Here is a 144179-nt window from a genome sequence, read left to right on the forward strand (position 1 = left end):
ACTTTGCCCTCCCTCAAGGAACAGTTACAATTCAGTCAGACAATACGTCCGTAGTCTGGTACATCAACAAGAAAGGGGGAACGAAATCCTGCCCCCTATGTTGAGAAGCCTTCCGAATGTGGTAATGGGCCATTGCCTGCAACCATTTTCTTATAGCAATGCACATCCCGGGGAGTTCAAACGTGATAGCGGACACACTACGCAGATGAATTCTAATGCCTCACGTGTGATCTCTCAATCCCAAGGCAGCAAAGAATATCTTTCATCGCTGGAGCCAGCCTTACTGTAACCTTTTTGCTTCACCCCAAAACAAGTGCAGAAGCTATTTTTCCCTAACCCCTCCTCAGATGGAGTCCCTGAGAGACGCTGTTCTCCTCATTTGGTCCCCAGGTCTCCTGTATTCCTTTCCCCCTTTCTCTCTGATCCCTCTTTTCCTCAAGAAAGCAGCCAGGTTGAGAAGCAAAGTAATCCTCATTGCACCCTTCTGGCCTTGACAAATTTAGTTACCCTTCCTATGGCCTCTTGTAGTTCACCGTCCATGGATTCTGGACCCAGTTCTAGACCTTCCCTCTCACCCTCAGGGGACTTGTGCATCCCAGTTAAAGTCTCAAGCTAACTGCTTGGTTCCTCCAATTCCATTAGTCGCCAGGCATAATGATATTCCATCCTCAGTACGAAAAATGTTGCTGGCATCCCATAAACCATCCACCAGGAATCTCTCTACCTCAGTAAATGGAAGAGATTTTCAGTCTGGGCTTGCGATAATGGCTTTGATCCCTTTTCAGCCCCATCGGAAAAAGTTTTAGAATTTTTAGCCATTCTTTTTGTTAGGGATCTTCTGCTTCTACTTTTAAGGTCATTCTAGCAGCCATCTGTAACTTTCATAATGGCTTTGGAGATCTACCCTTAATTTCTCACAGACTTTGTAAGGTCTTCCTCAAGGGAACTATCCATTTAAAGCCTCCATTTAAAGATCCTTTACCACCATAGGACCTGACTATTGTTTTGCAGTCATTAGTAGTTTCCCCTTTAAACCAGTAGCTGCATGTGACTTAAAGTTCCTCTCCAGGAAAATGCTTTTACTTACAGCTATCACCTCTGCAAGACGAGTTTCCGAATTGCAAGCTTTATCTTCAAAACCCCCTTATGTAATTTTTCTTAAGCATAGAGTTACACTCAGGACAAATCCATCCTTTCTTCCAAAGGTGGTCTCAGAGTCCATCATTAATCAGGCTATAGACTTGCCTGTCTTCTTTCCAAATTTTTCTAATAAAGGTGAACATTGCTTACACCTTTTAGATGTTCACAGACAATTATGTCTCTGTGTGAACAACACTAAAATATTTAGGAGATCAGAACAATCAGAACAATTTTCCCTCCTTCTCTGGCACACTCTTAGGGAAATCTGACTCTAAGGTTACCTTGTCAAAGTGGTTAAGAGATTGTACTTTAATTTATAACAAAAATAATTTAAAGCTTTCCACCAGATCTATGGCTACCTCAGCTGTCTTCCATTCTAAAGCTTCCATGAGTGAAATATGCACAGCAGTAACAGGGGCTACTCCGCATACCTTTATTACTCATAACAAATTGGATTTGGTCTCCAGGGGAAGAGCTGCCTTTGGTTCTGTGGTTCTCAGGAATATCCTTCCATAGGGCTACCCAGGATCTAAAGTAGCTGGGGACTCTGTCCCATCAGTCAAGAATAGATGAGAAGTGACAACATCAGATAAATATGTTATGTCTTATCATAATGTTTCAGCTCTGTTGTTAGTCTTCATTTATTCTTAGCGTCCCACCCTCCTTACCCCCTCCTGTGGATTTCTGATGGAGCGATCTGTTTGTCCTTGGTTTTCTGTTAGGACACTCCTTGGACATGGCTTCCTCATTTGGAATTAGTTTCCTTCTGTTCTGCAAGTCTGCAAACTCAATCTGAGGTAATGTAGAAAAGGGTATTATGGGTAGACTATTAGCTCAAAAGTTATTTTGACTGGCACGAGCTATATAATGGCCAGATAGGTTCCGAGGATTGGAACCATAACCCATCACTCAGGAATAGACGAAGATCGACAACACAGATGGAATGTATTGGTAAGACTTAACTTCTTTTTTCATCTTCATAATGATTAACTTTTAATAAAATGAATAGTTTAACCTTTTAAACTCTAAATGAAAGTAAGTGGCTCTAATTTCATGTATAGTTAAAAGAATCAAACTCTAACATTTTAGAACGGGAACTAGTAACCCTTGTGAAGTAAGGAAAGAAAGAAAAAAATGATTTACCTTGTAAAAAGTAATATTCAGCACCTGTTCATAAGTATTTCAAGCACTTTAAGTTAATTAGAATTCATAACCATGAAATGCACCGATTTTCATTTGTCGTTCGTTTTTTTTACTGTTTGTCTTTTATTAACCAACCATCTCTTGCTGCTTTTCTTTTCAAAGAAGTTGATAGATTCCACCCCATGTTTCTCTAAGATTTTATTTTTCTGTATAAAGTCCATTGCATTTTCCAAGGTGTTAAAAAAATATTCTTTCATTCTGGAGAGTGAATCATTATTTTTGACAGAAGTAAGATTTGTGCTTTAATATTGTTTTTCTTTAAGCTTTTAACAAATGTTTTTCTCTTTGACATCACTAATGTTGAATAGTTATTGCCAAATCTTAAATTATTTTCTTTAATTTTAACTGGGTAATTAGTCCATGCAGCTTTTAAGACAAAATCCTTGTGTTGACTAGAGAAAAATCTTATGATCACTGACTTTGGTGAAGGTGTATTTTTTTTTTAAATTTGAGTTAGAAAGTGATTATGGGCCCTTTTGATGCCAAAGGAAAAAGCTTCAGGCAGATTCCAAGTTTCAGGCAGCCAGGTATTAAGGAATAGAATCATGCTGTCTCCCTCTTCTTTTTAAGGAATATCGTAAATCCTGATGTTATTCCTTCTAAATCTGTTCTGTAAGCCTTCTATTTTTTGTGGAATAAGTTGTTTTGTTTCAGAAGAAATTCATTGTTGTTCTCACTTTCAAGTAATCTTCCATCAAAATCAGACATTGGCCCTTCTATAATCGAGGTTGTGATTGTTGTTTTAAGAGATTAGCTCAGCGCTTCAGCTTGTTTTTTTTACATTCCTCTTTAAAATTGTCCATTTTACTTTCTAATTTATATATCTTTACAGATGACTCACTGATGTTACTTCGTGTAGCCTATATGTATTTTTTTCATAGTACTGTCCTGTACACTGGGCTTAGAGTGGCTCATTCTGCGACAATTAGTTCTTTCTACATTTCTTGACAGGAAAAAGCAGGTCAAAGAATTTCAAACTTATTTTTTGTAGTAAATCTGTCAGTAGATGTTCAACTATAAATCCCTCAAGTTTTGAAACGTTCTGTTTGAGTTTTGCTAAAAAAAAAAAAAAAAAAAAAAAAAAGTCCTGTTAGAGATGTTAAAATGAGGCAGAGATAAAAAAAACAGTGCTGTTATAACTGCTCCTTTGTTGCATTTTCTGAATGGTAAGTTTTGTAAGTTATTATGTGACACCCACAAGTGTACAGTGGAAGTACACCTAAACTGATTGAGGACAGTACTTGTGTTTCTTGTTTTTACACATGTGTAAAATATCAAAATACATTTCTTGCCACTTGCCAGATACAGTGTAGAGTGAGAGATCAAGTACCTAGTGTTTGAGATTACCTTGTACACCACTGCCAGATACATTGGGAAAATTTACTTTACTTTTTGGTCTGACTGACCTTTCTGATTGATCTTAGTTTCAAATCCAAACCACCTGCCTGAAAAAAAGACAGCTGACAGTGCAAGACATACAGTCACATTGTTTTAATGATTGGTTTGATTTTGGATTTCTCTTGTGGCTGCAGTGATTCAACTGATATTTAAGTCTCCCTTGGCAGATCTGCAGCCATTGACCATCCCACGTCATGGTCAGTAATGCTACATGAGTAGGTTGTGGTGGCTCTCCTTGGAGTTGACAGGTTGTATAAAACTTTTGCTTATATAAAAATGTACAGAGATGGACAGTAAGGCCAGTAGCTACACAAACAGTATTAATTAATATTTATTTTATTATTCTTAATATCTTCTCCACATTTCTTGAAAGCTTATTCACACAGTATCACCTGATGCTGTTCATTCTGTTGCTTTACAGTGTGGTGATGATACATACAAAAAAAAAGGCAGACAGAGCAAGGCTGAAAATGGGAATGTATCAGCAAACATTGTATAAATGAGAGGTATTCCTTAAGAGCGTGCACTAAGACAGTACCATGGATGAAATTTAGTACTTTCCAGGAGAGAATCATGATCCCTGATTTAAAAGAATAGATTGCTTGTAGTGAAGTGGGGGGTAGGGTGGATGCAGTAATGCCATGTAGTGGAGCTTCAAGAATGTTTGCACATTCTTTGCCCCCAGTGCCTGCCAATCAGCAGACCTGCTGAGGGTCTATCAGAGAATCTGTTGCCTTCACCATATGAGAGACAATTGGGAGGAGTCATCATAAAGGCAGCAATTAGGGTGGTTAAGAGTTGTTTGGTTTTCTCTTGAACCAAACCATTCATTCCCTCAGAGAGGCACTATGAAGGGGAGCTTAAGTATCTTGAGGTCTGGGTGAAAAAGTGTGGGCAGATGAGATAGAGAGGCTGACCAGCAAGTTGGCTTAGCAGTGGTAGTAGTATAGGCATTGGACCAGACTGTGATGGTAAACTGAAAGGTGAGCCATAGGGCTGTGTTCATGAGCTGTAGATAGTAAAAAGGATACGACAGAAAGGATACGATAACGGATACAAGCAGTAGAAATTGGCTTTGTTTGCAGTGTAAATGGGATCAGTGTTCTGAGGAGTTAGCCATTCAAGACAATCTGAATACAAGCACTGAACTACTCCAGGTAGTTTTGGTCTTTTAGTGGGTATTTCCTTAAGCATGGCCCACTAGAACAAGGACTGGATGCAGACCCAGGACACGCTGGTGAGATTCCATCTCTATTTGCCTGGGAACACCTGCAGACTAGCAGGATGAGCAGATGATTGCTGCTGAGGATAGTGATGCCTGGTCTGCTTTACTCTTTGATCATCTGTCAGAGCTGTTAGTTTAAAAAGATGGATGGATGGTAAGATGGAAATCAGATAGTGAAACCCATTCCATATAGCTGCTTTCCAGAACAATGTAGACAGCACCCTGAATGGAGGGCCATATGTCTGAGAGTAAGTTAAGCTATTGTTTCTTAAGTCTTAAGATTGTGCATTGTTGTCCATTAGTCTTCTGAGTCCCCTAAGGTAATTTCTTCTGTTTTGTTTTGTATCGGAATTCACGTATTACTACTGTCCTAGAAGGCCACTTAAGCGATAGACTCTTTACGCAGGGTTTAGGTATGTGTTTTGTGAATCAACCTGATGTGAATTTGCACACTTGTGTATTGGCCGGGGAGGGCTACATTTAATCTGGGAGAGCACGAGTGGACTCTGCTTCAAAATCTTCTGTTTGTTGTTAGTTAACTAGATCTGAATCCTCAGCTACAAGTCAAAGTACACCCCTGATAGATCCATTTTGTAAATTAAAGTCTGAACTAAATGCTCATTTTGCATCAGCAGTATTCAAAGCTTCACTCGAGCAGGTGAATCAGATGATCCTAGGTAAATGTTTGCAACATAGTAGAATACTGTAATGCACACCAGCTGTGAGTCTCAGACAAAAGTCAGTAACAGTGATAGTTACCAGCCTGTCAGTTTTAATCAAGAAATCTGTTTATACTTCCTGCAGCCAGGAAAGTAACAATAGACCAGTAATTTGAATGTATTATTATGGTACTATAAGAAATTAAATTTCTTCTGAGAGTTACGGGATGTGTAGTGGAGAATTTTATTTGTATCAGTGTTTTGTATTATTTCAAGAAGATGCTTGTTTGTTTTTGTGAAATGTTAATTTTAGTGATCATTTTATGTATGTTTGTAAACAGCAGTAGGGTGAGGTATACATGTTTGATCCAGATGAGAGATTATATTGTGATGTTTATCACTGACTCTACAACAATACATCTGTCTTAATGTTTGATACTTGCCCTTAGACTAGTTTTATGTAAACCTTAATTAATCTATTATTTTTACATTGCCAGTACTTTTGAGATTACATAAGACATGTTTTATTGTTTTTATCAGTTATTAAACTTGTACCTTTTCATTTCAGTTGTGAAGAACAGATGATGATACCTATTTCCTCCTTCCTCATGCAGCCTGTGGTAACTTCAGGTTCCATCAGCGGTTGTCCAGCTGTGAACAAGTCTGTCAACATCAGCAGCTTGGTTCTGAAAACAGCAGGACTCAGGATTTCAGGAGATAAGGAAGACTTTGTGAAATCTGCCCCAAATGGCAAGATTCTGCTGAACAGCAGCTGAAAGTTATCTGTCATGCATTTGTAGGAGCAACACCAGGAAAGCAATTATACTTGCTTTTTTATATTAAGATTTTTTTTAATAAATGGGGGCATCTATTTGCTGTGGACTTTTTGATACGTTAAGCCCTCTTAAATTAGCTTTCTGGAGAACAGACTTTGCGTTGTTAAGATAATGTGTTCATTTTCCACTGGTGCTTGGAATATGAATGTCCATTTTACTTAAGCTTAAATCAGCCTTTTTATTAGTCCATAGCAATCAAGTGCAGTAACTTAGCCATTCTTGTCTACAATGGCTTATTTAGAGAATAGAACAACTCAGTTATTAACTAGCAGGATCCTGCAGAAGTGCATCTAGTGAAAGTTAAATAGGACTTTTATCTCCCACCCTCTTTTTTTATATGTTTGTTTTTGTGAGTATGCCGTGTGTAGCATCTCAGAATTTTTGATGCAGTAATGGTTTGGAATGCTTTTCAAGCTGTTGAAAAATTACTAGCATGGTACTTCATGTGAAAAGTTTTACCCCACTTGTTGAGGGGTAAGAGATATCTATACCATATTTTTACAGGAGTTTCACCCAGAAGTTTACATTTCATTATTTTGTTTTTTTCCATTAAATCCATTGGCAAATGTGCTTGACATATTTGCAGTTGTAAAGTAAATGAAAGATCCATAAACACATGCCATCTGTCAAAATCATTATTATTTTAATGCAGTAGTCCTTGGAAATTATAAATCTGATTGGCTGACTCAAATCTGTAGAGCTGTAATAACTGAAAACCCTGATACAGAACAGATTTTAAATCTTGGATGTATTATTAAACAGTAGCCTAAGGAATTCCAGCATTGTTTCTATCCTTAATCGACAAGTTTGAGGGTAGTCACTTTGTGTCCAACTGTGTCATATTACCTCAAGGTACTGTATCCTGTGGTAGTGCCTTAACAGTTTAAAAAAAGGCTACACTGCAATGTAAATGTAACTTTACTTTGAATGATAATATGGAAGAGTATTGCCCAGGAATTAAACTTGCACTGTGAAACTCCTGTGCATTTATCATTTGCACTAATAAGCTAATTATGTCCTTGCTTTCTACTTAATAAAATTAAGTCAGGGTTTTCTGTTGTACTGTCTTGGCTGAACATTTCCAGCAATTGCTGTTTTTGGTGGTGGTTGCTGATCAGCATCTTGCAGTTTGTAACATGGCTCAGAACTGGCAGCTAGTATTAATAGTAGCATGGCAGAGTTGTAGTTCAGCTGTTAACTTTGCTGTTGATTTTGTTTGTTTACTGAGGTTATAAGCAGTATCCATGTGTAATCCCGATAGAGAAAAAGCCTGCATGGTTCCTTTCAACTGTTTCAAGGTCATAGTGATTCAAAGGTTTTTAATCATTTGCCCCGTTGAATCACACTTGTCTTGTTCAGGGTGATACAGTACATAAAATGCTCTATTACTTTTCCAGCTGCAAGCCCAGTGTTGTCTGTATTCATGCAGTTTTCAGTTAACTTTGCTGTAGGAAATGTTGCCTTCTGATGTTTCCTCTTTCTGCACAAATGTTTTTGTTCTTTTTGTCCTTCATTTGGTGTCTAGTGGGTGAGTAGCTCAGGGAAGGGTGAGAAGTCCAACAGCAGCATTTCTTTGCCATGGTCAGCCCTTCCTCCCGTCCATGAAATCAAACAGTGACAGTTGTGCCAGAAAAAGTGCCCTGTCCTGTAGCATTAATTTCTGTTACATTTAGTGTCTCATCCGTTAGAATACAATTTTGATTTTTTTTTTTTTTTTTGGCTTTTTCAGTCAAAGTCAGTGTTTTTTTTAGTAATTTGTTGCATTGACTGTACTTGTGGTTATGGATAAAGTATAATAATCACAAACATGTTTTCATTTATTTAAAAAAAAAGATATATATATTTTTTCTTCATTCCTTTTTACTGTTGTTTTTACTCCTTTAAACAGTAATATTGGATTTTTGGACAGTAATTCATTAAACCAGCTCTGCTGGTAAAATAATGTAGTTACATACTACATTAGTAAGAGATTGATGTGAATATTTGAAAACATGCAACACCATAATGTGAATTACAAAATCTTTTACACATGCCATGATGTTCATGCATGTTAAGTACAGCATCTTTATTCCAAAATGCTTGCCTGTACATTGTTATATGATCATTTGTTTACCCCCATACTTATTGATCTAAAAATGTAAAAATAAATAAATAAGAAGTAAAATAATAAAAGTAAAGATGTGGAGGAAGAGGTGACCAGTAAGATGAACCCTAAGGATACCAAATGTGTGGGTGCAATTTACAGCTTCTAATTCTGTGTTGGTTGCTTTGCTCTGTTTAGCCAAGAACAGTACATGTACTTTTTTTCTTGAATGTCATTTATTAAGCTTTCATCCTTTGCTTCTTAATCATATGTGTGTGTCATGTTTAATTTTGTATTAACTTCTGTGAAGTTGATTATTCTGAAGATTGTACTGGGATGTTTTAAGCCAAGCTCACATTTCACCAGGTGTCTGCAAGGGAAATTCCTGCTAGTAAAACACTTAAAACAGGATCATGTTATTGGTCGTCTGAGTTGTTACATTGTTTTACAAAACCAGAACAATATGTTGAAATGATTTTGATAAAAGTTTTGTGCACTTCATTGAGGGCTTGGTGCTTCCCTGAGGGCATGCCAATAAAGAAAAGCACATCAGTTAGTGTCATCTGATAAATTCAGGTGGTAAAACAGACGAGATCTGTTTTTAACACTTGCATTATTAATTGTAATGGAAGTTTTCTACAAACAAGCTCTGAATTATCTGGAAGATCATGTATTAAGAATTATTTTCTCAATCACTTCTCTGTTTTAAAATATATCTGCATTTTTTGTAATATTAACTAGTATTCCACAGACATTTTTAAGAAGCGTTCTGCTTCTCAGTAAAGTGACTTGTGTTCAACTAAGGCTTTTATCTGCCTTCACCTAGTGTCACAAATGCCTATCTGAGTAGTGTTGTGTTGTGTTTTTAGTGTTGGTAATCCTCATCAGCACATCTGCCACCTTTTCAACCCCCTGTAAGTGATGTTTGTTACATATATATGTATTTTTCGCCATTGGTATAGTTGCATCAACAATTATTGTTTACAAATTGCGTTTTTCTTGTTGCACAGATAATGCATTATTGTGCTGTATGGGGTAGTAACATTTATTTTAAAAATACATTCAGATGCAAGAGGTCTTCCAGATCCATTACATACACTGCAATGGTTTCCTTTTGAAATTTGAACTGTGCTCTTTCTTTGTGAAAGAGTTTTGTGAAAAATAATTAAATAAGTGAACCCCAGACAAAAAAAAGGAATAGTGGGCCCTTAGGGAAGGGACCACCCTTTGTGCAACAGAACTACTGAGAACATCTTCAGCTCCTTCTGAGGGTGAATATATATTACATAAATTAATCTTGTGTATGTACCTTAATTTTTATGTTTAAAATTGTATTTAAAAAAAAAAAAACTTGGTTGTGCTCTGCTGGAGGTTATTGGGATCATCTGCTAGTCCAGTATACGCCTTGTTGTTCAGTGGCATGGGAGGGGAGATGATCATTACTGACATGTACCTGCCATTCTTACTGGTGTATCATTGAAGAGTGAAATACGTGCAGGTTCTTCATTCAACAGAATCTTTCAGAATAACATTTTAGCCAAAACATGACCAGGACTAGACATTTGTAGTTGACCTTTTTTCCTCATCTCTGTGACATGCTACTGTCACCAGCTAAACTATTGCACACTTCTCCCAAATCTGTTATGGCACAGTGCTATGTTGGCCAGAGCTCCTCAAGGAGCATTTTCCTTAAAAGGTGTTTCAAAATATTGTACATTTATGAAATGAAGGAAGACCATACAGTGATGTCCTGCACTTATTTTCCTTCAGGTGTTCTGAGCTTCAGGTTTGAGGGGTTAACGCCTGGCTTCTCCTAAAGGTTACTTTAATGACTAAACACTCCCTTGAGCCTTTTCTTTCAAAGGAACGCTGCTAGACACCCCTCCAGTTTCTAACCTCCTCAGGTACACACATCCACATCCATCCTATGCCTCAGGTCAGTCAGTGGTTTCTCAAGTCATTTCCAATACCCAGCTCTCCAACATCACAAACTTGAATCCATTTTCTGTACCTGTTGAACTCCCTTTAACAGCAAGTGGTTTTAATTATGAACTACAGCATCAGGTTGTTCAGGTCCGATCATTAAAATTCAGCACAAGGATCCCAGTATATTTTGATATACTGGTATGTGTTTAAGATAGGCTCATGGCACATAACTTGATTTTTTTCCTTTTAATGAATCATTATTGTGTCAGATATCTGCATGTAATGTTTCTGTTCAACAGGTTATAGAATTGGTCTCAGAAAAAATGCATTATTATTCTTGAGACCAACAGTAATTCAGTATCCTGAAATTCAGTAGTATATGAGTAGCATACAGTTTCACTGCTGCTAACATTAACTTTTAGTATTTCCCTTTTAGTTGTAAAATACAGACGTTGGAACTGTTGTGTGGTATATTGGAGTAAAATGTTTTACTTCAGTATCACATTATTTTTTTTTCAGTCCATGTGTCAAATATGTAATCGTCTTTCCCACCTTTCCAGAAAGTTCACTCATTAGCAACCTAGGATAATACCTTGCCAGCTGCCCATGTTACAGTTTGTAGAAACTATGTAGTTGTCATATGGGAGTCAATAATGAAGCTTGCCTGATGTGAAGAGCAGAATACTTCCAACGCTGTATACCTTGACCTTTTATAACTTGAAGTATTGGATAGAGTGCTTTTGATTTTAATGCCTTAACTTACAAATATAACATTTCTTTTTGGGACAGTAAGCAAGTAGCTAAAGAGTTTACCTTAGGAAATTTTTAGTTTTCATTTATTCTGCTTCCATACTACCAAAGTTTAAAATGTCTCTAGGTTTTGTATTACCAAACTTTTCTCCCCAAGTATGGTCATAAAGAGAAAAAAACATACAAAAATATGACTGCGATATGCAGGCTTTTGATGTGAAAGATCTCTGTCCACCTCCTCTGTACTTCACCCTAGCAGTCCATTTCAGTGACTGCCTTTTTGCATTGTAAACTGGTTTTAACAAAAAGAAACATTTCCGGGCTCTTCTGAGTTGTTTGACATGTAGATCTTCCAATAAAGTATCTTCGCTGTTAGTCCATACTGATTAGTATGATGTACTGTGCCAGTGATACATGTAGAATGTAGAACTTGTTTTCTTAAAACTGACATCAAAATGAACTTTATACTTGCACAGCACTGCAGTGGTGGCTCACAACACTAAGTTGCTTCACTTTCCTTTTTCATACTCCAGACAGTTACCGTATTGTTCCATTGTTATGCTGTTTTCTTCATTCTCCATTGCTTTGGAAACCCTATACCAAAATAAGATGTTTAGTCAACCTGACAAAAATTTTGTCGGTTGTACTATCAAAAATATTCTGAGAAGTCATTTCAGAAAACTTCATTGTGAATATCAGAGAGCAACTTCCTCAGCCTTTTTTGGTTGTATTATTTTGACTTTTAAGCAGTTATGTATATTTTGTATGTGATTAAGTATCTCGGGCAGTTGTCAGTGTTATTTTGAGAATAGGGGATTATTTCCTCTGCTGTCAATATAGCACTCTCTAGCGCCACACAGTTGTAGTGGTGTTCTTTGCTTTTTCTGTCTTTTGCATAGCTGACCTTCAATGCCAGCCATGAATTATGGCTCTGTATTCAGTAATTTCCTGTCTTGGAGTTCAGTTTAGGAGCAGTAACTGTGCTGGATTTCAGAATATGTGGCACTTGTCTCCTATTTAAGATCTGAAGTCAGCTCTATATCTTGCAGTCTTTTCTCCTCACCAGAGCCTAGCTTAGTGTAAAGATTTTATCAAGCATTTAGAAGTTTCTTTTGCTTCAAGAATGCATCAACGCCAGAACTCAGATTTCGGTATGGATAGTGTTATATTTGCCCACACCTTGGTGTAGTGATCCTGTGGGGTAGATATCACTACTAGAGTGGATAACTGCAATGTTGCTTATACCCCCCAGCATAGTTTACTGCTGTTGTAAAATGCATGTATTTAAAATAAACTGTTTTTATGGTGTTTTTAAAGTGTATTGTTGTTAAGAATTCGTTTTAACTTCCATATTTTGATATAGACACAGGAAGAGTAACTCATTTGAGCATGCTTAAATTACTCTTTGTAGGGACATTGGTACATTCTGAAATGAAATGTTTCCACCAGTTTGTGATTTTAAAGATGTTTGATTTTTTTTTTTTATTCTCTCACATTTGAGTATAGTAGGATAGTCAAATATTTCTGGAAGTCAGTCAGAGTTTATTAGTATTTTTATATGCTGGTTTGCTTGTTGTGTGCAAAATTTTATTTGTAGAAGTCAAATTGAGCTTACTGTGGAAAAAGTGGGGTATAATTTAAGATATTTTAATGTAAGTTTTCAGTTTTTATTTAGTTACTTTATGCTTGTTCTGGCACTATCAGTGTAAAGTGCTCCACAGCCAATCAGATTCCGTCATGTGAGTGATGGCACTTGTTTTTCTTGTTTCTTATTGGATTGTCTTAAATATGTTGTTCTGTGGTCTTTTGTGGCATTTGTTTCATAATCAATAGATATGCAGTACATGACACTAGTATGAGGCTCATCAATTGTATCTCACTACTTGCAGAATAATCTTCCTCTCTCTGTCTTGCTTTCACTCAGCATGTTTATGTTGTAGGATAAAACTTGAATATGTTTTTATATGCATAATATTCTTGTTAGGTACTGAGACAGGCCCCCGTTTTCTTTCCGTCTGCAGTGTGCTTATAGTGTACAAATGTGCAATCAGCAAAGTAGTTTCTTCGTTACAGTATGCAGTACTGTACATTTCAAGATTATAGGTTTTAGATTCCTTGAAATCATCCTCACAAAGTCATGCTGCACCTGGTGGTTACAGCCATGACTGCTACAACCGCATGTAGTCTTGAGTCTGTGGATGTAATGTCAGTATGGATGTAATGTCAGTATTCTTTTCCTTTGTTAAAGATCATATCTAAGGTGGCAAAACTTTTATTTTTACATTAAAAAGTGTTTGCCTGTATCCTTTTGAATGGGAACACTCTCTTGTAAAAGTTAGTGCCAAGCCATGCTTTGGGGAAAAAATATTTTAAAAAAGCTTCTGAACATGGAAGTGTAAGGAACTCCTGTCATATTTATGGCTTGAATATTCGTCTGCTGGCAGGAGGCATGTACGTTATTTTGGGGGCCAGGTCTAAGTACATTTTATTGGCATACTACAGACTTGTGAAACAATTATTTAATTGCCAGCTACATTGCATTAGCGTACAACTGACTTCTGAAACAAATATTTGTGAATCTTTTAAATTAACAGTTTGGCAAGTTTGTTTTTTTTTCAAATATTTTTAATGTAAAAATAAAAATTGTTTTGCTACTTTAAACATGATCTTTATCTCAGTATTCAGATTTTTTTTAATAGTGGCTGGATACATACTGAGAGCAAAAAACTGCATTTTTGTTTATTCATAATCTTTCCTTATAGTTTTCCAGGACTGAGGATTACTCCCATAATTTTCATCAGTTTATACTGGCCATATAGTTACTGTAAGTTTGCCTGACCCAAGTCACTGTTTGTGAACTCTTTCCAGTGTAACCCTTTGAGTCAAAAAAGGAATCTTCCCTCTCCATTAAGGAAGATTGCCTTATGGTGTTTGAAGAATCATGACAGATGTATTTTACTGTTAGTTCTTCTTGAATAACTGCTTTTTTTTTTTTCATTGTCCGTATCCTTAGGGCTTGAGTAAACATGGCATCCATGTGACTTGTCATGTTCCTCATAAATTCTTTTGCCATCAATAATAACTTCTACTAACACTTTATGGATCACCTTTTCCTGTGTCATCACCAGAAGCTGGGCTCTTAACTCAGCCTAAGTTTTCCCTGCAAGTAAGGAGAGCAGTCATTGTAATGCTTAGTCGTCGTCTTCCTTTGCCAGAATTCTAGTGATCATGTTCTTTATATTACATGTTATTCATTCTCTGTCTTTGCTTCAGTGTTCCTAGAGCCATCCTGTCTTCTGTTCCTGTAGCTTAGCTTCACTACTATGCTTGGCTATCTCTCTTTGGACATACTCAATTTACCTGGTAATCCAGATTAGCAGAACCATGCAGCCACAGTTATAGTGGCCTTTAATAAGGCACTGCACCTCTCCTCCTGTGTGCTCTTTTTTTTTTTTTTTTTTTTTTTTTTTTTATTATTATTATTATAGAGAAACTGTCTTTCTCTCTCCCCTTGGTTTGCTTTTTGGCTGTAAATAGCATGCATGCTTTCTTGCATTTTGCTACTCTGTGTTCCTTAAAAGTATAGATTTTTGTACACCGCATTTTTTTTTTTAATCTGAAAGGTATGAGACTGTGTGCCACTGCTAGAATTGCCCTTTTATTAAATGTATAACCCAAAATCTTTGCACCTTTGCTACAGGTGCATTTAGAGCTAAGCAATAGGCATGTTCCTTCTGAGAAGCAGTACATTTGCAACAGAGTTGGTCTCTCTTCCATCCTACTATTTGCTAGGCACCAGCATTACAATTACTGTTGCTGTGCTTCCATGAATATATTGCACTGATTGTATAACAGCATAAAATATTTCTGCACATGCAGGCATGTCAGTAATGCATATGGATTACTTCTTTGCCACTGAAGAGCAGAAACTGGTTAGTGTGAATTAGTAACGAAGATATGCCTGGAAGATCAATGGTTACATTCATCATCCTCATGTAGTGTATGGTGGGCCCATATTTATTAAATAATTCTGGCCCCAAGTAGAATTTTAACATCCATTTTATTCTTTGAAAAAGTTTGCTCATCAGAGATATTATCAAAGAAGCAGCTGAAACTCGTAGTTTAAGCAACTTGTTCTGAAATAGTTTTTATTAAGTATCTGACTTGCTTCACCATACAGTAAGCAGTAGTGGCTGTAGCAACTCATGCAAACAGAATTATGGTCTTTCCTTGAGTTTCTCATAGTGGTCTTTTAAGTTTTGTTGTCAAGGCCAGCATGAGTTTGTACCCCTTCTGTAGGAGAATAACCTGGTTTATCACAGTTGCTTGACTGTTAGTATTTCTTGCTTGCTTCCAACTTTGCCCATCATTCAGAGACACATTCTTCCTAAATACAGTTTTTATGCTGATGTAACAGTGGAGACTTGTGCATATCTGTAAGTGGTTTTGCCTAGATTTGTAAGAACCAAAGATATTCAGCTTGCATGCTTTTAGATTGTGAGTTCATTTTCTTACTCATTATGGTTTCCTGTTCACATAAAATGTGTGAGACTAATTTAGAAAATGAAGAATGTCAACCGTGTTCTTCAGTAGTGGACTTCACCCCCCCCCCCCAAAAAAAAAAAAAATCTCTTTAAAGAAAGACTGCTCCTGGTGGCCTGCTTAATTTTGAAAACTGGCTTTACAGTTATTTTATATCAGAGACAATTCTTAGGCTATTGGTCTCCATTTTTGAGTCAATGTACTGGAGAATTGCATCCCATAGTGTGTCTAGTTGCAGCCCAAAAAGAGTGGTCTGTAATAATAATAGATTGTTAGATGAGATAGTTAAACAGAATGTTTTAGATGGCCACTACCCTACCCTTTCCACCTTATTTTTGTTTTTCAGCACACTGGCACATGCAGCACTTTAATGAAGTAAAACCTCATGAACAGGGAAAAAGTTGTGTTTCACTTGGTCTGGTTCAGTTCATTACTGTCTTGTAAGCATAATCTCTCTGAAAGAAAGTCATAAAGGGGTTAAAAGTTAAAATAAAAGCAGAGTAGAAATGTAGGAAAGACATTAAAGCTCCACTTCTCAAAACTGCCTTTTTTATCCCGTGAAAAAAAAAATTCTGGAAAAAAAATGTGTTCAGACTATCCATTTTGCCATTTGGCTTCCTAGAAATACCTAAGCAAGGGCAGGTACAAAAGCAGTAAATTAAAAGTAAATTAAGCAGCTGCAGTGCCATGCCACAGTGAGTACTGCTCTAAGCCAAGGTCGCTTGCATATATCCCATCAACCCATCCAGAGAAGGCCTCAGTTAATTCAAGGCATGGACATGCATGCAGTTCCTTAGCTGGGCAAACAAGTACCTTATACTGTAGTTGTGATACAACACATGTGGCTTCGGTTTGTACTGCACATGCCCACTGTACAGCCACTTGGAGTATTGTGGTTAGCTTTCGGCATATGCTGTCTGCATTTATACCGTTCATTGCAGATTCTTTTCCCTTGAGAGTTAGTAGAAATGTTTTCTGTATGCAGTGATTACAGTTTACAGACTTGCTTAGCAGAACATTTTGGGGAAAAGAGGCGTGTTTTGTCAGTTGTATAACCGATTGTGGAGCTCTAGTGTGAATATTTTACGTCTGTATTAGACATTTTCTTTGCAAATCTATTGTTCGATTGAAATGTAAATGAAATATAAGATGGTACACATCCGTCATGTATAAAGCAGCCACCATCGATAAGATGGATTTAATGCTCATTTATATGACATATCCTCAGCTTATATTTAAAATTATAATTTAAAAGCATTTCTGTACAAATAAATGGGGAACTGTAAATGGGAATAAATTCTATTCCGCTTGTTTATTTCAATTTGAATTTCCAAATTGTAATGTTTCCCTTTTGTTATAGGAATAGGATTATATTGGAAAGCTAGGCCATTAGGTCTGTATTGGTTTGTTTTGTAATGATATTAAATAGCAAAGATTGAATTTTCTGTATTTAAATGTTTGCTGTAGCACTGAAGTAAGGAGCTAATAGCTTCTGATTGTTCACTGAATATGAAGCATCATGATTTTCGGTGGTTTGAAAGTGGATCGCTGGAAAAGGTTGGAGTATTAAAATGTATTTGCATGCTTAAAATAAAACTATTTGTCCATTAGTTAAGCGTTTGTTTTTGTTCTATGCATTGAAAACATTTTAATTGTATAAAATCAGTTATGAAATCTGGTGCTTTCTTATTCGGTCAAACTGGTGAGAATATGTGTATAAAATACATAAGGGTGTAACACATACTCAGCTTGCAATATTTATAGAAGTAAGATAGAAATAGAAAAAGTAATTAAATCAGTGAAGGTGATATACTTAAGTTATAAAAAACAAACCAGCATTGCCAAAGTTGTAAAATCAAACCAGCATTGCCAGTAGTTGATGGTGAGAAAGCATATCATTACTGCAAGGGGATGAGCTATTGAAATTGGTGTGGTCTTCAAGGATGGTGTTATGGTAGAATGGCTGGCAACCTCACTAGCTTAAATTAAGTTTTTTGTGAATACTGGTTATCAGTAGAGTTCTTTTTTTTTTCCTTTGGCTCCACTGCTGACACCTAATCAGCCCATTTCTGTTGGGGTAATGGTTGTTGAGCATTCCTAGGCCCATTTGCTCCCACCTAGGAATAGTAGGCTAATTGCCCTGAAGGGGCATTTGAAGCCTAGCTAATAGCCTGAGGACAGAATCAAACCCTGTATTTTCTGTTTTAGGTGAAGACCTTAACCATTATGCCAAACACATCTACTGGTCCTGGAGGGGGGGTACTGTGTACCCTCGAGAGCACCCCCAGCTCCTCCAAGCTCCATCACTACCTCCCAAGAGGAAGCATGCATTCACACTCAGAATTCCCATGTGCCATGAAAGTGCAGGATTGGCAGCCTCGCTATTCATTATATTAGTACCTAGTGATTCTGCTAGGTATCACTCTTGTGAGAAGCCACAGCCAGCTCCTACAGGAAGTAGTTGCTTTTGGAAGGCAAATCACATGAGCTATAGTTAATGCTTTTTTCCTTGTACACCATGAGTTGACTTTTTTGAGTTTATTGCCTCAATTTCACATTTGTCTTTTTGGGTAATACAGCCCACAATGTTCACTTTCTACTGGCTCATTTTATTTTCTAGTACTGTTCAGAGGCTGTGATTATGTCTAAAAATAATATCTGATGTCTTTTCCTTCCAAGTTCAACCTGTGGGTTATTGGATCCAAGAGCAGACAAATGCAAGAGGCTTCAGGTCTCTGAGCTATACCTTCTCTGCCAGTAATGCCTACCCCTAACCAACAACTCTCAGATTTTGTTTTCCACCTTTCAGGACTGCAGCTTGGTCTCGAGCTCCATTGGGGGGGGTTGTATCTTTTGACTTACTGAATTGTTTGTACTTGTACCTGTCCTCCTCTGCTCTTTTCCTTTTCTGTTTCCTGACTAGTTAGTGTGTCTTTTGGTGTGATGTTCCTTGTTTCTGTTAGTATTATTAGGCAATGGTTAGGTAGGATGGTAGAGTTAGTGAGCTTTTCCTGCCTTAGTGTTCCTTTTTCTGTAGTTGGTTAGTCATGTTTAAGGTATGTTGACCTGTGGCCCTTTCCTTTCCCCCTTTTTCTTTTCCTCTGTAGCAGGGAGTATGTGTTTTTCATGTTGTTGGCTTGGATAAAGTGTTTAAGAAGTGTGTCATACTTGGCCATAAGCTGCCCTCGCAAGATGCCCATGATTTGTGCATGCACTGCCTGCATTCTGCTCACCTTGATAGTGTGCCATCTGTGATGGTTTTGGCTCTCTAGCCATAAATGAGAGAAGAGTGAAGTTCATTTTGAAAGGGCACCTGCCAGCCAGTGAGGCTTCTTCTGGTCCACCTACCAGTAAACAGGACAAGAGTGATAGGGGGTCAGAAGGAGAGAAGGTTCCTTCACCAGCATTAAGTATACCTAGCCCTTTTTTGTCAAGAGGGGTTCCCTCATGCAGCGTTCAGTATCCTCCTCCCCCTCAACTTCTCAAGAGTTTTCTCTGGAGTTCTCTCCATATTCACCCTGGATCTGAGCTTCTCCCGTTCGGGTTTGTTCATTGGAGCCTTCTACAAGCTGATGGCCATCCAGACCTTCCTCAGTAGCTTCTTTGACCTGGTCAGTCAAATCAGAATGGAGTTTGCAACCTGCTGAATTGGAGCAGCTGATGTGGTCCTTCCTGCAAACGCAGATGCTGTTAGGCTTAATTCCTTCAGCCTCAGGTCCACGAACCAAGGTCTCAGCTTCATCCAGTGTATTTCCTCCCTTGGGCAAAAATGGCACCGGGGTTTTTGGAAACTGTGTCCTTGCCATCACCGAGGTCAGAGCTGATGCCTTGGGCTGTTTCAGCTTCCACCCCTGCCTTGGCATTCTTGACTCCAGCTGTCTCAGGCGAGCGGACCTCAATGCCGACCCTTAGGGGCCAGAGCTCCCAGGTCTGGTTCAATACTTCGGCTCACCAAATTGTCTCTTCCTCTTGGCTCATCAGCTCTGCTCCAGTCTCTGCTTCAGGACAGGCGGGAACAGCTTATGGATCTAGCATGTCCTTGGAGTCTTCAGATATTGGCAGTGCTGGCTCCAGGCAGCCAACTTCTGTCTTCAACATCAAAAATAGTATGCTCTCCCATATGGAGCTGGATGCCTAAAGGCATCCTTACCCTCTGTCATCTGTGTCTGTGTGCCTGCATCAGTCTGCTCCAGGACATCTTGCTCTGACTAGTCTTCTGGCTACTTTGCATCCATGGCCAGCAGCGTCTTCCCCTCTGGTCTGCCCTGGACAGGAGAGATTTTGCAAGATGACAAGCAAGAGGAAGCACCTGAATTCCCAAGAGGAATCACTCACTTGCAGACACCAACCTTGAAAAAGGAAAGGACTCTTCAAAATCCTCCCACAAGGACACCACATTTGGCAACCTTGTGGAGCTGATCTCAGTGCTAGGTTGGACAGACAAAGGCCTCTCTCCTGAGGAGTTATATGGAGGCTCTCAGTGTGGGACCATCCATGTCTTGGGTGGTCCCCCCCCTCCAGACAGACACACGTACTGATATGGTGTCTTGGAGGGCCTGAAGAGAGCCCAATGTGATGGAACCATCCCAAAGAAACCTGGCAAAATTTTGGTCCCCTCCGAAGGACCATCAACACTGGAGTAAGGTCCTGATATTGATGCTATTATGGTGGTGGCAGCCACCAAAAAGGACATCTCAGAAGAGTACATCGGTCCACCCCCTTAATAGGGCATCTGGGGCATTGGACTAGTTGGGGAAGTGCTCCTACACATCAGCCACTTTTGTGCTGAGGGCGTTAAATTACCTTGCCTATTTGACAAGACTTCATTAGGGCATTGTGTCCAAGGTTTCGAGTGGTTAAGACACAACAGTCAGTCTCAGAAGACTGTGGAGTCTCAGTTGTCCACCTTACTGTCATTTTCTATCATGTCAATGCATCTGCTCTGTAATGCAGCTGATGGCACAGCCTGGGCTGAGGGCACTGGCAGCATGCTTAGATGGGACTGTGTAACTTTGTAGACTGTTTCAAGATGTCCTTTGTTAATGCCGCGTACAATGGCTCCTCACTTTTCAGGTTGAAAGTTTGACACCTGGACTAAGAGTGAATAGGATGGAAAGACACTGCCATCGGAGTGCGTTTGGTTACCGCCCAGTGGACCATCTCCAGGAATTAGAAAGGGGGTAAATGCCTCTTTTTCCATAAAGCAGAGTATCCTTTACAAGATGCTGTTGCTGAGATTCCCACCAATGGGGGTGTGTAACCAGAATAGGGACTACTCATGGAGCAGAGGTGGTCTACAGAATCAGGACTTCCATGAAGCTTTCTCTAGGAAGCCCTTCCAGCTCGCCTGAAGGGTTGCCAGGCTCTCCTACTCTGGAAGCTGTCAGGGAGTCATTTGGCTCTGCACCCAGAAGCTTGGGAGGCCATCATCTCAGATGCTTGGGTGATGTTCTTTGTGTTTCACTGTTGCAGTCATTACATTTGGGTAATCTGCTGGCAGGTTGCCCTCAGTCAGCCTGATTAACAAAGTCTTGGGTCCTGCGTCTGTTGCTGTCCCTTCTTCCATGACTTCAGGTCATCAGGGGTATAAAGCATGCAGCCGACGCCATTACATCAGTCTTTCTTGCCGCACTGTGCCCGAAGCAGAAGCAGTTAGCAAGTGCTGGTTGGCCGACTCCTGACATTTTCGATGTTATGTAGTCCTATCCTGCCTACATTCTTATCCATGGGTTCGGAACTGAATAATGGCTCAGACTCTGCCAAACTTTTCTAGCTCGAAGTCTTCTATTGGCTGGGCTAAGCAGGTATCCCATGGTGCACTGCTCCATATCCCCAGATCTCATTTGCCGCTCGTGTAGCTTGGATGTGGTCTTGCTCTCAGCTGTGGCTAAGTACCTTTTTTCCTGTCTTGAGAAAAAAATTTTGTTCATAAACAAAAAGCTATTTTCATAGCTGTTGTTTAGGGTTTTGGTAGTGTGCTTGTTTTGTGGTATCCCGCTAGCTGTTCCCTCGGGCTAGGCCCATTTCAGTTAGAGAACGTAGTCCTTTTGTCCTGTCTGTTCACTAAACTGTTTAAGTTAGAGGTTTGGTTCTGTTCCTTTACCTTGTGGTCATTAACCGTTTTAGTTAGAGGTTTTTGACATAGTCTTTTCTCAGTGTGCATCTCTAGTGTGTGTGTACTGTCACAGTTTATAACTGGTTCCCGCATTTTTTGTGGTGTTGAACGTCTGTGAATTTCTTGTCAGACCGTTTCTTAGATTGCGTTGTTTGTGTTTGTTGTGAAAGATGTTCAAAGATTCCAAGGAGCACAAACCTTCGGGTTTCAAAATGTGCTCAAAATGTGGGTACAAAATGTCCATTCTATTTGTGTCTATTGCCTGGAAGCTATTCATCTGCAGGAGTCCTGCAGTTTTTGCCATGCGTTCAGTCCCAGAGTGCTCCAAGAGAGAAAAGAATAAGCTGGTCTTAAAGGGACTCTTGAAACCCTCTTTCGAAGAGGCCTTGGATTCTTCTCCCAGTGCCAAGTCTAAATCATCCAAGTCAAAAAAGAGATCTCCGGCTCCGTCAGCTTCATCGGAGCCTCCGGAGAAAGTCGCAAAAATTGCATCGACCTCCTCAGCTCCACTGTCCTCGGGGCCACAGGAGGTGTCGGTGTTCATGGAACCGGCATCGGCTCCAATTATATTGGAACCTCTTCAGAGCCGATCGCCCAGTCTCAGACCAGTTTCTCCTGAGAGATCTCAATCTCCCTCCCTGTCCTCCAAATCCTCCAGGACCCTTTCGGATGTGGATGTTGATAGGGTGGTCCAGAGGCTCCTCCAGTCACCGGTTTTGGCAAAATTGTTTTTGGCTCTGGCCCAGTCGGCTCCGGAGCCCGTCTCGACCCCTTCTTTGATCATTCCTCCTCCGAGCGCATCTCTGTCTTCGGAGCCAGAGTGTTCCGCGCTTTGTGATGTTCTTAGGCCGGTTCCGATGCCCCTCCCGGCCCCATCGGTACCATCGGCTCCGTCCTCAGGGTTCGGGATTCTTTGGTTGGGCCCGAGGGGAACATCTCGGGACATATTTCAGTTCCAAGTCTCCCTCTCAGTGCCTCGGCTTGGGGAACTCCGACTCCTGTCATGGTCTCGGAGGCTGGTCGGTACTCGGACTCGGTGGGGGGGGGCTGCCTTCAAGGCCATGCGGACTGCGCTGGCCAGATAGTCAGCTACATCAGGTGGGTCGGTCACTCTGTCCCCGCCACTCCGGTCAGAGCCTGTGATCACCAGCTATCCATGGACAGCAGAGCACCAAGGCCTAGGGATACCCCCACGAGTGGTCCCCAACTTTCTGAGGGCCCTTCAGAGTTCGTGCCTGAGGAGCCCCCTAGAAAGAAAACGTGCAAGAGGAAGCACATAGACTCCCAGGATGAGTCCCTCACCTCTGATACTGACCTCGAGGAATCAGAGGGGTCCCCCAAGTCATCCTCTGATGATGTTTACTTCTCCGACATCCTGGAGATACTGAAACAAAGAGGTGACTGGCCGTCCAAAGCCCCTTCCGAGGAGGAGTCGGTATTCCTTAAGGCCTTTGGTGCTCAGCCCTCTGCCTCCTTGGAGTCCCCACCCTTCGACGAGTTCCTTGATTTGATCTGTCGAAGGGTGTGGGAAAACCCTGATTCTGTGGAGCCCTGTACCCAGGCATCCCAACTAGTTTCTTTCTGCTCGCCAGGGCAAGGAGTTTCTGTCCAAAGGAGTCCCTGTAGATACCATGGTGGTGGCGGTGGCCACTCAGAAGGAAGTAGCAGAGACTTCTTCCTCCGTCCATCCTCCTAACAAGGAGTCTAGGACCATGGACCGGTACTGGAAGCGTACCCTCTCGTCAGCAACCTTTACCTTATGGCCGCTGAACTATCTGTCTCATTTCACTCTGCTCCAGAGAGATCTCCTCAAGGAGTTAGGAGATACTCTTGTGGGTAACGTCCCTGAGGTTGTGGCCCAGACGGTTATCGCCCAGGTGTCTACCCTCAATTCCATTGTCAACTCCTCCATGCGGCTCATTTCGTATGCAGCCGAGGGAGCGAGTAGGGCAGCAAGCTAAGGAGTCGCCCTTAGAAGGCAAGCCTGGCTGCGCCTGTGTCACTTCGTGGAGGCCTTCAAGTCTTCCTTCACGGACCCCCCCTTTGATGGTTCTTCTTTGTTCAGAACCAGAGTGAAAGACACCCTCACCAGGTGCAAGCAAGAGGGGAAAGACCCTGTCTGCCGTAGGGGTCCGTTTTTCCCTTCCTTCTAGGTCTTACCCCAAGGCCCAGTGGGGGGGGATGTGGTTAAAGAAATCACAGAGGTTTTTTCCTGCCACACAAGGTGAGTCCCCCTCCAGAGGCAGAGGAGGGGGAGGTTATTCAGGGAGACACCACCCTAGAGGCAGAGGGGGCCCCCGCAATTCGGGAGACCGCAATTCCTTTTGCGGCTCTCCCTACTCTTGTTCCTGAGGGAGTGCCTGGCTGTGCTTATCCAGAGCCAGTTAGGGGTCGAATTTTGTTATATCCAGAAGCCTGGAGAAGCATCACCCAGGACCGATGGGTATTACGGAGAATTTCCGGAGGTTATCTCATTCCATTTACATCAGACCCCCCTTCAATCAGAAAAATCCCAGACGTTCCACCCAGTCAAAAGGATCAAGCAGCCTCAGAGGTTTCAAAGCTGCTAGGAAAAGGAGCCATCCAGCGTGTCCCCTCAGACCAAATCGGATTAGGGACTTACTCAAGATTCTTTTTGGTGCCGAAAAGAACAGGGGACCTGAGACTCATATTAGATCTCAGCCAACTGAACAACTATGTACAGAAGTCTAAGTTCCATATGGTCACACTACAATCGATTCTTCCATTGTTGGGAGAGGAGGTATGGATGTGCTCCATCGACCTCAAGAATGCTTACTACCATGTGAAAATGGACAGGGCATCCAGGAGTCACCTACGCTTCCGGCTGGGAGCCCGTCATTTCCAGTTTCAAGCCCTGCCCTTTGGTCTCACCACAGCCCCCAGGGTGTTCATCAAGTGTATGGCAGTGGTGACTGCTCACTTGAGACGTCAGGGATTCCAAGTGTTTCCGTATCTGGACGACTGGCTCCTTACCACCCCCACCAGGCATCAACTAGTCCAAACCAGGGATGCAACCATCACTCTGTCAACAGTTGGGTATAACACTAAATTGGGAAAAATCTGCTTTGTTGCCCTCGCAGCGTGTCACCTTTATAGGCGCAGAATTAGACACCATTCGAATGCGAGCATTTTTACCGCAGGAGAGGATCAGAGTCTTACAACAACAGATACACATCCTGATGCCCTTGAGGAAAGTGAAGGCAAGATGGGTTCTCCTACTCTTGGGGACCATGGCAGCAACAATTATGTTGGTCCCTTTAGCAAGATTGCACATGAGACTTCTCCAATGGCTCCTCTTTGTTCAATGGTCTCTCCAAAAACTTCCACTTTCTCACCCCATTTTGCTCACGTACAGATGCAAACAGGACCTCAGTTGGTGGCTTTGCACCAACAATTTGGACTGGGGAAGGCACTTCGTTCCACCCATCTCGGTTGCCACAGTGACTACGGATGCCTCCCAGATGGGGTGGGGGTCATTATCTTGGCAGGACAGTCCAAGGCACATGGCAAGAGCACGAGCTACATCTGCATATCAATGTCCTAGGGATGAGAACAGTGCTACTTGCATTGCAGGCACTTCAGAGCATTCTACCTCTAGGGACGATTGCAGTACACTCGGACATGTCAGCAGTGTGGTATCTAAACAAGCAAGGGGGAACCAGGTCTTACCCCCTGTGCAGAGAGGCCATGCGAGTGTGGCAGTGGGCAATAACTTCCCAACAGTTTCTGGTGGCAACGCACATTCCGGGGAAGTCCAACGTGATTGTGGACAGGCTAAGCAGAGCTGTTCTGATGCCTTACAAGTGGTCCCTGAATCACCTAGTTGCAGAGCGAATCTTCAGAAGATGGGGTCAGCCTTGCTGCGACCTTTTTGCCAGCCCCCTCAATGCAAAATGCAGCAGCTACTTCATGCTGATCCCCCCACAGGGGGAGTCACCCAGGGACACTCTGGTTCACGATTGGCCCTTCGGTCTGCTTTATGCTTCCCTCCGTTTTCCTTGCTGTCAAAGGTGATTCAGAAAGCACAATCCTTGGGAAGCAGAATGATTCTGATTGCTCCACACTGGCCTCGTAAGGTCTGGTTCCCCTTTCTTCAGCCATACATTGTGGACACTCCTTGGATTCTGGATCCACAACCAGATTTACTGATGCACATGTCGGGACAGTTCCACCCCTCCCTGATGACCCTCCAGTTGACAGCCTGGCTACTCCACTTCCATCGTTAGTTAGGCTTCATAAATTCTCACCGGAAGTGGTTCACATATTATCTTCCTCTCATAAGCTACTAGGAAGATTTATTCTAGCAAATGGAAGAGGTTTTCTATTTGGGCGCATACCCAACGAATTGATCCTTACACAGCTCCAATTGCTTCAGTCTTGGAGTTTTAGTCTATGCTTTTCCATCAAGGTTCCGCATCAGTTACCATCAAAGTTCAATTGGCAGCGATTTCTAATTTTCATGTTGATAATGAGCTTAGTCTCATGGCTCATAGACTCTGCAAGGCTTTCCTGAAGGATACTCTATTACTCCGTCCCCCGGTCTCCGAACCGATCATGCCCTGGGATCTCAATTTTGTTGTACAAGCCCTTACTTCACCACCTTTCGAGCCTGCAGCTACCTGTGAATTGAAATTCTTGACCTGGAAAACAGCCTTCTTAACAGCAATCACTTCAGCAAGGCGAGTTTCAGAGATTCAAGCCCTCTCCATCAAACCTCCATACTTAATCTTCCATAAGGACAGGGTGTCTCTTAGATCAAACCCTTTGTTCCTTCCTAAAGTGGCTTCCGTGTCTAATCTTACTCAATCCATTGAGTTGCCTGTATTCTTTCCTCATTTTTCAAACAAGGCAGAATTTAAATTTCATCAGTTGGATGTACACAGACAATTATGTTTCTATCTTCACCGAACAAAAGATATCCGGAAGTCTGATCAACTATTTGTCTCCTTTTCGGAAAACAAAATGGGGTCTCCAGTCTCCAAGATCACCCTATCCAGATGGATATCTAGTTGCATCTCTTTTGCCTACCACGCAGGAGGAAAAGATCTGCCATTTCCGGTCAAGGCTCACTCTACTCGGGATGTTTCTACATCTACAGCCTATCAAGCCAGATTGTCAGTGGATGATATATGTGCTACAGCCACTTGGGCTTCTCCTCACACATTTGTTTCTCATTACAAATTGGACATGGTTTCTAAGGGCAGGTCGTCCTTTGGCTCCACAGTTCTCAGGAGTATCTTCCTATGAGCCACCCAGGATGTAGGTGCTATGGACGCTGTCCCACGGGTAAGAATGTAGGCGAGATAGGACTACATAACATCAAGAAGTTATGTACTCACCATAACGTTCGATGTATGTAGTCCATCTCGCCTCACATTCTTACTATACCCTCCAACCTTCCCCCCTTCCTGGAGGATCTGGAGGTTAGGTTTCTATCTATAGAGTTCCCCTTACTTTAGCTTATTCTTTATCTGGATGTTGTGTATGTATGGGGTACGAATGAGTATTGCAGCAAACTAGATCTGGGGATATGGAGCAGTGCACCATGGGATACCTGCTTAGCCAAGCCAATAGAAGACTTCGAGCTAGAAAAGTTTGGCCGAGTCGGAGACGATATTCAGCTCCGAACCCACGGGTAAGAATGTGAGGCGAGATGGACTACATACATCGAACGTTATGGTGAGTACATAACTTCTTGTTTTCGAGTGTCAGAACCGAAGTCTTCAACTAAAAGCTAAGTACCCCGTTGGGGAAACTTTTTCATGTTCCTTACCGATGTCAGTAAAAGTTAATAATTGCATTACTTGTGGGAAGCAAATACCTCATAAAGATTTTCATTTGTACTGTATTCCTTGCCTAGGCCCTGACCACAATGTGCCTTGCTGTCGGTTTTGTGCTAAATTTAATCAACGTACGATTAAACGTCAGTATATTTTTGCTTCTAAATATTTTGGCTCAAGATTTAACTATCCAGAAATGTTGGTTAGCAATCTGACTACCGGAATACCTAAAAAACACAAAGAAAAGACAGAGACAGACCATCGAGGTCCAAAACCGACAACGACGCTTCTCTTAAGCCAGTCGCCGGTTTGCCAGTACTCAGTGAGGCGCTTTTGCAGCCCCTGATACTCGCTACTTCTGATTCGCAGGCCTCTACTGAGACCCATTCAGAGTCCGGTATGCCGCGAGATGCTTCAATTATGGAACCCGTGGATGTCTCTACCTTAGATAGGTCCGGAGCCGCTCTGCAGGCACTGGCTTCTGAGGGTGTTTTCAGGCCTACAGAGTTGTATATTAGACTGACGCCATCTTCAAAACTAAGGCCAAAATCTAAATCTATGTCTAAAAAAAACGACGCCTGGGCAACAAGTGCAGGCCCCTATGCCTAAAAAACAAATGATCAAAATGGCTGAAGATTTAATTACTATGATCAGGCGTAGCCAAACCCCTCCTTCTAAGAGGCCTAGGCAAGACATTGATTATGAATCTTCTGAGCAGGATTCCATTTCTTCTGACTCTTCTATTGAACAGGAATTGTCTATTCCTACTTATGAGGGCTCTGATGCAGAGGATTCCATCCCTTCTGCCTCTCCCCCTGAGGATTTTTCTTTTGGGGAATTTTACTTGCCTTAAGGGAACATTTCCACTGGGAAAGTCAGGATTTCTCGGAATCTAAAAAGAAACTTGGGGATTTTCTTCTACTTCCTCAGCATAGGCCTTTGGCTAATACCTCCTGTTCTAGACATTGTTGATGATGTATTTTCAGAATCTAGTATGACTCCAGATTCTCTGCCTCCGGCTCCTTCTAAACCAGACAGATACTACAAAGTTCCTGACTCCCACAAATTCCTTTTCAAAAACCCTGTTGCTGATCCTGAAACCATTTCTCAGGGTCCCAAGGGCATTAAGGCCTCTACTGCCAAAAATCCTACCCCTTCTGTGACTCCAGGGTGCTGGATAGATGGGGTAAGAAGGTTTACACGTCTGCAACCTTGGCAATTGGGGCTTTAAACTGTCAATTTCATATGCTTAAATATCAGCAGGATATCATGGGACTACTTAAATAGAAAATGATGTTAATCTCTGTGTGGAAAATAAAGAATTGCAGGATTTATTGCATTCAGCTGAACAAGTTGGAAAACATACTTTGCAATGTGGTTTTGATTCCTTGGAGGCCTCTTGCAGGGCTGCTGTAACTGGATCTGTGCTAAGGAGGCATGCTTGGCTCAAAGAGCAAACTCTGCCTGACCATGTTAAAGCAAAATTGTTGGATGCACCTTTACAACAGGACCGTCTCTTTGGTAATAAAGCTGAAGAAGTGTTAAAAAAGATGGAAGATAAAGCTAAATCTATGCAAACTGTGAAAGATTTCTTACAAGTGCAACCTCCAAGATTTAGTAGGCACTGGCCTACTAAGAACTGGTCCTTTCCAGTCCCCTTGAGAACCACTCAAGTTAAATCAAGACATTCCAAAGACTCCAGGTTTCAGTCATAATGAACTTTTAGAACAAAACAATGGGGTGCCTCCACCTCCAAATCTGGATGCAACAAGGCACCTCCCTGTGGTAAACAGTCTGAATGACTTCCCTCTACAATCACCAAGCACTTACCTCTTAGCCGCCCCTTTGGGGGGAAAACTAGCACTACATACACGAAACTGGCAACTTATCACCCATGACAAATGGGTTTTAAATATAGTATCCCAGGGATACAGATTTCACTTCCACACATTGCCAGTCCCAAATGGATGGCCAGATCTGCCCCCAAATCAGTGGGCAGAGGCCCAGAAACAAGTTCTGTCCCTCATGAACATGGCGGCTATTCAACCAGTACCAGAAGAGGAAAAGGGACAAAGTTTCTATTCCAGACTTTTCCTGGTACCCAGAAAAGACAAATCATGGTGTCCAATTCTGGATTTATCCACACTAAACACATTTCTGGACATTCCAAAATTCAAGATGCTGACTCTTCAACAGTTACTACCTATGCTAGGCAAAGATGCTTGGTTGGTAACTCTAGACTTAAAAGAGGCTTACCTGCATATCCCAATCAGGGAATCTTGCAGAAGATACCTCCGCTTCAAAGCAGGCTACTTGCATTACCAGTTCTCTGCACTGCCCTTTGGCTTATCTACTGTGCCCAGGGTCTTCACAAAGGGCCTGGCACCAGTAATTGCATTTTGCAGGCAAAGAAATATTCAAATATATCCATACCTGGAAGATTGTCTAATTCAGGCAGAAAACAAGGACATTCTTCTAAAGCATCTGGCATTTGTAAAAAGGGTTCTAACTTGTCTAGGGTACACCATAAACAAAAAGAAATCACAACTGGTACCCTCTCAAAAATTTACATTCCTGGGTGCAAGCTTGAATACAACTGGCCAGATGACTTACCTTACGCCAGAAAAGCAAATTCAATTGATGACTTCCTTCAAACAGGTGGCCACAAAAACCCAGCTATCTGCAAGACAAATTCTGCAGGCCTTGGAGTTCATGGCTTTCTGCATTCTTCTAATTCCATATGCAAGACTGCATATGAGGAAACTTCAGTGCTACTTAAAACGTTTATGGTTTCAACATTCACAGCCTGAAAACAATGATTCCTATTATACCTTGCCTGCAACTAGAGTTCCTATGATGGGCAGAGGCCTGCCACCAAAACAAGGGATTGCCATTCACTCCACCCCCTGCCACCCAAACCCTAACAACAGACGCATTAGATTATGCTTGGGCTCATCTGGCAGGGAAGTGCATTCAGGGCAAATGGAACCCAAATCAAATGCACCTACATATCAATCAGAAAGAGATGCTAGCTGTACAGAATGCTCTGACAGCCTTCAAGGACTACCTTCATCCAGGACAACTAATAATAAAGACAGACAACACCACAGTTATGTGGTTCATAAACAAGCAGGGGGGTACACATTTCAACCCCCTTTGCAGACTAGTCATGGCATTGTGGAACACGGCATTGACCTACCAGATACAATTGCAAGCTCAACTCCTGCCAGGAAAGCTAAATACTCTGGCAGACAAACTAAGCAGAAATCTTATGGACCCACACGAGTGGAAATTGGAACCACAAGTTTTCAACATGTTGACACGCAAATGGTGAAACCCAGACATAAATCTTTTTGCCTCACCCCAGAATTATCAGTTGGACAAATTCTGCACAAGAATTCATCACAAAAAAGCTTGGAAAGTGGGTGCTCTATCATTCAGCTGGAAAAACCTATCAGTCTGTGCCTTTCCCCCTCTGCCTCTGCTCTCCAAAGTGCTACTAAAAGTCAAACAGGACAAACCAAAAATGATTCTGATTGCTCCAGACTGGCCTCGCCAACACTGGTACCCACTCCTGCGCAATGTGTCACACTTTCTTCCGTGGCATCTGCCTCAGACACCTTACCTACTGTCTCAGCAGAACTACCAAATTCTGCACACTCAGCTCCAAACTTTGAATCTTGCAGCGTGGCTAATCAACTAATTTCACCCTTGGCATACCTCAGCAAACCAGTGATGGATGTCATTTTGGAGGCTAGAAGGCCTAGTATTAGAAAATCTTATGCTGACAAATGGAAAAGATTCTGTGCCTGGAACTAATCACAAGGAATAAGCACAGCAATGCCCAATATTCCTCAGATTCTACAATATTTAACCGAGATGCTTCACAAGGGCCTATCTTTTTCTTCCATAAAAATCCATGCCTCTGCCATTTCAACACAGAACCTCCCCTCTTCTCTAATCCCCTGCTAAAGCAGTATCTCAGAGGGGCCAAAGACCTCCCAGGAGGGTACCAACTCCTGCATGGGACCTCAATTTTGTTTTGGAAAAACTCACTCTCCCTCCTTTTGAGCCAGCTGCTACTGCAGGCCTAAAATTTCTCTCATGGAAAACAGCTTTCCTTTTAGCAGTCACTTCAGCTAGAAGGATTTCAGAATTACAGACTCTTATAGCAGTGGAGCTTTTCATTATTTTTTATCCAGACAGGGTGGCTCCTTGACCAATCCCTCCTTCATGCCTAAGGTGGTATCCAGTGTGGCTCTTAATCAGACCATTCATCTGCCAACTTCCCCAATCCACAGAACAAGGGTGAGCGGATTTGCATTTATTGGATGTACACAGTCAACTTAGATTCTACTTAAACAGGACGAAATCTCTAAGAAAATCTGAGCAACTATTGGTGACATTTGCTGCAGGGTCAGAGGGAAAAGCTATTTCAAAGCAGACTATTTCCAAATGGATAAGCCATTGCATTCGTTTCTGCTACATGCACCATGGTAAACCTATCCCCAAGGGGATCAGGTCTCATTCCACCAGGGCTGCTTCTACTTCTACAGACTTTCTCAGAGGGGTTCCTACCAGAGACATTCTAGAAGCTGCCACCTGGAGCTCAGTTCATACATTCACCAAACATTACCATTTACCTCTCTTCTCTAAATCCAGAGCTGGCTTTGCCACTGCTGTCCTGCAGGGCCTTATAGCTGGTCCTAATGCTGTATAAATCCATCCTCCCAACCATAGCTTTGGGATTCTACCCAAATGTAATGACTGCAACAGTGAAACACGAAGAACATAGTACAGTTGTGTACACTTACCATAAATGTAGATGTTTGAGTGTATTCACTGTTGCAGTCCTGGTTACCCACCCTCCAGCCCCCTGTTTTTCTCTTACTATACCTCTCCTTTCTTTTACTATGCTTAAACACCTTTTTGGGTGTATTTGCTTTTGTTTGGAGGTATTTTTTTGTGTTTTAATTTATATACATATGTATATATATATATATATATATATATATATATATATATATATATATATATATATATATATATATATATATATATTTTTTTTTTGCTCCCCATTTGGGGGGCACCTGACATCTGGGGCAAGAAAAACTGATGTAATGGTCTCGGCTGCATTTTTTATACCCCTGATGACCTGATGTCATGGAAGAAGGGACAGCAACCGACGCAGGACCCAAGACTTTGTTAGTCAGGCTGACTGAGAGCAACCTGCCAGCAGATTACATAAATGTAATGACTGCAACAGTGAATACACTCTAACATCTACATTTATGGTAAGTGCACTCAACTGTACTTTGTGAGTTGTATCCAGAGGTTACACGATTACATTTTTATTCCCCCAAAAGAGAATGCAAAATACCTTCCAGATGTGCCACCCCTTCAGAAGAGGTCCCACAGCTGTTGAAATCAAAATAGCAATTACAATGTTAAGTCATCCAGGAGGCCTAACCAGGCTAGCATGGATCTGAGGTCTGTTCTGCATTCTTTTTAGTTCCCAAGAAAAATAAGGACCTCAGGCTAATCTTGGATAATCGCTTTGTGGAACAGACCAAGTTCCAAACAGTCATGGTGCAGAATATCTTCTTTTGAGGATGGGTAACTGGATGCTCTTAAATCGACTGCAAAGATAGGATGGGAGTCCTGGAGATTTCTGCATTTCCATCTGAGAGTCGGTTATTATCAATTCCTGGCACTGCTCTTTGGCCTCACCACTGCCCCCTGGGTGTTCGCCAAGTGCATGGCAGTCCCAGGCTGAAAGAGTTCCATGTCTTCCCATACCTGGATAATTGGCTTATCACCACCTCTACAAGAGCATCTCTAGTCAGGGCCAAGTATTTTTACTCGAGTTATGCCTGTCCTTGGGAATCACCATAAACCATTAGAAGTCCAGTCCGCTTCCAGTCCAGGGCTTTGAATTCACAGGTTGTCATTTGAATACTGTCTCAGATTGACAAACTTCCAGCACTCAGGGTATCCACCCTTTGTCTTCAGGCCACCACTTTGCTGTCTTACAGAAAACTTCCAGTTTCCATGTTCTCAAACTTTTAAGCCACATGGCCATGATAATTTGTCTAGTCCTTCTGGCGAGTACCACATGATACTGCAGTGGACACTAGCAACATAATAGTCCTAACTGATTCACCCACTGGATTTTCCAGTAATATTGGCTCTGATTTGTCAATAGTTAAATCCAGTGGTGTTTGAGGTCTCCAGTGTTTTTGGCCAAGATACCATTTGTTCTTCCTCCCCCTCGAGCTACAGTTATGAAGGATACCTCCCATCTTGGGCAGGGGGGCATTTTAAAGGGAAGATGGTCCGGAGAACTAGTCTAAGACAGAGGCCAATCTTCACATCAATATCTTGGAGATGAAGGCAGTCCTCCTTGCACTGTGGACCTATCAGGACCTCCTCCCCAAGGTTGTGATCTCAGTACAGTACAGACAATATGTGTTTGTTGTCTGGTACTATGAACAAACTAGGAGGAACCCGTTCTTACTTTGTCAGGAAGCCGTGAGGGTTTGGCAATGGGTGATTATTTCCTAATGGTTTCCGGTGGCAATGCACACCCTAGGGAAGTTCAACATTTTGGCAGATAGCCTGAACAGGAACATTCTACTTCCTCCACGAGTGGTCCCTAAATCTGCGGGTTGCTACTCGGATTTTTCAGTGCTAGGGCACCCTATGTTGCAGTCTGTTTTCCCTTCATCCAACACCAAGTGCAGCAGCTATTATGCCTTAGTTCCTCCACAGCAATAGTCACCCCGGTATGCTTTTCTGTTTGCTTGGCCCCCGGGTCTTTTGTGCGGTTATCCTCCTAACCAATTAATAATAAAGTTTCTCCAGAAAGCTGCTCAGTGCAGAATGACAGTAATCCTCACTGCTCCATTTTGGTCCCAACAAGTGTGGTTCCCCTTCCTTTGGCCTCTTCTGAAGTACTTTCCATGGGTTCTGAATCTCATCCCAGATCTGATTCCTCATCCAGCAGGTTTAGACCTGCTAGATCTTTGGATGCTCAAGTTAAATTCTTGGTTCTGCCAGTTCTCTTGATGGCAAGAGACCCCAAGCTTTCTGACAGAGCGGCTCACATTTTGTCCTCTTCTTAGAAACTTTTGATTTGCTGTCAAGTGGAGACGTTTCAGTCTTTGGGCTCAGTGAAAAGACTGAGATCCCTTTTCAATGCCAATAGAGGCTATCCTTGATTATCTGGCTGGTTTATTTAATTCAGCATCTAGGTTTCTACTGTTAAGGTACAGTTGGCTGCCATTTCTAATTTTTATATGAGAAGAGACAATACACCTTGGCTTACTAAATCTACCCGAACCCTCATGAAGGACCGGGACAGGATATGGAAAATGTGGATTAAAACTAGGACCCCTTCTCTCCTTCTGAAATTTAAAGAACTCGGAAATAAAATAAAAAAAAAATCATCCATGATGACAAAACAAACTTCTATGCCAATCCTCTCTCTACTCTTAAAATAGACTCAAAACAATTCTGGAGCTCTATAAATCAGACTCTACATCTAGGAATCCCTTCCCCTCTAAACCCATGTCCCAGTGCAACCCCTAAAGACATAGCCACTAAATTTAACAATTATTTTATAAACTGTATAACTTCCATAATAAATTCTGCCCCCCCCAGCAACAATGCTAGCACCCTCACAAACTCAATACCTCTTTCCAACCCTTCTAATTCATTTTCTCTTAAAGCAGTATCAACTAACTATATAAAATCTTTACTGTCTAAACTTAAACCCTGCTCCCCTTCAGTTGACAACCTACTCTCCTATTTCCTGCAGATTGCCACTGAACCTCTTGCCTATCCTGTATCTATCTTGATCAGCCAATCAGTTTCTGAATCCTATGTCCCCACTATATGGAAACATTTCTTTACTTTACCCATTCACAAAGGCGGTAACTCCTCACACATATCTAACTTCAGACCAATTGCCATACTCTGTCCTCTCTCCAAAATCCTAGAGAAATGCATTCACAAGCAGGTAATGCATTACATTCACCAGGAAAACCTTATCACACTCAGCATGGTTTCCGTCCCAAGCATAGTACAACTACTGCACTAATATCCTTCATCAACACAGTCTCCCTTGCTTGTGATAATAAACTTGCCTCATGCCTATTCCTTGACCTTTCTAAAGCCTTTGATGCTGTTTCTCATCCTCTCCTCCTTGACAAACTCACTAACTTAAACTTCTCTCCCTCTACTATCTCCTGGTTCTCCAGCTGTCTCTCTACCCGCCAGCAATCAGTTAAATGGCTCTCTGCGCTATCCCCCCCCCACTGTATAAATGGGTGTCCCCCAGGGGTCAGTTGTTGGGCCACTACTCAATATTTTCACCAACTTACTTTACTCATGCCCTCCGTCATCTCTTGTGCAATATGCTGACGACTCTACAGGTATAATTTATTGCTGACAACCCAAATGACCTCCACTCAACTACCCAGGCATCTTTCCACACCATTGAGACATGGCTTAGTGATAAACTAATACTTGATCCAAAAAAAACTAAGCTCCTACTCTTCCTCCCCAAAAAAACCTCACCACACTCAAAAGTACATTTACCATTTTATCCAGTAACACCACCACCTTCTCAGCTGAACCTAGTGCTAAATTGCTAGGTGTCACAATAGATGATCAGTTTAAGTTTGATCTACACATTAAATTAAAAAAAAAACTCATCAGAAACTTGGACACCTCTTCCGCAACAAGAAATACTTAACCAACACGGCCCGAAAAACTCTCTCTCATACTTTACTACTACCAACACTCCTCTACAGCTGTCACATATTCACAAACCTAAACTCTACATTTATTTCCAAACTTGAAACTACCTATAACAAGGTCAGCAGATTTGCAGCAAATCACACCTACAAGTCACACCACTGCTTAGCACTTCAGCAACTAGACTGGCTAGAATTCCCTCACCTGCTCCAACTTTATCAACTACAGATCATTCACGCCATCCTCTATCTACCCTCCTTCTGCCCCAGCCTCTCCTTTATCATATATTCCCCCACTAGGACTGTACTCCGCTCAGACCAAGAACTATTACACATCTACAAACCCAAAACCAAAATAGGATGTCTTGTCTATAACTATAACCCAGCTCCCCTTGGAAATAAAGTCCCTTCACCATAGCAAGAGTTTCAAATTAGCCATAAGAAAATATCTCAAAAAAATGGTCTTGCCACTGTAGCCATCCACACTGAAACCACCATCCTTCCACCTATTTCACCATCTCACTCTAAATGTATCTCTAACCATATACTCCTACCTCTTCCACTTTCCTCCCACCCTCCCTCTCTAACCAATCTTGATTATTTCAGCTCCAAAATAACCTACTTTATCTAGTCTGTCTAAAAGGTGACCTTTACTCTATTTCCCGTATGTCTTCGACTAGCTATTTGAATATTCCTTTTTTTCTAAACTCCAAAACAACTAGATACTTTCCATTTAAAGGGATATGTAACTGGTTTCAAAATCCTCTCCTGACTATTAATTTATTTTGTACAAAGTAGTTTAAGATATTGTAACAAGTCTCATATTCTTCTGCTGATTGTTAATACTTTGTAACAAGTCGCATATTCTTCTGCTGTTTATTAATACTTTGTTTTTAAAATTGTATTCCCTGAGGAGCTTTTCTCCCCGGGTGTCTGCTGAAAATGAACCAAAAGCTCAGTCAGACTAACCCGGTCAACAGATGTAAAATAAATAAATAAATACACCATTAGCGGCTTTAAAGATTTCCAAGGCCTTACTTAAGGGGAACCTTTTTATTGTGAACTTCTGTCTGGGACCCAGTTCCTCCATGGGAACTGCCATTTATGCTTCAATTGCTTTCTGGACTTCCCTTTGAACCATTGGGCATGCTTTCTTTGAAGTTGTCTTGAAAGATTATCCAAGTGGGTGTCAAAAATGCAGGTGTTATCCTGTTTACCCCAATACCTGATTTTTCACAAGGACAGGGTGTTTGTCAGATCATATCCTCCTTTTTTGCCTAAAGTGGCCACAGACAGCAATTTCAATCAGGCCATCCACCAACCAGTGTTCTTCCCTGAGTTTTCAAGAGAATATTTGCTCCATTTTCTTGATGTTCATAGACAGTTGAGATTCTGCTTGGATAGGACCAAGTCCTTCGGAAAGTCCAACCAGCTGTTTGTTTCTTTTTCTAAAGACCATTTTGGAAAAACAGTATCCAGGTCTCTAAGTGGTTATCGGATTGCATTTCTTTTGTTTACACTATGAAAGGAAAGAAGTTGATCTTCAAACCAAAGGGTCATTCTACTACAGCCATAGCTATCACCATGGCCTTTCTGTTGAGGCAGCTGTGGGTGACATTTGTGGCTCTGCTACTTGGGTGGGTCCTCATACCTTTGTGTCCCTCTACAAATTGTATATGAGGTCTAGGGCCTCTTTTGGTTCCACCATTTTGCAGAATGTACTCTCCTAGGGCCTCCCTTGGGTGTAACATGGGTGGTCGAACCTGGATGAAAAGACAACATCGGATAATTCTCTTTCCATCTGCTTCAAACATCCCACCCACCTTCCCCCTCCTATATGTTCTGTAGATCCTTGGGTTGGGGAATTATTTCCCTTCTGTTTAAGGTTCCGTGGTGTTAGGGGGTTTATGGTGTTAGTGCAACTGTTGGTTAGGTTTGGGAAAATTTTATCTGAAGATTGTCTGTTAGAACTAGGTATGGCGCTCTGGGAGCTGAAGTCTCTTGGATTTGGACAATCTCTAATCTGAGTTGGATTCAATAACCTATAGGTTGAACCAAATGGAAAGAGACAATACTGATCTATCATTATGTTAAGCACATAACTTTCATATATGCAAGAGTTTATTCCAGCCTCTCTAGGCTTAGAGTGCCAAAAGCTTCACTCATTTTTAGAGTTCAACAGTAGTTCTTCAGGTTTGGTCATTATATGCAGTAAATAATAAGTGTCAGTGCCTTAACAGTCGGCACACACACCCTTGGTGCCAGAAGAGCAGATTATGTAGGTTCTATTCCCATACCAGGTGCCTGGATTAATTTTCCAATACTAACACTGCAGTTCAGCATAAGGGAATTGCTGCACTCCTGAATATACTGTCCTTTGGATGAGACATTAATTAATTAATCCCAGCTGCCTCAGTCAGTGGTAGCAAGGTCACATGGCACTTACTGAAAAAAAGAGAAGGGCAAGTTCCCCTAGTGTCTTGGCCATTTGCCATGTTCTGTTTTGTGTTCTAGCCATCGGAATGTCAGGGTCTGCCAGTTTTACTGCAAAGAAATTTGTGTAATGTTTTGCAGTGATAGGTATTTGTAGTCATTGTTCTTAGATCACTGTTGCATTATACCAATAATACTGGGTTATCTCTCTTGGGAAACCTGACATCTAGTCCGTCTACCAAAGCCAAAAATCTTCCATAAGCTCGTAAGTCTAGAGTGTGACTTAAGCTCATGGGTGTAGGAGAACATAAGTGGGTAGAGGAGAATTAAAACCTCAGACTGTCTTGCTGCCTGTCTGCATGCACAATCTTTGTTCCCATCGGTCTGCTTTCTGCATTGTTAGCTGCTACCATTGCCTGCAGTTATTGAGAAGTGCCCTGTTTGGAACCTTCTTTTTCTTATATTTTTCATTGAAGTATGTTAACGTCTTTTCAGGCTTGCTAGTTGTTGCTGAAGCACCTACCAAGGGGAGAAAACGCTGAGAGAAGAAAAGGAGCCACTTTTGTGATTTTAAGTATTTTCTTCTGATTTTTTGTTAAGTTTTACTGCTTTGCCGCCTACTTTTTGGCATTCTCCGGCTTTCTAAAGTTTATATCTGTAACAGTAATAGTACTTGGAAAACATCTAGAGCCTGTTTACTGCATTTCCTGTGTTGCACTTAATTTAAAATTGTTTTTCCTCTAAAAACTGAATTTTACCTGATTTTGGCCTAGCACTCGTGTGGGGTCCTTTATTGCACTGTTGTGATTATTTTGCTGCTTGTGTATCTCTGCTACCTTTAAACTAAAACAAAAAGAAAAAAAAAACAAAAAAAAATCTTGCTTTTTCCCCACTTTCTGAAAGTTAAGAAAGTTCAGTTACAGATTTGCTGTTCTGAACTGTTTGGAAGTTTCTAGAAGGCCAGTGCTTGCTTGGGCTAAAGGGAAGTCTCTGTATTCACCTGTGGGAGTGGTTAACACTGAACAGCCTGCCTGTCCCTGGAGGAGTAGTTACTACCTAGAAGCTGTAGTTTTATTGGCCATTTTAGGTCAGTTCTAAACTCCTTGATCTCTCTCTCTTAAAACCCTACAACTCTTTTTGCACGGTTTTGCGCATTGAGCAGCATCGGGCAGCGCCACCTAAACAGGTTTAAACTATTCCAGGCTCCACAAAGTCTGCTCTTCACTTTTTCCCTTAGAACTGTTCAAACTTCCAAAGTAATCACTCTATTCTCTTTCTAAAGCCCTGCACTTGCTCAGCTCTTATAAGGAAACACTAACTAAAGCACTACACCCTCCTTGACTTCCCATAAGTATTAGACTCCCAGTTGGTCCGTCCTGATCAAGTGAAAAATCAGTTCCCTTCCCTAATCTGATCAGTAAAAAAACAGTTCCCTATACTAATCTGGTATGTCCAAGGGTCAGTTTCAAGGTTACTCTCCAGTCCAGCTGGTGAATCTGGGAATTTTGAGGCAATGTTACAATTGCCTTATGTACACAGACAACCCTCTCCTCCTTCCAACAAACTGTAATACATGTGAGCGATGCAGTTACACAGCCAAATTGGAGGCAGAGCTCTCTCAACCCAAGACTGGCACAGTCAGTCAGGAGGAAAAGGTAACCACATACACCACAAATCCAGTCACACAGACCTATTGCATCTGCATACCCAACACATAAACACACAAAAACATACTCGGAGGCTCTAAATAAAAATCTGCCTAAACAGCAAAGACCTCCTAAGCAGATATCCAAGCAACAGCCACCCCTCAACAATACCCACAAATCACATATCTCACAAAATCAGTGTGCCTCACAGTCACAGCCCTCAAGGCCAAACAACACACCAAATGCACTTGTTATAGGGGACTCTATTGTCCGGCACATTGATGTCCCGCTCACCAGACTGAACAAGGAGAAGGTCACTGTAAGCTGCCTGTCGGGTGCCAGGATCCGCCACATAACGCAAGCACTCAGGTCACTCCAAAGCAAGTACAAGTATGACTCCATCATTGTCCATGCTGGTGTGAATGACCTGAGACGTACCTCCCTGGACTATGTGAAAAGAGACATAGAGGAGCTCTCTGACCATGTAGCCCAGGCTGGTATGACCCTGACCTTGAGTAGCATCTTGCCCTCACCAAGAATGATGCCACAGTATAAAGACAAAATGATCAGTTTCAACAATTGGCTAAAGTATTGGTGTCATTTAAAGGGGGTCCAGTGTCTGTCAGCCTGGGATGGCATGCTCGACAAGCCACGTTGCTTTGCTAGGGACGGCTTGCACCTGTCACCCTTAGGCTTTCGTATACTGGCCAAGGCTCTTGCCACCCCCATAGTGCCTTTTTTAGGCAAGGCTCAAAGGACAAACCCACCTCCATAGACAACCCAAAGATAAAAAAACTAAAGGTAATGCTACTCAATGCCAGAAGTCTAAACCTCAAGATGCACGCACTCGAGACTCTCCTCAGTATGGAGAAAATCGATGTCTGTGCAGTAACAGAAACCTGGTTCAAGGCTCCTGAGAGCACCCCAGCACTACCAGGTTATAACTCATACCATACGTTTCGGCCCCAAAACTTGGACTGAAGCACAAAAGGAGGGGGAGTATCTATATTCATCAAAGATACCTACACCTCCAGGTTAGTGGCACTGCACGAAGCATTGGAAACCATCCATGTGCAACTAACAGCGGGCAAAACTGCCTTTCAGTTTGTAGCCTGCTACAGAACACCCTCCCTATTACAGGAACCCCACTTGGCATTCCTGAGAACACTGGAGAATATGAAGGTTTCTCCAAACACTATGTTAATGGGTGACTTCAACTACCCAAACATTGACTGGGAAAACTACTCAAGCCCAAACACCCTCGCCCAATGGTTCCTTGAATTTATAAACTCTAACACAATGGAACAACTGGTCACCACTCCCACAAAAGGGAACAACATATTGGACCTGGTCATCACCAACATGAGGACTCTATGTTCCACACCAGAGGTAAACTCCTCATTGGTAAAATAAGACCATAAACAAATTTCCCTGGACATCCATATCCCGTCCCCACCCCCAGCCAAGGAAATCACTGTAAAGAATTTCTCAAAAGCCAACTTTGCACTTCTCAAGACTGAGGTGGAATTCTTCAAAGCCCCTGGGCCAGAGGATAATACAGCCCAATCCGCAGAATCCTTTACAAATGCATTCTATGAGCACCTGCAGGAATGCATGGATCGTGCTATCCCAAATAAAACCAAGACTCACTCCTCCAAAAACAGGAGACCCATCTGGTGGATCCCGGCCATAAATAAGCTATACAACAGAAGGAGGAAACTACTACATGACAGAGCAAAATCCCAAAAAGGGAAGGCATCTCTGATCAGTATTAGCAAGAAACTTTGATCCCTCATAAAATCATCAAAGGCCAGTTTCGAAAGACAAATTGCCCTAGACACTAAAGATAATCACAAGGCCTTCTTTAGTTATGTCAGGAACATGGGCGAAAACTCCCAGATATGCTCTGAATTATTGCATAATGGTATAAAATATACCAAACCTACAGACATAGCCAACATCCTGTCAGATGGATTCAGCGCAAACTCCCCCCCCCCCAAAGGAGCAAACTCCTATCCCAACAGAATGTAACCTCCCTGACATCACAGATGCACAGGTGAAAGCTGCCCTCTCCAAAGCAAAAAAACACAGCATCTATGGGACCTGACGGTGTCCCAGGCTGTGTCTTACACGAGCTCCAAGAAGAACTGAGCCCTCACATTAAGTCACTGTTCAAACTTAGCCTTACTACAGGATATGTACCCAAAGAATGGCGTACAGCTGCAGTGGTCCCACTCCACAAAGGTGATGTCACAACGGACCCCAGAAACTATCGCCTCATAAGCCTGACTAGACTGGTCTGTAAAGTTATGGAGCGTATTATCATGGAACTCATAAACAAAGACATTGGGAGCCTCCAGACACTGGACCCTACCCAATTTGGCTTTGTTAAGGGCAGATCTTGCCTCTTAAACCTAGTTGATTTCTTTGAAACAGTTACCAAAGCCATAAATGAGGGCAAGGTAGTCCACACAGCCTACCTGGACCTCGCAAAAGCCTTCGACACAATACCCCACTCCGGCATCATAAATAAGCTTACCAGCTTAAATATCAACCCCTATATCACAAGATGGGTTGCAAACTGGCTCAGAGATAGAACCCACATGGTCAGAATCGCAGGTGCCATGTCCGAATCCAAACCATTTACAAGTGGCGTCCCACAGGGCTCAGTTCTGGGACCTCTCTTGTTCGGTATATACTTCTCTGAGGTTCAGGCTAACACGGGGGGATTATGGCTGACAAAGTTTGCAGATGACTGCAAACTGGGGGCCATAAACAAATCTCCAGCTGACACAAGCATCCTCCAAAAGGGTCTCAGAGACGGATGCCTGGTGCCAGAGCCACGGCCTCAAGCTAAATGCTAAAAAGTGCATAGTCATCCCCTTTGGGAAAAACAAGGTGCCCACAAATTACCACATAGGTGATAATCCATTAAGTACGGAAGAAGTAATTAGAGATTTGGGGACCAACGTAGATAGTAGTCTCTCCTTTGATAATCACGTTGCCAAAGTGGTTAGAAAGACCTTCTATACAGCCCACCTTATCACGAAAGGGTTCGCATCTAGATCGAGAGGTCATTGTGCCCCTCTACTCATCACTCATCAGGCCCATAATTGAATACAATGCCCCTTTTGGGATGTACCTTACCTGACACCTGCAGCAACTGGAGAGACCCAAAAGTACCTCACCAAGAGGATCATGGGCTACAAACAGATGTCCTATGCAGCTCGACTAAAGAAACTCCAGCTCTACTCAGTTGCTTACCGCCTACTCAGAGGCGATCTATGCCTGACGTACAAAGCCATGTCAGACCCAGAATTAATGGACATGCTCCACCTTAGAAAATCCAAGTCCCTTATGGCTACATGCTCCAGGGACCTAAACCTCAGCACAAAAATAAATAGGACATGCTGGAGGGACAGATTCATTTCCCAGAGGCTCCCCTCACTCTGGAATAGAATCCCAATTCATGTTAGACATATCCCCTCGCTGACCCTCTTCAAGCAAAATTTGGATGCATGGATGGGAAATCGCTAATTCACCTCTGGGATCTCTCCTGTGTCCCTGCTAGACAGAGGCACAGTAAACTAATCTTAAAAGGGTACCTTCTGTGACCTACTTTACAGAGGCACAGTAGGCTAATCTAATAGGGAGGTGGAAGCCAAATACACTCTGGCTAGGCTTATAAATGCCCTAGGGCAGATAGCCTAGTATCTACCTATGAACCTATGTCAGCTAAGAGAGGAAAGTGTGACTGGTAGACACATACTGTTATAAGGGCTTCATTCTCAGTGCTTATTTTGTCTAAGGGCAGAATATGATTGCAGCAACTGTTAGATTTGTCTTGTCTTTTATTCCTAAGACTCTCTGTATTTAACTTCCTTCATTAAACACTTAGAAATCTGTTTGAAGAGCCTCACACAATTCAAGGTGGTGAAATCCTGGGCTTTGGACATCCTGCTCACACCAAAAAAGGCTAGGCCTGAACCTTCTACTGACAATCTAATTTGGATGCTCTCAAGATGCTGCAGAAATCCATAGTATGTCCAACTCCTTTTCAAGCACCTGATACCACAGGATGGTATGGTGTCAGATTCTTTCACATCTGACAAGACTGCTCATACCAATGTGGTTGAGAAGGGAGAACCAAAGATGTCCATTTGAAACTGGAGGATGGGAGGAGGTGCCCAGTGCTTTGAGGTCTGCCAGAGTTCTGAACTGCTGTGCTTACAAGCGGTAGATGTCAACCCTAAGAAAAAGAAACAGAAAACAAAATGTTTCTGAAGTTCGGACATCTCAGGAACAGGAATGGGTGGAGTTCTCACAGGGTCTCTATATAAGGCTATCTTGTATCTAACAGCTCTTCATTCCTTTCATCACCTTCTCTTCCCCCTCAAAAGGACAGCATGAATCTTTATCTGAGGAGGAGTCTGATTTTGATGAAGAAATTAGTGCTCTGATTTGGGCCCTTCAGACATACTAAATATTTGTATAAATTTCTTCAGAAAGCTACACTCTCTTGTTATATTTTTTCTTCTAGGTTCCCCTGAAATATCCTCACAATTACAAATCCAGTTCCCACCTGTTAGTAATATTCCCTACTGAAAGCTGATTATAGCTCCAAAAATTTTCATATGCTCCATATAAACAGTTTTTGGTGGAGAATAAATACATGCCAGCTTAATCCTCCTCCCTTGTGAAATAGCACCTTACTACCACACATCCACCATTATTGCCTTTTTGCCTTCATCTGTCAGTATTGGAGACCCTCTAGCAATAAGTATTATTACTCCCTTTTCCTTTGTCCATGATATTCTGCTGAATATCCATCATGAAATCCTTTCTTTGTCAAATCATTGCATTTCCTGCAACATTACTTTCTGCAGTCTGCATTTCTTAATATAATTTAGTACTCTTTCCTTTTTTACTATACCTGTAAGGCCATTTATGTTCCAAGGTAATATGGATAGTGTAGCCATGATAAAAAACTACTTGTTCCTACCTAAAATATGAATGTGTAGTTCCAGCTTTTGTCTTACATGTACACACTGACCTTTGGCAGACTGATCATCTATAGTTGTTTCTTCTCATCTCATTTTAAACCAGTCACATTTTTCAAGCCTTTTACTTTTTAATGAAAACCCTCAAGCAAAAAATATACTTTTTCTGAACACTTGCATCTCCTGTTAACTTAGAAAAATCACACAAAACTCTGTACATTTTCACAAAGCAAAGTTGAAACCCCTGATAGGAAAAATTTCCAGAAACTGAGAGCTGCACCCGCAGGCATTATCTAATCTAAAATTAAGTTTACCCATGCTAAAACACCATGATCTGATGTCCTTTTCATTCTTTGTCATGAAATGGTCAAGGGTCTGATCCTTGGATCCGACTCGGACGTGTATATAAGACTTCGGATGTGAGTCTCGAGGTCTTCCCCTACCCATAATGCTCTATCCCTTCCCCAACTCCTCAGATCTCATTTGCAGCCATTGTGACAAGATACAATCGAATCTCCAGCAGTGAGAATTGTTGCTTTTTTGTCTACTTCTCATTAAACTTTAAATAATTTTTTACAATTTAAATGCCATAGTAACCGTTTCCTTCTCTCCTCCTCCCTCTAATTGTATTTAGGTGATCGCTGGCATTAGGGTTTGTTTTTTTCTATTTCCCTACCATTCTGCCTGCCTTTCATGCTTTCTTGGCACTGCTTATATTTCTATCCACTTAGTGATACCTTTATTTAAAAAAAAAAATTAGGGTGTCTAGAGTGCAGTATAGTGTTAATCATACCACCTAATGATGTCCTTTTCATTCTTCCTCACTAATGGGTCTAGGATCTGATCCTCGGATCTGACTTGAATGCATACACAAGACTTTGTATCCAAAGCTTGAGCTCCTCCCTCTACCCATAATGCTCTACTGTAACCCCCAACTCCTCAGATCTCATTTGCCGCCATAGCCACAAGATGGAAGATCCCATTGCTTGAGTGTAAGAGTGTATTTTTGGTGAATTATTTCTCTCCAGTCCACCTCTGTTGCAGATCCCCATCCATTGGATCCAACGAGCAGAGTATGTACGCTGGAATTTGTGCTAAAACCTGTCTCTCCAGCTTTGCCTTCCAAGTTATTTCAAACACCAGCCAAGCACAGCACTGTAGGATGGCATTTACAACTTCATCTAGGTCTTCAAGGAGCTTGTCTGAGGCCAACATAGCCAGGATGATGTGGAGATTCCTTACAGCTCAGATCCAGATGAGGTCCTGCCAGCTCCATCCCCCCCCCCCCCCCGGATCCATGTGCACACCTGCCCAACCAGTATTGTCTCCTCCTCTGATCAGATCTGCAGTTTTGGAGTTGCAGAATGCTATATATCCTAGAGGGTTGGTGTCTGATCCAAGGAAACTCCCTTCCTCAATTCAGATGGTCACCCTGACCAGTCCTGCTTTGATGCTTTTTGATTAGGGTGGGTCTCGAATCCAAGAGGTTGGTGCCGGGGTTGGGTTCGGGTCCTACTTTGTTGGATCCTTCACTTCCCCTCAGTTCCTAGGTCCTGGACAGCTCATGTCCGATTCTGTCTGGCGGGCTCGGATCCGGTGTTTGCCCCAACCTTCCTTCTACTGCTGCATCAGCTGACAGGAGAGGTTTCCCTGAGTCCATCAGCCTTTCAGGTTGTAGAAAGGGATTTTTTACTGCATAGAGAGCCATCCTCTTTAGTCTTAGATTCTATCCCTCACCTCGTATCAGGTCTGAGCTCTGAGCCCATCATTACTGCTCCTGAGTGTCAGCCAGCTTAGGGAAGCCTCCACACATTTCCCAGAGGGAATCCCCCTTTCTTCAGATACCTCTCCTGAACACCCTTCGAATGAGGTACCTCGGAAGAAAATGTGCAAGAGGAGGCATGTAGACTCCCCTGTGGAGTGCCTCACTGAGGACACTGATTTTGATGAGAGGGAAGGATCCCCTCAATTGCCACCTGACATCTCCTTTGGGAACATCCTAGAAATATTCAAGCAGAAAGGAATTGGTGTTATTGGAGGCTTTAGGACTCATTCATCTATGTCTTGGCTGACTTCTATGGTGGATGAACTTATTAACCTTGTTTCCCACTGGGCTTGGAAGGAACCGAACAGTCAAGCCCATCCCCAAACAACCATAAAAATTCTTGGTTCCCCGTCAGACCTCACAGGAGTAAGGGAATCACAGTTGATGCCATAGTTGTGGCAGCAACCACTAAGAAGGATCTAGCTGAACAAAGCTCCTCTGTCCATCCACTAAACAGGGAGTCCAGAGCGATGGACAGATTTGGAAAGTGCATGCAGACCTCTGCTACATTCCTGCTGAGGTCCTTGAAAAACCTGACACAGAGAGATTTGACCAAGGAGCTTTCAAACTCTGATTCCATGTCTGCGGAGGATCTCAAGAATATTTCTCAACTGGCCACTCTTTGGTCCGTTGCCAGTGCATCGATGAGGCTGATCTGCTATACAGTGGAGAGTGCCTCACGAGCAGCTGGTTCAGCCATGGCCATTAGCAGACATGCCTGGATGAGGCTATGCAACTTAGCAGAATGTTTCAAGGCATCATTTTATTAATGCCCCCTTTGATGGCTCCTCCTTGTTCGAGTCATCAGTGAAAGATATGTTCACTCACACCGAGAAGGAGGGAAAGACCTTTTCTGCCATTGGAATCAAATTTTCTACCCCTCAACATACATTCTCTAGGAACTAGCAAATTAGTAAAAAAATGTTCTGGAAAGCTCAGGGACCTTTACAGGACTCGAGTGGGGATACTTCCTCCAGAGGCAAAGGAGGTTTCAATGGCAGTCATCGTCCCAGAGGTAGATTGGATCCACAAAACCAGGGCTTCAGAGGCTCCTTTTCTGATGGGCCCTATCAGCGCTTTTGAAGTGTTACCTAACTGTCCTCCTCTGGAGGTAGTCGGGGATCATTTTTCCTTACACCTGGGCAGATATTACAAAAAATGTATGGGTGGTAAGAATCATATCCAGAGGTTACTGCATACCTTTTTCCCTTCCACATCTTGTCCAAAGAAAGAAACTCCCAGATGTTCCACCCAGTCAGAGGGAATATGCAGCTCGAAATTCAAAAGCTGCTACAAAAAGTCATCCAAGAAGTCCCATCCGAACAGATAGGATTCGGAACTTCCATTTCAGTTTAGTGCCAAAATAAATGGGACCAAAGACCAGTTTTGGTCTAAGCAATTTGAACCAGAATGTAAATAAGTCTGAGTTCTGAATGGTTACTGTTGAGTCCACCCTGCCCCTTCTGAGCAAGGACAATTGGATGTGCTCCATAGATCTCCAGGATGTGTACTATCAGATCAACATAGACAGTTGCTCCAGGAGTCACCTGCACTTTCTGCTGGGAGCCAATCACTACCAAGTCAGACCACTGTCCTTTGGTCTCACCACAGCCCCCAGGGTGTTCAGCAAATGCATGGCATTAGTGGTAGCTCACTTGAGGCTCAAAGGATACCAGATGTTTCCCTATTTCAACAATTAGCTCCACACCATCCCAACCAGGTGTCACCTTCTACAAGCCAGGAATTATTTGCTTCAGATCTCCAGCTCCTTAGGCATTTCAATAAACCATGCCAAATTGAACCTAACTCCAGTACAGTCTTTGGAATTTATAGGAACTCCACTGAATACTATGACTCAAGTGGCATCATTACCTCCGTAACATATCCCATCATTGAGAAATCAGGTGTGGGGCCGTACTGTCACATCCATCCTCTCTAGCAAAACTAGTGCTTCAAGCTGTTGGGTCCATGTCAGCTGTCATCCTTCTAGTTCTTCCAGAAAGATTCTTTGTGACTCCACCAATGGACATTGGTGGTACAGTGATCTGTTCTTTACTGGCTGCTATAATTTCCCATAAAACTCACTCTAGTCTGCAAGTGTCATGTTCTCTGGTGGATCCAGTCAGATGACCTGTTTCTTGACAGGCTGTTCTCCCTTCCTGCCCCAGTCAACAGAGTGACCATGGAAGCTTCCCAGCTGGGGGGGGGGGGGGCATTCCATGGGAAAGATGGTCCAAAGCACGTGGCCCTCCTTGGAAACCAAGTTGCATTTCAATGTACTAAAGATGAGAGCAGTCCTAATGTTGCATGCCTTTCATAGGATCATAGTAAGTTACTAGGCTAATGGCCTAAGGCTTTTACAAGCCTAGCCAAGTTCTATCCTTATTTCCACAATTGGCACCTATTGCCCCTGTCCAAGAGGACACAGGTGGAATCCCCAGGGTGAGTTTAGTTACCTATCCAATCATCCAGATTACGTCTGAAGAGGACCAATGAGGTGCTCTGTTTGACATGAAGTGGGAGTCCGTTCCAAAGATGTGGTAATCTCTGGGAGACGAGTCCAAAAATTCTGGTGTAAGTTCCAATATAGTCCAAAAACTCAAACACACTGTTGTACGCTAAAAAACAGAATATGATTTAATACAGTAAAGCTTTCGGGTTAACACCCTTCATCAGTACATAACTTCAAATGCATTGAAAAGTCTATAAATAGGGTAACAATCAAATCACATGATCAGCCAGCCTAATAAAATTATCCATCAATTAAATCTTTAAAGGAAAATCTCTAAAATAAGGTGTTTTTAGAAAAACATATCTTGTTACAATATACGTATAGATTGTGATATAATCAGATCTAAAAGAATACATACCCAAATGTATGTGTACTTATAAAGTAATGCATAAAATAAAATGAAATAAAATAAAATAGAATAAAACTTGAGCTCATTAAATGCACTCCCTCTGTTTTTTAACCAACACCGGCTTTAAACTAGCAACTACATTCAACCCTGGTTGTGCCTCTGCATCTAGTCTAATAATCCATTCAAGTTCCTTGAGCTCTAGCAAGTTATTAACATCTCCTCCCCTCATGCCTATCTTAACATCACTTATTACTCTAAATTTAAAACTATGACCCTCATTCTCCATAATATGTTTACTTAATGCATTAGTTGATGACTGCCTTCTAATTTCAGATTTATGTTCTATGATACGTTGTTTTAATTTTCTAGTTGTTTTCCCTACGTAGAATGCTATACATTTGACACAAGTGGCCAAATATACTATACATGATGTGTTGCAATTCGCTAAACATTTAAGTTCAAACTTTTGCTTGGTTATAGGATGCTGAAAGACATTTGTTGAATCAAGTATATCAGCACAGCATGTACAGTTGAAGCACTTCTGCGTAAGTGTTTTATTTAAATATTTTACTTTATTTTCCTTAACGTCTTTATAACATAATTTTTGTTTTAAATTATCTGAATTTCTAAAAGAAAAACTTGGTTTTGTATCTAATATACTTCTAACCTCTGGCATAGCTGACAAAATTCCTTTGTATAATACTACAAACGTCTTTGGTATAGACGTTAAAGGTAGTTACATACCTAATAGCATCCTTTTTCCTCTCTAATGCATTTTTTAACTGATTCTTATGGCAACCAAAACAAGGACGATATTCATTGTATCTTTTTACCTTTATTTCTTCATATATCCTATGTGTATATTGGGGAGGGTAATCCAATCTATTAAATTCCTGCATCTTCTCATTTGCTTGAGTTATAAAGTTCACATCCTCTGTGTTTAACTTACTAACTCTAATTAAATGTGATTTCAGTACACCTTTGAAAGTGTGTTGAGCATGCATACTATCCTTCCTAATGTATCTATTAACACTCACGTCTTTCTTATAAACCGTTGTCTGTATGCTATTATCTTTTTTATATAATTTAATATCTAAAAATTTATGTCTTCCATAGAACAGCTCATTTTAAACTTTAAAAAGTTTGTTGTTTGGTTCAGATAATCAGTATAATTATTTAATTCCTCGTGTGCCACTCCAAATGAAAAAACAATCATCAACAAACCTTTTGTAAAATTTTACCTTGCCATTAAGTATATTATAATCACTCAATAAAAATTGTTTCTCCCAACAGTACAGTACCAAGTTTGCATAAGTATTCACTACTGGGGTGCCCATTGCTTCCCCAGTAAGTTGAAGGTAAAACTTTCCATCAAACAAGAATACATTTTTTGTCAATGACATACAAATATTCTCTACTTCCCTTGCTTGCATATGTACTTCTGAAGTTAGAAAACTTCTAATAACATCTAAGCCATAATCATTTGGAAAGACTGTGAATAATGAAACAATGTCTAACGTAACAAAAATAAATGTTTCTTCAATATTGTGTTCATACCAATTATATAACTCATTCAGAAAATGTTCAGTGTCTTTAAGAATACTTGGGCACTTAGATAGGTGTTTACTTAATTGTATTTGCAGATACTTAAAAATTGGCTCCATTACCCAACCATAACCTGATAGTATTGGTCTGAGTGGTGGTTCCATTAAATCTTTGTGAATTTTGGGAATACCATAAACTTGCGGTATCCTAGGACAGGGTGTTGAAAAGTAATTAAAAAGATCTATAGTTTTGTCACCAGCTAATTGTAAATCATAAATTATTAAATTAACCTGCGTGATGCAGTTTTTAACATCATTAGCAGTAACTTCTTTAAACGTTGCTTGATCTGACAAAAAAGTTTTAAACTTTCCACAATATTTGTCCCTGTCCATTATAACCACGGCTCACCCTTTGTCTGCCTGCTTTATTGCAATTTTATCATTCTGCTCAAGTTCTCTCAAGGCCTTGAATTCTGAATATGTTAAATTATAACATTTTTTCATTTCCTTGCTTAGATATAAACGTCTTAGTTCCCTTTCAACAACATTCATAAATGCGAGCACAACCGGGTAAGGTTGAGGTATAAAAGTGCTCAGTTTTTTACATGCTGGAAGCACATTAGGACTTTGTTTAAATATTAATTTTAAAGTCAAACTTCTCACAAACATTCTAACGTCTATAACAGCTTGTACGATGGTATCCTGAGCATAAGGTATAAACTTCATACCTTTAGCGAGCAGTTCTAACTGATCGTTACTTAGGTTAAACTCAGAAATATTCACAGTACCTTTATACATTTCTTTGGGTCCAGTTAATGGCATGCTGTCTTGTTGTACTTGGTGGGACTGTTCTTTCATTTTATGGATGGCGTTGTCTGTTGGGGCATTCTCTGTCGCAAATTGTTCCTCTGTTGAGAACAGCCCCTTTGTGCTGCAGATTGAATAGCCACCTTCTCCGGCTGCTTCAATCGAAAAGGTAAAAAAGAAGAAATTTCTATCTCTTTATTCTTGTCCCCTATAGTATGCATTGGGAGTCCATCATCTCGTCTGAGTGTAGTTGCTGCTGCAAAAGAATTTCCCTCTGTGTTCCATTGTTGAGAGTCACTAGCTTCCGCTCTTACTTTAGGGGCGGTTTGGTGATTTGCTGGCTCTTTTGAAGAATTTTGCATACAGTCCTCCTGATTCGTCGATGTTAATTCTTGAATCTGTTCAAAATTGTCTAGCTGATCTAGACCGCTGGATACCATATTTCTTTCATTGCTAGTATTCTTCTGTGTAATTGAAGTCTGACCAAATTTAAACTCATTCCTCGGCCAGGAAAAGATGTGCCTATTGCTGTAATCTTTTAGATCACACTGAATTTTACTTTTTTTCTTTAATTCAAGCTTAGTATCCAAGGTTCGTATTCGGTCTAGGAAAGCTTGATATTGTGTAGTACAGTTCGTAAAGCAAGGCAATGCTATTATATCAGTCTCTGGGAGACAAATCTGTCCCTCCAGCAAGTTCTATTAATGTCACATACCAGGTTAAGGTCTTTAAAGTGAGTAACCCATATGCTGTTTGACTTGTGGATATGCATCATTTCCAATAATGCAGGATCAGAGATTACCTTGTATGCAAGGCAGAGATTGACTCTACGTAGTCTGTATGAAACCAAATAAAGTGACAATGATTTCAGGTGATCCACATAGGACAGATGCTGAAGACCTTGAATTTTCTTTGTGAAGAACCTTTGTGATCTCTAATTGCTGCAGGTGCTTGGAAAGATACATACTAAAAGGGGCATTGTACTCCATTATTGACCTGATGAGAGAAGAGTACAGGGAGGTTATAACTTTTTTTTTTCCGGAGGCAATGCCCTTACTTATGAGATGAGCAATATAGAATGCCCTTCTTACCACTGTGGAGACATGGTGATCCAAAGGTAAGGTTGCTGTCAACCTGTGTCCAGGTCCCTCATCACTGAGTGCCTACTTAGGGTGTTGCTATTGATGTGGTAGTTAGCAGGAACATTGCTGTTACCAAAAGGGATGATGATGCATTTTTTTTGCATTGTGTTTAAGGCCATGACTTTGGCACCAATCATGTGTTTGTGTAAGACCTTCTTGTAGGATGTTCATAGGTTCATAGGTTAGTACTAAGCTAACTGCCCTTGCGAGACATTTTAAGCCTAGCCAATTATCCCTTGTGAGACTCAAACCTTGCACCTTGTGTTTGTAAGGCAAACACCTTAACCATTAGGCCACTCTCCCAATGTTGATATCATTTGGAGATTCTATGACTGCTCCCAGTTTACAGTCATCAGCAAACTTCGTCAGCCACAGACCTTTAAATTTTTTTATTGTACTTCGGCAAAATAGATTCCAAACAATTGAGGTCCCAGAACTGATCCCTGTGGAATACCACTGGTTACAGTTCTACTGTTGGAGGTGGATTCCCCTATTTTGACTATATGTGTTCCATCAGTGAGCCAGTTAGTAACCCATCTAAAGATATAAGGGTTGATACCTAGCTGTGTGAGTTTGTCAATGATGTCTGAATGTGGGGTATAGTGTCTAAAGCCTTGGCTAAGTAGGCTGTATGCACAGATTTCCCCTCATCCAGGGCCTTGGTGACTGTCTTGGTCCATCAGGTTTAACACTCATGATCTCCCCTTGACAAATCTAAACTGAGCAGGGTTAAGTGTTTGGAGATTACCCACATCTTTGTTGATAAGTTCCATGATGATTTGCTCCATGTCCTTGCAGATAAGGCTAGTCAGGTTAATAGGTCTGTAGTTCCCAGGGTCACCTTTGTGCAAGGAAATAACGGTGGCTATTTTCCATCTAGCTGGGATGAAGCTGGTGCTTAGACTATGACTGAAAAGTGTACCCAGTGGTGTTACTAATTATTGTTGGAGCCCATGTAGGACACAGCCTGGGATGTTATCAAGTCCTATAGATACTGTGTGTTTGGCCTTAGAGATGGCATTTATGACCTGCTCTTTAGAGATAAAAGGTAGGGATGTCATGGTGTACATGTGGCGGGATCAGGAGAGTGAAGTTTTCACATAACTTGTTGGCCAAACAGTATGTATGGGATATCATTAACTACCAGTATGGCACACATCAGGGCTTTTCTGTTTAGGTTACAGATGTAACTAAAGAATGCCTTATGGTTGTCCTTAGTTGAGGAAGCTGATTTGGATTCATAGTTTTCTTTGGAGGACTTCACAAGAAGTCTTATTTGCTTGTTTAAGCTAAGGAGGAAGTGTTTCAAGTTTAGGGCTTGCTCCCTCTTACTCCTAGACAGCAATTTCTTCCTCTTATTGTAAAGCCTGTTAATACCAGTTGTCCACCAGGCAGGTTTGCTCTTCCTTGAGGAGTTTGTTTTGTTCCTATCAGGTACGGCCGAGTCAATGCAGTTATACAGGTGTTTGGATAAAGCATTGGTGTAGAACTCTGCATAGTTGCCAGTTCCATCTGAGGGCGGGGAGGTGGAGTGAAGCTGTTTATATCGTCCATAAGAGGTTATAATCTACTTCAGAGAATTTCTTTTTTAGTTTAGTTGCTGCTGGAGGATCAGGTGTTATAGTTTGAATAAGACTGATTTGTGGCCAGATCTCACCAGAGAAAACCTCACAGTGGGGGTGCTACTGTGGTCCCCCATATTGGTAAACACTAGATCCAGGATTTTTGCATTCCTTGTATGGGCGTCAACCAGCTGGTCCAGGTAATTGGAGTTTACAAAGTTGATGAACCTTTGGGCAAGTGAGTTTGAGCATGAGTAATTTACCCAGTCAATGGATGGGTAGTTAGTCACCCAAAACCATGGTGTTCAGATGTATCTTGATAGACTCAAGTAGATCCAAATAGGCAGAGTGGGTGTCCTGATTCATGGAGGGAGCCATGTAGCTGGCAATAACTGAAATAAGTGTCCTACCAACAGTTAATTGCACCTGATGTATCTCCAGGGAATCGTACTGTTTAACCAATCTGGAGGTGTATTTATCTTTAATGACTATTGATACACTGCCTCCTTTAGTGTTCACGCCTTCATTTTGTGGTCTGAACATGTGGAAGGAGGTGTAACCCAGTATGGCTGGGACTGCAAAAATGTCTGTCTTCCAAGTTGAGGACTGCTTCCAGTGAGTGCAGTTTCATGTTAAGACTCCTAGAATTTAGCAGCATAACCTTGAGGTTGTTTTCAAATGGAGTTTTTATGTTGGGGAATTTTGTCTTTGAGACACTCCTTAAAAAAGGCACTATGGGGGTGGCAAGAGGCTTAGCCAGTAGCCAAAATCCCAGGGATGACAGAAGACCACCATCCCTGGCAAAGCATCAAGTCTGTTGATCATGTCATCCCAGGCGGTCATATATTAGATCCCCTTAGAATGACACCAGACACTAAGCCAGTTATTGAAGTCAATCATTTTCTGTTTGTATTGAGGCATCATCCTAGTTGAAGGTAAAAATGCTGCATAAGGCAAGGGACATACCTGCCTGAGAGAGACAGTCTGAGAGCTCAGCCATGTTTCTCTTCATATAGTTCAGAGAGGTATATCTCAAGTCATTCACGCAACATGGGCTCTGATGGAGTCAAAACAGTACTTGTTGTTGAGAGACTTGAGTGTGTGCGTGATATGGCAGATCCTGGCACCTGACAGACAGCTGACGTGACCTTTTCCTTATCCAGCCTGGTGAGAGTGACATCTGTGTGAATCACAATGGAATCACCTATGACTTATACGTTTGGTTTTGTGTTTTGCTTTAAAGGCAAGTGAGACACTGGTGAGTGAGCTATTGTGCATTGTGTTCTGCAGAGGAAGTATGTGTAGCATGCTTGTGTTTGGGAGGTCTCTGGTGTTTAGGTATGTTTCTGGTGAGGACCTCCACATATGTATGTATGTATGATGTGGGCTTGGGTGGAGTAGGAGGTGTGGTGTGCATGCTGACGAACCTGCTCATTGTCATATGTACTGACTGATGTGTGAGAAGGCATGGATTCAAGGTTCTTAATTTAGTTGCAGCTCTCATATGTTGAGATTCTGTGGTCTAGGAGTAGAGGGTTGTCGGTGAACATGAGGCAGATATTCTTCGTGTTTCACTGTTGCAGTCATTACATTTGAGTAATCTGCTGGCAGGTTTCCCTCAGTCGGCCTGAATAATAAAGTCTTGGGTCCTGCGTCAGTTGCTGTCTCCTCTTCCATGACATCAGGTTGTCAGGGGTATAAAACATGCAGCCGACGCCATTTTATTCCGTCTTTCTTGCCGCGCAGTGCCCGAAGCAGCTCGCAAGTGCCGGTCGGCTGACTCCTGAAATTTTTGCATTCGAGTTTCAGAACCGAAATCTTCAAACTAAAGCTAAGTACCCCGTTGGGGAAACTTTTTCTTGCTCCTTACCGATGTCAGTAAAAGTTAATAATTGCGTTACTTGTGGGAAGCAAATACCTCATAAGGATTTTCATTTGTACTGTATTCCTTGCCTAGGCCCAGATCATAATGTGCCTTGCTGTCAGTTTTGTGCTAGATTTAACCAACGCACTATTAAGTGTCGGTATATTTTTGCTTCTAAATATTTTGGATCAAGATTTAATTATCCTGAAATGTCGTCGGTTAGCAATCCGACTACCGGAGTTCACAAAAAACGCAAAGAAAAAGACAGAGACAGACCGTCGAGGTCCAGAACCAATGACTAAGCTTCTCCTAAGCCAGTCGCCGGTTCACTGGTACTCAGTGAGGCGCTTTTGCAGCCCCTGATACCCGCTACTTTTGAGTCGCAGGCCTCTACCGAGACCCATTCGGAGTCCAGTATCCTGCGAGATTCTCAGAGTATTGAACCCGTGGATGTCTCTCCCCCTGCTAAGAGCCCTAGGCAAGGCACTGATGATGAATCTTCAGATCAGTTTTCCATTTCTTCTGATTCCTCTTCTGATCAGGAATTTTCTATTCCACCCTATGAGGATTCTGATGCAGAGGAATCCATCCCATCTGCATCTCCTCCTGAGGATTTCTCTTTTGGAGAGACTGCATACTTTAAGGGAACATTTTCATTGGGCGTGTCAGGACTTCTCCAAATCAAAAAAGAGGCTTCGGGATTTCCTTCCCCTTCCTCAGCATAGGCCTTTGGCAATACCTCCTGTATTAGACATTGTTGATGTGTTTTCGGAATCAAGCATGGTTCCTGATTCCCTACCTCTGGCTCCTAGTAAGCCAGACAGATATTATAGGGTTCCTGACTCCCACAAATTTCTATTCAAAAATCCTGCTGCTGATCCTGCGACTATTTCACAGGGTCCCAAGGGTGTAAAGGTCTCTACAGCCAAAAATCCTACCCCCTCTGATAGAGATTCCAGGGCGGTGGATAGATGGGGAAAGAAGGTTTATACGTCTGCAACCTTGGCAATCTGGGCCTTAAACTGCCAGTTTCATATGCTTAAATATCAACAGCATGTTATGGCCTTACTGAAACAGAAAATTATGTTGATTTCTGATTGTGTGGAAAATAAAGAGTTACAGGAGTTATTGCATTCAGCAGAACAAGTTGGAAAGCATACTTTGCAATGTGGTTTTGATTCCTTGGAGGCCTCTTGCAGGGCCACAGTTACTGGATCTGTGATTAGAAGGCATGCCTGGCTCAAGGAGCAAAATCTGCTTGATCATATTAAAGCTAAATTGTTGGATGCCACCTTGCAGCATGATACTCTGTTTGGTAATGAGGCAGAAGAGGTTTTAAAGAAAATTGAAGACAAAGCAAAATCAATGCAAACTGTAAAAGATTTCTTGCAAGTGCAGCCACCCAGGTTCAGTAGGCACTGGCCTACTAAAAATTGGTCTTTTCCTGTACCCAGCAGAGCCACTCAAGGCAAATCCAGATGCTCAAAAGGCTCCAGATACCAATCACAGGGTTCTTACAGGTCAAAGCAATGGAGTGCCTCCACCTCCAGATCTGGAGGAAACAAAACACAACCCTACAAAAAGCAGTCTCAATGACTTTCCTCTACCTTCACCAAGCACTTACCTTTTGGCAGCCCCTTGGGGGGAAAACTAGCACTTCCTGCACAAAATTGGCAGTTAATTACCCAGGACAAGTGGGTATTAAACATAGTATGCCAGGGGTACAGATTTAATTTCCATACTTTGCCAATTCCAAACGGATGGCCAGATCTGCCACAAAATCAGTGGGCAGAGGCACAGAAACAAGTTATGTCCCTCATGGATATGGTGGCTATTCAGCCAGTAACAGAAAAGGAAAAAGGACATGGCTTTTATTCAAGACTTTACCTGGTACCCAGAAAAGACAATGCCTGGCGTCCAATACTGGACTTATAGATTTTGAACATGTTCCTGGACATTCCAAAATTCAAAATGCTGACTTTACAATAGCTACTGCCTATGCTGGGCAGGAACGCTTGGTTAGTGACTCTAGACTTGAGGCATACCTGCATATCCCAATAAGGGAATCATGCAGAAGATACTCCGCTTCAAGGCAGGTATTTTGCATTACCAATTCTCTGCAGTGCCCTTTGGCTTGTCTACTGCACCCAGGGTCTTTACAAAGTGCCTGGCACCAGTAATTGCATTCTGCAGACAAAGAAGCATACAAATTTATCCTTATCTGGACAACTGTCTCATTCAAGCAGAGGACAAGGAACAGTCTTCTTCAACAGCTGGCATTTGTAAAAAGGCTTCTAACATGCCTAGGATACACAGTAAACAAAAATAAATCCCAACTGGTATCCTCTCAAATAATTACATTCCTGGGTGCAAGCTTGAATACAACTGCCCAGATGGCTTACCTTACGCCAGATAAACAAAGGCAACTGACAACATACTTCAAACAAATGGCAACAAAAACCCAGTTATCTGCAAGACAAATTCTGCAGGCTTTGGGATTCATGGCATCCTGCATTCTACTAATTCCGTATGCGAGACTGCATATGAGGAATCTTTAATGGTACCTAAAAAATTTATGGAGTCAACATTGTCACAGTCTCGAAATGATGATTCCTCTCATTCCCTGCCTACAACAGGAGTTTCTTTGGTGGGCAGAGACATGTCACCAAAACAAGGGACTGTCATTCACTCTACCCCCTTTAACTCAATCCCTAACTACAGACGCAACAGATTATGCTTGGGGGGCCCACCTGGTGGGGAGATGCATTCAGGGCAAATGGAGCCCAAAACAAATGCATCTACATATCAACCAGAAAGAAATGTTAGCTGTTCAGAATGCTCTGACCGCCTTCAAGGTCTTACTTCGTCCAGGACAACTACTGATAAAGACGGACAACACCACGGTTATGTGGTACATAAACAAGCGGGGGGGGTACACATTCCTACCCCCTTTGCAGACTAGCCATAGCATTGTGGAACACAGCTTTGACTTACCAAATACATCTTCAAGCTCAGTTCCTGCCAGGAAAGCAAAATACTCTGGCAGACGACCTAAGCAGAAATCTTATGGACCCGCACAAATGGAAACTGGATCCACAAATCTTCAGCATGTTAACACAGAAATGGGGGAGCCCAGACATAGATCTATTTGCCTCTCCCCAAAATTATCAGCTGGACAAATTCTGCACAAGAACTTATCACAGAAAAGCATGGAAAGTGGATGCCCTGTCCTTCAGTTGGAAAAACCTATCAGTCTATGCTTTTCCCCCTCTGCCTCTTCTCTCCAAGGTCTTACTAAAAGTCAGACAGGAAAAAACAAAAATGATCCTAGTTGCTCCGGACTGGCCTCGCCAGCACTGGTACCCAATTCTAAGGAATATGTCTCAACTTCCTCCTTGGTACTTACCTCAAATACTTCATCTACTGTCTCAGCAGAACAGTCAAATTCTGCACACTCAGCTCCAAACTCTGAATCTTGCAGCATGGCTGATCATTTAATTATTCAAACAACACCTCTCAGTAAATCTGTGATGGATGTCATTTTGGAAGCCAGAAGGCCTAGCACTAAAAAATCTTATGCTGATAAATGGAAGAGATTCTGTGCTTGGAACCAAGCACAAGGAACAGACACAGCAAAGCCAAATATTCCTCAGATTTTACAGTACTTGACTGAGATGCTTGACAAGGGCCTATCTTTTTCTTCAATAAAAATCCATGCCTCTGCCATCTCGGCTCATTACAACACAGAACTCCCCCCCCTCTTTTATCATCCTCTGCTTAAACAGTATCTTAGGGGGGCTAAAAATTTAAGGCCTCCCAGAAGATCACCAGCTCATGCATGGGACCTCAATTTTGTGCTGGAAAAACTCACCCTGCCTCCTTCTGAACCAGCAGCTACTGCGGATATAAAATTTCTGTCTTGGAAAACAGCTTTTCTCTTGGCAGTCACTTCAGCAAGAAGGGTTTCGGAACTACAGGCTCTCATGGCTGTGGAGCCTTTTATTACATTTTACCCAGACAGGGTGTCCCTCAGGACCAATCCTTCTTTTATGCCTAAGATGGTATCCGGTGTGGCTCTTAACCAGACAATTCACCTGCCAACATTTTACCCAAATCCGCAGAACAAGGGGGAGCAGATTCTGCATTCATTGGACGTACACAGACAACTAGGATTCTACTTAAACAGGACAAAATCTCTAAGAAAGTCTGAGCAACTACTGGTAGCATTTGCTGCATGGTCAGAGGGGAAGGCTATTTCATAGCAGACTATTTCTAAGTGTATAAGCCACTGCATTCGTTTCTGCTACTTGCACCGTGGTAAACCTGTGCCCAAGGGGATCAGGTCACATTCTACCATGGCTGCCTCTACCTCAGCAGCATTTCTCAGAGGGGTTCCAACCAAAGACATTCTAGAGGCTGCTACTTGGAGGTCTGTTCATACCTTCACAAAACATTATCATTTGCCTCTGTTCTCCAAATCCAGGGCAGGCTTTGCCACTGCAGATGTTCATCGTGTTACCCTGCTGCAGTCATCACACTTGGGTTATCCTGCCATCAGGCGGTCCCGCAGTCGGCCCGAATTCCAAAGTCTTGGTCCGGCGTCGGTCGCCAGGGGTATATAAGAGGCATCCAACACCATTTTCTCCAGTCTTTCTTGCCGCGCGGTGCCCGAAGCAGAAGCAGTTCGCAAGTGCCGGTCGGCCGACACCTGAGATTTTTTATTTGAATTTAAGTCCGAAGTCTTCAATAAAGCTAAGTACCCCATTGGGGAACATTTTCTTGCCTCAGTCTGATGTCAGAAAAAGTTAACAATTGCATTTCTTGTGGGAAGCAAATACCTCATAAGGACTTCCATTCCTATTGTATTCCTTGCTTAGGCTCAGACCACGACGTCACAGGTTGTCGGTTTTGTGCTAGGTTTAATAAACGAACTATCAAACGCCATTTTGACTTCGTAAGACATTACTTTGGTAGGAAATTTAATTATATCATGCCGTCAGAGCAGTCGACGACCGGCATACATAAATGCAAGGATAAGGACAGGCAGCCTAGGAACAATCCAGACTCCGAGGCCTCTGCTGGGCCTGTCACCGGTTCTCCGGTTTTCAGTGTGGCACCTACGCAGCCCCGGACGACCGCAGAACTGGAACCCCAGACCACTGCGGATTCTCAAGCAGAGTCTACTAGGCCAACGCAGCCATCTTCCGACACCGGGGCAGAAATAGACCCTGGTGCAGTGGAAACACCTTCAGTTGCAGAAGGTGTCTTCAGACCGACTACACTCACCATTAAATCTTATGCTATGCTTAAAACTCCTTTAAAACCTAAGAAGACTGTACATCAGTCTACAGTTCAAGGCCTCATGCCTAAGAAACAGATGCTTAAGATGGCTGAAGATTTGATTACCTTAATCAGGGGTTCCCATCCCCCTCCTGATTACAGACCAAGACAATTGGAGGATTACACTTCCTCTGACCAGGTTTCAATTTCTTCAGAGTCTTCTGAGGAACAGGATTACACTTTTCCACCTTATGAAGACTCTGATGCTGAAGACTCTATTCCCTCAGCATCTCCCCCTGAAGACTACTCCTTTGGGGAAACTTTGCATACCATGAGGGAACATTTCCACTGGGAAGGCCAGGACTACTCTGATTCTAAGAAAAGGCTCTGAGAGTTCCTTTTACTACCCCAGCACAGGCCTCTTGCTATCCCTCCAGTTTCAGATATTGTGGATGATGTTTACTTGGAGTCTAGTTTAAATCCAGACTCTCTTCCTCCTGCTCCAGCCAAACCAGACAGATACTACAGAGTACCTGACTCGCACAAATTCCTTTATAAAAGCCCTGTGGCTGACCCAGAAACAATTTCCAGGGTCCTAAGGGAGCTAAAGCTTCTATGGCTAAAAATCCTGTGCCCTCTGAAAGGGACTCCAGAGCCCTAGATAGATGGGGAAAGAAAATATACATCTCAGCAACTCTGGCTATGAGAGCATTAAATTGTCAGTTTCACATGCTGAAATATCAGCAATTCCTAATGTCTCAATTAAAACAAAAAATGAACACACTGAACAGTCTGAATTCAAGGAAATGCAGGATCTGTTGCATGCAGCTGAACACGTGGGCAAACATATTTACAATACAGATTTGATTCGTTGGAAGCTTCCTGTAGAGCAGCTGTTACTGACTCTGTCATACGTAGATATGCTTGGTTGAAAGAACAAACCATTCCTGATCATGTTAAAGCAAAATTATTGGATGCACCTTTACAGCAGGATGTATTATTTGGTGTCAAAGCAGAAGAGGTTTTAAAGAAAATGGAGGATAAGGCAAAGTCTATGCAGACGGTCAAGGATTATTTGCAGACAACTGGCACATCATCACAAAAGACAAATGGGTCCTAAACATTGTCTCTCAAGGATACAGACTCCACTTTCATACCTTACCAAGGATAAAAGGAATGCCAAACCTGCCACCAAATCAATGGGCAGAGGCACAAAAATAAATTACAGCTCTCATGGACATGAGAGCCATTCAACAGGTACCTACACAGGAGCAAGGACAAGGATTTTACTCAAGACTCTTTCTAGTCCCAAGAAAGGACAAAGCATGGAGACCCATTTTGGATCCTTCAATTCTGAACACCTATCTGCAAGTACCAAAATTCAAGATGCTAACACTACAGCAGCTTCTTCCCATGCTGGGCAAGAATGCTTGGCTAGTAACACTGGACCTCAAGGAGGCATACCTGCATGTCCCTATCAGACAAAATTGCAGAAGATACCTCCGCTTCATTGCAGGTTCAACGCATTATCAATTCTCTGCACTGCCCTTTGGCTTATCTACTGCGCCCAGGGTCTTCACAAATTGCCTGGCACCAGTAATTGCATACTGCAGACAAAGAGGAATTCAAATATACCCATACCTGGACGACTGCCTTATTCAAGCAAAAAGCAAGGACATTCTTTTAAAGCATCTGACATTTGTCAAACACCTTCTAAGTTGCCTAGGGTACACAGTAAATGAAAAGAAATGAAAACTAGTGCCCTCACAAAACATAATATTCCTGGGTGCCAGCTTGAATACAACGGCCCAGATGGCTTATCTCATGCCAGACAAGCAACAACAGCTGACTCAATATTTCAAAATAATGGCAACAAAGACCCAACTCCCTGCAAGAAAAATTCTGCAGGCCTTGGGATTCATGGCATCTTGCATACTACTAATACCATCTGCAAAACTGCATATGAGGAAATTACAATGGTACCTGAAAAGCGTATGGACTCAGCACAGCCACAGTTTGGAAACAATGATACCACTCATTCCCTGCCTTCAACAGGAGTTTCTATGGTGGGCACAGGCATGTCACCTCAACAAGGGTCAGCCTTTCACCTTACCCACAGCCAGGCAAACCTTGACAACAGATGCATTGGACTATGCCTGGGGAGCACACATGGCAGGACAGTGCATTCAAGGCAAATGGACTACAGATCAGAGGCATCTGCATATCAATCAAAAAGAAATGCTAGCAGTACAGAATGCCCTAACAGCTTTCAAGGACCTCTTACACCCAGGACAATTAATAATAAAGACGGACAACACCACAGTAATGTGGTACATAAACAAGCAAGGGGACACACATTCCTACCCTCTATGCAGGCAAGTAATGACCTTGTGGAACACTGCACTGCCTTACCAGGTTCAATTACAAGGACAATTCCTGCCAGGAAAGAAAAACACATTGGCAGACTACCTAGGCAGAAACATCATGGATCCACACGAGTGGAAACTAGATCCACAAGTATTTGCAATGATGGCTCAAAAATGGGGACGCCCAGACATAGATCTGTTTGCAAGCTCCCACAACTACCAACTTCAAAAATTTTGCACAAGGACATTCCATCCACAAGCTTGGAAAGTGGACGCCCTCTCATTCAGTTGGAAAACATTAACAGTGTATGCCTTTCCTCCACTGCCTCTTCTAGCAAAGGTACTGCTGAAGTCAGATTAGAGAGGCCACAAATGATACTCGTTGTACCAGAGTGCCCACGCCAGCATTGGCATGCAATTCTAAGGAACATGGCCCATGGCCCACCATGGATTTTACCACAAATTCCTCACCTGCTCACCCAGCGAGACAATCAGATACTACACAGCCAGCTCAAGACTTTAAACCTGGCTGCATGGCAAATTACCTAAACAACCAGCCAACACCTCTATCCAAAGCTGTTAAGGATATCATTCTGGAGGCCAGGAGGCCCAGCATCAGGAAAACCTATTCAGACAAATGGAAAAGATTTTGCGCCTGGAACCAGGCTAAAGGCCAAAATCCCCTTGATCCAAACATTCCTCAGAGTCTACAATATTTAACTGAGATGTTGCAGAAAGGACTTTCCTTTTCATCTATTAAGATCCATGCCTCAGCAATTTCAGCTCATTACATCATAGATCCTCCTTTATTCTCACATCCACTCCTAAGACAGTACCTCAGAGGGGCTAAGAACATAAGACCGCCAAGGAGAGCACCAACACCTACTTGGGATCTCACCTTTGTTCTGGAAAAGCTTACACTGCCGCCCTTTGAACCAGTTTTTTCAGCTGATTTAAAATTTCTTTCATGGAAAACTGCCCTGCTACTAGCAATAACCTCAGCTAGAAGAGTCTCAGAGCTACAGGCACTAATGGCAGTGGAGCCTTTCCTCATTTTTCATCAAGACAGAGTCTCTCTACAAACTAACCCTTCCTTTATGCCAAAGGTGGTATCCAGTGTGGCCCAAAACCAAACCATTCATTTGCCCACCTTTTTCCCAAATCCCCAGAACAAAGGAGAAAAACTCCTGCACTCTTTGGACATTCACAGGCAATTATGTTACTACTTGGATAAAACTAAGGCTTTCAGAAAAACTGACCAGCTCTTTGTAGCCTATGCTACAGGATCACAAGGAAGAGCTATCTCAAAACAGGCCATTTCTAAATGGATAGGGCATTGCATACGTCTCTGCTACACGCATCATGGGAAACTGGTACCTGCTAACATTAGGTCCCACTCCACCAGGGCTACAGCTACATCAGCAGCCTTTCTCAGGGAAGTGCCAACCAAGGATATTCTGGAAGTTGAAACTTGGAGTTCAGTGCACACCTTCACTAAACACTATCACTTACCTCTATAATCTAAGACTAGAGCTGGTTTTGCCACTGCAGTTTTGCAGGGCCTACTAGCTTCTTCTAACCCTGTTTAACTCCACCTCCCATCCTTAGCTTTGGGATTCAACCCAAGTGTGATGACTGCAGCAGGGTAACACGATGAACATAGTACAGTTTTGCACCTACCATAAATGTAGATGTTCGAGTGTTCACCCTCCTGCAGTCCAGGTTAGCCTCCCTCCATCCCCTCTGAACTAGCTGAACTTAGCTATACCACTCTATCCTATACTACCTCTGTGGTGTATTTGCTTGTGCCTAAAGGTATTGTTTTATTTTTATTTAGCTATATATATATATTTTGCCTACCTATTGGGGGCACCTGACATCTGGGGCAAGAAAAACTGAAGAAAATGGCGTTGGATGCCTCTTATATACCCCTGGCGCTCTGACATCAGGGAGGAAGCGATGGTGACGCCGGACCAAGACTTTGGAATTCGTGCCGACTGCGGGACCGCCTGATGGCAGGATAACCCAAGTGTGATGACTGCAGCAGAGTGAACACTCGAACATCTACATTTATGGTAGGTACAAAACTGTACTTTCTGCAGGGCCTTATAGCCACACCTAATGCTATTTAGTTCCATCCTCCCATCCATAGCTTTGGGATTCTACCCAAATGTAATGACTGCAGCAGTGAAACACGAAGAACATAGTACAGCTGTGTACACTTACCATAAATGTAGATGTTCGAGTGTACTCACTGTTGCAGTCCGGGTTACCCACCCGCCATCCCCCTTTTCTATAACTTTTCTTTCCTTCACTATATACTAAAGCCTTTGTGGCGTATTTGCTTTTAGATGAAGGTAAAGTTTATGCTGCTAAAAGTGCATTTACATATATTTCTGTTTATATATATATATATATATATATATATATATATATATATATATATATATATATATAATAATTTGCTCCCCATTTGGGGGGCACCTGACATCTGGGGCAAGAAAAACTGAATAAAATGGCATCAGCTGCATGTTTTATACCCCTGACGACCTGACATCATGGAAGAGGAGACAGCAACCGATGCAGGACCCAAGACTTTGTTATTCAGGCTGACTGAGGGCAACCAGCCAGCAGATTACCCAAATGTAATGACTGCAACAGTGAATACATTCAAACATCTACATTTATGGTAAGTGTACACAACTGTACTTTGCTACACTGCCTCAGAATGTCCATGTTAACCAAGATAGCTGGATAAACTGTAGGAAGTTGTCCATCCATCGTGTTAGGTAAATTTATCTTGTCAGGAAAAGAGGTTGCACTCAGGAATAGCTAGTGGGTGATAGGTGTCTTGGTACCTCTAAGGCTAGGCTTAGTGTTCCACCTGACAGTAGAGCAGGGCCATGAAAAACCTCTTGAGGACCATAAGCAAACTGCTAAGGTAAAATTTAACAAGAAGAACATTTGCGTCTATAACCACCAATGGTAACTACCGCTATGCGGTACTGCACTTGGTGTGCTACATGCAAAGAAGCACAAACATGGGGCTTAAATAAAACAAGAAATACCCCTTTTAATTCAAACTAGCCAATAAGGATGCTCTCTCTGAGCTCTAGTCCAATCATCCTCGATTAGATGGGACCCAGACAGCACTCTCCTTCCACAAGGGTGCAGAAGGTTCACCAAAAAGATGGCTTGAATTTGATGCTCAGAAGTTAAAAGCAGACCCAGAAACAGCAAACCTGGAATTGGGCTGTGCTACAACTGAACTAGTACAGTATGCAGTAAAATGAGGCAAAAAACAGTTAAGACAATTCAAACAGACAGTAGAATGCAAATACAAATTAAAAGTACAATATAAGAGCAAAAACTGGCACATCTGATGTTGTTAATCTTCATTCATTCCTTACTGATGTGTTCCAGAACCAATCCTCGGTTCTGACTCAGCTGCTGAGCCAAGCTCACGTCAGCCAAAAAACTCTCATGCTAAGATTACCCATAGTGCCCATCTCCCCATTACCTCAAATCTCGTTTGCGATAGTGGTCAGGACTTATCAAGCCTTTCACTCTCAGGTAAGTAGTTTCTTGCTTGTTGATAAAACTTTTTCTTATTGAATCTTTATTGTTTGTTGATAAATACCTTTCACTATCCCTTAGCTGGTAAAGTGCCTCGTTCTTCCTCCCCTTCACCGTTTTTTCTGATATTCCTCCATGCCATCGTTGGTACCTCCCACCTTTACCCTCTTTGATATTCTCGAGATACCATTGTTGGTACCCTTTTTCTTCCCTTCTCTCTCTCTCTTTGTGTGTGTGTGTGTGTGTGTGTGTGTGTGTGTGTGTGTGTGTGTGTGTGTGTGTGTGTGTGTATATATACATATATATATATATATATATATATATATATATATATATATATAAATGTGGTTGCTATATTGTTATATTGTTGTAAGTTTGTTGTTGATATTGCTGCATTTGCAGGCGAGCGCCTTGACTTTTGTGGTTATGGTAGACAAGAAAGGGACCACTGGGTTTAAAGCTTGCAACCAGTGTGCCTGTAAAATGCCGAATTCAGATGCACATTCCTCTTGTGTATATTGCTTAAATGTGCCTCATCTGACTGGTTCAACCACCATGTAATATTTGTGCAGGCTTTAGTACCTGTACACTGACACAATAAGCTTATTCTTAAAGGACTACTCAAATCTCCTTTCTCGGAGGCTCTTTCTCCATCGGAGGGTTCTCCCCTCCCAGAAAAGATCACAAGAAGAGGAGCCATTCAGTTTCTTCTTCTCCTAAAGATCTGGAATCTAAGTCTTTAGAGCCTAGACCTAAATTGCCAAAATTGTCTTCAGTTACCTCCGCTCCAGGGCTCAAAACCTTTTCCTCGGTGCTGTTGGCGGAACCAACTCTATTTATGACTACTAAATTGCCTTCAACTCCATCAGCTCTGGGACTTGAGTCCTCTATTTTGATGCCGACTACTGAACCGAAGTCTGATAAGACTATATCGATTCTGATTACCTCGGCTCCGATTACCATGGTACCAACCATGACTGCATCTGTCCAGATTCTCCCTTCGACCCAAACAATAAAGTCTGCAATTCCGGCCACTCCCCCCCACTGCATTTTCTACAGGTCCATCACCCTCGGTGTCAAAGGGAGAGCCCATACCTCGGACCAGGTACTCCCAGTCGATGGATCCTTTCTCAGGACAGGCGTATAGTCCACTCTTGGAAAGCCAGACTTCTGTCGGGGCTATCCACCAGATCCTCCAGGAGCCTGTCAGAACTAGACACGGTCAGATTTGTGGATCAACTCTTGATGGCTAGGGAGTTGTCTTTTCTTAGTAAACCCTCTATCCCATTTGGAACAGAGGCGTTCTCCCCACAGACTCCATCTTATACTCCTCCTCCATCCTCTCTGGGTCTGAAACCCTCGGTCCCAATGCCTTTCCCAGTTCCAGCTGTCAAGGTTTCAATGGCATCCTCGCCTGTGGCACCGATGATCACCCTATGGACGTCGACTCCTTTGGAGCCAAACTATCCTCAGGGTCGTGACTGGTCTGTCGGCACTGAAGGTCCTAGCCCGGCACCAATTTTTTCTACTGCACCATGTGCTATAGCCTGGATGAATGCAGTGGCACCGAGTTCCCTTGAGGTTCCTCTCCTCGTGGCTGGTCTGTCAGAGCAGGATGTGACCCTGGTTCTGAGGTTGTCCCTCTTGGTTCCTGGCTTCCATCCCTCTTCAGGTGGGCCTGTTTTCCAGGCGATGGAAAGGGCACTGGCCTCTGCCAGTACTAAGCTGGCCCCACAGGCATCAGAACACTATATGTACATTACTCCTAGACCTCAGTTGACAGAGCCTGCCACTCCAGGACACGAGGTATGGGAGCTGCAAGATGCCCTTGAACAGGGCATCCTCTCTCCTGAGTCTTCTTCAGAAGCCCCCGTCGAGGCAGGGTTCCAAGGAAGAGGACATGCAAGAGGAAGCACGTAGACTGCCCTGAAGAGTCTCTCATGGAAAACATGGACTATGATGAAGGGGAAGGGTCCCCAAAATCTCCTCCTGAAGGTGTCTCCTTCAGAGACATCCTTGAAATTTTGAAACAGTGAGGAGAATGAAAGTCCACAAACCCATCCGCTGAGAAGTCTGCGTTCTTGCAGGCCTTCCGTACCCATCCCTCTATCGCCTGGGTGACCCCACCTGCCAACGAGCTTGTCTGGCTCATCATGTAGCATGCCTGGAATAAGCCCGACTCCATTGAGCCTATCCCCCAGAGATCAGATAAATTCTTATGTCCCCCTGAAGATAGTCCTCATTGGTCTAAAGGATTGCCTGTAGATGCTATGGTGGTGGTGGTGGTAGCAGCAACAAAGAAAGAGCTTGCTGAGGAGAACCACACTGTTCATCCCCTGAACAAGGAGTCCCGGGGATTGGACAGACTAGGGAAGGGGATGTTTGCCTCTTTGATCTTTACCATTCGGTCATTGAATTACCTGGCACATTTCACTAGGCTCCAGAGAAATCTCATCATGGAGCTCTCTGGAACACTAGCAGAAGCTGTATCTGATGAGGTCCAGGATAAGGTGACCTTACAGCTTGCAACCCTAGAGTCCATCTCTAACTCGTCCATGAGGTTGGTCTTCCATGCAACTGAAGGAGTGGCTAGATCGGCAGGTGCAGGCGTTGTCAGGAGATCTCACACCTTGATGTGCTTCTGCAACTTCACGGACCCTTTCAAGGCTTCATTCCTCGATGCTCCATTTGAACCTTCCTCCCTTTTCGGATCCAAAGTGAAAGACATCCTACCCAGGTGTGAGCAGGACAGTAAGACCCTGTCTGCCATAGGTGTCCATTTTTCCAATCCCCAACAATACCTCTCTAGGACTCAGAAGGTGGGAAAATGCGGCACAAGAAGTCCCAGGGTCCTTTCCATGACGCATGTGGTGAGTATACCCCACAGGGCACAGGGGGTAACTCTTCCGGAAGGTACCCCTTTCAAGGCAGTGGGGGGTCTGTGCAATCAGGGATCCAGAGATTCTTTCTATGGCCAGCCCTACCAGCGCTCCTGAAGAGCAGCCCAATTGCTTTCATCTGGAAGTAGTCAGGGAAGTTTTTCACTGCACCAACACGCCTGGCAAAACATCACCTCAAACTCCTGGGTGCAGCAGATTATTGCCAGAGGTTATCACATCCCTTTCAATCTTCACCCCAAATCTCCAAAACATATTTCCGACATTCTACCAGGTCAAAGGGAATCCGCAGCTCAAGAGGTTCTAAAGCTACTTCAAAAAAGAGTCATCCAAATAGTCCCACCAGACCAAATAGGATCTGGGTTCTACTCACGGTTATTTTTAGTGCCAAAAAAGACAGGGACTGGAGACCCATTTTGGACCTCAGTATCATAAACAAGTTTGTTAAGCAGATAAAGTTCCAGATGGTCACTGTTCGGTCTATCCTTCCTTTCCTGGAAAAAAGATGATTAGATGTGCTTTATAGATCTTCGGGATGTGTATTACCACATAAAGATGGACAAGTGATCCAGAAAATTCCTCCGCTTCCGACTGGGAGCCAATCACTACAAGTTCCGCGCACTGCCCTTTGGCCTCTCTACAGATCCCAGAGTGTTTACCAAGTGCATGGCAGTGGTAGCAGCTCACCTGAGAATGCAGGGATTCTGGGTGTTTCCATACTCGGACGATTGGCTCCTCACCACTCCCACCAAGCATCTACTGATAAGGACACGACAGTACACTCTACTACAGGCACAGCATTTAGGGATTTCTATAAATGTGGAGGAGTCAGATGACCCCGGCCCAGTCCTTAGAATTCATAGGTGGCAATGCTGAACACACTGTCTTGCAGAGTCTCCCTCCGTGCATACATTTGCCAAGCATTATAATTTGCCTCTATATTCCAGATCCCGAGCAGGGTTTGCCACTGCTGTACTGCAAGGGATCCTAAACACACCATAATCTACTTTTATCCTCCTCCCCTAGTTGGCTATGGTATTCTACCCAGTTGTTATGACTGCAGATGCATCCATGAAGGACATAGTACAGTTTTGTACCTACCATACATGTAGATGTCCGAACTGGATAGCATCTGCAGTCAGGATTACCCTCCCTCCTTCCCCTCTGTGGTACTCCTAGGGTGTTTACCCTCCTAATAGCTAGCTGTTGGGGGGAGTCTTTAATGGTGTATTTGTTTGTATATATGTACATACATGCTTATTGTTGTGTTTACCTCTATCTATTTGGAAACATTGGCATCTATCCAAATTTTAGCCTGCAAGAGGGCTTCTGGCATCTGGGGCAAGAAACACTGAGGAAAATGGCGTCGGCTGATGCTTTTATACCCGAAGACCAACAGAGATGACGTCGGGTGGAGTGCGACATCAGCCGAAGCCGGACCCGGACTTTGGAATCCGGCCGACTGAAGGGCTGCCTGACGACAGGACAACCCAGTTGTTATGACTGCAGATGCTATCCAGTTCGGACATCTACATTTATGGTAGGTACAAAACTGTACTTTTTGCACCTACCATAAATGTAGATGTTCGAGTGTTCACCCTCCTGCAGTCCAGGTTAGCCTCCCTCCATCCCCTCTGAACTAGCTGAACTTAGCTATACCACTCTATCCTATACTACCTCTGTGGTGTATTTGCTTGTGCCTAAAGGTATTGTTTTATTTTTATTTAGCTATATATATATATTTTGCCTACCTATTGGGGGCACCTGACATCTGGGGCAAGAAAAACTGAAGAAAATGGCGTTGGATGCCTCTTATATACCCCTGGCGCTCTGACATCAGGGAGGAAGCGATGGTGACCGACGCCGGACCAAGACTTTGGAATTCGTGCCGACTGCGGGACCGCCTGATGGCAGGATAACCCAAGTGTGATGACTGCAGCAGAGTGAACACTCGAACATCTACATTTATGGTAGGTACAAAACTGTACTTTCTGCAGGGCCTTATAGCCACACCTAATGCTATTTAGTTCCATCCTCCCATCCATAGCTTTGGGATTCTACCCAAATGTAATGACTGCAACAGTGAAACAAGAAGAACATAGTACAGCTGTGTACACTTACCATAAATGTAGATGTTCGAGTGTATTCACTGTTGCAGTCCGGGTTACCCACCCGCCATCCCCCTTTTCTATAACTTTTCTTTCCTTCACTATATACTAAAGCCTTTGTGGCGTATTTGCTTTTAGATGAAGGTAAAGTTTATACTGCTAAAAGTGCATTTACATATATTTCTGTTTACATTTGGGGGGCACCTGACATCTGGGGCAAGAAAAACTGAATAAAATGGCATCAGCTGCATGTTTTATACCCCTGACGACCTGACATCATGGAAGAGGAGACAGCAACCGATGCAGGACCCAAGACTTTGTTATTCAGGCTGACTGAGGGCAACCAGCCAGCAGATTACCCAAATGTAATGACTGCAACAGTGAATACATTCAAACATCTACATTTATGGTAAGTGTACACAACTGTACTTTGCTACACTGCCTCAGAATGTCCATGTTAACCAAGATAGCTGGATAAACTGTAGGAAGTTGTCCATCCATCGTGTTAGGTAAATTTATCTTGTCAGGAAAAGAGGTTGCACTCAGGAATAGCTAGTGGGTGATAGGTGTCTTGGTACCTCTAAGGCTAGGCTTAGTGTTCCACCTGACAGTAGAGCAGGGCCATGAAAAACCTCTTGAGGACCATAAGCAAACTGCTAAGGTAAAATTTAACAAGAAGAACATTTGCGTCTATAACCACCAATGGTAACTAACCGCTATGCGGTACTGCACGTGGTGTGCTACATGCAAAGAAGCACAAACATGGGGCTTAAATAAAACAAGAAATACCCCTTTTAATTCAAACTAGCCAATAAGGATGCTCTCTCTGAGCTCTAGTCCAATCATCCTCGATTAGATGGGACCCAGACAGCACTCTCCTTCCACAAGGGTGCAGAAGGGCGTTCACCAAAAAAGATGGCTTGAATTTGATGCTCAGAAGTTAAAAAGCAGACCCAGAAACAGCAAACCTGGAATTGGGCTGTGCTACAACTGAACTAGTACAGTATGCAGTAAAATGAGGCAAAAAACAGTTAAGACAATTCAAACAGACAGTAGAATGCAAATACAAATTAAAAGTACAATATAAGAGCAAAAACTGGCACATCTGATGTTGTTAATCTTCATTCATTCCTTACTGATGTGTTCCAGAACCAATCCTCGGTTCTGACTCAGCTGCTGAGCCAAGCTCACGTCAGCCAAAAAACTCTCATGCTAAGATTACCCATAGTGCCCATCTCCCCATTACCTCAAATCTCGTTTGCCGCATAGTGGTCAGGACTTATCAAGCCTTTCACTCTCAGGTAAGTAGTTTCTTGCTTGTTGATAAAACTTTTTCTTATTGAATCTTTATTGTTTGTTGATAAATACCTTTCACTATCCCTTAGCTGGTAAAGTGCCTCGTTCTTCCTCCCCTTCACCGTTTTTTCTGATATTCCTCCATGCCATCGTTGGTACCTCCCACCTTTACCCTCTTTGATATTCTCGAGATACCATTGTTGGTACCCTTTTTCTTCCCTTCTCTCTCTCTCTCTCTGTGTGTGTGTGTGTGTATATATACACACACACATATATATATATATATATATATATATATAAATGTGGTTGCTATATTGTTATATTGTTGTAAGTTTGTTGTTGATATTGCTGCATTTGCAGACGTAGCGGCCTTGACTTTTTGTGGTTATGGTAGACAAGAAAGGGACCACTGGGTTTAAAGCTTGCAACCAGTGTGCCTGTAAAATGCCGAATTCAGATGCACATTCCTCTTGTGTATATTGCTTAAATGTGCCTCATCTGACTGGTTCAACCACCATGTAATATTTGTGCAGGCTTTAGTACCTGTACACTGACACAATAAGCTTATTCTTAAAGGACTACTCAAATCTCCTTTCTCGGAGGCTCTTTCTCCATCGGAGGGTTCTCCCCTCCCAGAAAAGATCACAAGAAGAGGAGCCATTCAGTTCCTTCTTCTCCTAAAGATCTGGAATCTAAGTCTTTAGAGCCTAGACCTAAATTGCCAAAATTGTCTTCAGTTACCTCCGCTCCAGGGCTCAAAACCTTTTCCTCGGTGCTGTTGGTGGAACCAACTCTATTTATGACTACTAAATTGCCTTCAACTCCATCAGCTCTGGGACTTGAGTCCTCTATTTTGATGCCGACTACTGAACCGAAGTCTGATAAGACTATATCGATTCTGATTACCTCGGCTCCGATTACCATGGTACCAACCATGACTGCATCTGTCCAGATTCTCCCTTCGACCCAAACAATAAAGTCTGCAATTCCGGCCACTCCCCCCCACTGCATTTTCTACAGGTCCATCACCCTCGGTGTCAAAGGGAGAGCCCATACCTCGGACCAGGTACTCCCAGTCGATGGATCCTTTCTCAGGACAGGCGTATAGTCCACTCTTGGAAAGCCAGACTTCTGTCGGGGCTATCCACCAGATCCTCCAGGAGCCTGTCAGAACTAGACATGGTCAGATTTGTGGATCAACTCTTGATGGCTAGGGAGTTGTCTTTTCTTAGTAAACCCTCTATCCCATTTGGAACAGAGGCGTTCTCCCCACAGACTCCATCTTATACTCCTCCTCCATCCTCTCTGGGTCTGAAACCCTCGGTCCCAATGCCTTTCCCAGTTCCAGCTGTCAAGGTTTCAATGGCATCCTCGCCTGTGGCACCGATGATCACCCTATGGACGTCGACTCCTTTGGAGCCAAACTATCCTCAGGGTCGTGACTGGTCTGTCGGCACTGAAGGTCCTAGCCCGGCACCAATTTTTTCTACTGCACCATGTGCTATAGCCTGGATGAATGCAGTGGCACCGAGTTCCCTTGAGGTTCCTCTCCTCGTGGCTGGTCTGTCAGAGCAGGATGTGACCCTGGTTCTGAGGTTGTCCCTCTTGGTTCCTGGCTTCCATCCCTCTTCAGGTGGGCCTGTTTTCCAGGCGATGGAAAGGGCACTGGCCTCTGCCAGTACTAAGCTGGCCCCACAGGCATCAGAACACTATATGTACATTACTCCTAGACCTCAGTTGACAGAGCCTGCCACTCCAGGACACGAGGTATGGGAGCTGCAAGATGCCCTTGAACAGGGCATCCTCTCTCCTGAGTCCTCTTCAGAAGCCCCCGTCGAGGCAGGGTTCCAAGGAAGAGGACATGCAAGAGGAAGCACGTAGACTGCCCTGAAGAGTCTCTCATGGAAAACATGGACTATGATGAAGGGGAAGGGTCCCCAAAATCTCCTCCTGAAGGTGTCTCCTTCAGAGACATCCTTGAAATTTTGAAACAGTGAGGAGAATGAAAGTCCACAAACCCATCCGCTGAGAAGTCTGCGTTCTTGCAGGCCTTCCATGCCCAGCCCTCTACCGCCTGGGTGACCCCCACCTGCCAATGAGGTTGTCCAGCTCCTCGTGCAGCATGCCTGGAAAAAGCCCGACTCCATTGAGCATATCCCCCAGAGATCAGATAAATTCTTATGTCCCCCTGAAGATAGTCCTCATTGGTCTAAAGGATTGCCTGTAGATGCTATGGTTGTGGTGGTGGTGGCAGCAACAAAGAAAGAGCTTGCTGAGGAGAACCACACTGTTCATCCCCTGAACAAGGAGTCCCGGGGATTGGACAGACTAGGGAAGGGGATGTTTGCCTCTTTGATCTTTACCATTCGGTCATTGAATTACCTGGCACATTTCACTAGGCTCCAGAGAAATCTCATCATGGAGCTCTCTGGAACACTAGCAGAAGCTGTATCTGATGAGGTCCAGGATAAGGTGACCTTACAGCTTGCAACCCTAGAGTCCATCTCTAACTCGTCCATGAGGTTGGTCTTCCATGCAACTGAAGGAGTGGCTAGATCGGCAGGTGCAGGCGTTGTCAGGAGATCTCACACCTTGATGTGCTTCTGCAACTTCACGGACCCTTTCAAGGCTTCATTCCTCGATGCTCCATTTGAACCTTCCTCCCTTTTCGGATCCAAAGTGAAAGACATCCTACCCAGGTGTGAGCAGGACAGTAAGACCCTGTCTGCCATAGGTGTCCATTTTTCCAATCCCCAACAATACCTCTCTAGGACTCAGAAGGTGGGAAAATGCGGCACAAGAAGTCCCAGGGTCCTTTCCATGACGCATGTGGTGAGTATACCCCACAGGGCACAGGGGGTAACTCTTCCGGAAGGTACCCCTTTCAAGGCAGTGGGGGGTCTGTGCAATCAGGGATCCAGAGATTCTTTCTATGGCCAGCCCTACCAGCGCTCCTGAAGAGCAGCCCAATTGCTTTCATCTGGAAGTAGTCGGGGAAGTTTTTCACTGCACCAACACGCCTGGCAAAACATCACCTCAAACTCCTGGGTGCAGCAGATTATTGCCAGAGGTTATCACATCCCTTTCAATCTTCACCCCAAATCTCCAAAACATATTTCCGACATTCTACCAGGTCAAAGGGAATCCGCAGCTCAAGAGGTTCTAAAGCTACTTCAAAAAAGAGTCATCCAAATAGTCCCACCAGACCAAATAGGATCTGGGTTCTACTCACGGTTATTTTTAGTGCCAAAAAAGACAGGGACTGGAGACCCATTTTTGACCTCAGTATCATAAACAAGTTTGTTAAGCAGATAAAGTTCCAGATGGTCACTGTTCAGTCTATCCTTCCTTTCCTGGAAAAAAAGATGATTAGATGTGCTTTATAGATCTTCGGGATGTGTATTACCACATAAAGATGGACAAGTGATCCAGAAAATTCCTCCGCTTCCGACTGGGAGCCAATCACTACAAGTTTCACGCACTGCCCTTTGGCCTCTCTACAGATCCCAGAGTGTTTACCAAGTGCATGGCAGTGGTAGCAGCTCACCTGAGAATGCAGGGATTCTGGGTGTTTCCATACTCGGACGATTGGCTCCTCACCACTCCCACCAAGCATCTACTGATAAGGACACGACAGTACACTCTACTACAGGCACAGCATTTAGGGATTTCTATAAATGTGGAGGAGTCAGATGACCCCGGCCCAGTCCTTAGAATTCATAGGTGGCAATGCTGAACACACTGTCTTGCACAGTCTCCCTACCTCATCATAGATTGGAAAGACTTGTTTCTCTGATCCAAGCGATACTCCCCCAAGCAAAATTACATATGAGAACACTTCAGTGGCTTCTATTAACAGTGGTCATTGTTAATTCACTTGTTATCTTTTCAAATTCATTTAACAAATCTATGCAAAAAGGACTTACTTTTGTGGTTGCAGACAGACATATCTCCATGGAGTCGACCATTTTTGCTCCCTCAGCCCAAGGCCACAGTGACCATGGACGCTTCCCTGATCAGGTGGGGGGGCATTTTCATGGAGAGAAGGTCCAAGGCACTTGGTCATCAGCAGAGGCCAATTGGCATATCAATGTCCTGGAACTAAGGGCAGTGTTTCTAGCATTGCAAGCATTCCACCACACTCTTCCATCAGGGACTGTTGCTATTCAGACAGACAACATGTCAGTGGTCTGGTACATTAACAAACAAGGGGGAACCAAATCCTATCCTCTGTGCTGGAAGCCATGAGAATTTGGCAATGGGTGATAGCCTCCAAACTGCTTTATAATAGCAATGCACATTCCCAGGGATTCCAATGTGATTGCAGACAAATTGAGCAGGTGTATTCTTCTACCTCACAAGTGGTCCCCTTAATCCTTCAGTGGCATTGATGATATTTGATTGCTGGGGCCAGCCTTGCTACAACTTGTTTACCTCACCCATAAATTACAAGTGCAGAAGCTACTTTGGCCTAATCCCCCCTCAGGGGGAACCCCCAAGGAATGACTCGCACATGATTGGCCCATGGGACTGCTCTATGCCTTTCCCCTGATACCACTGATTCTGGATTTCTTGAAGAAAGCAATTCACATGAGAAGCAAAGTAATTTTCATTGCTTCTTATTGGCCCCGACAAGTTTGGTTTCCCTTCCTATGGCCTCATCTAGTATGCAAACGATGGATTCTGGATCCAACTCTGGAATTACTGTTACACCCTCAAGGGCTACTCCACCCGACCCTTTCCAGCCTTAAGCTGACAGCTTGGTTTCTCCACTTCCAATAATTGCCAGGCAGAAGAATCTTTCCTCTCCTGTCTGTGACATTCTTCTGGCTTCTTATAAGCCTTCCACCTGAAAATTGTATTGTAACAAGTGGAAGAGATTTGGGTTATGGGCTCGTGATCACATAGATCCTAGTACAGTCTCAGTCCCTGATGTATTCCATTATCTCTCCAGCCTATTACAATCTGGAGTAGCAGCTTCTACGATTCGGGTTCACCTGGCTGCTATTTCCAATTTTCACGATGGCTTCAGGAATACCTCGATTTCTCATTGCCTCTGCAAAGCCTTTCTGAAAGGGGTTTCTCACATCAGGTCCCCCATTAGAGAACCTATTGAACCTTGGGACCTCACTCTCATGTTGCAGACACTGACTAAAGCCCCCTTTGAACATGCAGCCAATTGTGACATAAAATTCAAAGTCTCTTTTTCTGGTGGATATTACTTCAGCACGAAGGATATCTGAACTTTAGGCCTTGTGTCAAATGCCCCTACATAATTTTTCACAAAGACAGAGTATCGCTTCGGACTAACCCTTCCTTTCTGCCCAAAGTGATTTCAGAGTTATCCATGAACCAGACATTGACTTACCAGTGTTCTTCCCAAATTTTTCACGTAAAGGGGAGCACTGTCTCCATTTACTGGATGTACACAGACAATTATGGTTCTACCTGGATAGAACAAAATCCTTTAGGAAATCCGATCAACTCTTTATCTCTTATTCTGGGCCTAAATTAGAGAGTCAGTTTCCAAGATTACCTTGTCAAAATGGTTGAGAGATTCTATATGTTTTGTCTGCCACCATAGTAAATTGCCCCCTGCCAAACAAAATGAGAGTGTGTTCAACCAGATCTATGGCAACCTCTGTGGCCTTTCACTCTAGTGCTACCATGGATGATATTTGTGCAGCAGCAACATGGGCCTCTCCACATACCTTTATTAATCATTACAAATTGGATTTGGTCTCCAGGGGGAGTGCTGCCTTTGTCTCAATGGTAGGTTCATAGGTTGGTACTAGGCTATTGGCCCTAGGGCCTATACAAGCCTAGCCATAACAATTCCCTGGCTATTTCTTCCCACACTATTTACTTCTCGGGAATATTCTTCCATAGGGCCTCCCAAGAAACTAGGTAGCTAGGGACTCTGTCCCATCAGTAAGGAATGAGTGAAGATTAACATCAGATAAAGAAGATATGTCTTACCATAACATTCCATCTGTGTTGTTCATCTTTATTCATTCATTACTTCCCTCCAGTAAGCTCCTGGAGGTTTTTGGTTATGGTCCTTTATCTGGCTTAGGGTATTCTGAGCAGAAAAGGCCTGTCTGCTTTTATGTCCTTAAGCAAAGTCGATCTGAGGTAATGGGAGAAAGACACTATGGGTAATAACCAAACAAGGAGTTTGGAAAAAGCAATCGCCAACCACAAAATAGTAATCCACAAAGCTTTATTAACGCTGACAACACACAATGCGTTTTCATCCTCAGACTTCATCAGATAACACAATCCACAAAAATACACATGCTTATATAACTCCTCACATTAAATAATTAACCAATAAAACCTTTGCATCAATTAATTGAATAAATATATAAGGACAAATACAACTTAAAAACAAAATATAAAAAACACATTTAAAAAAACTGTTTAACAATAAATGTCAAATTAATAAATATGTATATGTATGATATATGATAAATGTATGTAAAAATATATATATATAAATGTATTGTAAAAAATTCACCTTTTAACACAGTTAAAAGAATAAATATGTAAAAACTTGTGCAATGCTACCCTTTAGTGGCTAATAACAGGAAAAAATTTTATAATTTGGCTGCTCTTAATTTTAATAATGGTGCAAGTGAAATACTTTCATTCAGACCAGGGTGCCTTCCTGCATCTAAACATACTTGCCAATATAGCTCCCTATATTCAAGATGGGTTTCCCACAAACCCCAATGCCTTTGGGAACAACCTCCAGTACAAAAAACAAAAATGTTTCTTTGGCACGTTCCTGTGTATGTTTATACAGGGCATTCTTATCATTATTTTTACTTATATCATAAAAATGTTCATAAATCCACCTTTTCAGGTGTCTTTCAGTCTTCCCTATATAAAAGGCACAACATGCCTCACAGGATACCAGATATACCAACCCACTGGAGTTACAATTACTGTGACGTACTATGAACATATTTATTCCTACTTTTGATACACACCTTGTCAGTATTTATTATGTGTATACACTGTGCACATGCCCCACATTTGTAGGTACCCGGCCTCCTGGCCTTTTGAACAGGCTTCCTTTTTTCCATTAATTCCTTTAAATTAGTTCCTTTTTAAAAAAACAATATTTAAAGGCTTATGTTGCATGTCCTTTACATCAGTGAGAGAGGTAAACCTGTCCCATTCCTTTTTAACCAACTCTATTAACTGATGGGAATCACTATTATATTCCAAGGTAAATACCCTAAGAAACTTATCATCCTTAATATTAACAATGTTAGAGTTTGGCTCAATACTTTTACCCAACAAGGGCCTAAATCTTGATGCCCTTTGACTTTTAATGTATAAAATGGTGTCATTCAATAATTCATCTGGGTAACCCCTTTCTAGAAAAAGTTTTCTGAGAAAAAGACATTCTTCATCAAAGTCATTATCCAGAGAGGTGAGCCTACTAGTCCTAACCAATTGCCCTTTGAAAATACTTTTTCTCTGTGAAAAAGGGTGGGCACTCTCAAAATGAAGATATGAATTGGTGAATGTCTGCTTTCTGAAGACTTTTGACTTAATGCCACCAGTAATTTTAATAATACTCACATCCAAAAAGTCAACCTTATCAAAGGAGACATTACTAGTAAAATGTAAAAAAAGATGGGGTAGCATTAAGATACTCCAAAAATTCTTCTAGTTTTTCCTTGGAATCATTCCAAAAAATACAAATATCATCCACAAAGCGCCTGTATAAAACTCAATAATCACAGAATCTAGAATTAAAGATGTATTGTTTCTCCCACCAGGCTAAAATGATGTTAGCATAGGTTGGTGCACAATTAGCGCCCATGGCTACCCCCCTTATCTGGTGAAAATATTCGCCACCATAATAAATGAAATTATTTTTCAAAACCATGTCCATCCGATTTGAAATAACCTGCAAGTCATCACTAGAAATTCTAGTTTTATCCACCAAAGTGGCTTCAAGCCAAGCTAACCCCTCTTCTTGAGGAATAATGGTGAATAGATCTTTAATACCCACTGTTACGAAAATGATGTCATAAATCATGTTCATAGCTATACCCTGAAGGAATTCTCATGAATCCTTCAGGATAGTTTTCTCCGTATTCCAAAGTTTTTTCAATTTTACATCCAAGAATTTTGCTAATGGCATAGTTTTTGAGCCCTCAACCGACACTATGGGTCTGAAAGGGGGATTTAACTGTTTTTTTATGGACCTTGGGAATCCCAAACATAGTAGGTATTCTTGGTTGAGAAACATGTAAAAATCTGAAGGTGTCTATATTAATTAGTCCTTCCAACAACATATCGTTTAAGGCTACCTCTATTTTCTTATATGCCACATGGATCTCGTTCTTAGAAACCCTAATGTAGGTAACGTGGTCTTCCAAAATTTCATTCATCTTCCCTTCATAAATTACCTGGTCCATGAATACTGTACCCCCTCCCTTATCAGGTTTCATAACCCTGATCTACGAGTTTTCCTGTAGTTCACTTAGAATATTTCTCTCATTTTCATTTAGGTTGTATCTTTTAGATTTACCTACAACCTCTTTTAATTCATTCTCCACTATAACCTCAAAATTCTTCAATTAAGGGTGTATAGGTGGATTATATTCACTTTTACGTTTTAAGCAGGCCTGTGTATCTGTTTTGGTTTGTCCCTGAAACATAACTTCCAAATTAATTTGTCTGATGAACATTTTGAAATCCAGTAACACCCTAGTAATATCACATTTTGTATATGGCACGAATTTAAAACCCCTGGAAAGTAAACTAAAATGATCAACAGTTAATTCAATACCAGTGTAGTTAAAAATGTTGTAATTCTTATAAGTAAATATATTGTTTTCACTATTAATTTCATCAAAAACCCTCACAGGGTGATCATTTTCCAAAGGTGTATCTACCCCTTGGTCCTGAGTTAATACCTCTGATGTCAATGGAAATATCACTGTTTCATCATCCCACAGTGTCCCCCCTCCCTTCTGAGGTGGATAGTAATACTAAGGGGCCCTCTGGTTCATTAGTCTTTCTGAACGCCGGGGAGGGGGATACTCTAAAGGGTCTAATTGACTGGCGGCGTCACCCACCTCTTCTTCATCAACAATATCTAAACACCCAACATTTACTTCATTCCTCTCCCAACTCTTAATATTTTTACTGTTTTTCCTAGGTGCAGGATAGCATTGCCTTTCTTTATACTCCAAAATGTCCCTGTTCAGTTTTTTAATCTTCCTGTTAATATTAACTGGACAGGATTCATCTATCTTATCCATCATAGCAAAATATTTATTTTTCTCCGCTTCAACAGTATGTAACAAATCATTTGTAATACCATTGTTTAAATGTTCTATAACAGTAGTGAGGTCATCCATTCTAGTTTCATTGCATCTAATAACAATCTTGACCACATCAAGCCCACATCTATTATAAATCTCCACAGGGTCATTGTAGAAAACAGAACTATTATCAATGTTGTTGGGGAATTTAAACACTCTCAAACCTTTGGGGACAATTCCCCTTCTCAAACACTCCCCTAGGTACTCATTATCAATTTTGAGAGCCTTAAACATCCCCAACACATTGGCTAGTTTATTAATGTTATTTCTGTATGTGTCATTGTTTGCTTGAACATTAGTAACACTACTATTTCCACCCGACTCAAAATTGTTAAAATTAGTATTAAGCCACTCAGAGAAATTTCTTCTCTGTTGAGTCCCAGATGCCTCTTTTAAATTATTAAAGTCACTTTTATTTCTTGAATTGGAAACATTTCTGCCAGTGCCATTACTGCCGTTTGTATCAATCCTGCTAGCGCCATTCTCTTTAGAAGAGAATAAGTGAGGAGTGTCTAAAATATTAAACAAGTCTTTTTCCTTAGCTTTAGTGAATCCATTATTATCACGCTTGCCAGAAACAGTTCCAACCACTCCAACCAAGCGTTTGCCATCACATAATGCTTCCTGGTTACCTGGAAGAGCAGAACTCAGAACTGTAACCAGTTTAGTACTGATAGGTGTCAGTAAATCCACAAGTTGTGAAAGCTGCCCAATAAGCTTTTGAGTCTCGCCAAGGTCATCCCTCCGGTCCCTTGGCGATCGTGGTGTGGAAACCGAATCTTCCATTTCCCAACAAAATGACCAAAAACCAAGAAAAAAGGGAAAAAAGAACTGCAACAGCAACCAAATAACCAAACCAGGAGTTTGGAAAAAGCAGTCGCCAACCACAAAATAGTAATCCACAAAGTCGATCTAGTAAGCTCCTGGAGGTTTTCGGTTATGGTCCTTTATCTGGCTTAGGGTATTCTGAGCAGAAAATGCCTGTCTGCTTTTATGTCCTTAGGCAAACTCGATCTGAGGTAATAGGGAGAAAGACACTATGAGTAATCTTAGCATGATAGTTTTTTGGCTGATGCGAGCTTGGCACAGCGGCTAAGTCAGAACAACCCATCAGTAAGGAATGAATGAAGATGAACAACACAGATGAAACATTATTGTAAGTCATAACTTCTTTTTATACTTAGTTGGAAGCAATGGATTCCTCAGATCTTTCAGTATCTCAGTGAAGAGCTGGTTTTAGTGCTCATGTGATACCAAACAATGTAGATTCAGCAAGTCTGAATTTGGCCTATGCTATAAAATACAGTCGTACTAGAAATTCAAAGTGCATAAAATGACAGTCCCAACAGCAAGAAACAGTTTAAATAAAGCAGCAATTTACCAGCAACTCCCAACTTAGAAGGGTGTAGGCCACATTCTCCCACCACAGGAGTCTAGACCACAAATTTTCCTAATGTAAAATAACTAGTTTTGGAGCCCAAGTGCTTAAGGCAGAACTAAGACACTTCAGAATAACAGACACAATAGGCCTTCAACCAGCAATTTCCAGCTTAGAAGGGTGTAGACTATCCTCTCTTGCCCAAGAGTTTAGACCACAAATCTTCCTAATGTAAATTAACTGGTTTGGAACCCAAGTGCTTAAACCAGAATAAAGACACTTAGGATAATAGGCAAATAAGCCTTCAGGATGTTCTCCTTCTAGGGACTGTTGTAATCCACACAGATATGTCAGTGGTCTGTTACATCAGTAAACAAGGAAGAACCCATTCCTACCTATTGTGCAGAGCAGCCATAAGGGTGTGGGAAGGGTTAATCTCTTCAGATCGCTTTCTCGTTGCAACGCACATACCAGGGAAAACCATTGCGCTGGTAGACAGATTCAGCAGGTCCATTCTGATTTCTCATGAGTGGTTCCTCAATCAAGCAATTGATAATATGATCTTCAGCTGCTGGACCCAGCCATGCTGTGACCTGTTTGCCTCACCCCTCAGCAAGTGCAGCAAGTACTTCTCTGTGATCCCTCCTCCTGGAGAGTCACTGAGGGATGCTTTGATTCATGGTTGGCTATCAGGTCTCTTCTGTGCCTACCCTCCTTTTCCTCTGATGTTGAAGTTCCTACAGAAAGCAAACAGGCTGAAGAGTTCAGTCATCCTCATTTGCTCCCATATGGCCTCTTCAGGTATGATTCCCCTTTCTCTGATCTCATGTGAAATATCCCACATGGACACTGGAACCCACTAAGGATCTCCTGTCTCATCCATCAGGGATTCAACATCCCAGTCTTCACACCCTCAGGCTAACCACACAGTTTCTCTGTTTCCAGTAACAGCAAAATGGTCCAGGCTCCCTTCCCCAGTTTGTGATGTTATCTTGGTCTCCCAGAAGGTCTCCACCAAGAAAGTCTACAGAAGCAAATGAAAAAGATTATTTTTATGGGCTTCCAAGCAGAATATTAACCCCTTTTCAGCACCTACTTCGGCTATTCTTTTTCTCACTAGCGGCTAGCTTTTCTAGTACTAAACTTCATTTGGCAGCCATAGCCAACTTCCATGCTGGAAATGAATCATTCTCTCTGGCATCCTCCAGATTATGCAAAGCTTTCATGAAGGGTGTTTTCCTCCTTAGACCCCCAATGAAGGATCTTTCTCCTCCTTGGGATCTGACTGTGGTCCTTCAGGGGTTAACTCAGAAACCCTTTGAACCAGCAGACAAATGCGTTATGAATTTTTTTCTTGGAAAACAATCCTTTTAGTAGCTTTCACCTCAGCAAAAAGAATTTCTAAGCTTCAGGCCTTATCGGCTTAGGCCTCCTTACATTATTTTCCATAAGAATAGGGTGTGTTTATGAGCCAACCGTCCTTTTTGCCTAAAGTAGCCATGGAGACTAACATTAACCAGCCCATGCAATTACCAGGTTTCTTTAGAAACTTTATTAATAGGAGCAAATATATGCTTCACCTTCTTGATTTTCACAGACAATTAAGTTTTTATCTTCACAGAACTAAACAGTATAGGAAGTGTGATCAGCTGTTTCTATCTTTCTCCCCCAACCACTTGGGTCAGGCAGTTTCCAAAATTACTCTGGCAAAATGGATTACTGACTGTGTTTTGCTGATTTATTCTCAAAACGGTTTTGAGTTGTCTCATCCTCTTAGGGCTCATTCCACTAGATATATGGCTACTTCATATGCCTTTTCATCAAGAATTTCCATTTAGAACATTTGCGCTGCAGCCACTTGGTCAAAGAGGCATGAAGGCATTTTTGTAAATTTCACTCAACAGAATGTATAACTGCTTTCAGCTGCAGACTTAAAACCCACTGATAACATTTGCTAATGGAAATAAACTAGATGCATGGAACTTGGCATTTGTTATGGCTTTCATCACTTTGTCTTAATTCTCAAGCCTACTTGCTTAAAAAATGTGTTCATATCTTAAGCCAAGGGTATTAAACTAGACATCCACTCTTGTAAAGATAATACACATCATCATAATTCTACATTTAGTATAGTCGGTGCACTTCTACAGCCTACTTCAGCAGCACAAGCCTGCAGAATATTAACTTAATCTTGCTTCTGTCCAGCCTTTCTTCCCTTGTTATACTGTAAAGCGTGTATGTCTTACAACTAGAAAAGCACTTGTTTACTTTAGTATCTTTAACACATACAGCAGTCACTTAAGACTCCTCTACCTTTAAAATACCCTTGATAAACACTATATAAAACTGCTTTACCATATAACATGCAATTCATAGCATCAAATGTTTTATGCAAATACTATGAACAAAAAATGGTTTTACTTGACTATTGTTTTAGTGTCTTTCTAAACATTAATGGCATGAAGTCGGGTATATGCTTTACAGTCTACCCACAAGTTTAACAAAGTAATCAAAAGTCCAGTCTTTCTCAGCCACTTTTTTTTTTTGTAAAGCCATATTTCACAAGTGTGACTGATGCTTTATATTCTTCCATATATTCACTAATTTCAGTGCTGCTTGTCTTCATCCTGTTCATTTCCCTCTGCAACATTAGACTCTGGTTCAAGTTCAAGGTGTACCAATAATTCTTATGGTCAACTCCTTTGCTTTTTTTTGTCTTTCAAACATTTTCCTTTGGAACATTGGAAAAGGTTTCACTGGCAAAATCTGTGAGCTCTATTCTTGGAAGAATGAGAAGCAGTCTCTCCTTCTGTTTGCTGACTCAATTTTTGTTGGGTAAATGTTATTTCCGCTCTGCCCTGCCCTGTTCTGTATCCAAAAATGTCTTTGGTCCTCCAGGGGAAAAAAAACATTCAGAAGACAGCTAGATGCAGCAGCTTGAATCTTATACCTTATTTTGGCTTTCCCTTATTGCTAGGATAAATTTGCTTCTGTTCTGCAAGATGTACAGTGAATAATCATTTTCTATAAATACTTTGCTGTCTCCAGTTTTAAAATTTTCCCTTCTGCCACAATATTGTCAGGATCAACTTTTCCTGGTGGTATTGCATCTTTAATGATGTAGATATTACCCAAAGTCTCAAGGCCAGGTTTGAATTAAACACTCAATGTACTCTTTCAATTAACAAATCCGCCTGTGGAATACCAGTCCAGTTGCTTATTTATACTGTCATAAAAAGTAAAGTCTATGCCTTCCAATCTCTTTGGTACAGTAGAACTTTTTTTTTCTGTGTGCTCTGTCTTCTACCACTACTGTTTTTTGAAGTAGCTCTTCTTGATAAGCCTCACAGTTATCCAGCATTTTCATTTCATCCTTTGATTTTTGCAGTTTTATCAGTTCATCTGAATAGCTACTTAAAGCTTCTTCTGTTTTTCACAGCATTTTCTTATTTTAGTGGATGCATTCCTTCAACGTTTCATTTATTTTAATCACCACTGAGTACATTCGATTTATTTTTTTCTCTCTAAATTACTGGAGGTTGTCTTTTGTACCATAGCTGAATCTTGAAACTGATTTTGGCTGAACATAGGATCGCCACCTTTCATTGTGGCTGATACCAGACCAAGGCCACACCCCTGATGTCACCCATAACCCTGCCCAATTCTGCCCCTCTCCTGCCCATTTTGTGATATCATCATGACATCATCTGAAAGGGAACGCTCCCTTTTTCCATTCCTGATGCCTGATTTCTGCAGATTTACTATACTTTTCTATAAAAAAGTATAGTAAATCCGCTGATTTAACAAACTTCGATAGTCTGTTTCCTTTTCTGAAAAAGAATACCAGAATTTGTACAGTGTTTTCCTGGACTACTGAACAATCTGTTTGATTTCTGGATAGTCCAGAAAAATAAACGGATAGATGGCAGCCCTAGCTGAACAGCTGCAGTATTCTTCCCAGCCAGTGTTTTGTTTTCACCTTTTCTGATTGATTTTCTTTCTGATTCTCTAAATGTCTTCTTTGCTAGCATACAGGCAGTGTATTTACTAGCTAGTAACTGAATTTTACCCCAAATGACAATTTCACTGGCTATTTGTCATTTTCTGCTTTCACTGGGAAAGTTGAAATTAAGCTGTTGATTAGTGTGCAGCAATCTTGGAAGTGGCCCCCAGCCATCGACTGCCACTGTGGTAGTGCTATAGACACTAGCCCAGGCATCTTTGTCACCTGAAGCTTCTTACATTATCCCAATGGATGCTGCCATGCCTTATGAGCCTGGCACATCCTCCTGAGTCAAGAGTGTTCTGCACAATGTCTTTCAAGCTGTCCTTCTGTAAGCATATATATACCTCTGACACCCATTTTATTATTTTTGAAGATGAAGGGAACCACTTCAGTTTGTGTACATGAGGACAAATAGAGTCCAGAAGATCCTAGTCAGGGATTCCTGTTTTTGGACCAAGGACTCAAAGGCAGCAACTGACATTAAAAGATCTCACTCATCCAAACACAGGACATCATTGCATTTGAGCTACCTGTGTTTGCCTAAACTACAGGCAACATGTAGGCCTTCATATTCCCCTTTTCAGCCTTCCACTGATGATTGATTCAACCTGACCCAGACATTTTTGTCATTTATACAAAGCCTGCAGTCGGCAGTGGAGCAGCCCTCAGTGGTATAAATTATTTCCATTAAAAGAAAGAGAAAACTGTCTCAACAGAGAGTCTTTGATTTTTCAGACAGTGATGATCAAGATCTGGCTTGTGCATTACATATTCATCTCCTTTAGTTTTGACATGAGTACTGAAGCTACCATTCCTCTTTTTCCACAGAAGACATCTCCTTTGGTGATGCTTTATCTAAAATGAAAGATCAGTATATATGGGATGTTTGAGGTTTCAGATGCCTTTACTGTCCTGTCCCTGAAGGCCTCCAAACAAGTGGTTGTTGCTACGGTCTTGATCTATGGTGGATGTCTTCCTTATTATTTCTGTGAAATCAAGACCATCAACCCACTGCCCACTGAACAATTCTATAGGATCCAGGATTTTCTCCCTACAGCTGATTCATCACTGGTGTCTCTGAATCCAGAAAATGGGTCCAAACTGGTTTCATCCCTTTGTTTACTTCTCAGTGACTGGGAGACAAGGATTCTTGCCCACCTTGGGAAAAAAGTGTATATGGCTGCTATATTTTCTTTTAAGGCATTTAACTGTCAGACTTATGTGATTGGATATCCAGGTAAGCTTCTCAGTCAGCTGTAAAAGTAAGTGAGGTATCTGATGCTCAGCAGGCAAAAGTACTGGAACTTACCCAACTAGCTGCACAGATAGGAAATTTGCTAAGTGTAGTTGTGATGCTGTAGGTGCAACATCCTGGGCATGGGGTATGTTATCAGAAGGCATGCCTGGTTGAGGATTTAGCTCTTGCTAGAGGATTCCAACATACAGGTCCTGAATGCCTCATTTGACAAAGAACTGCCTTTTGAGCCCCCAGCAACTGGTGCTTAAGAGACTGCTGGAAAAGTGGAAGAATAATGCTGGAAGATCAGATGGCTGTGTACAATTCCCACTCCAGATACCTGGATTAATTGTCTAATACTGACACTGCTGTACAGTACTGGGGGGGGGGGTGCTGCACCCCTTAGTTTGTCATCCTTCAGCTGAGATGTTAAACCAAGATCCTGTATGCCTGAGTTGGTAGTAGCTTATTTGAATGCAAAAGATCCCATGGCACTTGAAAAAAAAGTGCTTTATTTACATCTTTCCTTATTTATGCAACTTTGCATTATTTCCACATTCATATTCATAAGATATGTATTTTCATTTGTATTCTTTTCTAAACATTAACATATAATATCCAAAAAAAAAAAAACAATTTCCATTTTTCATAATTAAAAAATCGGATTTTTTTTAAGTCAACAACATAAGCTAGTCTTTAAAATTTCATCCAATGTCTTTTTTGCCCATTCCTCAACCAATGGGTCTTGGATCTTACCTTGGGTCTGCATTTGGCTACTTCTGAAGACTTGATTCCTTAACTCATACTCATTCTCTTACCCATAATCCTCCTTTTTTGTTTGAATTACCATCAACCTGATTTGCCACTTCAGAGAATGGACGTGGTCTATTGTAGCTCAAGTGTTAGTGTATAGGATAAGTGTTTTTGTGAGATATTTAATAGCTTTCTAAGCTATTCTGTTTTGTTTGTACCTCCCCTGTTGTTTCTTCTACTTGGTTTTACATAGATAAAGAGGGTTAATTGCTTCTTTCTCTACTTCCTTTAAAGGCCTCGTGCTTTGTTGTGATTCGGTTTTGTACTTGTGCTACCTGTTGAGGGTACATCTTTTTGCCATTCCTAGTATTCTTTTTTCTATCCTTATACCATTACTGGTATTCTTCTTCATTTTCCTTTGTTTAGGTTTCTTATTCTTCATTATGCCTGACAAGCATACTTTCTTCAAAAAATGCACCTTCTGTGGGCATAATATCCCAAATTCTGATGCTCATCAGGAGTATGTTTATTGTCTGTGATCAGTCCATCTTGATGTTGACTGCGATATCTGTGTGGGGTTTAACTGTCAGGCTCTGGTTAAGTGCCATAACAAGCTGGCATTTAAAGTTTTGCTACCTTCCACATCTGTCTATATCTGTGGAGCTCTCCCTCCTTCCAAAAAGCCTTCTGAGAAGACTAAGGGGTGATTCATCAACAAAAGGTAAAGATAAGAAATGATCCACTGATTATTCTCCTTTCTCTATGTAAGAATTTATATGACTGTAGAATACTGGATTAAACTGAATATAACTGAAAGAAACTGGAATGAGACTGGAATGAATGTCTTTATCTGTTAATTACTAGATGTCAGTCTTTACTTTATGTGCCAAATCTTCTTGAACCTGAATTGGCAAACACTGTAATTCAGTTAAGAATGTTTTATTATGTACAGTGGAGGTTGAGGTCAATAATATCCATATCAAATCTCAATGTTCATAACTTTTGCACTCATACTGACTGTAAATTCTGTGCTCAGAAAGATTATTACTGTCTCCAATAATGTTTGTTTCTCTTTCGGCTTTTCCCGGTTAGGGGTCGCCACAGCAGAACTCCTGTCTGCTAATGATTGGCAGTAGATTTTCACAAACACTGAGGTGCCAGCTTGATGTCCAGCCTTCAACGAAGGCACGCCCATTTACACGTCTTTCGAACGCTCACCCAACCATGGGGAAGACATGCAGACTCCACACAGAAGGCACTCCCTGCACTTCAACCAAGAATCGAACGGGAGAACCTCTTGCTGTGAGGCAACAACACTACCACTGCACCACCGTGGATAATAATAATGTCTTGAATAAGCAGAAACTATGGAAAAAATTATCAGTACTATTACTGTCTCCAATAATAGTACTGATAATTATGTCCATAGTTTCTGCACTCATATTCCTATCCTACTGAATAATATCGTTAATACTCTGGAATGCTGGATATTTGATCTGACTTCTGTACTCAGTCTTGAGTGTCTGTACCAATCTTCTGAGGATTGCACTGCAATGACTTTCTGCATCAGTCTAAATGAATTAACTGTGTCTGAAATATCTCCTAATAATAATGCCAAAACCCTGTAATTTTCTAAATGCTTCTTTAACCTTGGTTCCCAAGCCTTGTACTATACAAACAAAATATGTTTGTACTCAATGTACTAAACATTCTGTTCTTATCAGTATTCTTGACTGAATGTTATTTTCACTGATTGAAAGTGCATTCACTGAAACTGTATGCAAATTATAAAGGCCTGCTTTAATATGGCTGCATTTCTAGACTTATGAAAAGAGAATACAGTATTTTTGTCTAACAAAATACATTCAAGTGAGCCTGATCTTACACACTGTTTTATGTTCAGATCTGCCTGAAAAGGTCTTCAAGCACTCGGATCCATATGGTTCCTCAGATCCAATGCAGACGAAAATCACTGATCTTTCACTCTGGAGTCAATACCCTTTAGGATCCACTCTTCTTTTTTACAGGAGATCCCTCAAAGGACTTCCATGCAACCATCTACCTCATCATCTATTAGGGCATCTAGGAGCCTAACCAAAGCAGATATGGACAGTATGATGAAGTTTCTGCATGCCCAGATTCATTTGGGAGTTTTACTGGCTCTGGCTCCTATTGGACCTATGAGGCTGCCACCAGCCCAAACTCAACTGTTGACTCTTACTCCAATCTGACCTTCTGTTTCAGAGCCATTAGACCGAAGAGTTCCGAGTCACTCTGCATTGTATCCAATGGTTTGGCCCTCTTTGACTCCAATGACATCTCTGATCCAGTTGGTGCTGACTGTCTCAGAGCTAGAGGATTATTGGAGTCATAGCATTGGTGCCAGATCTGGTGGGTTGGGTTCAACTCCAATGCTCTCTGAGTTATCCCTTCCTGTCAGAGCTTTGGCATTAGCTCAGCCCTGACATCTCCTTTGAGGCAGGGTCTTGTTAATGCTCTGAGCCATTCTGGTCAGTTGTCTTTGGCTCCTACCATGGTGCCCTTACTTCTCTGCCTTTGTGGTAGTGGAGAGAGCATTTTCCACCACCATGGACAAGGCATACTTGTCTCCTCAGGTCCACAGAGTCCACAACTGTCTGCCTTCTAGTCTCTACATCCTGCCTGACCCATACAGCCCTGGAGACGGCCTTCATCTAGATTCCTCTCGCACTTCCAAGTCCTCTCCAGAGCATTTCTCCCAGGAGCTCCCTCAGAAGCATACATACAAGAGGAGGCACTTAGATTCTCCACAGGAATCCCAAACAGAAGACACCAGTGTCAATGAATGTGAAGGGTCCCCCGATCACCCCCTGAGGATGGATGTCTCCTTCAGTGAAATACTGTAACTTTTGAGACAGATGTTTGGTCTTCGATCCACTTACTGAGGAGGGGTCTGTGTTTCTCAAGACTTTCACAGCCGGCTCAGATATGTCCTGGGTAGTCCCCTCAGTGGATGAGGTGGTGAACCTCATCTTCCGCCAGGCTTAGAAGGAGCCAGATGTCACAGAACCAGTCCCCAAAAGTCCCCGTAAGTCTCTGGATGTTCCTAAGGATTGAGCCCTTTGAAGCAAGGTTCTCCCAATAGATGCTATTGTGGTAGCAACAGCCACCAAAAAATTGTGCAAAGTTCTACTGTCTGTCCCCTGAATAGAGTCTCCAGGATGTTAGACTGGTTTAAGAAGCATGTTTATGCATCAGTGACCATTGCTGTCAGATCACTGAACTATTTGGCACTCATCACAGGATTTCAGAGGGACTTGATCAAGGAGTTTTCTCCTTGAGGTCCATGTCTGTGGAGAACAAGACGATAATTTCTTCACAACTAGCGACTCTACAGTCCCTGCTGAGTTCCTGTATGAGGTTGATTTCCAATGCCTCTGAAGGAGTTTCGAGAGATGTGACAAGCTTGGATGTGCTTGTGTATTTTGCAGAGCCTTTCAAGTCATCATTCATTAATGCTCCTTTTGATTAATCTACCTTATGCACCCTGAAGGTTAAAGAAAAGCTGTCTAGGAGTGAACAAGAGGGGAAGACATTATCTGCCATACGAATACTATTTTCTGCCCCTCAAAGGTCATTTTCCCCAAACCAGAGAGGTGATATGAAGATGTGCTTCTGTGTAAGTCACAATGCTCTTCCCAGGACTCCTATGTAGACAAGTCTCCCAACGACCAATGGGGGGAGCCCCAATGACAGGTGACACCTTCATGGCAGAGGAGACCCGCAAAATCAGGGCTTCAGAGGTCCTTTCCCTGAGAAGTCCTAGCAACATTCCTAAAAGGTTACCCTACTGTTGCAGTCTGGAAGCAGTCAGGGAACACTTATCCCTGCACCCAGAAACCTGGACAACCATGACTAAAGACACTTGGACGCAGAGGATCATATCCAGAATTTATTACATACCCTTTTCTCTTCAGCTCCCCAGTCAGTCTACAGAACTTCCCAGCATTTCACCCAGTCAGAGGAAAGCAACAGCTAGAGAAATGAAAAAAAACTGGTCAAGAGAGTCATCCACATAGTCCCTCAGACAAGCAAGGATTCAAAACTTTCTCATGGTTCTTTTTTGGTGCTAAAGAAAAAATGGGCACCTGTCACGTATTTTAGATCTCAACAGTCTGAACCAGTATGTCAAATGCTTAAAATTCTGAATGGTCACAATTCAGTCCATTCTACCACTATTGCACAAGGATCATTGAATGTGCTTGGTAGATTTCCAGGATGTGTACTATCACATCAAAATAGTCAGGCAATCCAGGAGATTTCTATACTTCTGACTGGGAGCCCCTCATTCCCATTTCAGAGCCCTGCCCTTTGGCTTCACCACAGCCCAGAGCATGTTCACCAAGTGTATGGAAGTGGTCACAGCTCACTTGAGACTGCTGGGATTCCAGTTGTTTCCATACACCCAATGACTAATATAGTTTATACTTTTAGGTGCTTTGCTAATTGTGTTGTATATCTGATGAAGTAAGTGACAAAAACGTATTGTGGATGCTGCTATCGTTAATGTTTTTAGGAGAGCCTTTATTGCTGTAATAAAACTGTTTCGTGAAGATTTGCCTGCTTGTGCTTACTTGGTGACATTCTATGTGCTGAAGGATCGTGTGTTGTATATCTTGCTACATGCAAAGCATGTACTAGTTTCTTTGTGGGGAAAATCTGTGCGAAGTCTAAAAAAATTATTGAACATAATTCTGAGATGATGAGGGAAGTACTAACAAATGCACTAGCAAAACATGTCCAGATGTAGGCACATCACATACATTTACTTTTAGGGTTATAGAGATTATTGATAAATGATTGTTCACCTGGCATTAATCAATTGAAACAAATGCATTGTTATATTGTTTTAATTTAGTGATTGTATATGGAGTTTTATTGGCTGTATGTTTTATTTTTACTATTTAAGTTTGATATTATTGTATTGTTTCTAGCACTAAGTATCAGTGAATAACGCGCCAGGTGCAGCTCTGCCCTGCTCAACTTCTAGAGTTAAGATTGGTATTATAACTACTTGGCAGCTTCCATAACTCTAGTGCCCCTAGCAAGGTATTATATGAGGGTAGTGCAGTGGTTAATAAGATGACAGTTCCTGTCTGCACCAACACAGATTACAAAGATTTGCAGGGAACACATAGTTTGGTGGATCACCACAGAAGAAGTTTCTCAGGGACGCCCTTTTATTCTTCTGCCACCCACACCCACATTGATTATGGATGCTTCTCAGCTAGGGTGGAGAGCATTAATTGGAAGGACTATCCAAGGTAACCTGGTCCTAGTTGGAGGTCAGTCTTCACATCAATGTCCTGGAAGTGACAGCAGTCCTATTAGTAGTGCAGGTATTTCAAGATGCTCTCCCTCCAGGAATGTTTGCCATCCAGATGAACAATATGTCATTAGTCTGGTGCATGAATAAGCAGGGGGGGGGACCAGATTCCTACCCCCTATGACTAGAGGCTGTGAAGGTTTGGCAGTGGGCAATCTCTTCTGGATGCTTTCCTTTGGCAAAGTATATCCTGGGGAAGTCTAATGTACTAGCAGACACAAACTGAGCAGGTCCATCTTACTCCCTCATGAGTGATCTATCAACACTGGTGGTGTAAATGAGTTTCCGTCAATGAGGCCGGCTATGCTGTGATATCTTTGGTTCATTTCTGAACTCCAGTGCACCAAGTACTTAGTTCTGATCACAACTGTCTCCTTGGGCTCCTAAATGCATTTCCTTCTATTCCTTTAACCCCGAAATTCCTGAAGAATGTGTCTCACTGGAAGAGCAAAGTAATCCTCATTGCTCTGTTCTGGCCTATACAGGTATGTTTCCCTTCCTGTGCCTCATCTAGTGCACCCCTCTTGGGTGCTGGATCCAACCTGGCATCTCCTGTCTCATCCATCAGGGATGACTCACCCAGACATTCAAACCCTCAAATTGACTGCATGTTTTCTCCACTTCCAATGATGGCTAGACACTCCAGGTTTTACTACCCAGTTTTGACACATCCTCATATCTTCTCAGTGGGATTCTACTTGGAAGGTGTATGAGAGCAAATGGAAGAGATTCTCTCTTTGGGCAATCCAGAGGCAATTAGTCCCCTTTTTGGCACCTTTTCCACCTATCCTAGATTTTTTTGCTTCCATTTTTAACAGTGGAGCTAATTATTCTACTGTAAAGATCCAACTTGCATTTGTCCAGGCATTATCTAGATTATGCAAAGCCTTTCTCAAAGGTACCTTATTACTCTGACCTCCTATTAAGGATCTTACACCTCCATGGGATTTAACTGTACTTCAAGCCCTGACCCCCCCCCCCCCAACCTTTGAACCAGGTGCCAAGGTGGACTTAAAGTTTCTGACTTGGAAAACTGCTTTGTAGTTGCAATCACACCAGCCAGGTGGTTATAATAACTCCAGGCATTGTCTTCTAAGCCACAATAACTGATCCTTCACAAGGGTAGCATCTTTAATCCTTTCTTTGTACCTAAGGTTGCTTCAGAAAAAGCTATAAATCAGTTCATCTACCTTCCTGTTTTCTTTCCAAATTTTTCCAGCAAAGAATACATGCTGCACCTTGTGGATGTCCATAGTTTAGATTCTAGATCCACAGAACAAAATATTTTAGAAAATTAGACTAGCAGTTTGTTTTCTTTTCCAAAATCAAACTGGGTAAATTAGTTTCAGTGGTGACTTTAGCCAGAAGGGTCACTGATTGCATTTCTTTTGTCTATAAGAAGAAGGGATTGACATTTCTTAAACCTTTTAAGGTTCATTCCTCTCAATCTGTGGTCACTTCCTCTGTTTTTTTTTCCAGAGCTTCCATAGATGACATTTGTGCAGCTGCCACTTGGTCTAACACCCATACCTTCATTGCTCATTACAAGTAGGACATTCTGTCTAGAAATAGGGCAGTGTTTGGCTCCACTGTACTCCAGAATATCTTTCCTTGAGGACCACCCTGGGGTTTCTCTAGCTGGGGACTCTGTCCTATCTGTTGAGGAACAGATGAAAGAGAGAACCTGAAACACAAACGGTATGTACTCACCACAGTGATGCATCTGCATTGTCTGTTTTCATTCTTCCTTAACCCCCTTTCTATTTGGAAGTTTTTATACCCTGGTCTTTTAGTTTTACCTGAGGTGTGTCACATTGCCTACTTGTTGATAAGCTCCAGTCCTGCACTCCTCCTTTCTTTCTTACATTGCAGACTGGTTGGGATTTTATTGATAATTATAATGTATTATTACTCACTATTGTGTTATGGACAGTAATACAGACTGAATAGAGAGCAAGCTTGATCTGAGGTAATTCAAGGTAAACATGAGGATTATGGCTAAGGGGAGAAGCTTGAAATATAGAGTCAAGTCTTTAGAAGTGGCCAAAGTTGGATCCAAGACCACATCGGTCGAGGAAGGATGAAAACCGACAACACAGATGCATTGTTATGGTGAGTACATAACTTGTGATGTTATGTTGTCCTATCTCACCCTCATTATTACTTGGATGGGTTTGGAGCTGATCCTCAGCTCCAACTCAGCCGAATACACAGCTGGAAGTCTCAAACTTGGCTCGTGGTAATGTAGATATCCCATGATGCAGTGGTGCAACTCCCCAGATCTTGATTGCCGTTTTATGAGGTTGGATGTGCTCTTCTTGGCTGTGGCTAAGTTTTTTTTTTTTGCATTTTACTAGCTTACACTAGTTTAGGATTTATACATTAGTTAGTTTACTGTGTAGCTTAGATTATCTCTTTTTTTCTGCTGTTATGTGATTTTGCTTGGCTGTCGTTTTTTCGCAGGCCTGTACTTGTATCCCGTAGTTATTTACTGTAGTGGTGCTTTATTAAGATACCTGTAGTGCTGTGTGTTGTTTTTCTAGTCTCTTAGTTAGCTGGTTAGTTCATTAGCTCATTTAAATTAGAGAGCTAATTGCCCTTTTTAGTTAGAGGGCTAGTAGTGTTAGTGTATGCTATCTCCTATTATACCTGTCTAGGTCCATTTAAATTAGAGGTCCTAGTGCTCGTTTTTAGTCAGAGCAAAGCTAGTTCTAATTATATTTCTTAGATGTGCTGTGTCTGTTAACTTAGTCCCCAGGATTCAGCAAGCTCTGCATGGCATGCAGGAATAGTGCAGGAGGTGCTGCAGGCAATATGGCTGACATGCGATCCAGGCATGAGCTCCCGGGATGTGCACAAGTGCTCCTGCATGGTCACAGCCCCTGTCTGCTACTTACCTCATTTGTTGGTCAAAACCATGCAAATGAGGTGAATTAGCAATCCAGGAAGCAGGCAGGTATCCATGCAGGAATAGTGTAGACTGAAGAAATGTATTCAGCCAGTAGCTGAATACATTTCTGCAAACTACAAAACGGAGGCATGACAGCTCATAAAAACACATGTTTTAGGAGGGTTAGGCATGCCAAAGGCCAAATATATGGCCATAGGCATGAAAATAAGTTGCAAAATTATAAAAATGTACTTTCTTGGTTGGCCGATTTTGGCCATTTAAGTGCAGGGCAGCTGTGCGGAAATGGGATTGGCCCAAAAATAATAAAAAAAAGCTGGAAATAAGCTTTTAAACCAAAATCATAATTTTGCCATAATAGTCAATGGCATTCATAACACAACAAGACCATGGAATAGTAGTTGCTAAGGGGGAAGGCTGAGCGTCAGTTTTGTAACCATGCATTAGCAGTCAATCCTATGCAAATGAGGGGAATGACACTGAATCACAGATTTCCCTTCAGTGCTAGCTTGCACCCAACCGTGTAGGTACAATAATACCATGGTGTAAGCCTAAGAGCTAGAGGACTTCATAAGGGGGTGAGTCATGCATGCTGTAAGCTTATTGGAGCTCAGTGGCCTGTGTTTGTCCTTAGCTAAGCACAGTTAAGGAAGGAGGTGTGTCTGAAGCTGCCAAGCAGTATTTACATTGCCTAAACGGGTGTGTGTGCCGTGCACAGGGTTTAAAAAAAAAAAAAAAAAAACAGGAAATAGCAGCTCCATTCACATCTGACCACTGGGTTTGCATGGCGCGCTTCGGGGATTAAACAAGAAGGCAATGGGAAGGGAAAACAGCAAGTAGGAAGGCAATCAAGGAGAACTAACATAGCTGACAGGTGGAATATATCAGAACCAGCCAATTACACAGGCAGCAGCCCAGCACAGCACACTACTATAAACTATAAAAACCTTTTCCCTCTGTTTTTTCCCCACAAACTCTACACTGCCAGTGTACACAAACAGGGAAAGTTTACCTAACAAAAGAAACAAAATGATAGGGGCTGCTTTTGCAATCATAAATCAATATGTGGAAGAGGCTGAGGGTGGTGAGGATGAGAATGTTGATGACCAACCCACAGTGAGGAAAAGAAGAGTGTACATACACAGGGTAACCTACCAGGGGCTACATGAGCTGAAGATAGTGGAGCACTATAGGGTGGACAGGGACCTCCTACACCAAATTGTTGAACTGTGCCCGTCACGTCTCACACACACAACCAACAGAGGGGAACCCATCCCAGTGGATACCAAGGTATGTGTAGCCTTAAGAATACTAGCCACAGGTACCATTCAAAGGCCAACTGGGGATATCATGGGGATCTCACAGGCTTCAGCATCCAGGGTACTCCACCAGTTCCTGGATGCCATGTCAGCACATGCTAGTAAGCACATACATTTCCATAACTACTGTGAGGCATTGACCAGCAATATGCGTCTCTTCCACCAAATAGCAGAATATCCTGAGGTAGTGGGTGCTATGGACTGCACGCATATACACATCAAAGCACCACCTGGTGAGTGGGGTAGGGTTTACATAAACCGCAAGGGCTTCCCCTCCAACTGCCAGGTCATGTGTGATGCCCAGGGCATTATGATGAATGTGTGTGCTGGCAGCCCTGGAAGCTATCATGACTCCAACATCTAGCATATGATGCAGCTGTACCAGAGATTTGCCAGTGGGGACATCCCATATGGCCACCTAGTGGAGGATGCTGGTTACACACTGGAGCCATGGCTGATGACACCCATCAGAAATGCACACACACCTGAACAAGAACTCCATAATGAGGCACACGCACAAACCAGAATCATAATAGAGCATGTGTTTGGGATGCTCAAGTCATGGTTCTCATGCCTGGACATATCTGGTGGTGCCTTGCAGTACTCTCCAGCTACATGTACCCAAATTGTCATTGTATGTGCCATGCTACACAGTATGATCCTGTGGAAACAGCTACAGCAGGAACAGCACGAGGCAGGGCCACATGGCCCCCCACCATTGCCAAGGCAAGCACAGGCTCGGAGGAGGAACAACCTGAGCCTGCCCCTGTAGGTAGGAGAAGGTGTTCCCAGCATGCCCAGGCTTTGACAAAGAGGCAATGCATAGCACATACACTGACACAGTAAGAACCCAGGGAATGACACCTCTCTCTGACTCGCATATACAATAAAAGGGATGCCAAACATGACACTGCCTGTGCTTAACCATGTATAGGGAGCGTACTATGTGCATCCAACATAGTCAGCCCTCCAGCACCATCCTCAATACTGGCATAGCCACAAGGTAAGTTACTCTCACTATAAATTGCTGAATGGAGTAGTATGTTCTGCTACTTGTATCTATGGTACAGTTGTGAGCATGCAACGGAATCGGGTCACTGAATGGGATGGCAGCAGATAGTAGACACCTATATGGCAACATGAAATCCATAACAAATATTGGTGTCAGCATAGTAGGCAGTACTAGACAAGGTGACAAATCCCACTGCAGGGCATGTAGTGGACAAATATGTGTCCATAGGACACACACGCATGTCAGTTTAGGCTCATGCACCCAACAGTCTCAGCCAGCAGGACAGGTGTAGATGACCACAAAGAAAGGCTGTGCTAAGGCCTCTGATTGATGGCAATGGAGAACAGCCTCCCTCCAGACCTACACAGACAGACTACAATAGGTCAGGCAGTTGGATGTTAGTTCTGAAGGGTAAGAAGTCTGAAACTGAAATGTAGGTCAATAAAACCTAAGATCTGTACTACACTGATATGCCTCTAGTCTGCATGATAGGTCTGAATACAGAATGAAATGGAAGCCAGTAGAGTACCTGAAATACCAGTACAGTCATAGCAAATGTTTACAGTTGTCAGGTGTGCCCCCCCAAATCCTATGTAGAAATGTAGAAAAATTGTACGTGTGGGTATAATAGTGGAGCACAGATTACCTGAGCTGACCAAATTAGCAGAATAAATTGTTGCATGTCTACAATATACAGGGCTCTGTGTATTAGGTTGTTGAGTGTTGTATATTGTGTGGAAGTGGTCAGCATGTAGGCATGGAGGGTTGTGTCCCGGTGGCCTATGGCCAGTACTGTTGATGACAGGGCCAAATTCTAACAACTACAGTGCCAAACACAATGCATTCCAGTAAGACCCAGTCCAGCAGTCTTCTTCTTTTGGCTTTTTCCCGGTTAGGGGGTCACTAAAGCGGATCTGTCTGCTCATGATTGGCAGTGGAGTTTTATGGTGTCGAGTTGCCATCCCGACACCCAACCTTCCACAGAAGGCACACACATGCACACCTAGGGCCAATTTAGATTGTCCAATCCACCTACAGCATGTTTTTGGGATGTGGGAGGAAACCAGAGCACCCAGAGGAAACCCACATGACCACAGGGAGGACATGCAGACTCCGCACAGGAGGCACCCAAGCCGAGGATCGAACCAGAGAACTTCTTGCTGTGAGGTGGCAACGCTAACTAGTGCACCACCACAGCCACCCTAGACTCAATCCAGCAGTAATCCATACTAATTGTTTGGATGTAAATGTCACCATCTGAAAGATGGACATGGCATGAATGATGGCCCAGACATACACACAGTACACGGGTGGAAGTACCCTAGACAAAGAGTGTATAAAATGTTACTGTCAAATGGACACACCTTTGAAATTGTACATACAGGTTAGCAGCACATTAGTTGTCTATGTAGTATGGAATACTGATGTAGTCTGGCCAAACACTGGCAGACCACAAAAGGCACAGTTATGAAGTACTGAGAAACTGCTGATCTCCCCACACAAGCCAGCATAAGGGGAATGCCCCACGTATATCTGTGAGTCAGCTACAAGAAGCATCCATAGCACACATGCACTCAGCTCACCCCACCATCAGCCACAGGTTCATCACAGGTCATATCCCTGCAGTTGGGAATGAGTACAATATGACCCCCACTTCTGTATGGGAATACCCACAGAATGCAGCATGCTGAAGGTCTGTCCCATGCAGGTGTGTCCCTAGCTGTAAGCAGCACCCTGCCAGCATCCACACCAATGGATTAATAAGGACAGAAACTATTGCCATTAACACCTTGCACACCTACCCTGTCACCCCAGGGGAATCCAGTGGCTTGCAGCCTGGGACTGTAGGAGTGACAGAATGCACTGGCCTGCTACAGATGGCCTGCATCACTACCAAATGCCCTACAATCCTCTGCCAAAGGCCTGTCTCTCACCCGTACTGCCAATGTATTTTATTTATTATTTATTTTATTTTATTTTATTTTACATTTGTTAACCGGGCTAGTCTGGCTGGATACATGTCCATTTTCAGCAGAGGCCCGAGGAGAAAAGCTCCACTAACATACTAGTAACTTATAATAAAGAGAACAAACAATCAAATAACAAAAATCAAAGCAAAGACCAAAACAAACAAAAGTATATAAACATAAAAGCAAATAAAGGAGCAATTATTATGTAGTATAGTAAAATGCAGAGGTATTATAATGTTTATAATTATGTATGTTATCTCATGGAGTCCCAAGCAACAACATAACACAGTCCACCAAACACAAATGCAAGGCCATATTGACAAATCCCAGTAGCATGTCCCCCATGTCCTATTGCATGAACTGTGGTCCAACCCCCCTAAATACTGCTGGGATGGAGTGATAACTATATGGATACTTATCAGATATTGTTTCCATAATGTTAGGAAGAGGATATAATAACAGGGGGGGGGTAGAAGCTTGGACACCATGGAGTGTGTGAAGTCTGAAACTCTGATGTGTGTCCATTCTATCCCTGCCTGCAAACTCAGGAATGGGTGGCTACAAACCTGCTTGCAAACCACTATGTGAATGGGAAATGACCATATATATGAGGCCTGCCTCTGGATAACCTGTGTGAATCTGTACAGCTGAGAGGTATGGCCACAGCAGGATATGGCCATTCTGTCACATCGATAGATATACAAAAATGGAATTCTCCGCCACCACAGTAACAAAGTGCTGGACCATTTACACAGATCCATCAGCAAGTGTCTGCAGCTCCCCCTCCAGAATGGCATGATTGTGCAAGAATATGTAGGCTGCAGACCACAATACTGGACACAACTTCATTCATCTTGTATTTCCCAGGAAATTACTGCGAGCACATATGTATATCTGTCAGTAGTTGATGACATAATACATCACAGTGTAAAACAGTACATATGTCTGAATATCTCTGCTAACACCAAAACCATGTAGCAGAAGCAGCACAGACACAGTTAGTTACAGTATTCCACTATCATTTGCCCATTGTGACTCCATATTGTCAACCTATCTACAGATATCCTGCAGAAACAGGTTGCTAGCTGTAGGTGTAGAGTACAAATGCCTGCACTGGAGTACAACCTACCTGGAATGGATTCACACATTCAATACAGAAGGTCATACTGGGCATGCTCCCACACTTAGAGAAATGAAGCCCATGTCTGGTACAGTAGTGGACTATACATATCTGTCAGTCACAGATGTCTGTGCACACACCACATTGCACACCAGTCATGTGTAGAGAAATAAAGCCCATGTCTGGCAACAGTAGTGGACTATACATATCTGTCAGTCACAGATGTCTGTGCACACATACCACATTGCACACCAGTCATGCTTTGCACACACATTGGATAGGAATACACACACATATCCAAGAACAACACACTATAATAGGTCAAACATACACAAACAGAGGTGTGGGGAAGAGAGAGACAGTGACAAAGAGCTTCACATCATGAGGCCTGTCCCACTCACCACACATCCAATTGGCCAATATCACATGATATGCCAATGTCTATCACTGTAGACATTTGCTTCTGGTAGCCCTCAGCACTGTAGTGTCTGTGATGCTAGTGATAACTGTGTAACATGACAGTACAAGTCATTATTCATCTAGCAGTCATATACACAGTCCTGTCAAATATAAAGTGTGTGACTGTTGTGTGAGTATTTCCAGAGGATTGGTTTATGGCCCATTGACACACACTGCACTCCCTCCTCATTGCCCTAGTTTAGCTAGCCTGCTGTCAGTCACCTCAAAATACCCCTTTGTACAAGGATCATCCCTATAAGCTCTGTGGCACGTGCAATAACTGTGTAATGCTGTAGTATGATGTACTAGTTAGGTAGGAGTTCTAATCCCAGACATGGCAACTGTGAAACTCTGTGTGTATGTAGGGATCAATGCTTTTGAGGCCATTCACAGTCACTACACCTCCCATTGCCCTACTTTAGCAAGCCTGCTGATGTCAATCACTTTGAAATACCTCCTTGGACAGGATTCAGCCTTGTAAGCGCTGTGGCACATGCAATAACTGTGTAATGCTATAGTGTGATGTACTAGTTAGGTAGGAGTTCTAATTCCAGACATGGCAACTGTGAAACTCTGTGTGTTTGTGTGTGTAGGGATCAATGATTTTGAGGGCATTCATAGAGACTGCACCTCCCATTGCCCTACATTAGCAAGGCTGCTGATGTCATTCATCTTGAAATACACCTTTGGATAAGGGCTATCCCTATATGCTCCGTGGCATGTGTGATAACTGCATAATGCTATAGTGTGATGTACTAGTTAGGTAGGAGTTCTAATTTTCTAATTCCAGACATGGCAACTGTGAAACTGTGTGTGTAGGGATCAATGCTTTTGAGGCCATTCATAGACACTACACCTCCCATTGCCCTACTTTAGCAAGGCTGCTGTCATTCACCTTGAAATATACCTATGGATAAGGGGTAGCCCTATAAGCTCTGTGGCATGTGCGATAACTGCGTAATGCTGTAGTGTGATGTACTAATTAGGTAGGAGTTCTAATCCCAGACATGGTAACTGTGAAACTCTGCATGTGGGAGGTAGAGAGTAATGCCTTTGAGGCCATTCACAGTCACTACACCTCCCATTGCCCTACTTTAGCAAGCCTGCTGATGTCAGTCACCTTGAAATACCTCCTTCAACAAGAATCAGCCCTGTACACTTTGTGGTGCATGCAATAACTGCATAATGTTATAGTGTGATGTACTAGTTCTAATTTTAGACATGGCAACTGTGGAACTCTGTGTGTATGTGTAGAGAGTAATGCTTTTGGGGCCATTCACAGTCACTACACCTTCCATTGCCCTACTTTAGCAAGCCTGCTGATGTCATCTACCTTGAAATATATTCTTGGAGAAGGACTAGCCCTATAAGCTCATAAATGCGGAACAATGTAGTAGCAGTAACTATACAGCTATGGGTTTGACTCTCATCTATGGAAAGTGTTTGTGTGTGTGTACCTCAAAGATTTTGTCCCTATTTACAGCCAGTACACATCTCAGAGCCTGACTTTAGCAGTCCTGTAGATATCCACCTTACAAGTATCTGTTGCAAAGCCTATACCATGGCAGGTCAGTGTTGCATGTGGTAAATGTGTAACATAATGGTCTGTAAAAGTTGTTAGAGGTTTGAACCTCACCCCCTGGCAAATGTAAATGTGTGATTAGGGTAAAATTATTTTGGGATCTCTCACTCACTACATCTCCCAATGCCAGTATTTACAAGGGCCAGTGATGTTCCTCACTTTAGAAGTACCTTGGGGCAACATCCATCCAATAAGCTCTGTGGTGCATGCGATAAATGCGGTACACTGTAGTAGCAATACATAGCTAGGTAGGGGTTTGAATCTCAGTACTGGCAAGTGTGTGTGTGTGTGTGTCATCAGTATCTTGTGTGGAGGTTGCTGCAATTGTGTAATGACGGGATGCATTGTGGGGTGGGTTTTGCTAAATTATTATATTGAGGACCTATTATATGTCACAATGTCCACCTTAGAAGGACAGATGTTAAACAGCAGAGAGGCTAGTGTAGACAATCCATAGCCCTGCATGTGACATGGATCAGTGAACAATATAGGCAACCCTTGTATTACTCAGAGAACACTTTCCACCCATGTCTTATACACAAACACACTTGGCTAGGTGACGACCACTATATTGGTAGTTCCCTGCATATTGCCCACAGATAGTAACCACGGTATGATGGCAGTGGACTACATACATGTTGACCACAACACTGCCACTGACATCAAAATGTACTGTGATGTGTAACATCTCCTGACTGAATGTGTGTTATCCAGCAAGTAAAAGGACATGCACCCTGTTCCATCCCTACAATAGGCAAATATTTGCTTACAGTGGTCCTTTGTTATGTTCCCCACTGGACGCCTACAACAACTGTAGAGTCTGCAAATGTACCCCACAAAGGGAATACCATGCCTTATACGCATGCCCTGTATGGACAGTTGTCACTAACTCCACTGAATACCTGTATCATGCTGTCAATGTAGGTGCAGGTACAACCTCAGTTCCATAGCCAGGTCTTACCATATGAGGTGAAGAATGCCACATCAGATGATAATCTGTCCACACAACATGCCCCAGAGACCCCAAGTACACTTCCACATATCACAGAACATGCATCTGGGACATGCGCACAATCCAGACACTGTCCATGTTATGGAATATAAATAACATACATGGCAAGCATTGCATAGAACTGGCCACCCACAATAGTAACCCAGAAGAGTGGATGGTGAATACAATACCCACCTGTGTGGGCCAATCCAGGGACTACACCCCTGAGCCACACTGGAGACCATTGTCATGTGACCTGATGCCAAGGTATTCCCTTTAGCTAGCCTTGTACAGCCTTCTGGCACAGTCAGCTACTGCACACCTGTGAAGCAATGAACCCATGCATGTCAATACTGGCAAGTGTGTGTGTGTGTGTGTGTGTGTAGATTAATGATTTTGAAGCCATTCACACTCACTACATCTCCCATTTCCCTACTGTATAATGCCTTCTGATGTCAGTCACCTTGAAATAACCCTTTGGCAATACAACAGCCTGATAAGCTCTGTGGCGTGTGTGATAACTGCGTAATACTGTAGTGTAACGAACCAGTTAGGTAGGAGTTCTAATCCTGACCCTGCCAACTGTGATAATGTGTGTGATTCCCTGAGAGATTGTGGTTGTGTCTTCCTTGACACCTGCTTTTGTGGACAGTCACATATGCTACATTTCCCTTATCCCTCCTTCATCACTGTTGCTGATGTCACTCACCTTCAAAGATACCTTTGGACAACTCTCCAACATGTAAGCTCTGTGGAGCATGCAATAACTGCATAACAATATAATAGCAATACATAGGTAGGGGGTTGAAACTCAGTACTGGTAAGTGTGTGTTTGTGTGTGTTATCAGTGTCCTGTGTAGATGTTGGAGTGATTGTGTAATGACAGGGTCCATTGCAGTGTGGGTTTTGCCACATCATTATATTGAGGAGCTACATGTCCCATTGTCATCATTACAAGCCCAACATTTTCCAAACATTGTAGAGATTCTAGTCGACACTCCTCAGCCATAAATGTGTACAGCCATGTGCAATTACCATGTGACAGTATGGATTAGTGCACAATATAGGCAACTGTCATAATGCCCAGATACCACTCTCTACTCATGGATCATGCACAAACATGCTTGGCTCTTACTCTCCTACTCCCTTTCTTTCTTAGTTTGTCTGTCTCTCTCACTCCCTCTCTGGTGGATGTGGAAAAGTACACCTGCTTTGCTTAGGCAGCATCTTGAGTTTTGTAAGTGATGCTCATGATCAGCTGATGGCCTGTGCACAAATTGAAGTCCCCCACTAGCTGATTGTGTGTGGAACAGCTGTGGTATCATTCCTATTGCCAATTGCATGGAAACACACTCCTATAACTAAGCACTTCATGTGGGTGTTGGCTCTTTTCCTTCACTGTGAGCAGGACTTCATGTGGGTGTTTGACAAACAGCATCACAGAGGGTAGTTGGATATAACTCTTACAACATACGGTGTGGAGACAGCCCAACAAACAGGAGAGGGATGTTCCAGACATGAGGACAGAATGTAACTATTGCTCTTCTACATTTGAAGTAATGTTGGTACAGCCCAACAAACAGGAGAGGGATGTTCCAGACATGAGGACAGAATGTAACTATTGCTCTTCTACATTTGAAGTAATGTTGGTTTAACAGGATTTGTGTGGATATGGCTGTTCTACATGATTTAACATCTGTCATGACAGTGTTATGTGGTTAGGGAAACTCTCACCTGTAAGACTATCTGCAGACTGGCCAGTGTTTGGAGTCTTACATGTGTTGCACTACTCACACATATCTTGTTTCTAAAATCAGTTGCTTGCTAGAGCACTTTGTTTACTTTTTAGTGCAGTGTATGTCACATGTTCACAAAGAGGCAGGATTTTCTGAGTTACTTATTAGCATACTGCAAGTCAGATTTCACAAACTTCAGTGAGGGATGGTTATGCGCTAACAGTTTGTCCCTTGTATTTTCCTTCCCCCACCCATAGGCTATTAGATTAGCTGAGTGACTGAGTTAGCCTCAGCCAGAGATGCTAGCCAGTCAGAGTCAGATCTGCAGCCTTTGCAACACTGAAATTACATCTTTAGTATGTGATTGTTTTTGGTAAAACTTAGTGGAATAATTATCCTAGCCTAGGCATGCTTGTTGCTACCTGCTTTTTCCCTTCATTGGTAATTATTTTTCATATGGTCAAAATAGTGTTGCTTATTAGTGCATGCACTCATGCAGACATACAGTTATAAGACAGTTTCCCTCATTTGACAGGACAGCATTGCTTTGGACAGTTGCATCTTGGAAACAAACCCACTGAGATGCAAATGTCCTAAGATTCTACAAGAATAAAATCTTGTCATGTTTCAATACAAACACGCATTGAATATTGTTACTGCACTAAAAGTATTTTCCCATTAGCTGACACCATTCAGGAATCACACAGTAACTGTCAGTATAATACTGATTCCATCCGAATGAATTTATTTTCTTTTTCTTTCCTGCTTTGTGGTACAATGTTTGGATCTGTCACTCTTTTCCTGAATGTCTGACTGCAGTAGTTACACTGGTTACCTTTTGAAAGTTGAGGCAAATGTAGTGTCTATATTTAAATATATTTTCCTATCTGTGTGCATAAGTATATATGCAATATGTAATCTAAGTTTATATTCATGTGGTTTTAAAACCACAGCCTTGTTATGTCTTACTGACCGGCTTGCAATTCAAGGCATTCTTGAATGTCTGTCAAATTTGTATATGCTGGATATGTGATAATGTGTGTATTTTATTAAAACTTTTTATGCAGTGCACATAATTGTTTTAGTTGTGTACTTCACTGTTAATATTAGAATTATCATAACTTTTCTCAAACTTTGCCTCTTTTGTGACTCAGATGGCTGTAGTGATAAGACCACTTACCCCCTTATCAAGATGGAATATACAATGATTGTCTAATCTTATTAATATACAGTGATTAACTACATATATATATATATATATATATATATACATTGAAAATCTTCCACACAGGGAAGTTTCTTACACTGTTTAAATTTAAATAAATAAATACGTGTCATTACGTGTTTATCATATGTATTCCTTTGGTGGTTTAAAATGTATTTGCTGCATATCTTTATAGAGCCACATATATTTGTCTACACACAAGACACAAATTTTATATATATATATATATATATATATATATATACACACACACACACACACACACACACACACACATACATACATAAACACACACACACACACACACACGCCTATGTAAATCTGTCTCTGAATTTGTGTGTGTCTGTTTATGTATACAGACGTACACACACCCTTATATGTGGGGTGTGTAGGTGGATATATATACATTCACACTCACGTACAGTGGCATGCAGGAGGTATTTTGACTTGGATGACAGTATAGCTGTTCCTAACAGCATTCGTGTCACTGACCCTTTATTGCTAGTTTTACAAGTAACATTTTTTTTCCATTTGTCATATGCTACTTGACAAAAGTATAAAAGTTTGACTCAAACTACAGAAACTACAGACCCATAAGCTTAACCAGCCTTATCTGTAAGGCCACAGAATGCACCATCATGGATACTATAAATAAGGACATAGGTGATCTCCTAACCCTTCATATGATACAGTTTGGATTTATCAGACAGGTCATGCCTGTTAAACCTCTTAGACGACTTCAAAAACATCACCAGAGTCATAAATGAAGGCAATCTGTGCATTCAGCCTACCTTTACTTTGCAAAGGCCTTCAACACAGTCCACATTCGGGCATCATTGATAAACTCTCCCAGTTCAATATCAACCCTTATGTTGTCAGGTGGGTTTCTAACTGGCTCTCACTGACAAATCACACTCAGTCAAAGTAGGGGACTTTACCTCAACCAGCAGACCTGTCAGCAGTGAGTTTCCACAGGGGTCAGTGCTGAGCCCCGTATTGTTTGGAATGTACTTCTCAGAAGTTCAGACTAAAACAGGGTGGCTGTGGCTGACTAAGTTTGCTGATGACTGCAAATTCAGTGCAGTCACTGAATCCCCAAACAATGTCAATATAATTCAAAGCCATGGACTCAACTCAATGCTAAAAATGCATTATCATCCCCTTCTCCAGCTACTCAGTAGCGTACAGACTACTTAGAGGAGACTTGTGCACTTGGCCTACAGATAAATCTCATATCCAAACCCAATGGCAGTGCTGCACACCTGAAAGTCAAATGGGCTAAGGGTCTGCTCTAGAGAGCTTAACCCGACCTACAAGTCAGATGGGCTAAGGGTCTGCTCCAGAGAGCGTAACCTGGCCTACAACATAATTAGGACCTGCTGGACACACAGCTATGTCTCTAAGAGGCTGCCATTCCTCTGGAATAGGCTACCAATTCACATCAAACAGAGCCACTCTATGACCCTGTTTAAGTATAGCCTGGATGACTGGATGGGAAACTTTAAATTCCTTGCCGGGGAGTTCACCTATGACCCTCCTAGATATGGGTAGTCATTGCTAACTAAGATCTTGAGTTTAGGCTAGATCTTTTATATTGGGTTTCTCTAGTATTATATTGGGTACACATGGGTAGGCGTGTAAAGACCTTTGGGTCAGTAGTCTAGTAACCACCTGTGAACCTATCAAGTAACAAGAGTATTATTGCTCTTAGTCATCTAAAGTTTTAGAGATGATAATTTTACTTGTGTGCTGGCATGCTCTCAGACTGCACTGCATTTTGTTTTCAGGATAATGGTTGCCATATCCCTATGAATTTGGTCGGGAGAGGTACTTAGGAGGAAAAGCTCAGCAGCAGGTGGCCAAGAGTAATTACATGTAGACATTAATTTGCCATTACAGAGTGAAAGTTCTTCCTGGATATACAAACAGAAGGCAAACAAGGTACTCCCGACTCAAAATTGGACAACATATGTATAGTTCAGGCCGGAAGCAATCAGCAAAAAGGCTGAGGTGAAGAATAATTGGACATTATACACTATATTGCTTTCACAGTGGGCTCAATTCAAAAGAGTGGCACTGGACACAGCACCAGTACCAGTGTGAGTACAAATTAATTCACAGTATCAGTGGACATATGAGAATAATAGATAATAAATACCTTGTAAGCAGCATTACACCTGGCAATCCGTTGGCTGCACAAAGCCATGGGGAGGCAGTGCAAACCTTATGGGATAAACTCCAAAATATATGTCATCAGTAATGTAACAGATTGTTTTTCATAGCTTGTTGTTTATCAGCCCTATGTGGACCATTTATATGGTTAAAATAAGAATAGTCTAAGGATAAATAGCAGCAACATATGACTGATCAGGAGATGAAGAACTACTGGCTGGCTCCAGCCTCATGGGCCACAGAAGGTACCAAACAACACAGAAGCCTACTCACACAGTGTCATCATAGATTGGCACTTAAGAAGGAACAGTTTTCTGCCATGAGTAGGGTACCATGCTTACCCAGCAAAGGTGACGGCTGTATTGAAGAAAACAGTAGAGTGATGAAGCTTGGATCCCAAACATATACCCCGAGCTCAGTTAGATTCCATGCTCATTTAGCATAGTGGCAACTTCTCATGTGCAGTGGACAAGGACATCATGGGAGAACATCAAGAAATTAGGAAGGTGAAGTCCAACGCTTATGAATGATAGCTGAAAAATAAACTCTTCTAACTTGCCTAACATTATTGCTTATTTGCAGACCCTGTGTGTTACTTGTAAGACACACATTGCACCTTCCAACACCACCTTTTGTTGACTGGAACTTTCTGCATGTTTGATTGCCTGGTACCTTGTTGGTGCTCTTCCATGTGAATGGAAACACCTGTCATATATTACCTTCTGGAACATGCTGACATTACCTGTGATGTATTGTGGTACCTAAGATATAACATGCAAAATTTGTGTTAAAGGCCTGATTACGATATTTACACTGATGCCACACGGTTTGTTGAGCTGTACACCCTTCCAAACTCCTTACTGTTGCCTACTATTCATGGTGATACTTATATCAAGGGTTCAAATGCCATTTTTGATATGTGCAGTTTTTGCTCTGTATGCCATTCTTCAGCAGACAGAGTGCTGTCCATCAGTAGGGTACATGGTCCATTCCACCGTGCTTGACCTCTTACAGCTATACAACCATAACAAAAACTGTAATCTTTTATAGGCACAGAAATAGAACATGGCTGACACAACAGATTTCTATCCCAAGGAACCCTGTACTTACTGAATAAACTTCTTATGCATGTCAAGCAATACTACACATCATCTGTAATCAGTAATATTCTGAATGAATAGCATGGAAATCGTAAATCCTCTTTGGGGTATATAGCATGGTGCTTTTTGACCATGGAGTTTAGCTCATTCAACAGTGCTCAGGCTTAGATGGCTATGGTTACCAATGGTCTTTTAAAGTGCATGAGTATTACATACCTATGAACTTATCAACCTAATATATAATTACCAAGTATCTCACAAATGTGAATGCTGCATATAGACTATATATGCAGACAGAAACATCAGTTTATTGATGAATGTATTGCTATAATCCTTCTCATTTGAATGTCATAATATGGTCGTTAGTATGTACGACTGACCACACCAGTGGCTACCATGGCTGTGCTACAGATACCTCTGAATTGCATATGCCCTGCTTGTCAACACTCACTGTATAGTTTAGCGTTACACACTGGGCTATTTTTCCTTTCTGAATACACCCCTACTGTGTTTTATGTCCTGTAAGAGTATTGACTATATATATAACAAGGTACCTGTAAAACAAACATTTAATTGTTTATTTTAGTAAGTAATGAAAACAGCAAATAGATGTATGCTCTACTCTCCAAGGTACCATGAATTTCACTGTTTGAAATCATTTAATGTATTCACCTTATTCCTTTATTCAGCTGTTTGTTTATTTGTTTATTTACTTCTTAATTTCAGCTTGATAACCATGTAAGTGGGTTGCTGGCAGACGCTTTTCAGTCACAACTTGAGCTCCATGGAGCAAGACACAAACAGAAAACTGGAAATAGAATAAAGAAGTATACTACTTTCTGAAAGAATGTCAAACAGCTTGGCAAAGTGCATAAGTGGAATTCAAGCAAGATGACAGTTGAAAAGATATAAGAAATGTAAATGAGGTCAAACTATCCCCAGGATTCATGAAGCTTGCACCAGGTGCAGGCGTAGTGTCGGCGATCTAACACCAAAGATGGCCGTCGAGCGATTCAGGTACGAGCCATTCCCATGTGCACTACCTGTGTACGCTATGCCCGCACAACTCTTGAGCCTTGTATGCTAATTACCCCATTTGCAGCAGTGTAGCATGCAAATGAAGGTATGTAGCGATTCAGAAAGTGGTGCAGGCGTAGTGTAAGCATGCAGAAATGTAAACCGTAAAAAATGGTTTACATTTTTGCAAACATAAAATCAGAGCCATGACAGCCGACCAAACACATGTATTATATTGTTAATATATGCCAATGGCTAAATATATATCCATTGGCATAAAAAAAAAATGTACAAAATATAAAATTATCATTTAATATATATATATATATATATATATATATATATATATATATATATATATATATAGTCGCACTATTGCGACGTGGAAGCGCAGGGCAGCGGTGCACAAAGGGGATTACAAGGAATATATAAAAATATAGAATAAAACCGCAATGAAACACATATCATGATTTTCCCATAATAGTCAAAGGCAGGCATGCTACACTATACTCGTGGCGCAAGGGTTGCTAAGGAGCAGTGACAGTGCTATGTGCAGTAGCTAGGAATTAGTAGGTAATGCCATGCAAATGAGAGGAGTAATAGTGAATCTCAGAATCCCCGCTGGTGTAAGGATGCACCTCACAGCGTAGTGTTATAACACCGAGGTGAGCCCTTGAGATAAAGATGACATCAAGAGATGGTGTGTCGCCATTGCTGTAAACACGTTTTAGCATTGCTAAACTGGTCTGCCCCCAGCTAGGCAAAGCTGCAGGATAGGGGTATGTCAAATTGCCCATAGCTATCCTTAGCTGAGAATACACAAGGTAACCGAGTATGCATGTGAACGGAGATGAAAAGGCATGTAAACCCATTAAATGGGTATGTGCGGTGCACACTGCAGCTGAAATAGGAAGGATATAGGAAAGAAATAAGGAAATGCTGCAGCAGTGAAATTGGAGTACAAACGACTAATTAACACCTAGGAGCCTACAGTGAGCCATTGACAACAGCTAATAAGGCTGCAAGCAGCTACCTGCAGAACAGGGAAGGGGAGGGGCTGTACAGAAAAGAAAACAGCAAAGTGTCAAAGCAGAACAAAGGCGATATGCAGTATATCAGCTACAAGGCACATTTCACCATGACTGGGTAGGGAAAGTGCACAACAAAAAAGTCAGCAGGTGGATGCATGCCTAATAATGGGAGGAGATCCAGGTCTAAAAGTGAATTAAAGGGCAACAGGTTAATCAAGGCAGGCAAGTAGATCTCCATAGTAAAGGCCCCACACATGCAGTACTCATTGCAAAACCCATAATTAAGACACGTAGCAGCTGGAATAGGTCATACACACCCACTTACATCAGCAGCATCCATAGCACAATACTATAAAGTGTGAAAGCACCTCACACACATTTGTGTATTCCCCTACACTCTGCACCAGTGGTGTATACAGACGGGGAACTTTTATTATGTACATGTTAGGGGCTGCCATAGCTTTGATCCACCAGCATGTGTTGGAGACTGAAGGTGGTGTGGAGGATGATGCACATGACCACCGCAGGCACCAGAGGAGGAGGAGAGTGTTCAGACCCAGGGTAACCTACCAGGGGCTACATGATCTGGAGATAGTAGAGCATTACAGGGTGGACAGGGACATCCTACAGCAACTTGTGGAGCTGTGCCGGTCACACCTCAGATCCAGAACAAACAGAGGGGAACCCATCCCAGTGGATATGAAGGTATGTGTAAGCCTGAGAATACTAGCTACAGGTACCTTTCAAAGACCAAGTGGGGATATCATGGGTATCTCACAGGCATCAGCATCCAGGGTGCTACACCAGTTCCTGGATGCCATGTTAACACATGCCAATGAGCACATGTACACCCCCCGAACGCAGGAGGAGTTGGCCAGCAATATGCGTCTCTTCCACCGTGTGGCAGAATACCCAGAGGTACTGGGTGCAATAGACTGCATGCACATCGTCACCACCCACTGAGCAGGGTAGGCGCTACATAAACTGCAAGGGATACCCCTCCATCAACTGCCAGGTCATGTGCAATGCCCAGGGCATTATCTTGGATGTGTGTGCTGGCAGCCCTGGAAGCTATCATGACTCCCACATCTAGCATGCCTCTCAGCTGTATCGGTTATTTGCAAGGGGGGACATCCCAAATGGCCACCTGGTAGGGGATGCTGGCTATGCACTGGAACCATGGATGATGACTCCCATCAGAAATGCACACACACCCATTCAGGAATGCCATAATGAGGCACACGCACAAACCAGAATCATCATAGAGCATGTGTTTGGGATGCTGAAATCACAGTTCCGTTGCTTGGACATATCTGGTGGAACCTTGCAGTACTCTCCAGGCACATGTGCCCACATCTTCATAGTGTGTGCCATGCTACACAATATGGTCCTGCTGAAACAACTGCAGCAGGGACAGAATGGTGAAGGTCCTCACAGCCCACCACCATTGCCAAGGGCCCCACAGGCACAGAGGTACTCAGACCATGAACACCCTGAGCCAGCCCCAGTAGGCAGATGGAGGTGTGCCCAGTATGCCCATGCCTTGGCAAAGAGGGAACATATAGCACACACACAGACAGTGTAGGCATCTAGGGACTGGCACCTTTCTCCACCTGCACAGAGTAAAAATGGATGGCACACGCATAAGACTACCTGTAAATTGTCATGTATAGGCAGTCTCCTGTGTGCATCCAACATAGGCAGCCCTCAACTATTGCACACACAACAGCCATTGGCACAAGGTAAGTCAACACCTAAACAGTAAATTAAGCTATCAGCATATGCAGATACTGTATGTATAGATTCATAGGTAGGTACTTGGCCAACTACCAGAGGCCATTCATAAGGCCAGACAAAATGTGCCAGCTTTTGCCACCCCATTGATTCATTAACCATCCCTCTGTGGAGCAGAGCCAATGGCGGGATCCCTGGGGTGCATCTACTGTTCCCCATCCACCCTTCAAGGTTTCTCTTGCAAAGTGTTAGTGAGGGGCTCTGTATAATGTAGTTAGGGATGTTGTTCCAAAGTATGGTGAATGCCTGTGACAGGAAGCTGTCGCTCCAGCATCCTCCGGTAATTGTTGTGGCAAGGTCAGCTCACTACAGTGTGAGGCTCACTGTGACATGGATTCCCATAGGTGGAGCATATCCATCAAGCCTGAATTTGACATGACTGTGTTGGCCGGCGGAGATCATCTCTGGGTAAATGAGATGCCACTGAGTAAAGCAGGAGTTTATTCAGTCCGGCTGCATAGGCCATATGTTGGAGGCCAGTATTCCCCTTGGTGAGGTACAGCTCACTTGAGACTGCTGGGATTTCAGTTGTTTCCATACACCCAATGACTAATAAAGTTTATACTTTTAGGTGCTTTGCTAATTGTGTTGTATATCTGATGAAGTAAGTGACAAAAATGTATTGTGGATGCTGCTATCGTTAATGTTTTTAGGAGAGCCTTTATTGCTGTAATAAAACTGTTTCGTGAAGATTTGCCTGCTTGTGCTTACTTGGTGACATTCTATGTGCTGAAGGATCGTGTGTTGTATATCTTGCTACATGCAAAGCATGTACTAGTTTCTTTGTGGGGAAAATCTGTGCGAAGATTAAAAAAATTGTTGAACATAATTCTGAGATGATGAGGGAAGTACTAACAAATGCACTAGCAAAACATGTCCAGACATAGGCACATCACATACATTTACTTTTAGGGTTATAGAGATTATTGATAAAAACTTTAGGGGGGGTGATATGAATAATAGACTTGAAGTTAAGGAATATAAGTGGATTTTAAAGCTTCAAGCAAATTGTTGACCTGGTATTAATCAATTGAAACCTGTACGTAAGTTTAAACAAATGTGTTTGAAGTAACTTTTGCTGTTCCTTTAAATGCATTGTGATATTGTTTTAATTTAATGATTGTATATGGAGTTTTATTGGCTGTGTGTTTTATTTTTACTATTTAAGTTTAATATTATTGTATTGTTTCTAGCACTGAGGAAGGGTTTGTGCTACCCGAAAGCTTTGTGTATTAAAAGTGTTATCAGTTTGTTTCTAGACTACTTGCTCCAACTATGTCTTCATTTGGGTATCACAGTGAACTACGCCAGGTTGCAGCTCTGCCCTGCTCAACTTCTGGAGTTTATTGGTGGTCGTCTGGATACAGTGACAGAAATTCTAAGCTTACCACAGACAAAAATAAACACATTACATAGTCAAGCATCCCACACCCTCTCTCTTTCTTCCCTACCAGCAAGATTGGTACTATAACTACTTGGATCTATGGCAGCTTCCATAACTCTAGTGCCCCTAGCAAGGTATTATATGAGGGTAGGGCAGTGGTTAATAAGACGACAGTTCCTGTCTGCACCAACACAGATAACAAAGATTTGCAGGGAACACATAGTCTGGTGGATCACCACAGAAGAAGTTTCTCAGGGACGCCCTTTTATTCTTCTGCCACCCACACCCACATTGATCATGGATGCTTCCCAGCTAGGGTGGAGGGCATTAATTGGAAGGACTATCCAAGGTAACCTGGTCCTAGTTGGAGGTCAATCTTCACATCAGTGTCCTGGAAGTGACAACAGTCCTATTAGCAGTGCAGGTATTTCAAGATACTCTCCCTCCAGGAATGTTTGCCATCCAGATGAACAATATGTCATTAGTCTGGTACATGAACAAGTGGGGGGGGGGGACCAGATTCCTACCCTCTATGACTAGAGGCTATGAAGGTTTGGCAGTGGGCAATCTATTCTGGATGCTTACCTTTGGCAAAGTATATCCTGGGGAAGTCCAATGTGCTAGCAGACACAAACTGAGCATGTCCATCTTACTCCCTCATGAGTGATCTATCAACACTGTTGGTATAAATGAGTTTCCATCAATGAGGCCGGCTATGCTGTGATCTCTTTTGTTCCTTTCTGAACTCCAATGCACCAAGTACTTAGCTCTGATCATAGTTGTCTCCTTGAGCTCCTAAACACATTTCCTCCTATTCCTTTAACCACGAAATTCCTGAAGAATGTGTCTCACTGGAAAAGCAAAGTAATCCTCATTGCTCTGTTCTGGCCTATACAGGTATGGTTTCCCTTCCTGTGCCTCATCTAGTGCACCCCTCTTGAGTGCTGGATCTAACCTGGCATCTCCTGTCTCATCCATCAGGGATGACTCACCCAGGCATTCAAACCCTCAAATTGACTGCATGTTTTCTCCACTTCCAATGATGGCTAGACACTCCAGGTTTTACTACCCAGTTTTGACACATCCTCATATCTTCTCAGTGGGATTCTACTTGGAAGGTGTATAAGAGCAAATGGGAGTGATTCTCTCTTTGGGCAATCCAGTGGCAATTAGACCCCTTTTTGGCAGCTTTTCCACCTATCCTAGATTTTCTTGCTTCCATTTTTAACACTGGAGCTAGTTATTCTACTGTAAAGATCCAACTTGCAGTCCTCTCGAATTTTCATGAAGACATAATCATTTGTCCAGGCATCATCTAGATTATGCAAAGCCTTTCTCAAAGGTACCTTATTACTCTGACCCCCTATTAAGGATCTTACACCTCCATGGGATTTAACTGTACTTCAAGCCCTGACCGCCCCCCCCCCCCAAACTTTGAGCCAGCTGCCAAGGTGGACTTAAAAGTTTCTGACTTGGAAAACTGCTTTGTAGTTGCAATCACACCAGCCAGGTGGTTATAATAACTCCAGACATTGTCTTCTAAGCAACAATACCTGATCCTTCACAAGGGTAGAGTCTCTAATCTTTTCTTTGTACCTAAGGTTGCTTCAGAAAAAGCTATAAATCAGTTCATCTACCTTCCTGTTTTCTTTCCAAAATTTTCCAGCAAATAATACATGTTGCACCTTGTGAATGTCCATAGCTTAGATTCTAGAGCCACAGAACAAAATATTTTAGAAAATTAGACCAGCAGTTTGTTTCCTTTTCCAAAATCAAACTGGGTAAATTAGTTTCAGTGGTGACTTTAGCCAGAAGGGTCACTGATTGCATTTCTTTTGTCTATAAGAAGAAGGGATTGACATTTCTTAAACCTTTTAAGGTTCATTCCACTCGATCTGTGGTCACTTCCTCTGTTTTTTTTCCAGAGCTTCCATAGATGACATTTGTGCAGCTGCCACTTGGTCTAACACCCATACCTTCATTGCTCACTACAAGTTGGACATTCTGTCTAGAAATAAGGCAGTGTTTGGCTCCACTGTACTCCAGAATATCTTTCCTTGAGGACCACCCTGTGGTTTCTCCAGCTGGGGACTCTGTCCTATCTGTTGAGGAACAGATGAAAGAGAGAACTTGAAACACAAATGGTATGTACTCACCACAGTGATGCATCTGCATTGTCTGTTTTCATTCTTCCTTAACCCCCTTCCTATTTGGAAGTTTTTATACCCTGGTCTTTTAGTTTTACCTGAGGTGTGTCACATTGCCTACTTGTTGATAAGCTCCAGTCCTGCACTCCTCCTTTCTTTCTTACATTGCAGACTGGTTGGGATTTTATTGATAATTATAATGTATTATTACTCACTATTGTGTTATGGACAGTAATACAGACTGAATAGAGAGCAAGCTTGATCTGAGATAATTCAAGCTAAACATGAGGATTATGGCTAAGGGGAGAAGCTTGAACTATAGAGTCAAGTCTTTAGAAGTGGCCAAAGTTGGATCCAAGACCACATTGGTCGAGGAAGGATGAAAACAGACAACACAGATGCATTGTTATGGTGAGTACATAACTTGTGATGTTATGTTGTCCTATCTCACCCTCATTATTACTTGGATGGGTTTGGAGCCGATCCTCAGCTCCAACTCAGCCGAATACACAGCTGGAAGTCTCAAACTTGACTCGTGGTAAGGTAGATATCCCATGATGCAGTGGTGCAACTCCCCAGATCTCGATTGCCGCTTTACGAGTTGGATGTGCTCTTCTTGGCTATGGCTAAGTTTTTTTGTTTCTTGCATTTTATTAGCTTAAACTAGTTTAGGATTTATACATTAGTTAGTTTACTATGTAGCTTAGTTTATCTTTTTTTTCTGCTGTTATGTGCTTTTGCTTGACTGTTGTTTTTTCGCAGGCCTGTACTTGTATCCCATAGTTATTTACTGTAGTGGTGCTTTATTAAAATACCTGTAGTGTTGTGTGTTGTTTTTCTAGTCTCTTAATTAGCTGGTGAGGTCATTAGTTCATTTAAATTAAAGAGCTAATTGCCCGTTTTAGTTAGAGGGCTAGTAGTGTTAGTGTTAGTGTATGCTGTCTCCTATTATACCTGTCTAGGTCCGTTTAAATTAGAGGTCCTAGTGCTTGTTTTTAGTCAGAGCAAAGCTAGTTCTAATTATATTTCTTAGATTTGCTGTGTTTGTTAACTTAGTCTCCAGGATTCAGCAAGTTCTGCACAGCATGCAGGAATAGTGCAGGAGGTGCTGCAGGCAATATGGCTGACATGCGATCCAGGCATGAGCTCCCAGGATGTGCATGAGCGCTCCTGCATGGTCACAGCCCCTGTATACAACTTACCTCATTTGTTGGTGAAAACCATCCAAATGAGGTGAATTAGCGATCCAGGAAGCAGGCAGGCATCCATGCAGGAATAGTGTAGACTGCAGAAATGTATTCAGCCAGTAGCTGAATACATTTCTGCAAACTACAAAACAGAGGCATGACAGCTCATAAAAACACATGTTTTAGAAGGGTTAGGCATGCCAAAGGCCAAATATATGGCCATAGGCATGAAAATAAGTTGCAAAATTATAAAAATGTACTTTTTTTGTTGGCCGATTTTGGCCATTTAAGCGCAGGGCAGCGGTGCGGAAATGGGATGGGCCCAAAAATAATTTAAAAAGCTGGAAATAAGCTTTTAAACAAAAATCATAATTTTGCCATAATAGTCAATGGCATTCATAACACAACAAGACCATGGAATAGTGGTTGCTAAGGGGGAAGGCTGAGTGTCAGTTTTGTAACCATGCATTAGCAGTCAATGCTATGCAAATGAGGGGAATGATACTGAATCACAGATTTCCCCTCAGTGCTAGCTTGCACCCAACTGTGTAGGTGCAGTAATACCATGGTGTAAGCCTAAGAGCTAGATGACTTCATAAGGGTGTGTGTCATGCATGCTGTAAGCTTATTGGAGCTCAGTGGCCCGTGTTTGCCCTTAGCTAAGCACAGCTAAGGAAGGAGGTATGTCTGAAGCTGCCAAGCAGTATTTCCATTGCTTAAACGGGTGTGTGTGCCATGCACAGGGTTTAAAAAAAAAAAAAAACAGGAAATAGCAGCTCCATTCACATCTGACCACTGGGTTTGCATGGCGCACCTCGGGGCTTAAACAGGAAGGGCAAACAGCAAGTAGGAAGGCAATCAAGGAGAACTAACATAGCTGACAGGTGGAATGTATCAGAACCAGCCAATTACACAGGCAGCAGCCCAGCACAGCACACTACTATAAACTATAAAAACCTTTTCCCTCTGTTTTTTCCCCACAAACTCTACACCACCAGTCTACACAAACAGGGAAAGTTTACCTAACAAAAGAAACAAAATGATAGGGGCTGCTTTTGCAATCATAAATCAATATGTGGAAGAGGCTAAGGGTGGTGAGGATGAGAATGTTGACGATCAACCCACAGTGAGGAAAAGAAGAGTGTACACACCCAGGGTAACCTACCAGGGGCTACATGAGCTGGAGATAGTGGAGCACTATAGGGTGGACAGGGACCTCCTACACCAAATTGCTGAGCTGTGCTGGTCACATCTCATACACAGAACCAACAGAGGGGAACCCATCTCAGTGGATACCAAGGTATGTGTAGCCTTAAGAATACTAGCCACAGGTACCTTCCAAAGGCCAACTGGGGATATCATGAGGATCTCACAGGTATCAGCATCCAGGGTACTCCATCAGTTCATGGATGCCATGTCAGCACATGCCAGTAAGCTAAGCACATACATTTCCATAACACCAGTGAGGCATTGACCAGCAATATGCATCTCTTCCACCAAATAGCAGAATACCCTGAGGTAGTGGGTGCTATAGACTACACACACATACACATCAAAGCACCACCCGGAGAGCGGGGTAGGGTTTACATAAACTGCAAGGGCTTCCTCTCCAACTGCCAGGTCGTGTGTGATGCCCAGGGCATTATGATGAATGTGTGTGCTGGCAGCCCTGGAAGCTATCACGACTCCAACATCTACCATATGATGCAGCTGTACCAGGGATTTGACAGTGGGGACATCCCATATGGCCACCTAGTGGAGGATGCTGGTTACACACTGGAGCCATGGCTGATGACACCCATCAGAAATACACACATACCCAAACAAGAACTCCATAATGAGGCACATGCACAAACCAGAATCATAATAGAGCATGTGTTTGGGGTGCTCAAGTCATGGTTCTCATGCCTGGACATATCCAGTGGTGCCTTGCAGAACTCTCCAGCTACATGTACCCAAATTGTCATTGTGTGTGCCATGCTACACAATATGATCCTGCAGAAACAACTGCAGCAGGAACAACATTAGGCAAGGACACACAGCCCCCCACCATTGCCAAGGCTAGCACAGGCTCGGAGGAGGAACAACCTGAGCCTGCCCCTGTAGGCAGAAGAAGGTGTCCCTAGCATGCCCAGGCTTTGACAAAGAGGCAATGCATAGCACATACACTGACACGGTAGGAACCCAGGGAATAACACCTCTCTCTGACTTGCATATACAATAAAAGGGAATGCCAAACATGACACTACCTGTGCTTAACCATGTATAGGGAGTGTACTATGTGCATCCAACATAGTCAGCCCTCCAGCACCATCCTCAATACTGGCATAGCCACAAGGTAAGTCACTCTCACTATAAATTGCTGAATGGACTAGTATGTTCTGCTACTTGTATCTATGGTACGGTTGTGAGCATGCAAGGGAATCGGATGGCTGAATGGGATGGCAGCAGATAGTAGACACCTATATGGCAACATGAAATCCATAACAAATACTGGTGTCAACATAGTAGGCAGTACTAGACAAGGTGACAAATCCCACTGCAGGACATATAGTGGACAAATATGTGTCCATAGGACACACACGCATGTCAGTTTAGGCTCACGCACCCAACAACAGTCTCAGCTAGCAGGACAGCTATAGATGACCACAAAGAAAGGCTGTGCTAAGGCCTCTGATTGATGGCAATGGAGAACAGCCCCCCTCCAGACCTACACAGACCGACTACAATAGGTCAGGCAATTGGATGTTAGATCTGAAGGGTAAGAAGTCTGAAACTGAAATGTAGGTCAATAAAACCTAAGATCTGTACTACATTGATATGCCTCTAGTCTGCATGATAGGTCAAAATACAGAATGAAATGGAAGCCAATAGAGTACCTGAAATACCAGTACAGTCATAGCAAATGTTTACAGTTGTCAGGTGTGCCCCCTCCCCAAATCCTGTGCAGAAATGTAGTAACATGTACGTGTGGGTATAATAGTGGAGCACAGATTACCTGAGCTGACCAAATTAGCAGAATAGATTGTTGCATGTCTACAATATACAGGGCTCTGTGTATTAGGTTGTTGAGTGTTGTATATTGTGTGGAAGTGGTGAGCATGTCGACATGGAGGGTAAGGGGTAGCCCTATAAGCTCTGTGACACGTGTGATAACTGTGTAATGCTGTAGTGTGATGTACTAATTAGGTAGGAGTTCTAATCCCAGACATGGCAACTGTGAAACTCTGTGTGTGGGGGGTAGAGAGTAATGCCTTTGAGGCCATTCACAGTCACTATACCTCCCATTGCCCTACTTTAGCAAGCCTGCTGATGTCTCGGCATATTTTACAATTTCCAACACATGAGTTTTTATTTTTGGTTGTACACCAAACACTTTTAGAAACGAGAGAGGGGGGCCTTGGCAACTTTTATTAGAACAAAATGAGTTGTATTGGCAAATCAAAACGGCTGCATACATTTTCCCTGGTTTAAATGAATTTGTGTCTATTAAAAGCGTGTTAAAATTAAAAGCTTTAAATAGATAACATATTAATTTTGCATAAAAGATTTCAAATTTGATACTGTACCTTTTTGTGTTCATTTACACAGTTTTATATATATAAAAATATGGACCTTGTTTTTGGTCATATATTCAGTATTATTATGATCAGATTTTGGTCTTTAACCAGCATGCAATTAATTATTTATTTTTTACATATTACTATATATTTTTATGTGTCTATATTTAGCTAAATATCTTAGTTCTTACAGTAAATTTATGTCATTATCACATATTATACATTTTCAGTTTTGCCCTAGTAGCTTTTTAAAATGTGATTTTTTAGTATAACATTTACACATGTTATACATATATATTTAATGTTATTTATAAATTGAGTATTATGTACTTAACATTGTAACATTTTAGAGCAGGTTTCATACTGTTTAAATATTGTACTTTTATCTGGTTTTATTTTTATTGGTTGATTGAATGACTAATTGATAATTAACTACAAGCTATATAAGCATCGGTTTTATGTTGTTCTGGGTCTGAAGAAGGTGGAATATTTTTACCACTGAAAGCGCTTACCATATTAAAGTTTTTAGTTGCTTTAGCATTATGTTATTCGTATTTGCTTATTTCAGCTTTCTCCTACCATTCAACTCGTTTTTCTTTTGATTTTTAGTAGTTTTTTGGTTTTCTTAACCTGGTAACCAGTGATCACATTCCAGTCTGATAAAATAGTAGGGTAATGACATGTTAATACGTGTGTTTAATTCCATATGCATAAAATGCATCTATGTGCTGTCATTACAGTAGCAAGGGGTGTGAGTCTACTGTCTGGGACACCTGAGTATATATGGCTTGTACAACACTCTTTTCCATTTGAATGTGTTACATACATGGGTAATATCCCAGGTTACATGTAGTCACACTGGCATGTAGTGTATCATTACATTACTACTGTTGACAGTGCTTTCCCAAGTAAGAGTAGATTGCAGATTGTAGTACTAGAACCAAACATCCCTGCATGTAAAGATGGACTCTGAGTCCTCACTATCGTGTTTTTGGTGTGTGAGGTGTGTGTCATTAAGTATTTCCTACTGGATACTGATCTGACATGTCGATATTAACTGTAGACTACTGTGTGTATAGGACATGTCATTGAGGGCTGCTGTCATGTAGTAATGGCATACCTATCAGTGTCAGACATCTGTCAACACATTCATCCTGATGCATAACCAGTTGGCTAGCCGATGTCTGTCCTCTGTACAGATGTCAGGTATCCATCTTGGCTGCTTACAGGCAATCTATGCTTGAGTGATACTGACATATCTGCCCAGCTGTGTTATGAATGCCACAGCTAGGAATCCCCACCCTGTACATACCACATGCCATGGATGCCTCAACTACACTACCACAGTCAACAGAACATGCTTGGGTACAGGTCTCCAAGACAGACACTGACCATGTTATGTAATACATGTTGCATACATGTCAGTTGGAGCACCTCAATGGCCCTCTGCAAGAGGCAACCAGATGACTGGATGTTGCATTTAACTCTCACCCTGAGGATCACTCCCATGACATCAGTTGATAGATGGCCTGCTGGGGAATGGCAGGTGGCATGATACCACTGTACCCACATCCCCTAATCTTCTCATCTCTCCATGGACAATATCCTGGTACACACCTATGAACACCTGTGCCTATGGGCCCCAGTAGTGACAAATGTGTCAATGTGCATTACTGAGAATAACATTGTAACATTGTATGTGTGTTTGTAAACCTGTAGTTGATAATACCCTGAAGCCCTTCACACCCACTGCACCCCCCCATTGCCATAGTTAGATATGGCTGCTGCTGTAATGGACATTACATGTACCTTGTTACACTCTTCACCCTATGGGCTATCTGGAGTTTGCAGTACCAGCACAACACCGTTGTACAAATGGGTAGATAGGCATGGGTTACCCTCTGAGTCCTGGCAAGTGTGTATATGTGTGCAAGTGTGTATATTTGTAGGATACAGCATTCTGAAGCCACATTCTCCTTATACAATACACCTTGCCACACAGTATAGGGGATAGTGATTTGCTGACCGTAGGAGAGCCATTACAAAGCATCACCCTACTATCCCTGTGGCATGTGCAATAGATGCATATCCCTGTAGTAGCACTCTTGAGATAGACACAGGGTTGTATTGCAGTCCTGGTCAATGTGTGATGCTGGATATGTCAGAGTATTATCATTGGTTTCAGTGAGTATAATATCCAGTGTGGCATGTGGGTGTCGGGTACACTGTATTTACACCATGGTACCCCACTGTATGGGGACCACTGTCACCATCAACCATATAGGTAACTGATTACACTATCCAGCCCAATGATACATGTGCTGTGTGCAACTTATCTGTAACAGAATGGACACACTGACAAGGTAGCTAGCACTGATAAACCCAGGTCTCTCAGATGTGTGTATGACTGTTGTGTTTGCCAGTGTGTATATGACAGTATGTCACACTATGTATTGTTCATAAACAACCAGTACACCCCCCATTACCATACTGTACAAGGCCTGATGATGTCCTTCACTTATCATGTAACCTGGAGCACACCTCATCCTAAAAGCTATACGGTGTGTGCAATTAAGGCCACACACATTAGTAGCACTAAGTACCTAGGTAGGGGTTCTAGTCCCAGTGTTTTCAAGTAAGAGTGTATGTGTATGTGAAGGGATCTACTTCAGTTTGCAGAATATACATGTCCCAGGAGGTCATCTGTCTGAGAACTGACTGACAAATGCTAACATTTCACAAGTATCGTCTTGTGGAAATTCATTCCATCAAAACTAGTAGTAGATCTGTAAATGTATACATTATATATATATATATATATATATATATATATATATATATATATAGGTGTGGATCTTGTGGACACAGCCACCATCATTGCGGTTATTGTTGTTGAGTGTGTCCCCCAGCTTAGTTAGCTGTAATACTGTGCAGTTCATGTTAACAGGTTAAGTAGTTGTCAGTCACACTATCTGTGGTTCTACACCACCCCACACCTTCCAAAGGATAGGGCTTTGCCACCCACACATGCACACCTATGTTTACCAAGTTGAGGATTACACTACATTGGAGAAGAAGCCTGTCAATCCAGTGGGGCAAATCAATGCACGCTGGAAAAACCATCATGCTGTGGGCTTAGGAAACAATGGACTGTCACACATGGACTTGAGTGATACTGTTATATCAAGTGCAGGTGTACTGCCAGCATATGGAGCAACGAAATCAATCTGGAAACTGAGAAAATTGTCTAAGCTTCTCGAAATAATGAGCAATGCAACCTTTTCTGCCCTAGAATTGGTGACTGATGAACTGACTGCCATGAGAACAGTGGTGCTTCAAAATTGCATGGCTCTTGACTTCACCCTCGCGGCAAGAGGAGGTATGTGTGCTTTAATCCAGGAGGAGTTCTGTTTGTATATTCCTGACCACAAACACGAGATAGACAACCATCTTGAGGTGATTCAGCAGGTGTCAGCCATGACCAAACCAGGACCAAATCCATTGACGGACTTTTTCCAGAAATTGTTTGGGGGTTGGGGCAGCATCCAGATGAACATTCTGATTGCCATCTGTGTAGGAATAATCCTACTGGTGGTATGTGTGTGCTGCTGCATCCCCTGCATAAAAAGACTGATTAAAAACTTTGTAGACATTTCAGTTTCAGAAACCTTATACCAAGATGCTGAACTTGAAGACTTGCTAAAAAACTAAAAATGCTTTCATGAGCTTAACTAAATAACTCTCTTAACTGCAAATCCTGAGCAGGAAGAGGTTAGGGGAAGAAAAAAAACTGTTTACACTTATCTTGAAAGTAGAATAAAAGTATTAAAAGGGGGGAAATGCTAGAAAAATATATAATAGTAATATGCATGCTTAGTGCATTTGAGGTTTAAAAGGGTTAATACATTTATTCTGTTCACACTGCATGAATCTGCACAGCTATTAGAAACTTAACAAGAGACATTTCATTTCTGCTAATGTCTTGAAAATAACAACAGACATTTCATTTTTGCCAATGTCATGAAACTTAACAAAGAGATATTTAATTTCTGCTTATGCCATTAGAAAATAAGCAGCTGCTAGAAGCTTTGATAAAGAAAACAATAGATGCTTGAAAGTATAAACCATAGTCAGCATTACTTGTACCAAAGCTAGAAATGTACCTTGAATCTAGACAAAATGTAACACATGTATTAGAACTGTACAATTGAAGAATTGAAAAGTTAAGGTGGGCTAAAATAAGCCCAAGGCCATGTTGTTTTTCTTAAAATGTTTTAGCAAGACGGCAAATAATCTGACCATGTCAGCAATAAGTCTGGTAACATTTTCTGTGAAATATACAGAAAGCTGTGTCCAACTACGTCAGCATTTTCTGTGTGACATGAAGAGAACTGTATAAGAATAACATACTGATCACCAAAGGGCCAGACAACTCCTGTACTTACATGCTTTGTCTCCTTGCTGCAAGTAATAAAGGGTGCCTTGCTTGAACCTAACGTGCATTGGTCTTTGAAGTTTTTTTCCTTTTACATTGTCCATCATCATTAACCATACGTATTTGATTATAAACTTTTAACAAGTTTGTAAGAGTTAACCTGACACTAATAAAGAGTTTCTTCTATCCTAAGTCACTTGAGACTTAAAGTGCAGAGAATATTACATTGCAATCCCTGACTGGTAGACTTGCTGACCAGCTGATCTAGTAAAGTATCAAACCCAACCTTTCCAGACAAAGAAAATCCTCAAGAACAGTCTTCTGTCCTTAGAAGCATTTAATCTGGTACTTCCTTTGTAGGACTGCTAGACCATCTTTCCGATCTGGACAGATAAAGCAAATGACAAGAGAAACATGACAAAAGCCATAACTTTAGGCTATTAAACAAATGCCAAGCAAAATCAATTATTGTAAAAAAAAATCTATGTCCTATACTGTTAACAGTTAAAAAAATAATCCTGCTAGAGCACTAAACACTGTAATACAACTTTGCAATGTTTGTAAATTGCAGTCCACAGGTTGTAGTTGTAGGTACAATCCACATTAAAATCAGACTCTGTATGAATAAATACCCACCCTAGTATAATAGAAGTCATAGGCATATGTATTCACACACTTAAGATTAATTATCCCAAAATCACCATATCCCCTCTTTTCACTGGATTCAGTCTTGATCCCCAAATAAAATCAAAATATGTATATTTTAACTCTCCTCATTTAGCTGGGAGCATTCACCCCCCAAATGGTAGATTTCTTAATATGTACATATTTATCATATTCACTTTTTGTTATGTGATAGGTTATAACTTCTAAACCATAATAGCATTTTTATTATTTTTTCCAACATTATTTCCCACTGTTCTATTACATTTCATACTCTCCACATTTCACTGGAAATGCACATTTTATTTTATTACCAGTATAATATATTCCACTTATTTTATTATTTTCAGCAAATCTTGTTTTTGACTTATTTAAATGTAACCATGCTTTCTTTAATAATTCCTCCACTCATACCACTACTTTCACTTATCCTTCTTTTTAACCACAATCAGTAAATAATCTGCATATGTCAGACAAATCTGTATTATAACTCCTTTTCCCATCTTCCATTTTGCAACTTTCATTTCACACATACATGTTTTAATCATTGCATTAATTACTGGTATAGACACATACTTTATGGACATCTTTGTTTAACTCCTCTCATAATTTTAACCTGTTCTCTTATCCATCATCTTACTGTAACTTTCAGTCATGGCATTTCTTAGCATATTTATTAAAATATTTATTAAAATATTTAACATTTTTGTCCTGTCCCATACCTCTCTAGAATCTTCTGCATCACTTTTTGACTAATCTTATCAAAAGCCTTTGCATATCATGTTACTAGCCTTACTTTCTTTCAGAATCATATATTTTCACTCCTTTTACTGTTAACATTTTCTTCACTTCCATTTCCTTGATTCCAAAAATGCTTCTCTATAACTTCATGCAAAACTTTCTTCATTTTTGTTTGTATTATTTTCATAAAGATTTTATAGTCTGTGTTTGTTAATCATTCCCACACAAGCAGTAGCCTTGGTTATTTGGGTTATTTCCTGCCTAGGCAGCAACAACTGTCCTGCTACAAAGGCTCTAGTTCCTTCCCACACCTCCCCTCTGGCTCCTGGTTAGCTGGCACTTTTTGAAAGGGGTATCCATTTAGTTTTATTAGAAATTAGAACTATAATGGAAGAGGTTAAGGTGAAACAATAACAGGAGATATTTTTATCCTTTGTTGGGGAAGGGGACCATGTTTCTAATAACAGCAAACAGGCTAGTGGGTCCAAATCTAATAGGGCTATGATCCTTACATATAACTTGGACTGCCGTGCTATAAAGTGGGTTGTTGATTACAACTGGAATATCTTTAAAGTAGTAAGGAACAATTTAATATGCTTGGTTCCTATCCAAATGTTGTTTACAAGAAAGATATTTGTTTTAAGAACATGTTTGAGAGTTAAGATAACCCATAGTTCAGCAGTAATGAGGAAATGTGGGCACCGTAAACAGTACAGTCATATTTTGGAAGGGTCATCTTTTTGAATAGAAGGTTTTGGAAAGGTTGAGGTAGCGCAACATTACTGTTGCTCCAGTATTCGAGTGGTCTGTGTAGTACAATGTCAAAACTGCCCTTGTTTTTATATAGAAAAGACTGAAAAAGCATTAAAACTAAGAATCTATTAACATCTATATGATATTAAAATGAATGGATGAAAGTAATGCACTTTCAGTTATATTAGGTCGATGGCTGGAATGCACTCAATTTTTATCTATATTTTCATTTAACTAATTTTTATTAATTTTTATTAGTTTTTATTAATTTTTATCTACATTTGCTACAGATATAGACAAGTCAACCAGACTTGTGAATAATGTAGATACTTATTATATTAGAACAAGGAGGGAGTTATCTATTATTAAGTTAGTACTTAGGGTTCAATCAGTTTTACACTTAAGTAGCAATTTGTAATATTAATATCAGTTTTTAAGAATATTATTTATCATATGTTAAGTTTATTGTAAACTACCTTGCCAACTATACCTGGCAATAATTTCATCTGAGTAGGTATAGGAATTGCAGCTTTATATTGCGACCAGCTGACTGATTTAGTAATTAATTATTTAGAATAACATTGGTAAGGTCTATATCTAATTTAATGATTAATTATTAGCTTTTGAATCTTGGGATTCAAAGTTATGAGTTTAAACGATAGTAACATGTTCGATTTACTGTTTTTATTTAATGAATATTCTTTCTGTTAGTCATAGAATAGGAGTATTGAATAATTTTTAAGTCTATACAATTCTCATATATTTATATCTCTATGATGCAATGTTTTTATGATGTGATGCGCTTTATGTCTTGGAAATTTGGTTTTTATTTTCCGAGTAATGATTTGCTGTATTTACTAGTAATTAGGATGTGATGTATTCATAGATTCGACGAAGTTGAACATCAGTTGTTCTTGTGAGATCTGTAGTTTTGTCTGGTGTTAGTTCCGTTTTGCTTTGTAGCATGAGCGACTAGCGTAACATAATATTATGATACGCTTTTGTTCTATTGGATCTAAGCTTTATAGTTAGCAGGCTACAATGGATTCAGGCTAGAGAAGTAGTAAAGACATAAGCAATTGCCTATTGATCTCAAGTACTACATGAACAAAAGTAAATACTTCAGGTAGTTTTTGCTGACATCAATATACGTCTTTTATACATATGCTATATACATCTTCATTTGTTAGATTTTGAAATGAATATTATATAAGTACTCTCTGGTCATGTTTTAATATTTTAATTGTTTTATTTATGACAGTTTATTATGACTTGTGAAAAATGCAAAGTCGCTAGGATCTTGCGACTTTAAATTTTGACTGATGATGTAATTTTTAATTAACTAATTGGACGTTCTGAATGTTGAAATAATGACTACTATTCACTATATAAGGGGCGAAGCAATGTGATAAAAGTAGATCTGATGAAGCGTGCATGAAGCACGCGAAAGCGCTTATCTTTTACCTTGTTTTGGAATAAAGAAGATTTTTTGCAACAATTGGACTTCTCGTGGTGTATCCTGATAGTTGTCTTCATTTGCTACGTTTTGGTTTTCTTACTTGCTGCAGGATACTTTGGGAGAGTTAGCGGTAATATTTTTCTACATTCGAGTGGTCTGTGTAGTACAATGTCAAAACTGCCCTTGTTTTTATATAGAAAAGACTGAAAAAGCATTAAAACTAAGAATCTATTAACATCTATATGATATTAAAATGAATGGATGAAAGTAATGCACTTTCAGTTATATTAGGTCGATGGCTGGGCGTAATTTTAAATTCTATACAGTGGAGAGTTTAAATTTAGATGTGTGTGTGTGTGTGTGTGTGTGTGTGTGTGTGTGTGTGTGTGTGTGTCTGTGGGGGGGGGGTCCCCTAAAAACATTGTTTGGAACTAAAGAAACAAGAATAGCAACTAAAAATCAGTTCAACCATCAGTTGGGGGCTGAATTATATGGTTTCAATTAGTAGCATCCTTAGGTTAAAAGCAGCTTATTTATGAATACAATTTAACTGTTCACTATTAAAATTACAGTTATTGTGTATGGTTTTGGTGGGCATATTTTTATTAATGGATACTGTCTTTAGGCATACGCTACAACAATATGTGTAGTTGCTTCCATTTTGGCACTGTTTTTTACCTCATTTATTTTTTATTGGTCATTAGGGTATGTTATTATATATATTCATTCATTATACTTTTCTCAACAAGATTTATTTATGCAATTATTTATTTTGGATATGAAATAAGTAGGAGTTTACAAAGTTGTACCATGTTGGTTTCTAGTACTATGTCCTGAATTTAGGTAGTGTGGTATTTTTTAATGCAGCAAAATTAATGTATTTTAATTATTTAATCTGTATTTTTTTATTGATATATATATTTTTTCATAAGCAAATCCACTGGGGATGATGGTTTACATCAGCTTACTGGTCGATATATGTCATTTCATCATTATTTTTTGGTTCTTGGTACTTGGATTTTGATTATGCAATCAATTTATTAATGGATTTCCAATGGGTTTTGACTTTGGAAGGAAGGGGAGAGCTAAATATTATTTAAGAACCATTCTCATTCATGGCACTTATTCTGATGAAGTCCAAAACACTAGGATGAAAGCAGTAAATGTATGTTTTTTTATTTAATAAATTTTAGTTGTGATTGTGCTTCTGGTTGCCGAGGTATTTGTTTTATTTTTTTATTTTTTTTTAGTTGGTTTATGTGGCATTTGTTTGGTTCTAGCACCAGTCAGATAAATAGCAGCCAGAAGGAAGAGACTTTGATACTTTCAAGTCCTTTCTTGCCATCTCACAGGAAACAACTAAGGAGCTTCTCAGGAGCAGCAATCAGTCCACGTCTTCATTTCTGGCAGGTAAGACCCCCTTGAAGAAACCTTCCATATAGAATTCATTGCCCTTTTTTAGGATTAGAGCATACTTTTTCCAAATTTTTAACTGAAAGTGGCAATTTTTATTTAAGAAACCCGGTATTTTTTTTTTTAAATATCAGTAGTTTCCTGTCAGGTACTGCCTTACTAGTTTCAGAGGCTTATTTCTTTTCTTGGTAACATTTTTTTTGTTTTAATAGTGTACTGTTTTTGGCACTTTTGAGTTTAGTGTTTGTGTTTTACTTAGAGAGTGTTAAAGCTATGGACAGTGTTTGCAGTGCTTGTTAACTTTGCTTAAACTTATTATTTCAGTCGTGACAATGATGAGAAAGGAAAGTACAGTTGTGTAAGTTACCATAACAGTAGATGTTGGAATGATCACTGCTGCTGCAGTAGCCTTAGCTATATGGTTTATATCCTGCAAAGGATATAATAACCATCCAGCTTCCAAAGCTTAAGGGCACCTTCCATGCAAACAAGCTGCTAAGTTAGCTCGAGTTGAGCTGACTAAAAAGATAGGTTTGTGCATTAAGCCCTTCAGAACCCTCAAGCCAACAGAAAGAGGGAGGCTGAGGCCTGAAAGGACAGTGCTAGTAACAATAAAAAAAAAAGTGTCCTCACCCAAGCATAAACAACACACCAGGGAGGGAGCAGCTACAGCAGTAGTGATCATTCAAACATCTACTGTTATGGTAAGTTTACTTAGACAACTGTACTATATTCATCATATTGATCACTGCTGCAGTAGCCTTAGCTATATTGATAGATTACCATGGCTTACTACATTTGGAAGATGGAAGGAGAAGAGTCCAGGAGTCCCTGGAGAATGGTCCTTTCAAAGACTGTTATAAACCTAGAGAACAAATCAAGCTTGTAATGCCTTGTAAACATATGAATAGAGGACAAAGTTGCTGCTTCTAGAATCCAAACCATTCCAAAAAGCCATAGATGAAGCCAAGCCCATTGTAGTATTGGTCTTGACCCTGCCTAGAAGAGTTTTGTTGTGATGAGTATAACAAAAGATAACAGCCTGAGACAACCATTTGGAAATAGTATGTTTTGACACAGATTGACCCTTCTTACCTTCACAAGAAATGAACAACTAATCTAAAGATCTGAAAAATGTAACTCTGTCAAGATAATACTGGAGCTTTCTGTAAACATCCAAGGTATGGAGTACCATTTCTCACTTGTTTTTAAGTTCAGGAAAACAAATAGTGAGGTGGATAGTTTGGATTAAAGAAAACGTGTATACCACTTTAGGCATAAAAAAATTACTTCTTAAAGAAACTTCCTTTGTATACAATGAGACAGGGTTGCCTCACCATAAGAGCTTGCAACTCAGATGCATTCTTGCAGAAGTCAGAGCAAACAATCAGTAAAACTGTTTTCCGTGTTAACCTCATCAGTCAGATTTGCTGCTTCAAATGGATAAAATGTCAGCTTCTCTAACACTAAATTAAGATCCCAAAGCAAGGACATCAGTTTTCTTGAAAGCCTTCAATCCAGAACCACTTTCAAAAACATTTTTACATGAGGATGCATTGAAAGAGGAGGCTTGATGGGCAGGCATACTGAAATGACTAAGAATTGAAACTTGATGTTGGAGTAAGAAAGGCCGTAGGATAGCAACTCACACAAATATTGTAATACCAGAGAAATGCTATCCCTGAGTTGGTGCTGATTATGTTGTTGGCACCAGTTCAGTTGGAAAACATTTTCCATTTGCTAATATGGGAATTACTAGTAATAGGCTTTCTTGCCTCCATTAGTACCTGCTGTATGTCCTCAGTAATGTGTCTAAAGGGAATTAAGATCCATTCATCCAGGCAGATAGTTGAAGTTGATTGGGTTTGGGGTGCTTAAAATATACTTAATATTGTGTGAGTAGATCCATTCAGTGAGGAAGCTTGTGGTAAGTGCCACTGGCCATTTTCAAAAGAAGGGAGAACAACAACTGTTACCTATGCCAGAAGTATGTCACCAGAATGATCTTAGGGTTTCTTTCTGAATCTTCAGAAGTACCCTGGATATTGGTGGAAAGCATACAGGAACACTTCTGTCCAAGGAAAGGAAAAGGCATCTGTTTTTCAGGCCTTCTTGCATGGAGCCCTGGAGCAAAATCTTGCCAGCTGATTGTTCAGAAAGGAAGCAAATAGATCTAGTTGACAAACTCGCTACAGGTAGGTCAAGCCTTGGAACACTCCCTAATCTAGTTTCCATTTGTGAAGGTCTGCCCTTGTCCTGTAGGATGCCTATAGAGAAAGACTGTACTGTGAAACTATATCCCAAGCTAGCATGGGTAGTCTGCAGGGGAGAAATGACCTGTTTCTTCCTTGCTTTGTTGATGTAGCACCTGATTGTGGTATTGTCTGTAACAACTTGAAAAAGGTCCAGGAGATCAAAGATAATTAAGAGAGTTGAGTGCCTTGATCAGGGCAAGCATCTCTTTTATATTTATGTGCGTACATCTGTCCTTGGTGTCTTGCATACCTTGCACTTTTATCCCTCCTGCATTTTCTCCCCAAGCAAAATCCAATGTGTTTGTGGTAACTGATTGATTTGAATCAGGGAGAGAGAAGAGGAGATGAATTTAGGGAAATGTGCTGTCTCCACTGATTATTTATCTTCTGACAAACACCAGCACTGGGTTGTGAAAAGGTGCTGGGACCAAAAAGACATCAGATACCATTGTATCTTTCTCATGTGGAGTCTTGCCAGGGGTATTATGAGAATCATAGATGCCATGCCAGAGATCAAAGATTCTGCGATATTCCTTCACAGTGACAGAAGTCTGAGTGGAAAACCTTAGAAATAAATCTAGACATTGTTTTTTTTCCTGTGGGAGGAAAGCTGTTTGAACTGGTGTTTAACTGACACCTCAGGAACACAGTCCTGTGTGAAGGACTCAAAAAAAATATTAAAATGTTCTTTTGAGAGCCCAGCTTGTATAAGAAATCTCTCACCCAAGTGAGAGATTCCTGATACTTTGAAAAAGACTCTGTAAAGATAAGCAAGTTGTCTAAATATGGAAAAATGTGGATTTCTTATAGCGTACTTGGACTATCCACTCGATACAGTGGCTCATCCAAAGGGTAAGACAGAGAGGCAATAATGTGATGCAGACACACAAAACCTTAAGAATCACATGTAGTCTGAATGAATAAGGATGAGATGATAACCATCTTTTCAGTCTAGTGTTACTGAGAAACTTAAATGAGAAGAAGAGTTTACAGGTTGTGAAGTGACATCATTTTGATCTTGGGCACTATCACAAGCAGGTTTAGGAAAGAAAGATCCAGAACTGGTTTCCAAGCAGTTTCTTTCACTGGCACTATAAACATCCTTAAATAAAAAAAAGTTTCCCGATCCTGGAAAGGAGGAAATGGTTCTACCTCTACCTGGGAGAGCACATGTTGAAGGACAGGAAGAAATGAGAGTCTGATCTGGTGGATGAGGAATTACCCCTTACCCCACTGCCATCTGTAACTTTCATAAGTGATATTCAGAACCCACTCTGTCTGACATTATCTGTTGCCAAAGAGAAAAGTGGAAATTCAGATTTCCTAGAAGGAAATAGGGGACTGCCAGGATAGGGGGGCAAGGTCCCTTAAATAAGTAATTCTTAGCATGGACTGTCCTTGGTTTTTGAGGGTTCCTGAATTATTTTTGAAACACCCCTGCCATTTCTTCTTGAACATCTGTTTACCTAAATATTGTTGCAATGCTTTAGTTTGCTTTTTTGCCAAAGTTGGGTGAGAATGTTGAGAATCCCTTAGAAAATTTGGGAAAGGGGGGCTGCAAATCTCAGAGGTTCCTTGTATCAATGTACCCTTTTCATCACACGTTTTGATAACCACTACAGTAGAGGAACCAAAAACTAAATGTCTTCCAATGGAGAATTTAAAGTCTCATTTTTCACATCATCTGGGATGTTCTGAGAATGCAGCCAGACAAACTTCCTCAAAGCAGAACCAGTGACCAAAGCCCTGGAAGAAGTCTCAACTGAGTCATATAAACACTGTAAACAATGAGTTGTGACTTGTAAAATGAAAGAAGCTAAATGATTTAAAGCAGATTTTTCATCACAAGAATAAACTACAGACACATTCTTCATACTTTCACAGTTGTCAGAATAAACTTTAACACGTGAGCCTGACAATTCAAAATTCTGAAAATCAAAGTTGCAGAAGCATACTCTCCCCCCCATACTTATCAGTCATCTTCTCAACCTTGTCAGAAAGAGTAGAATTGGAAATGACTAAATGTTTAGCAGCAGTAGGATTAACTAAAGCTATAGATTCTGGGTCAGGACTGGGAAAGAGAAGACATGGGTAACTCACCCCAGTCCATAGTGGCTGCAGGTTTTACACCACAAGGAACTGGGGTATAAGATGAGTAGTCTGAGAAACACGCTGTGGCCACAGTAGAGTCACCCATCTGCAGCTGAGGCAAATTTCTAGCCTGCTGTGGTGGCAGAGACTGTTTGCTTAATTCTATATTTTTGCAGCTGGAAGAATGACTAACCATGGGACTGGTAGTTTGTTCCATGGTCAAGCCAAAACTGGTGTTTCTTTCACTCAGGAAACATAGACAAAAAGCCAGTAAAAATTTAAAATCTTTAAAAGTCACCTTTCCCCATAGAAAAACAGTAAAAAACACTTTTAAAACACATTGTCATCCCCAAAAATAAAATAAACACTTTCTCTACAGGAAAAAAATGATTTTCAGTTACTTTAAACAACTTTGAAAGCTGACTGGAAAAAAGTGCGATCCCATTTAAAAGTACAGTTAAGTCTTGTGAGACTCCATTAAAACACAGACTCCTAGCTTAAAAATAACTTTCCTAAGCAGGAAACACAATAAAAACAACATTTTTGTAATGTAAAATGTTTTCCCCCAAGGGGAACGTATCTGCCTAGCTAAGGAACAGCACAAGCCGACCATCAGTCTTTAAAAACCCACAGAGGAGCACTATCCTCAATGTCAGGAAGTCTAAGAAGGGCTTGGTGCCCAAATCTGTCTTTTTATTCAGCTTGGCCTAAGCTACTAACAGGTGCATGGAAAGTGCCCTGAAGCTTTGGAAGCTGGCCATCTGTTGTATTCTGTGCAGGCTATAACCCATATAGCTACAGCTACCTCAGCAATGATCAGTATGATGAACATCTGGGAATTACAAGATGGCTGCACACTGACAAACTTTAGCTCTCCCAGTGTGAAAACAAAAATTGAGAAAAATGACTGCCATTGAAAATGTTTTTTGGTAAAATTCAGTTACTCACTAGTAGACAGACTGCCAAGATGCCAGCAAAGAAGAAATTCAGAAAACCTTAAAGAAAACCAGAAAAGTTGAATAGAAAACACTGTCTGGGAAGGATTCTGCAGTTCTTCAGGAAATGGCTTCCAGTAATTTAGAGGAAAAATAAATCAAATATACTTAGATCTGATTAAAATAAATGAAACACTGAATGAATATACCAATTCAAACAACAAAAGTCTGGGATAAATAGAAGAAGCTTTAACTAGACATTCAGGTGAACTGATAAAACTACAAAAATCAGAGGCTGACATGAAGAAAAAGCTGGCTGAATAAGAGGTTTCTCAAGAACTGTTGAAAAAATAGTTCGGTTGGAAGGGTCTTTATTAGAATTAGCTCAAATGGTAGAGCACTTGCTTCGCATGCGAGAGGTAGAGGAATCGATACCGTCATTCTGCATCCTTTGGGGTCAGGTGGTGGCATAATGGTTAATGTGTTTACCTCATAGACATAAGGTACAGAGTTTGATTCTCACCTTTGGAAGGGAAATTGGCTGTGCTCACAATGGCCTACAAGAGCAGCAAGCCTAGTACTTACCTATAAACTGAAATCTCTTATGTCGGACCTAAAAAGTGAAACAACATAATGTTGAATGGCTGGTACAGCGATTTTTTTCCTAGGGAAAAAAATCACTGGGCTATTCTTGCAACTTTGCCATTTCCTCCACTGTGGTGTGATCTTGGAGTTGGTATATTTAAGAGGGTGTGTATTTTGTCTATGCATTTTTTTTGGAGCAGCATTTATTTTCCCTGGGAAAGAAAATCGCTGTTCCATGCATTCGACATTTTGTGGTTTAATTTTTTTCAGTTTGATATAAGAGTGTTCACTGTTTTCAGCTTTCACTCTTCTAATATAGACTGCAGTTAGAAGACAATGCATGCAGAAAAACATGAGATTTTCTGCTGTACCAGAAAAACTGGAAAGAATGGACTGAATTAATTTTATGAAAACACAAATAAGCAACTGGACTGGTGTTCCACAGCAAGATTTTAAATTGAAAGGGCACATTGAGTGCATGCACCAAATCTGGCCATGAGAAAGCAGCCAAGACCTATATTAGTAAATATGCATTCATACCAGCAGAAAGAGTTGATCTTGACAGAATTGTGGCAAAAGGTCAAAGTATTAAAAATTGGGGACAACAGAGTGTTTGTATAAAATAATTAACTGTACACCAGAAAGAAGAGAAGCAAATTAATGTCAGCAGTCAGGGAGTGTCAAGAGGCAGGTTTGAGATTTAAGCTGCTGTATCCATCTTCAAAAAGTCAGTTTTTGGAGCAGAACAGGCTGAGGAGGACATAAAAAAGTTTAACCAACAAAAAAGTGAGTCAGCAAGCAGAAGGGGACTCTGCTTCTCATTTTTCTGATGATAAGGTTCACATAGAGACTTTGCCAGTGAAACCTTATCCAATATTCCAAATGAAAATGCTTGAGAGACAGAAAAAGGAACAGGAGATGACTAGAAGAATCAGCAGTACATTGGACTTGAAACAGAGTCTAGTGCTGGGAGATGGAGACGAACAGGAAGAAGACCACAACTCTGAAATTAGTGAATAAATGGAAGCCTATAAAGCATCTTATCACATTTGTGAAATATGGTTTTGCAAGAAAAAGAGGATGAAAAATACTGGACTTTTGTTGACTTTGTTAAATTTGTGGATGGACTGTAAGTATATATCCCACTTTATATCATTTATGTTTAGAAGGACACTAAAATAAATGTAAGTAAAAACATTTTTGCTCTTAGTAGTGTTTGTATAAAACATTTCATGATATAAATTACATGTTGTATACGGCAAACAGTTTTGTGTAGTGTGTAGGCAGGGATATTTTAAAAATGTGGGAGAGTCTTTTCAGTGACTGTTGTATGTGTTAAAGATATTAAAGTAAACAAGTACTTTAGTTGTAAGAAATATATGTTTTACAGTATAACAAGAGTTAAAAGGCTGGACAAAAGCAAGTTTAATATTCATATGGTGTGATCTCAGGCTGCTGGGGGTGGGGTGGAATGTAAAAGTACACTGTTTATATTATATATAGAATTAGGATATTTTATCTTTATTTTACAAGAGTGAATGTGTACATCACTACCATTGGTTTAAGCTGTAAATGGTGTTTTTATAAGCATGTAGGCTTTAATAATAAGACAAAATGATGAAAGACATGAAAATGCTAAGCTTCTTACACCTACAAAGATATTACCTTGTTTGTTTTCCACTGGCAAATATTCAGTGGAGTCAAGATGTCTGCAGCTAAGGTCAGCTGTGCATTCTTTTCTGAGTGAAATTTACAAAGACTCATTGCTAAATATATTTCCGTGGAGATGTACTAGCAGTTAATCTTGAAGAATTCTGAGTATTCTTTGCTGAGGGGAAATACAATATTTAAATGTACAATGGCAAGCAGTTCAGAGAAAAAATAAGTTTGAAATTATAGGAAGTGAATAAGAGGAAACAACCATCCTTGCAGCCTTTATTTTTCAAACACCTTTATTGAATTATCACTTGTGACACAGGCAAATTTACATTCATATAAAAGTAATCAAACTATATTAACATATCAAACATTATATTTCACATATATTGCTATATATCATATAACCTAAGTAATATTACATAAATTATTCAACTCCTGCTTTTTTAAAGAAACATCTTTATTAAACTATCACTTACTATATAGGCAATCATACATTTATATAAATGAGAACAAACCACACTGACAGAATCCTAGTTGCAAGTATTTTACATCACAAACCATACTGACACACTCACAGTTGCAGACATTATACATCACTTATAATCTATCCAATTTTTCTCATTCAAACATTACATAGCTCATTTAAGTCCTGCTGCCTTTTAAACCCAATTCCTCCATTGTATGTATTGTTCCTATAATTCCCATTTTTTTCCTATGTAGTTTGCTCCTATCCCTTTCTA

The 144179-nt window shown here is 41.6% G+C and overlaps 1 protein-coding gene across 3 annotated transcripts in view; it reads left to right on the plus strand.

The window, feature by feature from the left end:
• RC3H2 (ring finger and CCCH-type domains 2) overlaps positions 1-8239 on the plus strand; it is a 2406224-nt gene extending 2397985 nt beyond the window's left edge. For all 3 annotated transcript variants that reach the window (XM_044058310.1, XM_044058308.1, XM_044058309.1), the window contains one exon: positions 6194-8239. In XM_044058310.1, the coding sequence (XP_043914245.1) occupies positions 6194-6401 (208 nt within the window). In that variant the 3' untranslated portion in view covers positions 6402-8239. The remainder of the gene's footprint in view (positions 1-6193) is intronic.
• The last annotated feature ends 135940 nt before the right edge of the window (positions 8240-144179 follow it).

Source organism: Protopterus annectens, chromosome 16.part0, assembly GCF_019279795.1.
Source record: "Protopterus annectens isolate FY-2018-M chromosome 16.part0, PAN1.0, whole genome shotgun sequence".
Lineage (NCBI taxonomy): Eukaryota > Metazoa > Chordata > Ceratodontiformes > Protopteridae > Protopterus > Protopterus annectens.